The sequence below is a fragment of the Coffea arabica genome, chromosome 2c (assembly GCF_036785885.1).
Source record: "Coffea arabica cultivar ET-39 chromosome 2c, Coffea Arabica ET-39 HiFi, whole genome shotgun sequence".
Taxonomy (NCBI): Eukaryota; Viridiplantae; Streptophyta; class Magnoliopsida; order Gentianales; family Rubiaceae; genus Coffea; species Coffea arabica.
The window spans coordinates 23,681,129-23,788,564 of record NC_092312.1 but is presented as its reverse complement, the minus strand read 5'-3'; the positions used below and the strand labels follow the sequence as shown (position 1 = coordinate 23,788,564).

At 36.3% G+C, this 107,436-nt stretch overlaps 8 protein-coding genes, 1 long non-coding RNA gene, 1 other non-coding gene and 1 pseudogene across 10 annotated transcripts; 3 read left to right on the top strand and 8 right to left on the bottom strand.

Moving 5' to 3' along the window:
- The first annotated feature begins 2,886 nt into the window (after window positions 1-2,886).
- LOC113726922 (haloacid dehalogenase-like hydrolase domain-containing protein Sgpp) lies at window positions 2,887-4,961 on the top strand. Its single transcript, XM_027250841.2, has 5 exons — window positions 2,887-3,312; window positions 3,553-3,667; window positions 3,783-3,937; window positions 4,205-4,466; window positions 4,585-4,961. Exons 1-5 carry the CDS (start codon window positions 3,140-3,142, stop codon window positions 4,759-4,761), a joined length of 882 nt encoding a protein of 293 aa, XP_027106642.2. The 5' UTR covers window positions 2,887-3,139; the 3' UTR covers window positions 4,762-4,961.
- A 321-nt stretch (window positions 4,962-5,282) lies between these two features.
- Window positions 5,283-8,625, top strand: LOC113726923 (haloacid dehalogenase-like hydrolase domain-containing protein Sgpp). The gene is made up of 5 exons (XM_027250842.2): window positions 5,283-5,966; window positions 7,076-7,190; window positions 7,306-7,460; window positions 7,864-8,125; window positions 8,237-8,625. The coding sequence occupies exons 1-5, from the start codon at window positions 5,785-5,787 to the stop codon at window positions 8,402-8,404; spliced, it is 882 nt and encodes a 293-aa protein (XP_027106643.1). The 5' UTR covers window positions 5,283-5,784; the 3' UTR covers window positions 8,405-8,625.
- Window positions 8,626-9,249: 624 nt separating this feature from the next.
- Window positions 9,250-15,741, bottom strand: LOC113726919 (phragmoplastin DRP1E-like). The gene is made up of 15 exons (XM_027250837.2): window positions 15,318-15,741; window positions 14,912-14,975; window positions 14,663-14,770; window positions 14,336-14,437; window positions 13,670-13,720; window positions 13,516-13,577; window positions 12,821-12,911; window positions 12,644-12,708; window positions 12,013-12,207; window positions 11,805-11,924; window positions 11,656-11,726; window positions 10,487-10,712; window positions 10,346-10,396; window positions 9,863-10,249; window positions 9,250-9,695 (listed from the first exon to the last, which is right to left on the bottom strand). The coding sequence occupies exons 1-15, from the start codon at window positions 15,456-15,458 to the stop codon at window positions 9,567-9,569; spliced, it is 1,863 nt and encodes a 620-aa protein (XP_027106638.1). The 5' UTR covers window positions 15,459-15,741; the 3' UTR covers window positions 9,250-9,566.
- A 1,891-nt stretch (window positions 15,742-17,632) lies between these two features.
- LOC113726918 (uncharacterized) lies at window positions 17,633-19,979 on the bottom strand. The gene has a single exon (XM_072075403.1). It carries the CDS (start codon window positions 19,557-19,559, stop codon window positions 17,709-17,711), a length of 1,851 nt encoding a protein of 616 aa, XP_071931504.1. The 5' UTR covers window positions 19,560-19,979; the 3' UTR covers window positions 17,633-17,708.
- Window positions 19,980-22,911: 2,932 nt separating this feature from the next.
- Window positions 22,912-36,072, bottom strand: LOC113726917 (NAD-dependent malic enzyme, mitochondrial). Its single transcript, XM_027250836.2, has 19 exons — window positions 35,688-36,072; window positions 34,379-34,475; window positions 33,617-33,735; window positions 32,808-32,975; window positions 32,437-32,565; window positions 31,302-31,362; window positions 30,151-30,254; window positions 29,906-29,989; window positions 29,120-29,226; window positions 28,644-28,755; window positions 27,478-27,591; window positions 26,328-26,393; window positions 25,655-25,727; window positions 25,480-25,566; window positions 24,770-24,824; window positions 24,606-24,677; window positions 24,054-24,116; window positions 23,843-23,957; window positions 22,912-23,370 (listed from the first exon to the last, which is right to left on the bottom strand). The coding sequence occupies exons 1-19, from the start codon at window positions 35,865-35,867 to the stop codon at window positions 23,296-23,298; spliced, it is 1,881 nt and encodes a 626-aa protein (XP_027106637.1). The 5' UTR covers window positions 35,868-36,072; the 3' UTR covers window positions 22,912-23,295.
- A 12,953-nt stretch (window positions 36,073-49,025) lies between these two features.
- LOC113726916 (uncharacterized) lies at window positions 49,026-50,749 on the top strand. Its single transcript, XM_027250835.2, has one exon. It carries the CDS (start codon window positions 49,629-49,631, stop codon window positions 50,607-50,609), a length of 981 nt encoding a protein of 326 aa, XP_027106636.2. The 5' UTR covers window positions 49,026-49,628; the 3' UTR covers window positions 50,610-50,749.
- Window positions 50,750-62,772: 12,023 nt separating this feature from the next.
- On the bottom strand, window positions 62,773-66,003 carry LOC113726915 (probable purine permease 11). Its single transcript, XM_027250834.2, has 2 exons — window positions 65,713-66,003; window positions 62,773-64,079 (listed from the first exon to the last, which is right to left on the bottom strand). The coding sequence occupies exons 1-2, from the start codon at window positions 65,717-65,719 to the stop codon at window positions 62,989-62,991; spliced, it is 1,098 nt and encodes a 365-aa protein (XP_027106635.2). The 5' UTR covers window positions 65,720-66,003; the 3' UTR covers window positions 62,773-62,988.
- Window positions 66,004-67,493: 1,490 nt separating this feature from the next.
- On the bottom strand, window positions 67,494-72,539 carry LOC113726914 (ras-related protein RABH1b). Its single transcript, XM_027250831.2, has 6 exons — window positions 72,065-72,539; window positions 70,190-70,260; window positions 69,543-69,631; window positions 69,131-69,242; window positions 68,101-68,191; window positions 67,494-67,931 (listed from the first exon to the last, which is right to left on the bottom strand). Exons 1-6 carry the CDS (start codon window positions 72,179-72,181, stop codon window positions 67,785-67,787), a joined length of 627 nt encoding a protein of 208 aa, XP_027106632.2. The 5' UTR covers window positions 72,182-72,539; the 3' UTR covers window positions 67,494-67,784.
- Window positions 72,540-73,442: 903 nt separating this feature from the next.
- LOC113724098 (cytochrome P450 94A1-like) lies at window positions 73,443-75,540 on the bottom strand (annotated as a pseudogene).
- Window positions 75,541-85,780: 10,240 nt separating this feature from the next.
- On the bottom strand, window positions 85,781-91,736 carry LOC140035878 (uncharacterized). Its single transcript, XR_011839780.1, has 3 exons — window positions 91,378-91,736; window positions 91,162-91,210; window positions 85,781-85,981 (listed from the first exon to the last, which is right to left on the bottom strand). It is a non-coding gene; the product is annotated as an uncharacterized lncRNA (long non-coding RNA).
- Window positions 91,737-100,691: 8,955 nt separating this feature from the next.
- Window positions 100,692-100,798, bottom strand: LOC113728373 (small nucleolar RNA R71). Its single transcript, XR_003458095.1, has one exon. It is a non-coding gene; the product is annotated as a small nucleolar RNA R71 (small nucleolar RNA).
- Between the last annotated feature and the right edge of the window lie 6,638 nt (window positions 100,799-107,436).

Genomic DNA, 107,436 nt, shown 5'->3' with positions numbered 1-107,436 from the left:
AGCTCGAGATTGACATAATTTTTTACTCGCTGAAGTCGAGCTCGAGCTTGAGCAGGTTTGTGTAGCATCAAATTCAAGTTTGAGTATGGCACTACTGAAGTTCGACTTGACTCATTAACACCCCTAGTTTAGCTAGACTAATCCATCTTCTGACTTGCAGAGTCCTGCCCAAGGATGCATATAGCAAATTCGACTTGATTCATTAAGTTCAAGGATGCATTTAGCAAAATTCGACTTGACTCAATAACACCCCCAATTTAGCCAGACTAATCCACCTCCTGACTTCTGACTTGCAGAATCCTGCCCAAGGATGCAAGCGTCATACCATAGCGGGATTCGAACTAATGAGCTTTTGGATACCACCACATATGGTTACCAGCCAAGCTCGCTACTAGGGCTAGTTTGTTTTTGTATTTAGTCCGCTGAAACGCCTACGCACCATGAAAGTTCTTGTGCTTCAAGCCGTATTGAAGACTTTGAAGTCATTTCCATCACATTACTTATGGGCTTAGGTTTTTTTTTTTTGGTACAAAGGGAAGAGGGACATCCTCTGCTCAATTACAAAACGTGGGTGGGCTAAGGATTTTTAATGTCAAGATAGTCAAGCATGGGAGCAATATGCATGTCTCCAAAATTGGGGATGGTAGATTGTGATTACACGTGTATATGATTAAGCGTGAATCTAGTACATGCACGATTGATAGATTCATATTAGTTGTTAATAGAGCTTTTAACAAGCCAAATCAAGTCCACAGCTTGGTGTTCAGGTTCTGTTTGTATATTATACGAACATGGTTGGAGTTCGACTCGAATATTAACGAATTATAAATACTATTTGAATTCGATTCGTTTATTTATATAAATATTTGAATTCAAACTCAAGTCTGGCTCGTTAAACTATGCGAGTCGAATTCGAACTCGAGCCTTGAACTCGAATTTGATTTTGAAAATGATTTTAATTATATTTTTAATAAATAATACATTATTTTAAATAATTTAATTGTATTTATTGATTTTTAAAAAATAAATTATGCTAATTTATTCATAATTACTTTTCATTAAAATATAACATATATTTAATAATATTAAATTTATTTATATTTATAATTATATATGTGTTCATGAACAGGTTCGTGTTCGGTTTGATTATGAAATGAGCCTAATATTGTGTTCAAACTCGATTCATTTATTAAATTATTGAGTTTTTTTTTTCAAATTCTGACAAACCAAACACGAACACATTCACAAACAACTCAGTTGGTTAAAAGCTCTAGTTGTTAATATATGTGAAGTACCTCCATAGCCAGAGCACTAATTACAAATTGTAAAACCATCACTCTAAGAGATCGAGATCCTACTAGCGTTCATGAACAGAGGGAAACATGTGTGTAGAGTTTTTCTTAATTTTGATACTCATTCTAATTCATCTTTAAGTCTCTATAATTAATAATTAACCACCAGTATAGTTAGGATTGTCAATGGGATCGAGCCAATCCAATCGGTCCCAATAAAAAAAAGTTAGGATTGAACCTTACATGTGATTGGAATGGGTTAAGCTTGGGTCTCAAAATAAGATCCAATTGAATTGTGAGCCGAGTTTGAATTTAATAAGGCTCAACTCGAATAAAGCACTGCCCAAATAATTAAGCATATAAGTGTATTTTTTTTTAATTTGTAATGATGTATATTGATTAATAATAATATTTATTATTGCATACAAAATTTGTAATTTGCATATAATGGTAAAACAAGATAAATATTATATACATACATATAATATATAATTATGGATTAGTTATATGAAAGAAAAATATAATTATGGATTAATTGTAAGCTTGAACCACGCCCAAATTAGGTCCAAAGTTCTAATTTTTTTATGAGTTGAGCATGAACTTTGTAAAACCTAAAGCCTAAAAGTCCGAAAGGCCATTTTGATGTTGTAAGCTGAGTTTGGACATTTCAAAACCCAACTTACCAGGGCCGATTGGCACCCCTAATTTGAGTATGCAGCATTTGTTTTGACATATTTGTTAGTAGTTAACTAAGATAGACCCGGCCAACAAATTATTATACCATCACTTTCTCCCATTCCTACCCAAAAAAAAGAAGCTCTACACACGCAGGGTATCATGAATCAATCATCTAGTGCCTTAGGTAGGACCTGGCAGGTGACGGACGAACAGGAGCAAGACAAGTCCAAGGTGAAGACATTCTTGTTAAAGATTCTTTTTCACACGGAAGGGGAATCAGCACACAACACAACTTGTTATAGTCATGCTTTTATCTTAAAAAAAGAAAAAGAAAAAGAAAGGATAGCTGCAAAAATTTGACTGATTCGCGAATTATTCCTGTATGCTAGTGAAAAGAAAATTCACAGATTTGGCAAGATCGACGGGGTGACCTATCAGGAAAAGTTGAAAAACGTATGATCATTTAGCGCGTTCTATGGGAGAGGGAGTTTAAAGAAATTATGTAAGGGGCTAGCAAGTATATAAATTTGATTAGACTAGAGGGACATCTCATTTGAATTTTTTCCATTGAGTTTCTAAAGAAGGATTTAGTCTTTTTTTGGTGATCACTTAGCTAAAACTCAGTGATTTATTTGGTGTGGAGAAGGTGCAGTACAATTTTTTGTGGCATAAATCAAATCCAGGTACCATTTGTCTTGAATGATACCTACTTCTTACACTCCTATCTAAGAGATTCATAAGTTGTTTGTCATGATTTATTTGTGTTAGTAACATTCTACACATCTTTAGGAACATTGGATGGATGAATCATTAATGGTGACTGGACCTTGGACCTATCCTGTTTGCCATGCTAAAAAATTTGTTATCCAAGCTCATTATTTAATCCCACCTTTTGAATTATACAACTGAATATTGCTATAAAGAAGAAAAACACCCCCCCCCCCCCCCCCGGGTGAAAAACGAGAACAATTTCTTGAATCAGGAGTCATTTGCCCAAAGTCTTGGGTCCCGAGTGTCTCGGACGACAAACAAATCAACCACAAGGAGAGTCAAAACAGTAGAGTAGCAAAGACACAGACAGGGAAGAGAGTTTAGTTTCAAGTTTCAACTAATTCCCCCTCCCTACCTGCTAAAGAATCGAGTATTTTTCATCACCTGGACTTCAGAGAATGCCAACTCTGGCTGGTAATCAAGTTTTCTCATCAATCTCTACTGATGTATCCAAGATCCTTTCGCATTCGAGGCCATTTTGCAAAAATTTTTCTGGTTCCTGTATCCGTCTTACAAGTGTTGCTGCTCGGGCCCGGATTTCCAGTGAATTAACTTCTCAAACACTGCAATGGTGATTGGTGATTGATTCTTTTCTTTTCTTTTTCTTTTGCGGGTCAGAGGAGGGGGGGTGGAACTTGAGAAGCGGGGAGGGGCCGGGGGGTGGGGGTTTGATTCTCTATAACGTGTAGTGCTTTTTCCTTTTTCTTGTCTGTTCTTGATTCTTGAGCTGTGCTTTTCATGTCGTGCATCTTAGGTGTTTCGTATTCAATGAATTAAGCTTTTAATTAACAAGAGTTGAATGTTTTTGAAGCAAGAATGCTCTATCTGTACGTGATCCCCTGGAAGCAATACTGTTTGACATCGATGGCACCCTATGTGATTCAGTCCCCATCCACTATTATGCCTTCAGAGAAATGCTTCAAGAGGTTGAATATTCTTCTTTTTACTCCCTGAAGTTTCTTTTGTACATTTCTCTTTGTCAACTGGGAATCTTAAATTGCTACCTAAAGTCCAACTTACGTAAAGATAAATCTATTGCAGGTAGGTTACAACGGAGGGCAGCCGATAACTGAGGAAATTTTCATTAAAAGAATGAATGGCTTGCATAATGATGAACTCTGTCATCTTCTCTTTCCAGATTGGGATTTTGATAGAGCCATGAAATTCATGGACGACAAGGAGGCTATGTTTCGAAGGTACCATTTGGCTTAACTGCTTCTAAAATGCTAGTAACTCATAAGATGGTCTGAACAAAAAGTATCGGCCCAATTAGTGTGAGATGCTCAGTGGTTTTATCAGGTTAGGAATGCCAGCTGATTTCTTTATCATTATATGGAACTTGTTAATTTCATTAGGTGCCAATGATGAGTGACAGGAAGTTACTTTTTTGAACATATTTTGGCAAGAGAAAGTACAATATACGAGAGAATCCATGATAAGCATAATTTGCTGGTAACATACAGGTTGGCACCAGAACAATTGAAACCAGTTAATGGTCTTGACAAGTTATGCAAATGGATTGGAGAACGTGGTCTGAAGCGAGCTGCAGTCACTAATGCTCCAAAAGAATCTGCTGAGCTGATAATATCAATGTTAGGCCTTGATGATTTCTTCGAACTCATAGTCCTTGGAAGTGAATGTGAGCGAGCAAAACCTTTTCCTGACCCCTACTTGAAGGCCGTTGAACATCTTAAAGTTGCCCGAGAACATGCTTTTGTGGTTGAGGTTAGGCTTAGGATTGCTCTCAACCCCACTTGGTTCATAAGATCAATTATGTTCTCCTCGGATACTTTTGAACGGCAATCTTGAACAAGTCTGATATTTTTTCTGTGTTCCTTCGCAGGATTCTGCATCTGGAGTGAAAGCGGGGGTTGCAGCAGGGATGCCAGTGGTAGCTATAGCTTCAAGAAACCCAGAAAAACTATTGAAAGCGGCAGGAGCTACTTTGGTTGTCACAGATTTTGAAGACGCGAACTTGTGGGGGGCTCTGAAAGAGCTTGACAGGAATCTGGGCTGCTAAAAGGTTGCACACTCGAATAAACATGTTGAACTTGACTGCCAGTTACTTGGCTATATTTTCGTGAATTTTTTTCTCTCCTGAGCTGGTTTTGAGCAAGGAAGTGTTCCCCAAGTACTTTTTCAATGTATGTGGTGACTGTACACAATTGTTGTACTCGGTCCAAATTTAAGCTTTTTCATCATGTGGCTTTCTGGATAAAACTCAAGCTCATGTGAAAATGTTACGAGCAGTTGCGCTTGTAATTTTTCTCATTTTGGAATTTTAACAATCTGTTAAGAGGTCGAAGGCAATTACAGGCCATACCTGGGATGGTCTTCCAGTAAAGGTTTCATAACATCACACAGCCGCAAGACTTTTCGGTCACTTGGGAGGGCCAATGATTGCCAAGACACTGCTATCAGTTGCAGGACTTTATTCTCATTCAGCTTCTCTAATCAAACCAGTCCCTATCCATAAATTCCACTCTTTTTGATAAATCCAGTCCATTTTTGATAAACTTTTTGAGCATTTTGTAAGTTCGACCTCCAAAAAATATTATACAAATAGAGCTCATACATACAAAATGTATTACTCGTCAAACTCGTACTAGATCAAATATGTTCAAACTCGAATTCAACTCGACTTGTTACTGTCTCTAGACTAACATTTCATTATTCAACATAGAATATTTTTCAATTCGTAACGGGCTCTGTTGTCTACTGTTCTAACTCTCCCCAGCCAGCCATATGCAAGATGCTATCCTCAATATCCATTTTAGTTAGTAGGGATATCAAGCATGTAATCGTGAGCCCCTGGTTCTCCTCCAAAGCCCTTCCCTAATATGGTTAGGACTATTCTTTAAACAGTATGCCGTGGATTATACCATAGCGTTTACAAGAACCACTAGAATCATTTCTGGTGTGAGCTAGCTTTAACAGAATTCTTGGATCTGTCTGACCGTCTAGCACACACAACCCCAGATAAACTGTCAGAAGAAGAGGAAGGAAGGAAGGGTGAGTTTCGGACATTTCATCAGTTGGGAGTATGCCAAGTCTGATTGGCAATCGTATTTTCTCATCAGCCCCTGCTACATCCAACAACCACCCATGCGCTAGACCGTTTTGCAGAATCATTAGTACTAAAAGGTTTTCCAGGAGTCCCACTACAAGTATTGCTCCGCGGGCTCGGATGCCCAGTGAATCGCTTTCCCAATTCCCAGTGCAAAGGTAATTCACTGCATATTATGATGATGCTCTTTCTTTCTTTCTTTTCTTTTCTTTTTTTTTCCCCCGCTTCTGCTAATCTATTCTTCTGTCCTTGAGGAACGCAATTGGCTATTAATGGTTGGACTAGTGTTTATGATTTTTTTTTTTTATTTGAATGCGGTCTCAAATAGGAGCCTCCAAGATATCTATACGATATACTTGGATACAGAGATAAATTTCGTCGAAGGAAAAGGAAATCTTGTTTTGTTTGCGGCCCATTTCTGGCGCTATATTTCATCTGTTATCTTTTTCTATTCCATAAAATCGTAGGTTCTATCACCTCCTTGGTAAAGTATGTGAATCAACTGCATCAGGTTATTAACAAATATGGTATGGGAAAAAAATTCCTAAACAAAAGAAAACGGAGAGTTGGATTGCAATTCAAAGTACACTATAGTCAAGCAAGGCAAAAGAGATTGATCCTTTGTCATAGTGCCGCCTGTCATTTGCAGTACAATTACCATTTTCATTGGAATTCTACTTGCCCAATACTGTGAAGTTTAATGTTAATAATGCTGAAATGATGCTCTACCAATAACAGATTACCATTCATCTTCCTAGAGAAAACTCTGGAATGTATATACATTGCTAAGGGCGCATTTCAGTTTCATTCTTAGAGACATTTACAGTTTCTTATACTTCAGGATGTGATAAATAATATGGAGAGAACTTTGAAAGGTTGTGCTAGTAAACATTCATCAACTAAGTAAAAATGTTTGCAGAAAGCTGCAAAATCATCCAGAAGCTATTGTTTTATCCCTTGACAAACACTAAAACTTGTCAGGAGATTTTGGTGAGCAAACGACTTTCATACATCCTTTATGGAGAATCAGTAGCCGATCCTTCCTTTTATGCATCTTTCTGCCTTGCATATGTGCATTTTGATCACATTTAGCTTAATAAGAAATTTCTGTAGAGAAGGTCATGTTTCGCATTAGCCTGTTGCTCAGTATTCCACCACAAATATATGCCTCCTAGTAGCGTGCTTGCTATGTTCTACATCTAGGTGTTTCATAATTCTTGAGATGAATTTTTTTAGCAGCACTAACAAAATTTCCATGTTTGTGAAGCAAGAGTACTCTCCCTGTTGTCGCTCCTTTGGAAGCGATGCTGTTTGACATTGATGGTACATTGTGCGATTCAGATCCTATCCACTACTATGCCTTCAGAGAAATGCTTCAAGAGGTTGTTTTTTCTATTTAACTTAACAAATCTTATTTTTCCATGTTTTGCTTTGTCAGTTGGAAGTTAATAAATGTTGCCAAAGGTTCTTCAGAAAGTTTTTAACAATGTATGACAGGTAGGTTTCAATGGAGGACAGCCACTAACGGAAGATTTTTTCATAAAAAATATTAGCGGCATGCATAATGATGAACTCTGTCACGTCCTCTTTCCAGACTGGGACTTTGATAGAGCCATGAAATTTATGGAGGATAAAGAGCAGATGTTTCGCAGGTATAACTAGACTGAATTGCTATGTTAGATCCTTACAACTAAGATAACAAGAGACACTGCATGTCACCAAAAATGTCTTTAAACAGCGTTTGCACAAACTAGTAGGTGAAGCACCATATTCTGGACCTTCAAGAAATTTGAGCCATTTGAGACTGATGTCGAAGTCCTAATGGAACTTCCAGGAGTTTGTAACATAAAGAAAGAATTTAAGTTGTTTCAATGATCCGTATTCTGTGTATGTGACCTTCCAACTATATTTACAACCATCATCAAGGTTGCTTTCTGTTCCTAGGACCCAAAAATATGGATTAATCTTTACTTTGAAATTCCAGTATATATGGCACAGCCAAGTGTGGTACAAAATTTTGACGCATGATGTCCTTGATTCTTTTGTAACATGTAGATTGGCATCAGAACAACTAAAACCTGTTAATGGCCTTGACAAGTTGTGCAAATGGATTGAGGATCGTGGTCTGAAGCGAGCTGCGGTTACTAATGCTCCACGACCAAATGCTGAGCTAATGATTTCTATGGTGGGACTTGCCAGTTTCTTTGAACTACTAGTTATTGGAAGTGAATGTGAACGGGCAAAGCCTTTCCCTGACCCCTACCTGAACGCTCTTGATGCACTTAGAATTGCACCTGAACATGCATTTGCTTTTGAGGTCAGGCTTGGACCTTCCATCCAACCATTATGTTCAAAAAATTAGGCATTCCTTTAGCAATTTTTCGTAATAATGGTTCAGAAGCTTGACATTTTTTCCTGTTCCTTGAAGGATTCTGTATCGGGTACAAGAGCTGGGGTTTCAGCTGGGATGCCAGTGGTAGGTGTAGCCACAAGAAACCCAAGGAAGCTATTGATCGAGGCAGGGGCTACTTTTGTTATCAACGATTTTCAGGATCCAAAGTTGTGGGGGGCCTTGGAAGGACTAGAGAGGAATTAGAGTGGGTGAAGATCACTAAATCTGCTGGCCAATTTTTTTCCATTCTTTTCTGTGGGAATGTTTCTGAATCTCATACTAGCACACATGGTTTAATTGTCTTACTTTTTCCATTCTTTTCTGTGGGAATCTCTCTGAATCTTTCCCACAAGAACTTTCCATACACTGATGGGTCATTTTTATGACTGATTTAAAGTATAACTTCGTATGGCGGTTTTCTTGAAGGATGGCTCCAACCCTCCAGCCCTTCCCCTTCCCCTCTTGTTCTCATGGGAAAATTTGTTTTTAACGTCTACGTATCAAAATATTGTACCCGCTGCCCTACCGCACACCACATGCTAATCAATTCCACCTGATATGGCAGTAACAACACTCAAAGAGTTGAATTTTTTTTTTTCCAGACAGTCGATAATAGTTTATTTTACATCTATTCCTACTTTAATCTGTTCTAAAGAGGAGTACAACTGGACTAATAAAAGAACCGACGAAAACTGTACAATCATCAGATCAGACGAATGTATTACACACCTGTCTGAATTTTTAGAGAATCACATAATATAACAATCGGTGGGAGGCAAGCTTCAATGTTTGTTTGAACCTTGCCTCCCACCCCACCAAACCCTTAACCACCAGCCCAAAAGCTGGAAGAGTTGAATTAGCAATTAATTCAGTCTACCATTGAGGATATGTGTCTTAGCAGCTGGTGCTTTTTCTCTGTCACTCTCTGCAGTCTTGCCAAAACTCAAATAAAAAAGCACAACAATATATTAACAGGTTACAAATCAATGCTACATGGAATTGATGATTTCCATATCCATACTTTATAAGTTGTTTTCGATCATTATAGATATGTCAAGCAATTTCTTTCATACTTTTCTTTTGAGTAATTCAAACCATAACATATATACCGAAAGTAGTTCAAAGAAAGCAAGACTACAGATCCCACAAGCAGATGTGGAATACCAGCTTGTATTCACACTAATGTAGGTAACATGGTAAAACAAACAAAACCTACTAATAATCCAGCAAACCATAGTCTAGGAATAAATTGTTCCACCAAAAAGAATTATCAGCTCTCAAATGACCCAACAATCAGTAGTCTGAACCGCGCATCCAGTTGTATTATATCACAAAACATCTCCAACATGCATCATCGCTCTCGTCATCATCTAGCCCATGCCACAGAATCAATTTCATCCCTGGCTTTCTTGTACAATTCAAGCCTTTTTGCACATTCCACTCTCCTCTCCATCAATGCTGGATCTTCATCCAATAAATCCGCAAGCTGCTTACCCTGCAATATCACAAACCGAGTCAAGTGCCATAACCCATATCGAAAATAGCTCAAGATTTGTAAAGCTTGTTGGTTAAGTAATCAAGCTACACTCTGCCACAAATCACCTAAATAAACTTTGAGCTATGGGTTCCACATAAAAATTCTCTAGGGATGAGTCAACAAACCTCTCTCTTTCCAATTTGTGTGTAGAAGTGATTTAACAAACATTGCTTTGCCTCTTTAACTTGACAATAAACCACAGCCTTTGGAATAGTATTCTTGAGTGTCTCGGACACCATACTGATGTAAGATGATACATTTGATCCAATCCTCCTAAAATGACCTTCCGCATAGCGATCGATATTTGTGGCAGCAGCTGCATTAGCCCCAGCTACATTACCTGCCTTTTCCACTTCCTGAGGAAGTCTCCTGAAGAAATCCACGGTCAAGTACGAAGATTCCATGTCCACCAGTCTGACTACAGTCTTCTTGCTTTCCTCTCGGAACCTCTCCAACGCCTCATTGGCTGCTGCAGCTATTGTGGATTGCAAACTTGGAAATCGTTTCAACTCCTGTCCCACCATAATTCAAAGGTCAAAGGCAACCCAAATTAACCACGTAAGCTAGACGAAAAAGGGCACTCGGAATGAAATGTATATTGTTCTAACCTGGCATTCTCCAACTGACCTCCTCACAAGTTCCTTGAGGACAAAGTGAACCTAGAAAATGTTTTCTTGGAGAGTTAGGACGCTAGAAGAGATTTCAGAGAGACGATGCAAAAGTCTACAAGCATCAAGAGATTAACCTACAGCATCCACAGAAGCTTCAGCTGGGCCTCTGAAATAGTTTAAAGCTCCCTCAATCAGCCGTCGATAACCTTGCTCAGGGGCAATCAAGTGTGGTTGGTAACCATCAGCCTCTGAGACAACTTTCCTAACATTTTGTATCGATAGATGTCGGTCAAAAGGCAGCTTTTTCAATGCGGCAGGGAGCTTGTTGTCAAAAACTCCGTAAATCTGATCTCCTCCCGGTCGGCTGTAAAAGTGAATAAAAAAATTAAGAACAGAAACACTATAAAAACACAAAAAAAAACGTAGACGGTGAAAACTTTTCTACCATAAGGAATTAAATCAAAATTCCCGAAGACCATTGATACCACACAAACATAATCATTAATTAGCCTTATATATTAACATTCACAAAAAACAAAAAATCCAAACAAACAAATCCCGTGTTAATGCTTACAGCCTAAAATCACTTAAACGTACTTATCATTGAAGCAAGCTGACTGATAAAATGAAGTCCATAGCAGTCATAAAGTGGACAACAGAGTTAATCCCGAAACATTTCTTCTCTAAGTTAGAAATTATAGAGCAATATCAACATGAAATCAAGAAAGAAAGAAAAATAAAACAGAGTTAATGCACGGATAGCAACCTCTAACCAGCCAATTTTATGACCTTACGGGTCTGGGGACACTCATTTGAGCTGTTTAATTAGTAGTAGGGTTTGCTACAACAAATAGACTAACCCATATCAAGTGAAAAGCTCTCAAACTTGTCATCAAAAAAACAATGAGTTGCAAAGAAGAAAATTAGCTTGGTGCCAATATCCAGCAATTATTATTTGCACCATCCAAGTATGACTGTTCGAAGGTCCTTAGCCACTTCCAAACACAAAACATTTACCAATCACATTCCAATGATAGAAAGCTTTCAAAGTGTAATGAAGTGCCTACCACAACGTCATGCTATGAGTGTTGACAACACACAGTTAGTCCGACAAATTACATTAATGCAGTGTAAGTTAGCTAACAGTCACTTCAAAATAGGAAAAGCAAGAACATGAAATCTCTCACAAGCTAGTTAACAAGTAACAGAACCTGAATAACATGAAAACAAGATAGAAAAGAAGATGATAACTCATATCTGATACTACCAGAAATCAAAATTAAATGAAAGAAAGAAAAATTCCATACCCTCCCTCAAGATGCTCCTTAAATATCTTGTCAAAAGCACGGCAAAGTTCCAAGATAGTGTACAACTGAGCCTGAAATCACAAGGTTGCAGTCAGGACAAGATCAGTAGTTCCTTTATTCAAAACTAAAGATGGGTGAAAGAATCTCACCCCAGCATCAACAGCTATGGGCCTGCCAAGGTGGTCCATCTCAGATTCAAGTTCCTCAATGCTTTTATTAATCAATGACGTGATGCTTGGTATTCTTGCCTTGATTACAGACTCCAGATGCTGAAATGGAAATACTTACTGATATGGTTCCGTTTAGCATGAAAATGACAAGACATACTGCTATGCAAATATAACTCAAAGTCTATACCCTTGAAAGAAGTTTTGCAAGATATTCAGAACCCATTTTACTGGCCAGATGCCCATAATCAGGACTTGTAGCAAAATATTCACGCTCCCTTCTTCTTGCTGCAATCATATCCACATTTTTGTTGATATCAGCTTGTGATCGGTTTACAATACCCACCCAAGGTTGTTGTAAGCGGTAAGATCTTCCCTCAAGAACCTTTGGAAAGATAAGAACAGCAATTCAGTTTATGGGACATGAAATCAGGTGCTTCAAAAATGTTTTGAGCATAAAATAATTAGCTGAACCTTTGGAAAGATAAGGACAGCAATTCAGTTTATAGGACATGAAACCAGGTGCTTCAAAAATGTTTTGAACATAAAATAATTAGCTGAATTAAAAGACTAATAAATGGGGACAAGTGCATTAAACTTGCAATTACTCATATTATGACAAACTCACTGATGACTTTTAATAACCAAATTCTAAGTTTTATATGGTCAAAATGGCAAAAATGACGAACATATAGTGAAAAAATCTTCAAATTTTGAATTAGCATAAGAAAATCAGTTCAGACTTTACAAAGTCTTCAAGACCTTATTCATGTGTTAAGAAAGAGATATAATTCATGTGTTAAGTAGGAGAGAGTACTAACATCCAATGCATTGGTTCCTTTATCCATCAAATCAAGCTTTGTCAACACCCCAAATGTCCGCTCACCTGTACACATTTCCAAAGGTACAGGATAAGATATAGGAACAAATACAGATATCTGATGTAATAGCTCCAGAGACTGAAAATCTGTATAACATAATTGCCATGATAAGAATACCTTGCGGGTCCACCTCCCTTGCAAGTTTTATAGCGTCTGATGTTGCTATATCTTGATTGGCAGGAGATATAGCCAGGATGACGCAGTTAGGCTGCACATGACATCAACAAAACTTTATGATGAAATAGGTCAAGTGCATGGAAAACTTCAAACCAAGTACCATCTACACGTTATTCTCATAGCAGTGGCAGCACATAAATTCTTTTAAGAAGTAAAATGAATCAGATGAATGCAAATGTTCAAACTGAGTTGTAAAACAAAATTTAATTTCGACAAGTTTGTGTAAAAAAAAGGGACAGCAAATGGAAGTACATGTGTTTAAACTAAGTTATAAACTGAAACAAAACAACATTCCCCGAGTTTCAAATGAAATGTCAACCAAGCCTTTGACTTCCTGAAACAATCCCATTACATGCCACAAAAGACAATATCCCACCAGTATTACTGAAGCATTTGTAATTCTTTAGCTAATGTTTGAGGGAAGTGAAAATTCAGGAATTGAATTCATAACACTATTTGGACTTTGATTGCGTCGTCAACCGATGACCTCTCTTCCTGTTCAAGCAAATCATGACGAAGCTAAAGAAGAAAAGTTGTCAAGGCTAGATTCTATTTCTATTGCAGCAAGCAAAATCACTAAAATCAACTTTTCCTATTCAGATTTTACACTGTAAGGAAGAAAATTGATTAATTACCTTTTCAACATATGTTCGAACCATGTTCTCTATGTCTTGTACTATACTTTCAGGTTGCCCCTCTGCGAAAAATAACCAAGATTGGTATAGAAATAAAAATGACATCAAAAAGATCCAATAAATCATAAGAATCAAATCAATACGTTAAACATACCAATTGCAACTTTCGTCAAACCGGGTAGATCAATCAGAGTAAGGTTGACAACTGCCAAGACAAAGGAACCACACCATACCATCAAGAAAAAGATAGACGCAGTGGTTTATTAAAGCAAATAACTTAAAAGGGAGAAAACAAGAGAGAGAAAAATGTACATTAGGTTACTCTTATGGTTCTTTGTTGCAACAATTATTAAAACATGAAATCAACAACTAATACTAATTTAATATGACAAAGAAGACTGACATTAAAACACAGGTCTAATTGTGAACTATGAACTATGATCAATCCAAGGAGCACTCACATTATTAATCTTGAATCTCATCAAGAATTTTAAGTTTTCCCTCAGAATTTATTTTTTGAAGTTCTAACAAGTTACAAAAGCATAGCGATTCTTATGCTAGCATCTGAAACAAATACTCCTAATTAAAATAAAAAAAGGAGATTTAGCTACACTACTTCCAATACTACTCCTGCAAAGTCCCTCAGAATTAGAAGAAAATGATAAGAAGCAACAAAGACATGTAAATTCCAAATCATGATATCTATATAAACCTAATATGAAAAGCATTTGGAAACCTGACAAATTATTTGGTCCAAAAATTTCACAATCTTGTGAAAAATAAAAGAAATTTGCTCAAGTAAAACAATAATAAAACATACCATATGGGGAATAGATACTTAGGTGGATTGGAACAGGAGAAATTTGCTTTGTCTTCCCTGTAATTCTATCAGTTTCATCCTGAATTTCCTTGCGAACCACAGCTGGGGAAAAAATGCTAATAGAAGTCACATATACACACCGGGAAACGTTGAATGAATACCAAGTTGGCAAGCTATTGCCACTATTTGAGCTAAACAAGACCAGAATCTCACATAATTATGAACATCTCTTTACACGTATAGAAGGCATTTCACTGGACTGTTCGAGAGAAGACAGCCCAAGTGGATAATAAATGAAAAGACCACCCAAGTGAATGATAAACATACAAAAATCAGTAAACCGTCTGCGTGGCAAATGCCCAAATTCAGCATACTCCTGCTGTCCATCCTCTGTCTTCTGTAGTTGCAGAACCAAAGGTCGCCTTGTAACAATACCTGTAACATAACGAGTCGTCCTTCCCCGTCAAAGAAATATCTCAAGAACATCCCTTACTTCCAAAAATAACAACTTGACAAAGAATAACTAACAAACATACACGCACGCAAAAAAACTAATAAGAAAATATCAGAATTTACCAGATCCTCGAGGAAGAAAATCCCTGCCCACAATACTTTCCAAAACAGATGACTTTCCAGAACTCTGCAATTTCCCCCGAAGGCCAATGTCAAAATCATAAGCAATAACATATTACCAGCAGCAAACTGAAATAACATCCGATCAAAAATAATCTTCTATCTTAACTCAAATTAAACAAACTAACCAACTAGCAAAAACCATTTCCAAAAAAAAAGTCCAGTCTACACAAACATATCTCCTAGATCTGCTACTTTCTCTCCGGAAAAATCATTCATTGCTTTCAAGCATTATACACCATTTTCACGAAGACTTGGTGCTTCTTTTTTCATTTCACTTCGAACTGCATAAGAAACGAAATTGAGCGCTAAATATAGCGGCAAAATGAAAGCGGGGAGGAAAGAGGACCTGGCCACCGACGACGGCAACAGAGGGAAGAGCGTCCCAGAGAGAAGAGAAAGCATTATCGCCGCCTCCGTAGTCACCAAGGGCAGTACAAGCCCTTTGAATCCTGTTCACCAAACCAATCAAGCTCTCCATAGTCGCCATAGCTTCCGAGCCCACTTCTTTGTTTCAATTGATCGGAGCAGTAACTAAAGTATCCAAAAGCTCAGATCTTCAAAAATAATCAATTAAATCAAAGAATTTGTTCTAAGAATCTAGCTTAATAATTAAGCAACAACCAGCATCAAGAATTGTTGGGGGCTTGAGCAAGAGAAACGAAAGAAGAGGGGCGCGTTGAAAAGAACGCGAAATGAAACAACGTTTGAGGAAGCAGTAGTAGTACCAGTTGAAACAAAGACTTGAAGTTGGACTGGTTAAAACTTCAAAATATGCTACTGGAGTATATGAATTGAAATTCCAAGTATTTTTAATTTAAGAGTTAAACAAAAAAAAAAAAGAAATATAAATTTGTTACTGCTGGCCCGGGGAAGAAATGTCCAAATGGGATATTACTGTGCGCCTGAAGCTATTTGGTCATGTTTCGAGAATCAAACTTTTTAAAAATAGTTATTTGATTGTGATATTTGTACTTTTTTTTTTTTTGATTTTATTCCTATAAATTCAAATTTTGAATTTGAACGATAACATGTATGTATATGATTAGAAGAAATGACTATTTTGAAAAAAAAAAAGACTAAAAAATGTTTTGATTTTTGCGATAGGACAAATATTTTGAGACATTTCAAAATGAAAAGTAGAACACTTTTAATAAAACGAAGGAAGTAATAGACTAGGAAAATGCTGCATTCTTTTTGGGTACGATACCTAATGTTTTTAGTCTATTTATTATATCTTGTCACATAATTTAGGAATAGTAATAATTTAAACTTTTAAAATAATTTGACGGTTGATAACTCTTATTCTATATCTAACGATTAATTTAATCTCATCGGTACACTACAGTACCTTAAATAGATTATAGAACTCCCCAATAAATTATTAATTGAGTGGCCTTTTTATTAAGGGGGGAAAAAAGGGTGGTCCATTTTCGTTCAGTTCTGCTTTTTTTTCTTTTATTTAAAATTTTTTTAATCAAATGTTTGAAATTTGAAATATTGTCGATAGCACCGTTGGAGGTGAGATGTGGACATGACATTGCAACTAAAGTAAAATGCTTCCAAAAGAATGCCGAGAAGGGACGTTGGGGAAATAAAGGTGGTGTCAGCTCAGCTGTGATGTGGGAGGGCCAATGGAATCATGGATGTCGAGCACCGCTACTTGTGAATGCTCATCGTTGGACTTGTACCCAGATGTCGGTCTTAGTTCTTCAATTTCTTCTTAAAGTCTCGTTTGAACCTTCAATTTACATTGACAAGAACAACTTCCACCTTGCAATGTAACAAGCAACATGACTGAAAGAAGTGAATGATACATCAAACCTTGAGAGCTAAGATGAGATTCATGGTGTGCCCAGGACCATAAAACAAAGCAGAGGATTCAGATTCTTGAATTGCATCAATTGGCGTAGAGGTATTGGCACTTCTTGCTGTCTTCTGACTACAAAGCACAGTCCAGGCGTGGTTTTCAAAACGAATGCAGGCCAATCTTATTTGACGTAATCTAATCATGCATGAAGCAACGAGAGGCCCCCCTTTTCATTCATCATCTATAGCATGCCGGAAGCTCTTTGCTTGTCTGCTTCATAATGTTACAATTTCTACTAGAGCAAATTACCCGATCAGTCATTATACTTTTGAAATGAATTATACAATTTTGGTCACTCAACTTTTAAAGCATAAGGCTATCCATTCAACTTCCAGACGTGTATATTTTGATCTATTTTGTATCTGTTTTTACTGTTAAGTCTGCCAGATATAAGAACTCGTACAAATCACAAGATACAGTCGAAAGGTAAATTTGATTAATGAAAACAGATGAAATGACTTAAAACATGCACATTCAAGAGTTGAGTGGGCAACTTCATACTCTTACAAGTGATCGTAAGTGTATCGTTTCAAAAGTTTAGTGGATAACCGAGTAACATCTTATTCTGCTATGGTCTCTGCCAACATTAAGCTATTAATAATATTTGCAATGCCCCTGGGTTTAACCTGGGCATTCAAACATTTACCACATCATATAATACAGAATTCTTCCTGTACACTAATCACTAATGTACAAGAAAATAAATTTAAAGTATACATGTTGTACTCTCCCCAACCAAAATTAAACATCTTGAATGAATCAGCGCATGAAACTCCCGAATGACCCCAGAAAGATTCTCTAATTTTTGGCATATTCCTGTCGTCTCCGGATGAGATTTGTCATTATACACAAAATGAGAAATACAACCATTTATCCAATCCAACTGCATGCCAATTCTTTCTTCAACTTTTGATCTTCTAATAACTCTCTAACATGTGCTGCATTCTTCCACATTCCTCTGGCGGCATATGTATTTGATAGAAGTACATGCATTCCAACATTTTGACGTTCAAGGCTTGAAAGTTTTTTAGCAACGATATCAGCTAGTTCAAAATTTTCGTGGACTCTACAAGAGCTGAGTAATGTTTCCCAAGCATAGACCGGGAGGTTAAGAGGCAATTGTTTCACAAGTTCATATGCTTCCACCACCAAGCCCGATCTACTGAGGAGATCAACCATAACAGCATAATGCTCTGGTTTTGGAATCAGCTTCCACTTCTGCATTGAATTGAAATATTTCCAGCCTTGACCAACGAGACCAGAATGAGCACACGCAATCAATAGTCCCACAAAAGTCACAGAATCTGGTTCACATCCAGCTTTAATCATCAAAGACAAAAGACTAAAGGCTTCTGCAGCGGAACCATGATATGCCTGCGAGACAATCATAGCATTCCACACTACAGTGTCATGAACTTTTGTCCTGTCAAACACTGAAGTAGCATCCTCTATTAGACCACATCTAGAGTACATGGATATCAATGCACTCACTACCATCGTATCAATTTCGAAACCTGTCTTGATCAGATAAGTATGCACTAATCTACCCCAAATTTCTAGAGCAAGAGCACCACAGATTGAAAGCACAACAGTAAATGTCCCCTGATCAGGCTTAAAACCTTCTTGCAACATCTGAACATACAAAATCAAAGCTTCCTTGCTTTCATATCCGGAAATGATTATATTCCAAGTGGTTTTATCTCTTTTAGGCATCTCCATAAAAAATTTGTGTGCACTAACCATATCACCTTGTTTCACATATCCTTCAAGTATCAAGTTCCATGATACTATATCCTTTCTAGGCATCTTGACAAATAGGTCTAGAGCATCTTGAAACCTGTTACTCCGAATGTATCCTCCAATGATCGAGTTCCATGCAACAATATCACAATAAGCCATTTCATTGAATAATTTCTCAGCTTCATCTATCTGATTGGCATCCAAGTATCCCTGAATCATCGCAGTCCAAGCCACTACATCTTTCTGAGGCATCTCATCAAACAATTGCCTACCTCTCTCCACCTCCCCAGCTCTCATCAAACTCCTAATCATATTAGTCCATGAAGCCACATCTTTCTCAACCATTGTCCTAAACAACTCAGACGAATCCTCTACATAACCCAGTTCAGCATATCCTGCCAACATAGTATTATAAACCAACAAATTTTTCTCCGGTGCTTCAACAAACAACCTCCTAGCTTCATTCACATCCCCATACTTAAAATAACCTTCGATCATAGTCGCCCACGACACACTATTCTTCGCTGGCATTACATCAAACAATGCTCTACCTTCCTCTATCCTCCCGTTACTCAAATATCCTGAAATCATTGAATTCCAACATACCACATTCTTATCACCAACTTCATCAAACAGCTTCCTCGCCTCGTCTAAATTTCCCATTTTCGCATACCCAGTAAGCATGGCTGTATAAGACACCACATTTCTCCATGGCATCGTGTTAAAAACTTGACGGGCCTCTCCAATCATTCCATTTCGGATATATCCAGAAACCATACAGTTCCAAGTCACCACATTCTTGTGGGACATTTCATCAAACATATGGCGAGCACCTCCTATGTTACCTTGCTTAAAGCATCTGGTGATTCTTGAGTTCCATTCGAATAATGGGCTTGCAGTGGAACTCAAACCACGAACCAGGCACTGATGTTTAACACATTTGAAACTAACTGATCGAGCCAACTTGTATTCTAAAAACATAAAAGTGTCAGACTATGCTTAATCTTGCAACAAAATTTAGCAAGCAGCATGCATATGATAAGTCGCAAGTCCGTTACTTAGCAGAGACTGAGCAAGAGATTGGGCGGGCCGACAAAATCACATGAAATGGGGCGTTGTGTTTGGATTGGGCGGCTCTAGCATGCAATAAAGTTAAAAGACTGGAATGAGTAGGCCTCAAGGCATGTCCTAGGCCCACCTCCGAGGTGGTTTGAACCCTTTACTTGGGTAAGGTTCTTGACTCTGGCTAATTGTGAAACGAATCAGATGCCGCAGAAATGTCAGACCAATAAATTCTTTATCATATCTTTGCTCTCTCTAAAGATTAGATTCTAATCTAGAACGATTTGGATCTACATAGGTGCAACTTCATTCACCATGAATGAATCCATTGTAAGTTTGTGACCTTGTCAAAGATCGTCCAATACGTACTAAAGAAAATTTTTTTTTCATAAATGTAATGTGTATAATAAATCTCGTACGTATTAAAATATTCGTCTTGAAGCGAACACCTCTTATATCATTGTATATTTAAAATCTTTCTATTTAGAGTAGTTCGTTATTTAGAAAAACCCTCCGTCCCATGTCTATTTTCTATTTTATCAAAATTGAAATTTTCAATGATTCTATCTATTATTCTTCATCTTGTAAATGGGATAATCTAATTATTTATTAATTTTTCTATGAATTTCTGAATTCTAACTATATTTGGTACTAATAAATTTGAGTCAAAATCAATAGAATTAAGTCTCCTAACGTTAATATAGGTTAGGTTGAAATTAAAAGGAGGAACTGTTTAATCTAGACTTCTTTAAATTTGTAGTTTATATTTGCGATCAGAATTCCCTTTTTCATTTATGTTATATCCTATTATTCCCAAGAAATCCTTTATGGTTAGACGCACACCTCTTCTATTATGCGCTTTACAAGTGGACACGCAGAATTATCACATCAAAATACGTGGTGAGCGACATTTAGCTTATACATTACCAACCACGAATCCATAATACAATAATTTTAAATTTGAATTAATTTAGGTGCCTTAAATTTTTTTTTAATCAATGTCGTTAGATTACATGAAACTTTTGTAATTGTAATGTGATAATCCATACAACAATCGATTGTAGTTACAAGTAAAAGCATGAACCCGTGATCACAGTTTAAACTTTAAACAGAGACGATGTTTACCTCATCCATTTACACAACCATGAATTGGAAGGCACTACTGAAAATGCAGGCAAGATTAGATACTTTTCTGATAAGCACCGACCTCAAACTCTAAATATCTACATTGGACTATCAACCTTTCAAAGCCCGAATTCTGCTCCTGATCTGACACCCCCTTCGTGCCCTGGCTTCCATGGTGTTTGAGGGGAAAAAAAAAAAAAACCAAAGGCTACAAGCTAGTAAATCATAGGGAATAACAAGAAGATTATACATGAGAACATGCAGTAGACAGGACCATGCATAGGCATACCCATAAGATCCCCCTTGATGCTTGGCGAGGCGGAGCTCTTATGATGATGACCACGGCCATGACCTCCTACAACAAACGGGATAAATCTATTCCTCTTTCCACCACCGCCCCCTCCGCGGCCACCACCACGGCTGCCTCCACCTCGACCACCGCCACCGCGGTGGCTAATTGCTTCTAATGCAACAGTTGAATCCAGCATGATGAGGATCGTAACCAGCAGTAATACGAGTACGATTGCCAGCCGGAAATTCTTCATCATCTTCTCCCAGGCCCAGAAAAGAACCAAGTGTTCTGTTCTACATATATAATAATTCTTCTACAGAATCTTCTACTTTTTTGAGCATTTGTGAAAGTTTATTATAAAAATGGAAGGGGGATTACCTTGCCTCTTTCTTTCCTCTGCCAGCCATAGCCCACCGCCATACCCCGATAGTCCAGCCCAGCCCAGCCCACAGGAAACCGTGAAGTATATATTTTAGGGAACTCGATTCGGTATTTGCCTCCAGTATTAATCTCCAAGTTTATGAATTCTAGTAAAGTAAAGTATCAATATATGCATTTGAGCTCGATTAAAAAAAATCACAATATAAAAGTAAGTAACTTTACAGAATGGTGTTGGAGTTTTTTTTTTTTTTTTTAATAAATCATATACATACTAATAATATATACACTATCACTGTTTCATTCATGACATGCATACAAAAAATTAAATTTCAAATTTAAATTTTACATGACTATCATTCATCCAACGTTGATAGTTTATACACTATCAATGTAAAAAAAATTAATCTTTTTTTTTTCTCAAAAATTCAAATATGAAAAATATTTATTCCAAAAATGTTAAAAATAAATTCTTTTTGTAGAATTATTATTTATTATTTAATTCTGTTCCGATCTCAGCTTCTTGTTTCTGATTTAACCTGGTGCTACTTAGGGATGGCAATGGGGGCGGGTGCCCGCGGGGGGCTCACGGGGCGGGGGCGGGGGGGAATTTTTTCCCCCCGCTTAGAAACGGGGCGGGGGGCGGGGGGCGGGGGAGTATACCCCCGCCCCGCCACCCGCAAAACAAAAAAAATGTATATATATAAATGATTATATATTATATGTAAGTTAATTAGTTATAAACTTATGATAATGATATTATTAGCTAGATGTATTATATAATGTATATTAGTTTATGTAATATAATTGATAATATAATTATACATGTCTACTAATAGAATTTATTAATTAGTTATACTAAATTTACTAATACATTTATACTAAATTTCTAATTACACTTAATAGAATAACACTTTTTTCTCAAAAAAAAAGCACAAACACAATGATGAATTAGTGATTGTATTTGTATTAAAAGTGAAAAATTGACTATTTTAGTTATATTTATTTCATCATATTGGATTGTATTCAAATAATTTCTGTTTGATTGTTTTTATGAATTTCAATTGTAAAATTACAATGAATAATAATTTGATAATGTGTTGATATTTTAATATTTGATTATTTATTAAAATTTAATTATAATAAAATTATATAATAAAATTTTATTAACCCCTCAGGTGCCCCCACGGGGGAAGCGGGGGAAGGCAGGGCGGGGGCGGGGCGGGGGGAGCAGGAGGCGGGGGACGGGGCGGGGGACGGGGGGAACTAATAGGCAACGGGGTGGGGGACGGGGGAGGGATCCCCGCCCCAACCCCGCCCCGTTGCCATCCCTAGACTGCTACTCTACTCCCTTTCTTTTCTCGTAATCTGTAATTTTGCGTTTGTCAAATAAAGGATCCTTGATTTTTATTCTATTTACTCACCTCTAACTGTTTATACAATTCGTCATCGTCTATATCAATTCGAGAATAAAAATGGCCACGCTAACAAACCTTCACGTCATCATCGATTCACTTACAAGCATGGAGCAGGAAATCCGAGCCAAAAGGCCTTCTTGCATCACCATCCTCATCCTCGCTATAGACTCGGAACAGGGGAAGAGTTATGGCAAAACTTGGCTCCCAAATTCTACTGTTTATAGGATCTATTGGGTTTTTTTGGGTTTTGGGAAGGGTGAAAAAATTTCCACGGAAATTGATAGATGCGTGCAGCTCAGAACCTAAACAAAATATATATTACAATCTCCGGAAACAGACATTGCTAGGGTGCAGGCTAAGTACCAATTGTGGTTGTGTCCACGTAAAAATAAGAATACTTCATTCACGCTCGCCAAATTGTTCCTAGAAAGGTTGGGTGCGTTCAATCCTCTTTGTATATAAGCGTTGGGTAATCTGGACTCCACATATTGGTTTCAACATAATTTGCAATTTCTTCCTGCAAATTGGGGAGAAACATAAGTAAAGAAATCATAGTTAGTAAACGGCTGATTTTGTACAGACAAGCCGTACTTGATACATATGGAAGTTCACTGGGAGACTGAATTCGACCATAGACAAAGTTGTGTAAAGAACACAACCTAATCAACTAACATGTCTCGTTCACACTTTGGTTATAAGAATTCCTACAGCCACTCGGTGGCCAGAAAAAGTTATCTAAAACTCGTATTATACTTCATATATTCAGCAAACTAGATTTTATAACTAGCTTTCGCAAGATCTCCGGTAATTATGTACAAAGACATTAATTGTACCAGCTATGATTCAATAGGTTATGCATACAAGATAGCCGCTATGAGCCATAGAGAAGCTCATGTTGCCCCAAGACCTATAACCATTTCAAGCAGGTCTGCTGTTTTAAATGTGTAGAAAAAGCGATGGTGAAGTAGATCAGCATTACTGGAAGATACCTGATTAAGTTTCCTTAGCTCGTGGCTGTCCATTTCACGATATCCTTCCGCCAGATCCTCTTCTACAGCTTCCTTAATGACAGCTGCAGCTACCTCCTTGGTTATATCTCGTATCCTGCATGCAGGAATCATATCAACACTGTACCTCCATTGATATAGGAACTACTAGCTGAAGCAAATTGCAATCTGATCACTAAAAACCTATCCTTACTTGGATATTGGAGGGTATATGATCCCGTTGAGCACCTCCTCCTCTGTCATATATGCTGCTAGACTGTAATTTTCAATTCAATGTCAGAAAGGTTATAATTCCCTATTGTCAGCAGAAAACATCTATTCTAAATTCGTGCAAGCCACATAATTCTGCCTTGTTCAAAAACTAAAATTTTTGGTCTATTCGTTATTGGCTGCTGAACAGCAAATGAGTGTGCAGATTTCCTGGCATTCTTGAATCTATGAAGAAGTATCTAGACATTATCTCTTAACAAGAAACAAAAGGATTATTTTCTTTCGAATTTGTAAGCTTTGGAACCACAGTGTTCTATTACTTTAACAAAGCTTACAGATTCTCCAAATAGAAACAAGTAAACCACATAAGACGGCTGTACACATTTTGTTTCTTAAACAAAAGAAAGCACACTGTTGAATTGCCCCATTGACATGTAGGTCTAATCATTGGAATCTGTCAGTGAATTTGGATATCATGATGGTTTCAGAGGTAACTTAATTATTTCCTAGTCCAGATAAAATAGACAGGAAATACCATTCAGCAGCTGCTTGTAGCATGCCATCTGATATGATTCTAGACCCGGATAGAAGAGTACCCAGTCCTATCCTGTGAACTCAAATGCAACATTCAAGATATAGATCAAAATATAAAAGATCAGATAAACTCTTACTTTGTATGTCCAAGGTTTAGCCTCTTACCCAGGAAAAAGGTACATGTTGTTTCCTTGATTGCAGTGCCCAATACGACCGCCTCCTATTCATCGAGACATGGTTCAGAATGCATTTACAGACCAGATGTCTTGATACATACATTTAAATAAGACAGAATGAGAATAATTAAAATCCATAGGAATTGTTTAACAGATCAACTTGCAGCTCTTTCTTTGGACACAAAATTCTTGGCCTTGGAAGAAGCATCTTCTCTTTTATTTGAACAGAGTTTCCCAAAAGGAGAAGAGTATATGCTTTCATATATGTCAAAATTTGGGAGGTTCTCACGTGTTTTCCTCCAGAAAGCAAATCAAGCAAACAGCATAAGATTTTAACACCAAGAAATTACCAGTGGAACCCAAAAAAGGTGAACCATGCAGTGTCATGGACATTAGTGAGATCTGATGTAGCTATCATGGAGTAAGATGAATGCTGTCAGATATCGATGGGAATCATGGAAATTAGTGTTCATGGGTAAACGAGGGTATGATGAGTGAGGTTGAGTTGTAGGAAAGATAGAAGACTGACAGCCTCGTGTCATTGATAACGCTAATCTGGTAGTTAATTGTATTCTTGTCATGCATCTAACTGTTAATCTTGTCTAGCTTCTTCCAGCTTAAATGGTTTTTGGATACTTAAAATTAAAAAATGAAAGAAAATCCAATGCCTAATATAAAAGCTTTAGGCACAAGACATACCCAGTTCAACGTTTTTAAACGGACTGCCACTTGCAAATATAATGTTGTCACCGACGATAGAATATGCTTCCTCAGGAGTGCATTCAGCTAGAAAAATTCAAAAAGTCAAAAACAAATTATAGAGGCTCTTCGTACACAATGTTCAAATCTTTTCTCTGCTTCGTGAAGAAGATACCGTTGGTAGTTGGATTTGACATTGGGAAAATAGCCGGCCTCGTAGAAGTTGAATCTTTGAGGGCTTCCAACACCTGAAGACAGAAAAGTATTTCCAATCACTTATAAATATTGTTAAAGGAAAGTCTTTTTGGATGATCCTCATGTCATCAAGCTTGCTTTGTTCTCATCAAGAGCATAAAACATATGGGAAAAGTTAAACAAATAGAAGAGTACTTACAGCTGGTATTATTTATGTGGACTAAAGCCAAGGAAAAACAGGACAAGCCTTTATTACAAAGGCAAAGCTAGTTTCGCATTGATTGAATGTAGGAAAGCAGACGAAAAAGAACCATATAGCTAACCAATTACTATACAATTGTATAGGCATTGGTTAACATAGAAGCACATGAATACAAGTAAAAGAAGATGGACATGAACCACATCAATCTCAGAAAGTTGAGAATTCTTTTAAAGTTTCAGACTGCAATACTAACTTATAGATTGCAGCAATTCTAACAAAAACACAACCCTTGACCATTAATGAGTAAATTGCAGTGCTATGTTAACTTGAATTACAAAGCAGTACCAAAAATTTATCGGCCACTTCCAACTTAATATCTAAGTCAGCACTCAACTTCAGTTTCTCATACAGAGGAAAAACTCTCTATATTGATGATGCAACAAAGGCATACCTCTTTAGAGAACAGGCCCCCAACAGCAGATAAACCAAGAAGTACATCTGGCTTAACTTGACGGACCTGTTAGTAATAAAATGAAGCTCATGACCAAAATCACATGCCAATAAAGGAAACCTGAAGATGTAATTTCACAATTAAAAAATGCTAACGCTTATATCACATAGCAAAGTAGATTTGACTCGAATCCTGGACCCGATCTTAAATTATGCTGTCATATGAACAGGTAAAGTGGGTGTTAACAAATGCTTGCAAGTTCGCTGATCTTCTTTTTTTAAGCGCCTAGCTGTGATATCCTACAACAAACAATTTTGAACGATGTGCAGCTTAAATTCCCAAACAATTAACAGACAACTCAGAAGGAAAGGGAGAAAAGGGGAAGGTGAAGAGAGAGAGGGAGAGAGAGAAAGCTTTGAATTCAAATTGCAGGCTGAACACAGATGGTAGTTTATTCATATTAACAGCAGTCAGAGGTCCATAAAACGCACACACACACACAAAAGAACTACATTGAGTTACTAAAATTTGGAAATTTTAATATGAATAAATTATAGCATGTTGACATGAAGCAAATTAGTATTTCATTCATGAGCACATGTTACACACACAACTTTGCAGAAAAGAAGTCTTACAAGTATAGGTCATTAATAATTGGTTGTCATGATCTTCCTGGCATGTATTCAAGGGCTAAAATAAACTGCAGCAGTTATTTATTTTTATCATAAACATCCCATGACTCCCCAAAGTATAGGGGAATAAAGTAACCATGAGACAACAACCATCTGCATAATTTTCCAACTATTCTAGCTAAACTCACTCGTGAAATCCTTCAAGAAACAGAATGAAGGCCATACAGGCAGTTCTCATCTTAAATATTTTTGCTCTCTCAGATTAGTTTCATTGAGTATTTAATTATCAAACCTAGACACGTGGGATGTTTGAGAAACTTAGTTTGCACATTCAAATACATACTTGTGTTAGTAGAATTTGATTTCTTAGATATACTGCAAATAGAAGAAGGCAGTGCATAGCTAAGGGAAGTCCTTGAGTAACAACATGGAAACCAATTGATTGTAAAAGCAGAAAAAATGTAAAGATTTGCAGTATTAAGCATTCACATCTGTGAAAGGTCAAAACATTCACTGACCACTTCTACAAGACTTGCTCCTTCCTTAAGCCCTTGGCGGTCAGCTTCTTTTACCTTCCATGCAAATCGGCGAGCCTCTGGATCAATACTGTCACGTGCCTCAGTTAACAGTCCCTAAACTCACAAAATGGATGTGTAAACTATTTAGTCATATCTTTCAGTGCTTCGAAATAGTAGAAGTCAACATCAACCTCATTTACGAATCGTTCACAACATGATACTGTTCAGTATGAACATGCAACTATTCCAAATAAAGACAGCTGATAACTTGTACAGATCCTGATAAAGAGCAAAACTAATAAGTTGAACCATGCAAATGTTGTTCCGCGCAAATCAATGCTACCTACAAAAATACTACCTTCAAAACCAAAATAAACAGCCAACTGTTCCAACTATCAGGTTGCTAAAAAAGCAGTATAATCAATGAAAGAATTCTTTGTATTTAGTAAAAAAAGTCACATGAGAGCAGTCAACATGATAGAAGGGCTACAAAAGTTGTAGTAGAATGCCAATTATTCACAGTCTGAGTAGTATTAGTGGTTCTTTGCATTGACTCCATCCAAAATAAAACCGCAATCTCAGACGGGAATTCTTAACTTCTGATGTAGAAAATGAGAACATTATACCTCAGACCAAGTCCCACCCGATTCTAGACCATGACCAGCTGGGATTTGTCCAAATTTGGGGTGAATCATCAAGTAAAAGCCAAGACAGGTTAATGCACTAAATATGACACATTCTTTTTTAAAATGACTTTGGATTTAATAATACTTTGATTTTCCAATACAGAATCCAAAAGCTTTAGATAACACCCTTTACCTAAGTAGTAGTAGTAGTACAGAAACTGACACATGATTTTTCATAAAAGATAAGGTATAAATAGGATAATCCATTGAACTTATAGATGATGTAATTAACCTTTTAATCACTTTTGGACACTAAGAACATGTTCTATATAATCTGTAATTCAAAACAGATTTTTCAAGCAGCCTCTCCAGCAAAACTGAGAGCTGGGTAAATTAAATTAGTTACTTCATTAGAATAGAACATTGTAATAGAAAGCAATCTCCCCACATTAAGAAAGTGTATTGTAACTTAAAATCAGAAGGATTGATCAAACAATAGCAGACACTGAGAAGAACAGAGCATTGAATGAGATTACTCACATTGGCGTCAACCACCCAAAATTGACTCCTAGCACTTTCAAAAGCAACTTCAGTGTTTCCTAACATTCTTGCCATGGTCTTCCTAGCAGCATTAAGAACTCCTATTCCTGCACTGCATTCATAGAAAACAATTCAGGCATACTTAACAATGTTTACCCTAGCGTGCTATATTTCCTGGACTAATATCCTCCTCCCTAGGAAAAGTTCTTGGTCTGCATATTTGACTTCATCACACTACATTCCCTAAAATGACAATCCATGCTATATTTAACCAACTAAATATGCAAGTCCGAAACTGTATATATCCTTGTACAAATGAACAGGGAGAACAATGAATAGCAAAACAGCATATGTGAACTACAATGTTATCAAGGCATGACTCAACCTCCCTCTACCAAGGCATGAAAGAGAAAGCAAAGAAACAAAAAGAAAGGAAGACAGAGAAAAGGAAACTGAAAATTACTAGAAAACTTCACCTTCCAGCACCAGCAACTACAATCTTCATCTTAGGAAAATCAATCATTGGCCTCCCTTGTGCTCTTACAGCCCCTAAAAGACCAGCAATTGCAACTCCAGCTGTACCCTGTAAGTGATTGAGATTTTTCACGTCCATGCAATTTACTTTGATGTTCAATGCACCTTAGACAACTTTTGACGTGCAACTGATCTCATTCACTAGCATTAGGCCAAATCCCAAATCATATACTATTTCCAACGTCAGCTATGTTTTAGCCAATCAAGTATACCCAGTAATCAAAAACTTTTGCTAAAGGAAGTGATAGAAGTCAGTTAATAGAGTACTCGGATCAAGCAACTTCACAAATTTAGATTTCTGATACACTAAAGAAATCTGGAAACTCAAGTCTATGATAGGTTCACAGTTGAAAAATCAATCAACAAACCCAACTCAAAGGGCATTCTATCTCAGAGAGACTTCCACTTGGCATCTGGTATGTAAATTTACCCTTTCATCACCTACACATTTCCCCTTTCCCAGACCACCATTATTCATTTCTAATGTCCAACTTCTCCTTGGCTCATGTTTCTCCTTTCAGAAAGCTGGTAATGAATTAAGGGGACCTTCATCTTTTCCTTTTTTTTTCCTTCTCAACAAATAATGCCTGCAATATATCTCAAGGTCCTGAATTGTGTTGTTCTACCATGTAAATCATATTTTCTTCTGCAGTACAATGCTATTATCCTTTGTACAAACATACATTTTTAGTTACTATGCCATGTCATATTAGTCAGAGAAATTTTACCTGAACATCATCATTGAACATTCTGTAATTGTTCCTGTAACGCTGCAACAGCTTAAAGGCCCACTTGCTTTGAAAATCTTCAAACTGCAACAATGCAAAATGCTTTCAACATTTTGTTAAGGGCAAGGGAAAATGATGACAATGGCAACAAAAATCTTGACATCCTCATTTCTTGTAAGAGCTCAACATGAAGATCCTCAACATTTGGTTAAATCAATATAACTACAACAGACTTCATGAAATACCTGCACAATGACGTGGGGCCAACGAGTGAAGACAGCATTCATGAATTCATCTATGACTGCAAGGTATTCATCTCCTTCAAGGCGATGCTGCTGTATCCCCAAGTCTATAGACATGAAATGTAACATATATTGACCAAAAAGTCACGAAAAAAAAAGGCATTACTGGATTCAAGACATGAAATGACTTAGAGGAAATTACAAGATTTGAAGAAAGAACTTGTAGGATACAGTTATGAAAGATGGACTTTCAACCTTGATTAAGATTATAATAAATATACTCTTCTACAGAAAGCAGACATCAATAACTTAATCTGAACATCCACATTAGAGCAGCCTTAATAGCAGCACAAAAATTAAGCAATCAAAATGGCGTCATGAAAACAGGTAGACTGGATTGCACAGTGCAGTTTGAGCAAGAAAACCATGCTAAGCAATAAGGGAAAGAGCAAAATGTAAGAAGCATGGCAAGTTAGCTAATTGGTTACTTTGTAAGTATCATAGAGATCTCAATTTGGCCGTTGCTATATCAAAAACTGCATTTTGACAGTTTTACGTCCCCATTGTGTACCCATTTAGTCCTTAATCTCTAATTAACAATAAAAAAGCAACTTCTAATAATTGTGGAAGCTCACAAATTACTATACTGATGGCTATATAACAACAAAAACCAAGGATAAAACCTATTTATATCAAGAACTGAGGTACGATTTATGATCCACTGACACAGTTAAAACAATGCATGTATTATTGTAAGCATGCAAAACCATATAGAATTCTTTTATAAGAAAAGAACCTTATTGGATGCTCCAATCTAGACTCAGCATTTAAAGAAACTCAGAAACTCTAAGGATTATCAATGGAGCAATGTAAAAAGTTCATGCTCAAAACACATATAACTGAAGTCTTTAGAAATTTGTATTGTATCCAGTAAAGCTCTATAGACTAACACAAATATGGCTTAAGCTCCATGGATCACCACCTTTTAATGATAGGAAAGCTACTCTTAATCTTTTCTAGAGATAATGACAAAATCACTAATCCAAGTTCCTTTTGGTTCCAATGTTCCAAGAGTCACACAAAGTGAAAAGGGTCACAAGCAATAAAATAATGGACAGTAGCTTAATCCAAATGTAGGAGAAGAACACACTTACACAAAGGATCATGAAGAAGCTTCTCATTGTTAGTTCCTACATCAATCATAACTGGAAGCACCTATAGGGGGTCAAATAGAAGCACATGTAAGTATTGGTCAACTTGCGAATATATAACATGAACTTCAGTTTACAGCATAAACTAGAGCAAAAGTTGAAAATTTCAGGAAACAACACAAGATGGTCAACGAACTCTCTCCTAAAGGCCTTTGATGGCATGTGAAAGGCAACTCCAGCAAAAGTGCAGACAATGAATTTGACAAGACCAAGGATAAGATTGAAGAAAGTCAGCATAAAACTGATACAGAAGTCTTAAAGTCACTACTCTCTTGATTTAATTCTAGACATTCAGCAGTTATAATCTCATTGCTAATGTCATATTTCACCTTTTTTGCTACAGCAAAATTAGAGCTGCACTAAATTTTGTTTCTTTTATACTATTACCTTTAAATGAGTCTTGAAAAGATGTTAGAATACTTTATGTGGGGCACATGTAAAAACTTTTTAATCTACAATATAGCGAGCGCATAACAATCCTGTTATGTGGGTAGGCACATCTGCGTCACTCCAACTACACCAAAACGAGTCCGAAGTTTCACTCTGCCAATACATGAAATGAGACCTCAAGGCAACCATTTCCTCAAATCAAAATGACTAGTTATCATTGTGCATGAGGGCAAGCTGGAATAACTCAAAAGCAACATTGTGGCATTTTAATAAAAGATAGGAGTTCCTATAAGCGAGTTTAATATCCAAAAGAGGGAGTGGCATAAACTTTAGAATAGTCAAGACAAAAAAAAAATTGAGCTTCTATATGAGTTGGCTATACAGCAGGTGAATACCCTCTTGTTTGCTCGTACGATTTCAGCATTAAGATTTGAAGTTCCTGTTCAAGTAATGCAAAACCTTCTTTAACATTATGAGAGAATTTTAAAAAACTAAACTGTTTACTCTATTGCTCGTCATGACACTTTTTCCATTTGTTATGTCAATGAGTCCTAGTCATGAAATCTTAAAAGCTTATCCAACAACAGAATGAAGAAATAGCAGCAGCATCATGTTCCAATTCATTTGATAATCCACAAATCCAATGCAGTCATCAAATACAGCTGGATACATAAGAGTAAGAAAATACTCTCTGAGGGTTTATTCCAGCAGCAGCAACATAAAGATCCAGCTTCCCTATTGCAATTGCAATTCCCTGAACTCCAAGATCTCCAAGACCTAAAATCCTGCTTCCATCAGTGACAACAATCATATCAACCTGCAGCAAAAGATCACACATCAGTACATTTTAACTTTTACTTAAACTAAATCACAAACAAGATTTTACTGAAAACTACATGAGCAAAGTTTCACAAAATACTACTGAAGCTTCATAATTACTGAATTTGGTCCACTAATTTCAAGGTTTACAAAATATTGGTAATGGCAATTCAACAAAATAAATTCATGCCAGAATATAAAAAATTCCCAATGGATTAGATATCCAGAAGTGCTACAAACCTGGTCAGAAGGCCAATTATATACCATTGACATCATTTCTCCACGATCTTCTGAACTGAAGTACATTCCTCTTGGCCGTCTAAATAATCCACTATACTTCTGGCACACCAGACCTACAGTAGGGGTGTAAACTACAGGTGCATATTCCTCAATGTTGTCAATTAATACCTGTCAACATCATTTAAAATCTCTGGTTCAATATGTGCAGCATTGAAATGAGCTACGAATATGAATCCAAATTGCCTCTGGAAAATTCAAATGTCAACAATCAGCAAAATGCCTTGGCACAACAGAAAATGGAAAATTATAGTAGAGAAATTGCATAATTCCAAGTGAAGAAGGTTTGTGAAAGCTCCAATCATAAATGTCCAGCACAAAACCAAGAAAGAGCTAGTCATCAGCCAAAACTAAGTTGTCACTATGACACAGCTGTTACAATTGCAATTAAAATAGATGCTGTTGGAGTTGAATTGTTGATTCAAGCTATTGCATGTGGCAAAGATTTCACACTTGATTAGATGAGCAAACAGGTCCTAATAAAAAAAGATATGCTCAAAGAAAAGAAAACAAGAAATAAAGGAAATTCCAGAGTGTACAACTGCTCTGGTTTTCCTTTATGACCAATATTTGCCATCTCTATATCCTCATACGTTTTGAATTTATTGAAATACCTAGATTTGAAGTATATCTTGGATAAAATTCAACTCTAACAGATCAAACCAACAAGTCGAGTCCAGAGTTAGTAACCTCGCATCTTATTTGAAAAAATTCAAGCAAGATAAATAGAAAGCAGTACTATAAGAACCAACCTTGTAATACATAGTCTCATTTCTGTCATGCAAGCGGTTGAGAATGCGCCACTTGGCCAAAGCATTTGGATCAAATGGTCCATCTCTAGCATTGACTTGAAGTCTTTTGAGGTCAGCCACTGTTGTCCAAGAAGAAATCAGAAATAATACAAGCCTAGATAATTATTTATTATAAGGCAACATTAAAAAAATTAAGCATCCTTATCTCAATTTTAAAACCTAAAACAAGATAAAGCTCTATTAAGTTAGAGAAGCAACTAAAAATCTAGGAGAGACAACTATAAAAAACAACACTTTTCACTTTTCAGCGACACAATAGAAGTTTCAGAATCTACTGGATATCCGAGAATGTTAAAATGCAAGGGGGTAACAACTTATAATACAGAACTTGTCTGATTTTGAAACGTCAAGTGACTTTACGTGGCATAAAAAATGCTGGTAGCCTACAAGGAAGTCAAATTCTCACTAGGATGGCTAAAGCATATTTGAGACTAAATAACAAAATTTAATAACAAATATTAAAAGAACCATAGCCCTCTGTTTTGTAATATCTGATCCTAAACTACCTAAGTTGAAAACACCGACTTTCTTCTTGCCTGAAACTTAAAGTTCAAGAACATCTCAATCTTAACAACTGAGTAATTAATCTGATTTACTTTGTTCCCACGAATTTTCTACGCAAAACTAATCAATTACTTCCTGTTGGGATGGAAATCCTGTATTATCCATTTGCATATGAAATATCACTCGATTAAGACTTACTGAAGCGCTGAATTTGCTGTTCAGAAGACATAACAGTTGGAGGCAAAAGCCCACGAAGGTTAAGGCGATCACGTTCTGTCATTGAGAATGCTGTTCCCTAGCATTTGAAACACGACTATGTAAGAAGCTAAAACTATGCACTCTTTACTCACTTCAGAATTCAAAGAGCATAAACTCCCAGATCTAAAGCAAGTAATTAATTCTTCATACACCTTGAGAAAATCAAACCTTGGACCACGAAGAGCCACATCTTGTATTCAACAACATGCAACTATTGAAGACTTGAACCATGTACAAGTGTCAAGAGACATTCTATGTTAAATAAGAGTCTGTAGAGCATCATAATAGAAATGATGTATTCAACAACATGCAACTATTGAAGACTTGAACCATGTACAAGTGTCAAGAGACATTCTATGTTAAATAAGAGTCTGTAGAGCATCATAATAGAAATGAGAAATGTGCATCATATCTCTACTCCATATGAAATTGGAGCACTAGTATGTCTTCCAATGTGTTAAAACCAACAACTGAACAACTGGTTTGAGTTCCCTTCCCATTTTTCAAGCAACTTTCTTCCTACTCCGAGTCACTTCTCACGGTTCAAGAGTTTCCGATGCAATTATAAACATTAATAAAGGCTTTCCAAACCCAAAGATTTGTCAAATTTTACTTGCCAACAAATCTCATTTGCCCAAGATTACCACATTTTAAGATAAATATTATACTTCCACAAGGACAACTCAATTAAGAATTATAACTCAAGAGTTCAGTTAGCATTCAGCAATTCATGCTATTATGTAAACTTTAGATAACCATTTGACAGATGTAACTCATCGTAAAAGCTCCGTTTCCCTACTTTCGAAAGGACAATCCAAAACTAAGACTTTGCTCGGAATTTTGAGAAAGCATCTAGCCAAGTATAAAAACTTCAAATAAGCCAATGGCAGTATACTCCAATATACCCCAAAGAGGGGAAAAGAGATGGCCAAGCTAGAGTTGAGTCATGCACAATTGAGTTATGGAGATTCTTTCGTGCAAGTGTACAACCACTCCTACTGTTGAAGCATATCCTTACAATCTGCAACTGCTCACAGTCTTCGGCTGCTGCCAGAAGCTCATTCTCAATCCAGCAAATCATAAATAATTGAAGCACTCGAAGGTCGAAAAATTCAAATGTTTCTCAGCATAGTTAAGCATTTATAAATAAAGCTCTTAGCTTCACAACTAGAATCACTAGTAAATCTGCGAAAATTAAGAAACAAACCAAGAGAAAAAAAAGCAAAAAAGATAAGATCCTTCGTCTAACCTTGTTGAACCATGGATCGTGAAGAATGTCGAGACTGCGTTTATGAACAAGGGTCGGACGATGCCCTTCCGTCGTGGTAAAAGATCTACACACGTTCTTCGAATTTACCGCGGTAACATTTTGTTGCAAACGCTTCAACAGCGTTGATGATAACCTCAATTTACGCGAAAAGTTCGACATTTTCGATCAGAAAACCAAGCTAAAACTACGTGTGCAAGGTCTTAAACCCTAATTCCGGTCCATGGAAAGTTGGAAATTTACGACAGAGGTCTAGAAGAAGAAATATGATCAGAAAACGAGTGTCAGAAGGAAGTTTGAGCTCTGAAGAGTGGTGTGGCTCTGACGAGCTCGGCTGCCCCGCAGTGGGGTGTAGTACGCTGTGCCTGAATCGTTGGACACTTTACAGGGGATTTGATTTGATTTTTTTTTTTGGTCGTTGAATTGTTAGGGAATGAGGTCAACGGACGCGCATTGTCGTCATTGGTCAGTCACTTTGGTTGTTCGAGCCGCGCGACAGCGGATCGCGAACTTGATCAACGAATTGGAGCTCGCCAAGTTGAGATCAAACTCAAATTCGAATTTAAAGATTTTGATTAATTCGCGAATCCACTCAATTATATATATATTTTTTAATTTTAAAAATTTATATAAAATTTTTAATAATTTATTATTATTAAAAAATTATAATTTTATTTTTTTTAAACAAATAAAATAATTATTTTTTATTTATTTAAGCTCAAGCTCAAAATTGATAAATTTAAATTGAGATTCGACTCGTTTCTAGCCCTAGATTGAGGTAACTAATTTCGCAATTGATAGAAATATTTTACAAGCACAAGTTGAAAAAAAAAAAAAAAGGTTTTCACAAGCATAGTCAAATTGCTAAACAAAGATAAACCATTTTTTACTAGATTTTTTTCAATCTTTTAGTTCTTTTTAGACCACGAATGATAATTTACGGAAAAAAGGAGCATTTGAAGACTAGTTAGTAAATGTTCTTATTATACCTGTATAATACATGTTAATATGTATAAATGAAAAAAATTATATTTTATATATTTTAAAATTATTCTGGAATCCAAATATTCATACTTTTTAATTAGCCGTTTAAAACACGTAATAAACTTTTGACGTGTTATACTTCACGAATTATTCTTCACAAATAATTTTGAAAAAAAATTTAAAAATTTGAATAAGATCAATGATCTATCTTCTAATTTTAATTGTATTTTAATTTATATGTCTAATTTTGTGAATACTTCTTTTTGCGCCAAATTTTTAATCGTACTTTTCGCAAAAAAAATTCTTATCATATTTTGTATCATACTTGTCTTGTGCTTTTGTTAACAGTGGTTTGCAGTCATAACAAGTGAAGATGACACTTTTTTTTTTGGGTTACAAATGCTCATGTGGTTTTAAATATGGCTTCTTTGTTGAGCTACATCTTTGAAAATTAAAAAAAGGACACTTTTTTCAACCGTTCTTTCTAAAGGATTTTTGCACCATGAAGATTACTCCTAATCACAAGATTAACAACCTTTGCCAACAAATCCTGACGAAAAATTTTCCCTCGCTTTGGAAATATTCAATGTGCATTCTTCTGGCTGGGTCTCATGATATAGGCACAGCACCATGAAGTAATGTTTCCTGGCCCAGTTGGGATTTGCTAACAAACGTTGGGCCTGCCCTTCTGTGGGCCTTTAGATCGATCAAATGATAGATAGATGGTGAATGCGTCGGTTTGAAAATAAATGAATTATTAGTTGTAAAATATTATTTTCAATAAATTTAAATGTAATCAAACTAGATGAGGGATTGGACCTTTTTTTGTCCTTATATCAAAGTAAAGTCTTGTTTGATAATCTCATGCAACACTTAAAGTTAATGGATTCAGATTTTAATATGTTCAATTGCGTTTGATAGCTAAAAATTAAACATTTGAATTAATTAAGTTATACTGAATTTTTTTAGACAAAAATTCGCTCCCAAAAATAAATGATAAACTTGTCACTTTATATGATATACAATTAAATGTATCAAATTTAGTATTTGACAATTCAATAATTTAATGGATTTAGATTTCAGATTTCAATTTTATCAAAAGCACTCTAAATTAACTTAAGGTTAAGCAAGAAAATCCGGATTTGACCAAAATTTTCTCGTTTTCATTTATCATAAGCCGGAGGAATATTTCATTCCTTCCCTACGCTTGATAACTATATGAATTTATTCCGGGTGAATAAGCAAGACAAGGCTTTATGCTTTGCACAAAATGCTTTTTCGACTGCAATCACAATCTTTTGGCAATTCAAATAAATTGCCAATTTAGACTTTTTATTGAAAAAAAAAAATCACTTTTCGTCATAAAACACAATTTAAAGATCTAACAAGCCTTAAGAAATGGGTCTAAATTGTGAAGTAACTAGCCCTGAGTTCTCTTCAATAGTTGAAAATACTAGGAATTACATTTTCCTTGATCATATCTTTTTCCTCATACAAAAACAGAAAAGAAATTAGTGACTAATCTTTTCACTACTCTAAACCAAAAGAAACTTCTACGTACCATAGTTCATAAAACGTTGTATATATTTCATATCAAAATTTTAGGTTGGTCCTACTCTTTCCATCTTTCGTTGTCTTAGCATTAAGAAAGACAGCCAGAAGATTCTTCCATCTCTACTCACTAATTAATTCAATCTAACCTTAACTTTATCCAATTTGTCCGCATTGGAGAATGACAGATTACTAACTCAGCTTCCATTTTAGTTTAAGCTGTTTAGTGAGCCAACATTTTATTAGTCTTATCCACGTAAAAAATTTGCGTATTTCTAATAATTAGAACTCATTCATATGCAAAAAAAAAAAAAATAGAAAAAAAATCAGTAAAGTGAAAGTTTTGGATATAAATACCAGTATCCTATCATTGCGAAATTCGAAACAAAGGAAAAATCTCCATTTTCATTTCTTAAAAAAAAAAAAAAACATTTCCATGAAAAGTTTACGGTCTAGAAGCACATTTGATCAAAACCCTTTTTGGTAATATTTGAACCTAGCTATATATTCAAGCTCCATTCATTGAGGGCCGGGTTTGTTTAGGATTAGTTATTAAATAAGCTTGATTATAATTTAACATTCAATTGCTTGATAGAAGCAGCTCTACCCTTCTTGAATATGATCATAAAACGTGGTGATTTTGTCTTAGAAAGATAATTAATCTTTTGATAAATCCAAACCTCGAGTCAATGAAAGCTTGTTCAAGTGAGAGAGCAATACAATGACTCAAATTATCAATACAATAGAATAGACATCCAACCATACATTGCATCTCTTATGCTTGGAAATTATTATGTTATAAACTATTTTCTTCCGTCTTCCGTGAATCACGGCTGGAACAAGAGAGAAAGTCGACCGAGCCCTAGGTTCCAAACAATTGACTGAATTGAGACCCTCTTGCTACTTTCTTAGTGGTAATTATTCAGTGTCATTCCTAAAATTGTGCCAAGCACCTAGTTAATTTAAATTATCACATGACATCTGATTTAAACTTAAATTAACTGAACGCTTGGCATTCGATGAACGAGCGGCATCGAGTTGTCACTGGTTAAGTGGCACCGAGAATTTGATTTGGGTTCCAATCTGGAATTTGTCACTCGTAAATTCTAGTAAGTAACAACCTTTTCTGACAATTACAAGGTCGGCGGCCATAGATAGATAAATCAAATTACTACCATGGAAAATGGTAGTGATGGAGCCGATGGTGACTGAAATTAGTATAAGAATAAATGTAACAGCAAGACAATTGATGCATATCATGCAAGCTAGTCCTCTACGGCTATACCAAACCACATCTATAAACACCGAATTGATGCTGTATATAAGTGCTTATTTTAGTTCTTCCTATGCCCTTTGGAATTTGGCATTTTGTGTCCCAACTCCCAACACTTACAGAGGAAGCAGGACATTATTATGGAAGAGTGAGTGCTTCTGCGTGTGTGTGTGTGTCTGTGTTGAAGTGGAGGTCTGCGGTAGTCTGTGTTGTAGACACAGAAATTAATTGCATAGGAAGTCTTAAATGCATGCTCAAACACCCTTTGCAAAAAATAAATTAGACTCCTGCGTCCATCTTTTTGAGCATGATATCGTTGGCTAATCGACATGACTTTTTTTTTTTAAAAGTAAAACATCATAATTTTATTAAAATTTGCACTAATGACAAAAGTCATATCATCAAACATTATAAATATCAAAGAACGGATCTGAAAAATACTACATATCTAAAAAACCCTATAAACATCCGTGCATGTTTCCATCTTTTTGTGCATGATATTATTGGCCAATTGGCCTTGACTTGTATACTTTATTTTAATGACCAGGACTTGCGTATCCTCCTAAAGGTAGCTGCAATTGAAACTATTGTATCTGCATCCCAATTATACTGGCAATATTCGGGACGAAAAGGGGTAGGAGATGGTCAAAGTTTTGCAGTTCAGTAAACACGTAATGACACCTTATGTTTTCTTGTGTTCATCAACAATTGATCGAGTACAAATTGCAAATTCCCAATCTAATTAATGTGGGCAAATTTATAGCGTATGAGCAGTTATCAATTTGCTCATTCACAAGTTAGGTAACATCTCACCAACTGCTACCGAGGTGCCACCATTCAAACAACACGCCAATTTATTTCGTTGGAATGAGTAATGGCCTTCCCGACATTACTTATTGGTACGACGAGCCGGCAATTTAAAACTCGAGGTTGAAAAAAAATAAAAAATAAATATTTTATTTTTAAAAAATAAATATTTTATTTTTAAAAAATAAATAAAATAATATTTTTTTCTTAATAAATAATAAAATATTAAGGATATATATGTAATTTTAATATTAAAATAAGAAAATAAAAAATATATATACTATATATATACTTAAAATAAAAAAATAAAAAATATTATATATATATACTCGAGCTCGCGAGCCAGCTCGCGAACTAACGAGCTTAATATTTTGAACTCGAGTTCGAGCTCAATTTCGACTCGAGCCGCTCGATTCGTTTGCAGTCCTACAAATATCCATCCAAATTCCCAGTTCATTTGCTAAACTGTCAATCATATGAGAGAAATATTTGCCATATTTTTTCTTCTTTTCCTTTCTTCCCAAAATCCCAATCTACTGATAATTAAGCAAATATTTGGCTTTAGGATGTAAGAACAATCTTGTTTTGCAGAACTATAACATATTTTAAAGAATTCATTTAATAGGTGTTCATTGAACACTCGTCAAGATGTATTTCAAGTGTTAGAGTTTTAGCATGATAAAATCAATTTTAAAAAATATATATAAATATAAAAAGGATATTAATTATTAATATATGCATATACATGGCAGATTACGTAGAATTTAAGCACCTTAACAAGCGCCCTCCTATTTTAAAAGCATTATTGTCCTTGGGGCAGATTTTTCCAATGCTGGAAATTAATTGGAAGTTGGCAACTGAACTTACAACGGATAGAAATGTGAAGTGTGAACATACTGAAAAATATCCACTTTCACTCCGCAACAGCGCTCCTTGTTGACCAATTCATGGTTTAGCATAAGCTAATAAACTGAAGTGTCAATTAAGCAAAAAGTCCAGAGACAGAGATTACGATTAGCATTTAGCAGTCTTTTCTTCCCGTATAAAGTTGTAAACCACCCACGTTGACTCCAAAAATCCCTACTCCTATTCATCCTGCAGGCTGCAGCTGCCGTCATGGAAGCTCATTACCAAGAAGGATCTGGATTAAGACTACTTGATAGCAGCTTGATATTACGATCGGTTTTCCTTCCTTTGACTGAATATAAAAAGCAGGAATCCAGTGTGTAATACGTGTTCATTTCTGCATCACGTACGTTGCTGATTGCTAATTATGAACTGACGATGTTTTCAGAGTTGTGCTAGAATATGCCTGCGTAAAGAAATAAAATAACATAAAATAGAACGCATTTTTGGCTTGTGTTGTGAAGGTCGATTTCTTGCTCGTATGACTTGCATATTGAAGCAACTTTTGAAGGATTTTCGGGTGGAAGTTTCAGCTCTGAATCATCTGATCACACAGATTTTTACACCTTTATTATATTCTTGTTTATAGTTGAAAAATCAGTTCACCACTCGAAAAGTTTAACCAAACAAGATAATTTTTTCCAGGGGAAAAAAAAGGATGGAAGACCTCAAGTCTGTAATTCCCTAGATTGCCTGCCATACCTTCATTCCCTCAAGAATAGGGCTCTAAACAAATTGTTGTCAAAAGAAAGCAATACTCCATAGGGTTCCAGCCTTTCAACAAGTCACACATATGCCAAGTAGTAGTAATTAATTTGGTCCAAATCCTTGACAATCTCACATGAGAAAAACCCTGATTTCTTTTGGGGTGATGCCCTTAAACTGAATGGATGCCATCAAATTAAGAGGGCAGTTCCAAGTAGAAAAGGTCAAGAAAAGACAGCAATTTGTTCACCAGTAGCTGCAAACTCATTTTTCTGCAACAAACAGGAAGCCAATAATATACATAATCGTATTGAAAAGTACACGTTTAGCTCGAGTGAGAAAATGAAAGGATAGAAAACCTCCAAGTACCCACATCCTGAAAACCTCAAAGTTGTCGTCACATCTCACAGTGTTACGATAATTGTGTCGCCCCTTTTGATGACTATCGCCTAGGCTGCTTTTCGATGCTTCTATTTGTCTGTATATCTTGTATCCTAAAATCTATTAACGTTTCTTGCTTCTATCCATTTCCCGTTTAAAACGAGTAATATCAATTAAAGAAAACGTAATGCAAAGTTGCAAAATATGCCAACCATGCAAATCTGCAATGCTTCTAGGATAAAGCTGTGAATGATGAAAGTAACCTTTTTCCAGCAATGAATTTATATATATATATATACAGGTTTTTGACTTTTTTTTTTTTTAAAAAAGAAGAAGAAGATAGAGCTTATGCCATTTATGTATGGAACATAGATATGATCAGATGAATATCAATAACCTAGAACATAAATGAGACAAAACAAAAGAAATAAAAAAAAAACTAAAAACCAAATTCACAACAAACAATCGAGTATGAGTCAAGTGCACAACTTTTAATCTTGAATCTAGATTATGCATTGAAACATGTTTTCGAGATTGATAATTAATGTCTGGAGGGTTATAAGCTCGATGGTGTCGGGATGCTCATCTGCTACTTTTGTTAATCTTTGTCATTAATTAGGAATGTTCACATCAAATTATTAGACATTAATTAAGAACAATTACGGCCAAGTACCACTTCATGAGGTGAATTTACTTTAGGATCTTTTAAGTGATGCAGCTGTATTATCAAATTTATTAACCGAAGAGATAGCATAGCACATGCAGTAAACCGATTGGTTTTGGAGGTAAATACAGGCTTGACTCTAGCTTTAATTACCAGTAGGAAACTTGAATATGTTCTAATAAATACTCCCTCCTTCTCCGTCCCATTTTATATGTCATGATCAATCTTGTAAGTATATAATTTAACCAAGCACCCAATTGCTACAATTGGTTTACCGTACGTGAATGTATTTATGACCAAACAGTGACTAATCATCTGTGTTAAGTTCTTGATGACATAATTCGAAGGGAACAGAGGAACATGCAAGGTAATTTCTTTTAGTGGGTCGTGAGATTTCAATGCCAAAAAATTGTGGTCCAGTTTGGAGTTAATTAACTTTTAGGATTGCAAGAACAACAGTTGTGGGGACACAATTGACTAATTCTTTCGCAATTTCTAACATTTACTAAATTTGAATGACAAATGTAAAAGTCAATAGCTCTCATCGTGAAAGAATAGGCTTAACAATTAAACTTGATCTTGATCTTGACTACCCAACAAAATACGAAAGCCAAAGTCTGATTTCTATCATCTCTTGTTTAATTAATTATGATCACTAACAGCCAATTAGTAGAAAATTCTAAACCTGTTGATGAAAATGATTCATCAATATGAAATATTAATCACTCTTTAATTTAGGCAAAGTAGAAGAAGAAGTGGTGGTTTCTGAATATCACACTCTTTTCTGTTTTTGGGCAGGTTGTCCTTGATCTAAGAAAATCAAAGTGGTTTTTATCTTTGTCCTGAATAGAAATGGGATACTGATTTCATTAATTTTTTTTTCCCTAAACCAGAGAAAAGTCAAATAATAAATCACGGGAAACTCAAGAGTCTAGAAAAGTTAGAAAGGGAAAAACCAAAAATTTGGGAAAGCTTGAAATTCAATGTACGTATGATGAGTAAGGCCGGTTTATACAAATCCATTTCCAAAAGTACTGGAGTACACAAACATCCATCTTTGACTTGGCTATTGAAGTATTCTCTAAAAGCTAGTCTCGCACACGCCAGGTAAACGAAGCTGCTGCTGATGAAAGTAACGAGTCCTGTATAGAACGCACTTACAAAGTTCAACTCATGCATGCATAAAATTCTTTGGCTTAGAAATTTTTGTCATGATTAAGTTTCGGAGAAAGATAGGAAAGTTGAAAAAAAAAAAAAAATCTTGTAAAAACAAAATGTATAAAATGGTTAGATGCAACGGGTATTTATGAAGTAACTGTGCACTTGAATTTATAATTTCATCCGATGTGCTTAATTAATTAAAAGAAAATAATTCCATCCAATTCATGGGGAAAAGTATGTACTTTTTCCTTCTTTTTGCTTTAACTATACTTATTCTGGATTAATCGTCGATGATCTTGAGCTCAATCATTGTGCTTGGATCAATCTCTCGGAGATGCCAAATATGTAAGCTCGTCAAATTTGCCTAGTCAGTTGGACAAATATCAAGGAGTGTCTGGATAAGTAAAAGGTAAAAATTGATTTGTTTCATTTGGATGTAAAAGTTCTTTGTTTGCTCCATACGATCTATATATCTCCATTTAAATCTAAATTTTGTTAAGGATTTTCAGTAGGCACTAACTAAGCAAACCCTTTTTCTATTTGACATTACTCTATAGGCTTGAATCTTTATTTGTATTGGTTGTAAACAATGTTTAGATACTTGGTTAGGGTACAAATTAATATGCAAAATAGATATGTTTAGATACTAATCAAGTAATAGTGAAAGAATTGGTTTTGATTTCCGCCATATCATCTTGTAATAGATATGTTTAGATACTAGTTAAGCAATCATCTTGTAATTGCTCCTCAGTGCCTCTTATGCATTTTATACTATTTTTTCGAAAAAAAAAACACATCTACCAGAGTAATAAGACAATATCAATTTAAAAGAGTAAATGACAAAAATATTCACTAAATTATTTAAAATTTCATATTTTGATTATTAACCTTTTTGTTTCATCAAAATAGTCATTTAATTCATAACAAAATATATTTTTGATCACTCAACTAATAAAATTTTCACTTTCAGTCACTCAACTAATGAAAACATACAGTTTTCCATTACAAAATGCATGTACTAATTAGTTAAATGACAATTTTGGCTAAAAAAATATTTAGTGACATAAAAAGGAATAGTAAATAATTTAGTAACAAATTTTGACATTTGCTCTTTTTTTTTTTAATTGCCAAGTTTTCAAGCGCTCCTCTCCTTGTTGCTAAACATCTCAATTAGTAACATCTTCTCTTTGTTGCCTAAGCCTCTACTGAGTTACCGAGGTATTCGGGAAGAAATCATTGGGCTCATATAAAATATGAATGTATGGCATTAAAAAAAAGGCAAAATGTCTTAGTGGCCCTCAAACTACCACAAAATTTAACTTTTGACTCTCTAGCTATTAAGTGATAAATTTTAGCCTTCCAATTAATTAAAACAAATAATTCTAGCCCTTCTGTTAACTTAAACCGTTATATTTAACAAAAATGGCATGACATGCGTAGCAATGGCTCTCAAACTACTGTAAAGTTCAACTTTTGACCCTTCAACTATTAACTGATAAATTTTACCCCTTCAACTCATTAAAATGTATAATTCTAATTCTTCCATCAATTTGAATCGTTATGTCGAGCAGAAACATCACCACATACGCTGTAAGGGCACAACTGAGGAGTGTTTTCATCTTCACAGGATATGTGCTAGGGTAAAATTGTTTTACCCCTATTTGACTCATAAACTAATTTACCAAATCTCCAATTGTGAAATTTGACCAAAATCAATTGAAAACCTAAAATCCAAAACCCCAAATAGAGAAATTCCAGAAAGCATAGGCAAGTTGAATTGATTGAGTTGTCTTCATTTGGAATTTAACTTATTTTTTGTGTTGTTCCAAATTAATTGGATTCAATTGCTTCTCTTAATGACATAAATTTGGCATACAATTCATTTTCTGGGAAATTCCAACAAGTATTAGTTCATTTTCAAGTTTGAACTTTCTAAATATCTCAAATAATCAATTCTTTGGTAAGATTCCTCCAAACTTTACATCACTATATCTAAGTCTTTTTTATTTGTCAAACACTCAGTTGGGCACATTTCAAATTCTTTATCAATAGATGTTTCTGTTTGATATAACTATTCAAGTTGACAGAAAGGGTAAAATTATGCATCTAATTAGTTGGAGGGTTAGAACTTATCAGTTAATAATTGAAGGGTCAAAAGTGAAACTTTGTAATAGTTTGAGGGTCATTAGCATCTCATGAATCCTTTGTCTTGTTAAACATAACGACTCAAGTTGATGGAAGGGTTAGAATTATATATTTTAATTAGTTGAAAAGTTAAAACTTATTAGTTAATAGTTTGAGCATCAAAAATTAAATTTCGTAATAGTTTGAAAGTCAATGGGGCATTTTGCCCTTAAAAGGAATTATGTTTACTTACATTCATTTTCTATGCTGTGGCTCATTTTAAAATGACAGAGTAAAATTGTCATCTCAATATTTACACACACACACGTATGTATGTATGTATGTATGTGTGTGTATTGTAACTTGTACTCACAAAAATTAATACTTCTTAATAAGTTCAAACAAATTTATGATTATAACATATCATGCACACAAATATGTGATGCTAACAAGAGCTAGGAGCATAAAAACACATAAAACGGAAAATGAACCTTTGGGTAGCCTTTTTTTCTCCCCATGATCGGATGCATCCAACTACATCACAATAAGAGCAAAAAGGATTTTAGACGTGCTAGTTTTTGTGAGTGGATTGAAATGTATGTCGCTCAAAGTTAGCAATTTAATAGGAGAATTTTATAATGGGGGTGTTTAGATAGTCAAATTTTTCTAAATATTATTATGTTGACATGATAAACACATCTTTCAATCACTTTTTTTTTTGTATTCTTAATTATCTTTTCATTTCATATATATTGCATCATAAAAAATATTATATTAATTATTCTTAATAACATTTTAAATAAGATGCCGAAACACACTCAATGTATGGTTGATCCGAAAAACACCTGCAAACCATTCTTTACGTGACCGTCTAAATTCTTAGATGAATTAAGGAACTAGGACATACTTTGATGAGTTAAAATGTAGAACAAAAAATACACATCATTTTTGTATACCCAAGTATATTAATTGGTTTAAATTTCAATGATTAATATAAGGCTACAACCACAACATAGGAGATAGTTGCAACTTTTTATTTTTCTTTTCTTTTTCCCCTTACATTGGCCATTGTTGTGATATCCAATGTGTGTTGTTCTACAGACAGATTTTTTTTTTTTTCCGGGGGGCATATGCCTACAAACAGCTAACGTACGCCAAGTCCTCTAACTAAAGAAAATCTTTTTGGCCCAAACAACAAAAAAAAAAAAAAAAAAAAGGAAGTGTCTTTGTCTAAATTAGGTAAAGAAGCAATCATAATCGAGGAAATAAATAAATAAATACATATATATATATATATATATATATATGACAGGTACAATAAAAAAGCTACATGTTAATTTGCTGAAAACATATCGCAACTACAAAATCTGAAATAATGCAATGAAAGTCTAATCCGGGATTTGCACACTACAGTCCGTACGATGCGATGCTTTTTCTTTGAATAAGAAAGAGGTTTTGAATTCAGATTTCCGTGTTTTTAATCACTCTTATTTTATCACTCAACTCAACCATTCTCTAATGCGATGATGCTTATGTCGGAAAACACTTGTATAATACTATAGCCAGAAGAGAATTAGGGGACAAATCCTCCGGGCTGTTGGCCGTTAGGAGTAGGCGCTATTGGAACTTAAACTTGATCGACAGACAAACAAAAGCCATAAAGTGAAAAGTAGTATAATCTCTCAAAAGTTTGACCAGTGCTAAACAATATGAAACAATCATTCATACTACATTACCTACACGATTACTTTGCCCCCTTGCACCAGCAAGCCACCCAAACCAAGCAAACGATTAAGCCGTGGGGAACATGACCACTTAGACAGGCAAAAAACCCAAAATTCCTAAGCTCTTTGGGCTTCGAAAGAAAAAAATTTATATATCTCATTGTCAATAATATTTGGATAGGATATTATTTGAAATAATTACTGTAACATTTTTTGTAATGTGATGTATGTGAGATAAAAAGGTGGGTTGGAAAATGTGTTTATGATGCAAGCGAAATATTATTTGGGATAAGTTTTGTATCCAAATACTCCCAATGTCATTTTCACACAAGCATGCATGAATTTCTTGAACATTCGAATTATTTCTTCAATTAGACATGTTAAAATCTCATCGAGTAATATAATATGCAGTATCTTCAGAGGATCGTCAAGAAATTGCATGTTTATCTGAGCTTTTTCTCATGCAAAAAGATATCTTAAAATGCCATGCCATAGGATAATTATATAAAAAAAAATCCATGAATGTCGCGAAATACATTTTAAATGCTTGTGATGTAATTAGGTATTTCAAAATCTCATCGAGTAATACACGACAATTTTCCTTCATAGCGTGCATGAATTTCATGCATATTTGATTTACGTTAGACAAAAAGTGCCTAAAATTTATCGAGTAATACGTGATAAATCTCCGCGTAAACATGCATAAATTTTTTTGGCATTTCTATATACACGAAGCAAGATATACATATATATATACATGTATATATATGTATAGAAAGAGAAAAAATTTAAATCTCTCATCACCATCCAAAATTAATGACAACACCAACAGTTAAAATTTTGAGTAGGTTTAACTGCTTCTTAGGGAATTAGTCAATTAATTTCCAACTAAAGACACAGAGAATATTTGCTTCAGCACAAAATCTTCATCCACACACGTAGCCACAGGGATTATTTTAAATCTCAAGTAAAATGAATTCACCAAAATGCCTCAATAGTCTTTTAAGGTAATAACCAATTGAATTGAATCTACCCAAGCTGTCACTTTAGCCCTTTCCGCCCTCGTCAAAAAGCCCGAATTAAATGACTCCTTCCTCCCCCTCTCCCTCAGCTCCTCCTCCTCCTCCTCCTCCTCCTCTCTTCTTAAATCCAAATCCGATGCAATTCAACAATCAAAACCCGTGCCAGTCAGCCAGTCAGTCAGTCTGAGTCATTCCATTTCCATCTCCATCTCCCTCTCAGTTTCCATGTTGCCATCATCTTCCTCGTCTTTCATTTTTTTTTAATTTTCCTTCTTCCTTATACCGTTAATTAATCACTAGAATATTCAAAATCAGACACAGAAAAAACAATTCTTCACCAAACCCGAAAACATCCCATTCATTATTTGTAATCAGAAATCGATGCAGCCCCTTCGATAAATCCTCCTCTTTGTTACATAAAAAAAAAGACTTACAACCGCTCTCTCCATTGCCCTCCAGCTAGCTACCTCTGCACTCGTCTTTCTCTCGCAAAAGTAACTTGAGCAGCTTTTTCAAGAACTAGAGCAGGGAGGAATCTTGAAGGACCAAAATTCTTACTTAATCCGAGAAATCTTGAAGTGGCCGGCCGGACAAGCTTATGCCCGTCGCGCGGCGACTCAAATGAAGTGCAAAAAGCACGTCACCGACTTAAGCAGTGCTATCGGCGTCTGCGCTTCTTGTCTCCGGGAGCGCCTCTTTGTTCTCATCGCAGCACAAGAGCGGGCTCAACAGGCGGCAGCCGCTGCCGAAGAAGATCGCCGAAAATCGGAAGCCAACCCGCCTCCCTTAATTTTTCCTCGTTCCGTTTCCCCGTATATTTCTCGCCGGAAATCTGATACGAGTGCGGAGACGTGGATTGATCCTTGCGGTCAGAATCATCATCGTCATGGCTTGTCCGATCATCGCTTTTATAGTACTCCTCAAGTGGGGCCCAATGGGACGTTAGTAGCCGCCGGTTATTGCAGTAAGAAGAAGAGCGCAACCCGGTTTTCTTTGTTTGCGAATCTTTTTAGATCGAAATCCGAGAAAGTGGATACGGATCATGCCTCTTCGGGTTTGGGTCAGGATGCTTGTACTGGGCCTGCAGCGTCTTCTTCGACGTCGTGGTTCTCCGCAATTCTCCCCCGTCGACTGAAAAAACAGAACCGGACGTTCTCGCTTGATGAGTCGACGATCGGAGGAGGCCAACGGAGAGTTTGCCGGCATCGTGACCGTGGAATGTCGCCGGCTAGGTACTCCGACGAGGAGGACGAGCATTGTAATAATGGATCGAGCGGATACTCGTCCGAGTCTTCGCAGGCGTGGAAACAGACGCCGAGGAGGGCTCCGGCGTCAGTGGCTCCGGGGAAGCGATGCGGCGGGGGAGGGAGACCAGGGCAGCACAATAGGAATCTTTCGGGGATGACGTTTTGCTTGAGTCCATTGGTTCGGGCCAGCCCGAGCCGGCATTGGAACCAGAAGGGGGGTTTGCCGCCGGAAGTGGTGGTTCCAGGCGACATTAGAGTTGTTCCGGTGAAGCCTCCTCTGACAAACGCGGCGTCGTTTTGCAAAAATAGATCGAGAAAGCTTGCTGATTTTGGGCGGTTTCATCACAACCGCTGATGTATTTGATGGTTGACATTTGACCAGGTCAACGTATATTGATGTGTTGATATATCCAAAGTACGGTTTTGCCCTCGCTGTAATTCCCTGTATACTTACTTAAAATACCTGGAAATTGAGGATATAACTTTTCATTTTGATTTTGTATCTTGTTCATTAATTTGACAGCCCTAAAATAAAAAAAAAAAAAAAAAAAAAAGGAGAACCCTCGATATTTTTTGACGTTTGACAGGTTGACTTGTATGGATTATCTAAATTTTTTTAGCAAAACATATTTTATTTTTTGTTCTGATTTTTCAATGGACAAAGGCAAGTGGATGGCGGTGCTTCTGAGGATCATGGTGGTTGATGTGACCGTGGGCCGTCAGATTTTGAATATTTTTCTTTTTCAGATTTTGAATTTCTATTTTTCGTGAGTGCGTTAAATCCAAATCCAAATTTTGACCCTTCTGTTTTTCAATTTATTCATTCTCAAGAATTTTTAGTTGTAGTTTTGTTTTCCTTTTTGACTAGTTTTACCATTCACCCATGCAATGGTTAGCACCCAGCAGTAGCAAATGTGGTAGAGTGATTGCGTTTCTTTGTCCAATTTTTGTGTCCTAAAAAGCAAATGGAATTTGGAGTGTAGCTCTTCTCAGAAAAGTTTTTTTACTTATTTCGTGAACATATTTTTTTAATTAGTATTTCTTTTATTTTGTAATATCCAATCTTTATAATGTATTTTTTTTAATATAAAAACTCTTAAAAATAGCAATCAGTACGGGATTGCCTGAGACAACATTAATCGAGTAACACAAAAAAAAAAAGGGCTTTTTTTAAAAAAAAAAAAAAAAAAGAAAATTGCTGAACAGAAAAAATGGGATGAAAGGAAAGCAAAGGTGGTAAAGGGATTAATTGGAAGACATTGGGAGGTGGAACTTGGGACCCTCCAATTTAAGGTGACGGTCACCTATGCACATTCTGATCTGGGGCACATTTGATTTGCATATGTTTCTGGCTGTGCAAGAATAGTGAGTGTCATGTTCCAAATTTCGGATGAGCCGCATTTAGGTTTGAGTGATGAGTATAAATAGAGCGTCAGTGTACATTTACTATTTGATTGTGACCAGACAAATGGTGGTGGGGTGAGCACTGAGTGGTGAGTTTTCAACTGCTGAACAGTCCCAAATAGTGATGCTAGTGTATTAAATCTTGCTAGTGCTGTAGGGACCATAGCTGCTGATGAACTTATGGTTTGGCCAGACAAGTAGGTAACAAAAAAAACACTAGTAGGTAACGAAATCTAGTACTACATCATTTTGATTTTGGGAGAGACTTCCTCAACTCAACTGCTGCATTGTTTTGGTACTTCTGAGATTTTGGTACTTCAATCTCAGAGAGGGAACAAGTAGATTATTATTATTCAACTATAGTAGTGTTGTGTTACGACAAGATCATTGTATGGTTTTTTGTGTTTTTCCTTTTTCCTTCCTAAAAAATGAATATGATGTTAAACAGGGACCAAAGTTAAGGAACTTCTGTACTTAATAATGCATGCATGCACTGTTAGTTTTGAATTTGGATAAATGACAATTATACTAAATTTGAATTCGAAATCTAACTTTTATACGTGTGTCATGAATCTAGCGATAATAATATATATACACTATCAGTACATATAATTTTTTTTTTTTAAATCTTTAACACCCTAACTATCCATTAGGCTCCACAATTTCATTGTCAAGAGAGCCCCTTGTTAGACCACCAAGACAACTTTTTCTCTAATGGACAGAAGCTCCTATCATTGCCAAATTATTATGACTTGTATTGTAGTATATCTTACTTTTCAGAACCATGCCACGTATAGGCCAATGCTGCTGCGATCAAATTAAGCAATGCCCGAAAGAAAAAGAATGTAACAATAGTTCCATTTTAGCTGCTGCAGAATAATTCATGTTGGACGATTTATAACAATCTAATTAATAATAATAATAATATTTTTCTTTTTTATTAAAAAAAAATTTTAAAAAAAAGAGGAAGCTATAGATAGTGCTTGTGGGAGAGGGGCAGAGATGGAGTGGATTTTGTCCGGAGAATCTAAATTGGATGGACAAAGAAAGTGATACTACTATTAGGGAAGGCTTTCATTGTGCCCCACACACACACACACACACACACACACACACACACACACACAATTAGAGAAGAGGGTTGCATAATAAATAGTAGTAGAATTGTAGGCACTAAACCATTTGAATCCTGGAGACAAAACTTGAAAGAGCATGAAAGTGATATGCATGGCTTTTCCAAGCTGTGCTGTGGACTCTAGTTAATTTTGTCTATTCCAATTGATCGATACACACGTACAGCTGTTAAGTCAATTGAGTAGCTCGAAAATTCGTTGGAGCTCGACTCGTTAAGGCTCGATCTCGAAACATGCTCGTTTAGTTAACGAGCCGAGCTTAACTAAGTCGAGCAAGCTCGGCTCGTTTGATACTCGAGTAACTCGTTAGAGTTCGTTAATGAAGGGCATATTTGTCATTTTAGAAATTAAAATTATAAAAATTAAAAATTATAGATTTTTATTAAGGTTAATTTGCACGAGCTCGAGCCACATGTACATTTAACGAGTCGAGTTCGAACACATTTTAAAACTCGTTTTCCTAACGAGCTTGAGTCGAGCTCGGCTCGAATTAAACTCGAGTCGAGCTCGGCAGCCAAATACTCAGCTCGACTCGAGTCGAGCTCGGCTGCCAAATACTCGGCTCGACTTAACTCGATTAACAGCTCTATACACACGCGGAGTTGGAATGGCTGCCCTCAGAAAAAAAAAAAAAAAAAAGTGAAAGGTTTGCAAGGGCCACACCACAACTAAATTAAAATCTGGCACAATAATAAGCATATTCAAGCCAAACGGCTGAGTGGAAGATATTTGAAAAGAAAGGCCAAAGAGAATTGGACAAGTTTTGATGCAAAAGATATTTCCAATCCGTCTTTCAGATCGAGTTCCCACATATCCTTTCGCTTTCTCTTTCAAATCACAGTAGTGCAAAAAGAAAGGCCAAAGTCCCAGATTTCACTTTAAATAGCTTTTATTCAGAATTGGAAGCCAGGACAAGAAGGCTTTGAGCCATTTCGGTTCAAACCAAATATTCTCCTCATCTTTTCCTCTTTTTTTCTTTAACCTTCTTTTGCTAGTCTTCTTTGGGCTTCCAGTTTTCTTTTTTTTTTTTCTTTTTTTTTTAATAAAAAAAATAATAAATTCTGGGGCTTAATATTCAAATCCAATAGGTACCAAGAACATATCTTGCCAGCAGGCCACCAGATGAGATGAGTGAAGAAGCATTTTTCTTAATTGTATTCTTTTGTTTGGTAGTAAAAAGGGTAAGTGGAGTGAGCTGTACTCTCCCCATTAACATAAATGGTTCGACTGCATTTTTATTAATTAATTAATGTATCCAAGCAGTAAGGTACAATCTGATAATTTTTCTTTCTTGAATTCTCTATGGTTGAAAGTTCTATCTATTAGTTCACACATAAAGATTCACTTACACCCAGCTCATAACTTGGAATAATTAACCTTCATTTTTTTTTTAAAAAACTATATATTTAGATTCAGTGACCACTAATAGATACGCTTGGCATCAAAAGCATTCAAACTCGGCAATGAAGAGAATTTGGCGTGCTTGTTAGCCTGCCATAAGGGTACAATTTGAACTCCTCTTCTCTCAAGTGGGGTGAAAAATGTTCGTGTAGACATTGCACTAAATTGGAAAAGCATTAAAGAATTACGTCTTTAGGTTTTAAGCTACTTTAGCACTAAATTGGATTAGCTGTTTTCGGGGGTGTTTTTTAAAAATTTTATATTTTGAAATATTTAGAAGTAGTAGAGTTTTTAGAATATATTTTGGGATATTTTTTAAACATTAAAAAAAATTAAGACTACTTTTTAAAAATTTTTATAGTATTTGAAAAACTAATTTTTGAAAAACTCAATGATCCAAACGGAGCCATTTGAAAAATCAGTGGATCCAAACGGAGCCTAAATTTTTCCACGTGACTAGAAGAAGAACCAGTTATTTTTTCCACTGACAATGTATATATATATATATACATTGACGAGATCAAATACATCATGTCAAATATGTTAAAAATTTTGTAAATTCTTGTTGATATATCATAAGTTTCGAGGTTTGAAAATCTATGACAATACAAAATTACATGTAAAAAAAAAAAAAAAAAAAGGGTTAAGCTGTCAGTCACGGCTGAGTTCCCAGAAGATTCTGAAAAAGATCTACAACACTGGAGTCTCTATCGCTTAGCAAAACTTCATGAGAAACAGTGTGCTGCACTGCTTCTAAGCTCACATCCACATAATGATTGTGGTTGAAATTATGGAAAAAAAAAAGAAGCACTCAAGATAATAGGAAAGTTTGTCCTAATCATAAGCATTCAACAAGAAGTGTCACCAAAAATAAAGTAGAGAATTGAAAAGCTCTCATGAATGAATAGTATTCAACTCTCTCATGAGATGGATAAAACCAAAATGGGTTGATATAAAGGCTTTTGAAGTTGCTTCACATCACCAACCTTTTCTCTTTTTCCTTTTTTGTTTTTTAATTTTCCTTTTTTTTTTTAAAAAAATTTTGGCCCCCACCATCTTGGAGGCAGATAACATGCCATGAAAACTTTTTATTAGTCTCGTCATTTCTGAGTTTCATGAGAGGTTGGGTTGACCCTTCTCTAGTGCCAAAAGATCGGAGAACTCAACTGTACATGCAATTTTTTTTTTTTAAAAAACTTGCATTTTGATAAATGAATACAACAAAGTCAAAACAAGTGGACTTTGAATACGAATTTCCATTTGGTAAACAAACGTCAAGTTGTCCTAGCTTTAGCTAGCAAGTCCTTTGAGATAACATCACAGGGTCTATATATATATATATATGTATGTATATATGAAATTCAAGGATTCTTGATACAGGTTCAACATAGACATGAACACGGAATTTTATTGCAGAACTAAAGTTTTTAATTTCCTTTTGTTAGGGTGGAGCCCGGGAAGGTTTAAGTGGGAGATGGATTATTATCTGCTAATTGGGCACCTATATAGTTACTAGGGATAGTTTCAGAAACCTCCCTTGAGGTTTCTTGCAATTTCATTAAGTTCCCTCGAGATTTTAAATATTACACTTACCTTCCATAGTTTGACACTTCTAACAACCAAACCCTACTTTAAAAATAGGGTTAAAAATTTGGTAAATACCCTAAAATGTCCTCATCTAATAAAGTTTTATTTATTCGTCTAAACGATTGTAAAGTAATTAGTACAATTACAAAGAAATGAGTGTCAAGTTTTTTGGTGGCTGTCTTTATTATTTAATAAGACTCATTATGATATGCTACTTTAAATAGTGTTTTATTTATTGGAGATATATAGATTCTTTTTAAAATGGAAAAGAGAGTGTTATCATAGTTTTTTTTTAAGTCTGTAGATTAATCGAGTGGTGGAGCAATCATAGTTTAGTAGTGATTTTGGGTCATTTATTTTTTATTTATTGTTGATTTTGATACCAAAAAAAATAAATAAACAAATAAGAGTTGTAAAAATTAGATAATTGTTAAAGTTATTAAACAAATATTACTAGATTGATATTTCATCACGATGAAGGTTAGAGACTGATAGTACTGTGATTTAGCTGACAAAATATAAGAGTAATAAATAAGAAGGCAAAAGGAAAAAATAAAAAAGTATAAAACCTATGCTTTGTATAAGCATAGCAAAGTAGCAAACAGCAAAGTTTCATACGAATTTCAAGGCTAATATTATCATTTTAAACGGGTAAGGAAGGTAGATGCAATTTTTAAAATATCAAGGGTGCTAAATGAAATTATAGAAAATCTCAGGGGAGTTTATTGGAATTATCCCTAGTTACTAAAATGCAACTATGTTTAAGTATTAATGAAGATTAATTAGTAACCTTTGACCCGTAGAGAATGGCAAACACTTAGGTAAACTCGGTTGATGCAAAATATGTGGCTCAAATTTTGTCACACCATCTCACCAACCCAAGAATTGATAATATATAGTAAAATTTGAGCCACAGTCTACAAGATTAGGTCCTATTCAAGTTTTTGTCGCAGAGAATTAGTAGCGACTTGATTTGAAACTTGTTGGCAGTTGCAATCCCAATGAATAGTATTCTTTTTGCTGGTCCTTTTCTTGTGCTCATATTCCTTCAAAGCAATAATGTTGATTGTTTTGATGGTTCACTATCCATTAGTCACTCCATGCATTAGGCATAATTTGTTTGTTTTCTTCAATATCCATTAATCACTCCATGCATTAGGCATAATTTTATTCATTATGAAATATGAATAATTTGTCAAGGCTTTTTATTAATTCATATCTTACCATTTTCCTGTGATTAATTAGTACTATAATTGACTTGCAAGTGGCAAGCACATGCACGCAATCAAACAGCAGCTAAATGCAGGAGAATTGGTGGCAGATGGACTGTGGTCCGTATTTTTCTCTCAATTTTTTTTTTGGGAAGAAACAAATTTCAAGCTTTCCTGCTCATTATGCCGGAAAGTTTTAAGAATTAATTTTTTATACAATAACAGTAGTGTATACGTTATCAATTTTGAATGAACGAGAACTATATTAAATTTGAATTTAAAATTTAACTTTTGTACATGTGTCATAGATTCAACAGCGATACTGTATACACAAACTGTCAGTATATAAACATTTACTTATTTTTTAAGCCTACATGTTCGTTGGAGTCATAAGATAAATTATCCGGAAAAAGTGAAGGTAATTTTGGTCGAGAGCACCGAAAAAAAAACTTCTTCTTTTTAATGATCCTTTTATGTAAGCTTACGTTAACATGAGTGGCTACTTGTTTGATTGTCTGCCCACAATGAGTTTGTCTTCTTCATTACTGATGAACTAATTCTCACTTTTCTTGTTCTAAAATCTCCACTGCTGACCCTCCACTCTTCCCTAATCATCACAGCAGCTCGTGCAATTTTTTGGTGAACTTTTTAAATCTGGAAACTAACATGTCAACTTTTCCTGCAAAAAGCCTCCACTTAATTAGTGCAAACTTTTGGTCAAATCAAAATCTTGCTCGTGTTGGTTTGTTTTAACTTTGATGGTTTCAACCTTCAATTAATTCTTAGATTGAGTACAAAACCAGCAAGCAGCTTCTCTGTCGTCACCATGACCACAGCATGCAGCAGCATTCTGGTTACAGTTTTTTTTTTTTTTTTAACATTTTTATTTAGCAGCAACTTGTTATCTGAACAATAATTATGTCTCATAAATCGTTTCACATTTAGGACTTTTTCTAACACATCTAAGATAATTGCGATTGCTCATTAAATAATTACCAAAGGAGGGATAAGAGTGTCGAACGCATACGAATGGTTGGGAAAAGTACTGACTTTTTAATCATTTGGCTGAAATCTTGTTACGCTTGAAGCACAGTCAACTTACTTAGCGACAAGGGATGTTTGGTAGGTTTGATTCATAATGTAATTTTTTTTTATATTTTGTAATTTTATTAAATCTAATTGATTTTTCACATCAGATATATCTCTGACATGTTTTGCGTATTTTCTGTCATTAGTATATATTGCCTTGTCAAACAAATCGTGCCAGACGATTTTCAACTAATTTATTAATAATATTGACTTTTGTTTCATCAAAAAAAAAAAATGTTGCGGTTGAGTGATACAAATAAACTAAAAGATGGCCCATTCCCTTGATTTTAGGGATTTCTATATTTGTGTTTATTACTGAAAATGTTGTGAATTGGAGTGGCTTTTCTTACCGTGACTCTTTTTCTTTGAAAAATCCTACATACCAAGTGATATACACAAAATAAACTAGAAGATGACCCATCTTCTTGATTTTAGAGATTTTCATATTTATGTCTATCGTTTTTTATTAAGGAATAGGAAATTTTTCTCCAATTACACGAATCCAACTATAATTTTTCCGTCATTTTCTATGGAAAAATTACTGTAGCGATTTGATGTACACGAGGGAAAAAGATAATAGGGAAATGTGATCACGGAAAACGACGTAATTTTTTTAGCGAAATCCAAACAAGGCCATTTATCATTCGATCCAATAGCATTCTCTTAGATAGGAACAGATTTGATAAACTTGTTTGGATCGGAACAAATTTGATAAATACTAATAACTCTCGGATAGTTCTTGTTCGATTATATAGAAACAAATTTGATAAATACTCATAGCTCTTGGATAGTTTCGACAATTCAAAGGTGGTCGGAGAAGGTTTTTCACTAATACAATCATTCCACTTGGGATCTTTTACTCTATTAATATCAAAACGTAATGATTTTCAATCTGACTTTTTTTATAGGTGGACTTTTTTGCCTTGTTCTTCCTATGTATGAAGATTCTTGTTTATCATATACGATATTTGAATGATACTCAATCAAAGTTGATTTATCGCATTTTGGAGGAAATTCATAAGTTTTCTATTGAGAGTTCTATCATGTGGGGCTTTAAATTTTTTTTCCCTAGATCAAAATATCCTCATTCTTGTTACCTTTGTCATTCCAAAATTCTTATTTCACGTGATTTTTCCATGTCATACACATAAAATAGCTTCTTCTTTTTTTTTTTTTTGGTCAAAATAAGATAGCTACCTTTTAGGTCCCCAAGGCCAAGATTCGAGCATTTACCGGTGTTGGTTTGTTGAACATCACTTATCCAACTAACTCAGTAAAGATAATTAAGTAAATTATTCTAAAATTAAAATAAGTGGTCGTGACCAAATCAATGTATATGAGGGTAAAAAGATGATTGAAAAATGTGTTTAGAAAAAATATAAAAAATTTCTGTCAAAAAACTGCTATCCAAACATAACCTTATTAAGTTTCTTCTTTTACTATGATTGTGAATTTATCTGGGGAGAAAATTTTTCAAGTTGCATTAATTTATTGGCATTCAGTCCATTCATGTTATTGCGTTGGATTGTGCAATGCGTACCAAAGAAAACCACAAATAAATAATGGTTGAAAACAAAATTGAAGGGTTCTTTGTTGGAATGTCGTGCATGAGGGGCTAATTCCACCATTTCGGCCAAATGGATGAACCATGGCCGTTGCCGACTATTAATTTCCAGTTGAAACAGTCATTTTCTATATTCCCGTCTTTGTATTGCAATAAATTTCCTATGAGCAAAGGAGTCATTTTCTCCTAGATCAGATCTTTACTAGCATGATATGAAATGGGCTCATACTATAAATTTTAATTTAAGACACATGGAGCTTCTTATTCTTGCCCCCCCCCCCCCCCCCCCCCCCCCAAAAAAATATTCTTAGTGTTTGACTCTTTGGCACTGATTCTTCTACATAATTGAATTCCAATATTTCTAATCCCAAATTTGGTTGTTAATCAAACAATAAGAATCATTTATCATTATTACAGTCCCTAATTTTGGTGAAATGTAAGCATCAAGTCACTTATTAGATGAAAAATAATTAATACTATATGGTCGGTTTTTTTTTTTCCGACTTCCTTTTTACCTTCAGCTGTCAGTCCAGAATACGAATTCCGAACTTAACTGCGGGAAGAACTTTAAAAATCCTCGTCTGACCATGCTATCTGGTTGTTTAGGCTCAAGAACGATTGCCTTTTTGATTGCAAATTCTCTGTTAGTTTCTTAGCTAGGAAACATTTTCAAGCAAACTAAAGTTAGGTTAAGTGGTAAAGTCACCGGTATGGTATGGTTCGGCTTTCAATTGTTATCTTTGACAACACCCAAATTATTCATGATCTCTTTCATTTAGGTAGTAAATTATTCATGAACTAATGAGAGAGAGAATCGAGGGGGGGGGGGGGGGAGAAAAAAGAGAAAGGATTCCAAAGATTCTTTCTTTGACATTTAATAATTTTAGCTTCAAATTCAGAGATGAAAGCTAAATTTACTTACGAAACAATCATTTGTAGAAGACAATTACTTGGATACGTCGAATAATGAAGATCTGTGATTCCTCATATAATGGTGCGTGTTTTTGTCAGTATTGATCATTTTTCTAAAGATGAACAGAACTGGTCATGATTGAAGCTGGTTTCCACAAGGGAACGAGATAGAAGCAATAAGAAATGCCACTAGATGAAGTAACCGACTCAAATTTGCCGGTAAGTAGGTGAGGTGAGGCGGCAATATATTATTGAAAGCTGGTTTTTCACAAGTAAACTTGCGTTCAAGAAACGTGTTGACAAAATTATTCCATTTAAGTAATCGAAGATACATATGGTACAAGACATTGGCTTCAAATTCTAACGAAAAAGAAAATTATGCTAAATGCCAATCTCCAATCTTAGATTGCGGCAACCCTTCCTTAAATTCTCATCACTACAAATGACAACAACAATATGGGCATTATTCTGTCTCGGAGGAATGTGTTAGTAATAATTTCATGCACCAACCAAGCGATGACTCAGAGGGGGGGGGGGGGGGGGGCGTGGTGGAGGTTAAACATTCCTGCGGTTTAAGAATCTTTCATTATTCCTGGTTTAGCTGCACAAACATTACAAGCCAAATAATCCTACTCAAACCTCTAAATTCAATGCCTTGAGTGTAAGCTCTTCTTTACCACAATTCATGTTTAAGTAGTTGATGGATCGAGGCGACAAAAGTTTCAAGCACCATCAAATTGCCAACGTTCGTGCACATTGTCATTTTCCTTCTTACCAAACTAGTTCTAGAGCACCTTTTTCTTCTTTCTCACCTTTTCATCTCTGGATTTTTGGGTGGTGTGAACCTGACTGTTCCTCTCCACCTAGAAAAAGGAGGTTGGCAAACCCAAAGTAGTACCCATAACTGCATGATTTTATTGCGGTTTTCCTGCAAAGTGCATCCATGATTTTGTCGTTGCAACCAACCAGAAAAGAGTCGGACAAGCTGTAGTTTTCGATGTGGGTTTTCCAAGTTGTCAAATGCTCCTCCATATCAAATCCCTCAACAACAGGCAGAAAGAAGCCCTGGATGCTGACCTTCCAACTCTTTTACCTCCCAAACATGTCTCTCTAATTCTAGAAACTTATGAAGGCCAAAGCAACACCTGACACTACCCCTTGGATTGCAAAATCAGCAGCAACAGTTCATAATGAACTAATATGAGAGCAGGGCTTTCTCTGGCAGTTGAAATGTAGAATGATAAAGTCAAAGGGTGTAGAAAAACACACTCAATTTAATGCATGTAAACTAGCCCTATACTTAAAAAAAAGTACTAACTACTTTCTGCTCGAATTCATTCACTTTTTTTTGAGGTGTATATAATCACGTACACATAAATTACTTGTTAACAGTAATTGTTTGCGCAGACCATCAAGAATTGTCAGTTTATTATCATACACTACTAATTACCCCTAATGCATGCAACACCGGAAACCTGAACTGAGGTTTTCAACTTTCAGAAATGAGGACAGCATGCCTAACCACACAGATCAATTTGACTGTGTCGAGCTTCAACAACTCTGTCCAGCAGATTGTAGCAAAATGGCTTGGCACTAGACATTCCACCATTTCCAAACATCCCTCTTTCTGCAACCCGTGCTGTACTTAAGCAACAAACTACAGATTGCGCCATCCAATTCCTATCACTAAAGGGCATCACCAAGTACAAAATTCCAACTTGTTTGCTGCTATCTTAGGTAGCAAAACCCAACTATCCAAGAGCAGTTGTATACAAGTCTCAGATTTTTTCCGTAGGCTCTTACTGCCCGCACAAAATATCATTCAGAAACTTCAGTCTAATTTCCTTCTTCCATTACAGCCCCGTAAGACTATCAAAACTGATCCTAGCCTCCGCTACAACTTGCGTCATTTCAACTCCATTACATCATTAAGTACATAGCTTCTCTCAGCCTCCTCCACCATGAATCAAATTCAAATGCATGCTTTCAGATAAAACCTTTTAAACCTCAACTCCAGGCACCCGCTAACTTGCAGCCAGCAAATAATATCTCTTTCTCCTTCCGTCTCATCTCACAGAAATTTAACAGCATTTTGACTGAAATATAGCATGTTTGTGAGCTAGCTAAATGCTCCTAACAAGTTAAATCCCCCACTTAGATAGATGATTTTTCCTGGAAATTGCAAGTCTGCAGAAAGAACGTTCTTCCTCAAACAGATTCTGAAAAAACTTTTAACTCTAATCCAATTGAATTGCGTAACGTGTCAATCAGTTACCAAGTGATACGAAAAAAAAATCCACTCAGCTAAGGTAAAGTTTAGAAAGCAAAATTATAACCTACAACGCTAAGAAAACGTCTCAGGCATAAGATGAACCCTTTCTAAACAAAAATTCCAGGCGATCTTCACAACCCCATCCCACCCGTTCCAAATTATCAGCACAACGAGTCATTAGTAGTCCTTTCAGCATTGGTGTGGGTCTTCCTCGTCTTAATGTCATCAATGTAATTCTGATAAATATAAGAGGCAAAACCCCAAAGTGCCATAAGCATGGCTATTATCTTAACACCGTTCATCTTGTCATGGAAGACTATGAGTGCAGCAATAGGAGTGATTGCCAAAGAAAGAGTACTGATAACATTAGAGAACAAAGATGACACCAAAAATATCAGACCTATCACACCAACAGCACAAATTTGCCAACAAATTGCTGTCCATACCAAAGTCATAACATAGGAAAGTTTTCCTGTGCTGAAAGTGTTCATTTCGCCTTGCAATGTTGACCAATCCCCACTAGCAAAAAGACCAATAGTGGAGATGCAAGTGGCCACCACAGATGTATAAATCTGCATTTCAAGCACCACAGAAAAAGTTTCCTTCTTTAGGACTTTCTGGAACGATAGTTGCATAAGAGAAAGTAAGAGTGAATACAGAACAGATGCTGCCAGTGTAGCTAAGAATCCAATGAGATATTTCCCTTTTGAGACTCCTGAAGGTTCAGTAGAGTCACCATTAGCAGCAAGGAGAGAAGCAGATAACGTGAGGACAATCACAGAATTAAGAATCATAATGGTGAATTTTTGGCGATTGATAAACAAAGAGAATACAGCATTGAAAGCCAGCTGCAAAGCACAAATAAGGGAATAAGTAGAGGCAGAGAGGTACAAAAGTCCAACTGAGTAGAGCATATTATCCCCAGCTGTCATTGCCCCCAGGACAAAGTAGATCAAACAAACTCTAATAAGAGAAGGATTGGCTGAATCCGAAGGTGTCCACGAGGAGCCAATGAATATGTAAGGGATAAAAAGAATCGGGAAACCAGCTGTTTGGAGGAGTGTGGCCAGCCATGTACTATTTCCACCCTTGTCATAATAAAATCTTCCCAGAAGGACAGATGCAGCTTGACCAACGAGAAGAAACACTATGTTAAGGGCAACCAAAAGCCACCACTGCCAGCGCTTGAGTCGGAAAAATGGCAGCGTATCAATCAAAGTACTGTCCTTTATCAATATTGGTTCCTCATTGACTGTGAACAACAACATGCCAAAACATTTTAATATCAGATTTTGCCATCAACATTTAAATAAAACCATTGCTATTAAATAACTAAGGGGGAAAAATGCAGGTAACGTGACCAATCTCCAGTGAACCATTGTGAAATTGTAGCTATATCAAGCATTCAAGCTACTGCTAATTTTATTTTACAGTGAATTCCTTCATCAGGATAAATTGAATGTACACAATTTCTTAAAGCATTTGGGGTCTCTTCCTTTGCCAATTTCAATGTTGCACAACAGATGAGAAAATGACACAAAACAAAGGCAAAGTTTTAGATGAAAAGTGGAAACTGATCCAGATGAGGAAAAACAGGAGAAAAAAGTGCTTATAAACCCGAAATATTCATCCCCTCGAAGAGGTGGCAACAAGTTCTGCTAGTTGCAAAACTGAGAGTATGTAACAATTGGAAACGAATTCAGATATTTACTTGCCAATCTTGTTTATTTATTTACACTCTTGTAATTCTCTGCCTTTTCCACATGTTTTCAGCGGCTACAGAAGATGAACTTCTTCAATTTCTTATTCTTTGTCCTATTTAAGTAAATTGAGAGGACATCCACGTCTGTGAATATGGAATAATACTCTAAACCTGCTGAATCAACCTGACTAGCCTATTTATACTTTTAGCTTGCTCCCTTTAATAAAGTGACTTCATCATTTGCTAGGATAATACACTTTGTTGAAAAAGTAGAGTACCCTCATACCCTCATAACCTATATTAGAGTTCATCCACAAGTTAGCTAACAAATCTGCTATACATCCAAGAGCCAATATGCACCAATACTTTTTGTCCCCTACCAGTAATCTTGATAAACAATATATTGCACATGATCAACTCAACAACAAAAGTGGCCCATAATAATCTTGCAAATTTCCCAATGAATCTTAAACAAAAGGCCAGAACGGAACTCCTGTCAAGTAAAAGGTAGTTCCCAGACACCTATAAAATTCTTTCTGCCAGCAGCCAACTTATCTTTCCTTCATATTTTTTGCTTGGATAGACTCTTTCAGCTAACAGCTCAGCAATTAGCCATGTATTCATGCAGAAACTCCAAATTAGTGTTTTAAGTGTGTGAAGAATCACGCAAGCTCATTCAATTTATTGATTTCTCCATTATTTGCAAAAGTAATCCTCACGAACTCATCCAATTTCAACAACAAAAAATTTATCAACCAGTAAGATTTGTTGAGGCACAAGACCCTCGTTATATTCCATCAAAATCAATACTTTTTCTTTATCCTGACAAATTTCCCATCAAGATCAATACTTTATCCTGACAAATTTCATGGAAGAAAACAAAACCAATGTAAAACACAAGAAAAATCAAGATTGCAACATCGTACCAGAACACATACAAAATTAAAAAAGAGAATTTTTGGTGTCCATAGCATGTAAAGAAGGAGGATCATATGTTCAATCTAAAGCTATCCCACTGATGAGCGGATACAACGCCGCCTACTAATTAAACGTCTTCGTTCGAACAAGCCCATTGTCATCCATCCCCTTTCCCGCTGTTTTTACCAAAAAAAAAAAAACAAAAGAAAGAAATGCAAAGTAGGAACACAATTAAAGGAGCATGTATGACAGAGAAGAGAGGGACCTGGCATGGTGGCAAGGAAATTCACATACAAACTTGAGAGTGAAATACCAGGAAAGGCGCCGAAATCTCCAGAGGGAGAAAAAAAAAATTTAAGCCGCCACAAGCGAGCGAGATGCAAGTATGCAAGTGTGTAGGTCTGACGAATACGCTCAGAGATTTTAGGAGAAGACGGGGTGACGAATAACCGATAGTGTCGTCTCCCACACGTGGTTTTGTTTCTATCGCTAATCTCGTTCGCACGAGCCGAAATTACTACAGTGCTCTTGCAATAAAACCAGGGCTCGCAATTAAGGGACTGCTCCCGGGGACCCCCAAGTCCCAACAGGTTAATGGTTTGACTGAAATTTCCTGAATGAGTGATGGCAATCACTCTACCTGACAAAAGTGTCAAAATCGTTCCGGCTTTTCATCCCTCCTGGTGCTTAGAATCGTATGATGGAGAGTGCGAATCAATTTTGGAACTACCAATATCCATCTTGATTAGAATCGACAGCCTGCAATTTTTATTTTATACTGTCCAATTTTGATAGGGCTAATTTTTTTTCACACATTTTAATAAAAGTAGTTAACTTTGTTAAAAAAATAAATTTAAATTATTATTATTTTTAAAATACTTTTACATTAAATAAAGTTATCTTTTCATATACTTCCTCCGTCCCGTTTTGTTAGTCTTGGTTTTTTTTTTCACACAAATTAAGAAAGTGTAATTAATTTGGTTGGAAACATAAATTTAGATTAATAATTTCCTAAAATACCCTTATGCTAATCACGAAGAGTGCCAATTAATATCAATTACAACTAATGGATTAGTATTGGAAAAACTCAATGTATTCAATGTAGTGGGTTAGTATTTAATAACAATGTATTAATAACAAGATATTTAATAAGGGTATTTTAGATAATTTGAAAAATTATTACATTTCTTAATGGGAAAGTGGACTACAATTTGAGACAGACGAAAAAGGAAAACAAGACTATCAAAGTGGGACGGAGGAAGTATCAATATGTTTTGAAGAATCTAAATGCATTAAATAGGGTATGTTATATTTAATACTAACAATTTATATTAAATAAAATAATTTATAATAATAATAATTTACATTAAATAAAAGATATTTTAGAGAAATTAAAAAACTACTACATTCTTCAATTGAAAAGTGAACTACAATTTGAAATAAATAAATAAAAAAAAACAGGACTATCCAATTGGGATGAATGTAGCACTAAATTGCTTTGCACATTCTACTGGATGATACTCGCTTACAGTTAATTATATATGCAATACTGCAGTATTTGCAAATCAGAAAAATGGCACTCAATTTCATTTATGATTTAGTAAGCTTACTCAAAGTTTATCCTGTCAAGTTTAATTAAAATGCATTGAGCAGTCAAAAGCCTGAAATCGTTAGATCAATAGCTGTAAGTTTACACACCGTTACCATGCGAGCATGCAACGAAACCTCACCGATTGGATTGCACAAGCAAACATGCAATAGAACTTCCCGCACCGGATTCTCATAATCTTTAAGTCAGCAATATCGAGCAGGAAATATTCACAATTCCGCCCACAGGATTGACTAGATATCTCTAAGGAGATTAGGAGAGTAGGAGGTAGGTGCCGTGAAACCACCATTCTCCCCCAATATGTGGACTCCCAAAATGTGGACGAATGAAGAAGAACAAGAAAAGTTGGATCCTGCTGGTGTACTCCTCTAACAGCGTGTGCCCAATACTAAATCTTTTGACATAATCTCAACAAGAAATCAAATTACAAAGTTCCCTTAAAATGAAAACCCATACCTATTCAAAACCAAAATTTGGCAGCAACGGGCCAAAATCTGAATACAAGTCTACAAATCGACATTAATCATACAGATGAAAAATTACAGATACTATAGACTAGTTAACTAGAACGACGAGTACCTGATGTTTGAGTTCAACTTCCCTGATGATCCACCACACAAAAAAAAAAACGTAAAATTCTCTGGAAGACATGGGAAAAATTTACAGACCTCACGGGTTCAAAGAAAATATAGAGGAAGATAAGTAGATGTTATCTTTAATCAATATCATCAACAGGCACACCCTCCGGACTGCTGTTGGGCCTGAGATGCATTTGTGTTGCTAGACTTGAGATTGACATCAACCATGTCTTCTTGCTTTGCAGAAGAAAGGGTCTCCATTCCAGGTAAGGCTGCAGCAATTTTTCTAAATAGCGCCTGCAAATCAAATGACATAAATAAATTTAACATTGACAAAATGCCCAAAAGTACACTAGATCAGCTTTCATCCTAAGAAGCCATTGAGAAAAGAAAAAAAAAAAAAGAAGAAGGAAGTACAAAAGCAGTCCACTCTTTGACACAAGCCATAGATCATTTCTGCACTTACCTTTATATTGAAACCAGCCTTGGCACTGGTTTCAATAAACATAACATTGAGGTCCCGAGCTTTGGCTTCTCCTTCCTCTATTGAAACTTGCCTGATACATACACAAAAACAGGACAAGGCATGAGAAGAGGGAAAGGTTAAAACAAAATTCTAAAAGAACATTCTACAATATTAGGTTTCATAGTGTTTAGAAATATAACAATTTAACACAAGTACTGTGGAAGTTGGAAGCTTGTTGAGTCATTAATATGTAACTGTGATTCTACTGAAAAGCAACACCATGCTTCCTTTTTGGAGGATTCCTATAAGATACATAAGCACAGATCTATCACACTATTCTTACACCCATAACCATAATATCATTCATCCCTCTCTTGTTTTTGGCAATATCATCACTTGCTATCACTATCAAACTTAAGTTGGAATCAAAGTTTCCGCTCTCTCAAACATTTCATAGCTAGACACAAACTTCACAACAATCAATCATCACTCATCATATTACTTAATCCATTGCCTGAGATCCGAATCAGAAGAAGCGAGAATGCAAGAATGTTTTAGTTCCCTGCAACCGATTGAATAAATAAAGATTGCGCTCATCAGACACAACTCTTGGTGTCAAGTGAAGCTGCTCCTTGTATCATTCTTGTAACAGAATGACAGATGGTTCAATTAATAGCTTATCCATGGCCAAGTGTTTGGTACAAATTACATGAGATAATGCAAAACTGAGCTCTCATTTTTACATGTCTGATGACTGCTTAGCAATCAGACCATGGTAATGAACTCTTCAAATCCTAAATGCAGCAATTGTAAGTGAGATACACCACAATGGGACTAAATTAATTCACCATGCTTATGCCAGAAACCACTTAAAATTTGCTCATTCTAGTGGGAAGGTCAAGCCGCTCCAAATTAAACTTCCATGGCAGATTCTAAAAAAAATTCCACAATTGGACCATTGTTTTGTCCATAACTCAAGAGAGAGAGAGAGAGAGGGGGGATAAGTGTAAAATTTTGAAATGATACTTACCTCTTATCCACAAGGTCAGTTTTATTACCAACAAGGACAATGATGACATCGCTGCCTCTCTCAGTGCGAACCTCCTCAATCCACTTTGAAGTGTTCAGGAAGGACTGTCTGCCTAAACCCCCAAAACAGCCAAAACAGCCAAAACAGTTAGATAACATGACACAATGCAACAACAGTATACATATCTGCCAAAAACAATTTGACATAGGCGGTTTGGATTAAAAGTAAAGTGAATGAATAACCCATGTGCTTGGTAAAATTATTTTCCCATAATATTTGATTTGACATCAGGCAACCAATAAAGAAAAAGCAGCTCCAAATCTCTATAATCAACCCTTCTGTGCTAAAATCTAACACACAGCAATGTATTAAGCTCAGACAGCTAAAAAGTAAAACAAAAGAAAAGGCATACTTGCAACATCAAACACAATCACAGCAACTGAAGAGTCCCTAATATAGCTTGGAATGAGACTCCTAAATCTCTCTTGTCCAGCAGTATCCCTACACAAACATACAAGAAGAGATAACCCTTCAATTAGCAATTCAGTAAATGTTGGGGAAATAAAAAAAGTCATTCCACTAGTCTTACTTTCAAACAGCACATAGCTCAAGATGAATTTCTCTAACCTTAAGCAAGTGAGTTTCAAATTGTATTTAATTACTATGCAGTATAACATTAAAATTACAACTATGCAACAATTCCCCCCCCCCCCCAAAACACACGCACACACACACACACAAGCTTGCACCAAAATTGCTGACCCTTTTTGAGTTGACAATGAAATTTTTCCAATATCCTTAGCACAATCCAGAAATTGCAGACAACCACACTACGCACCAACCAAAATTTGACATGCAAATCATGAAAATTAGTATGAAACTAAGATGAAAAGTGTTATCTCAAAGCTTCACCACCCTTCCTTAGTACGTGAACAATTATTACCAGGAATTTATTACATTAGCAGAGCAAGAATGACAAAGCAACAGAACCATACTAATTTCATACAATTGCACACATGTGCAGGGTTTTTCCCCCTTCTCTCAGTTAAAACCACTTACCAGAGCTGCAGTCGAACAGTTCGATCTTCAAGATACATTGTCTTAGACAGAAAATCAATGCCAATTGTAGCCTGAATAGATATTTAAGATACAAATAAGAACCCATTTTAGAAATTTCAGGTTTGGAGGAAAAAATGTGAAACAGAATGAAGACTTCTATTTTAAGCAGAAATAACAGACTTCAGATTGTGATTAAAAAGGCATTTCTATAACTTCTTCATGAGCTCAATACAACGGCAACCAAAAAATGCTTTCAAAAGAAAACTTGCGAGTAGGTAAATATGAAAATAACAAAGCAATAAAAGTATTGAATATCTAAAAGTTACTGTCTCCACAACTTAGTTCAAGGTAAGGGAACACTTTCTGAAGGGCTACACGGATACAACGAAAACAAAGCAAAAGATAAAGAGGAAGGTTCACAAGAATAAACTATACCAAAGTTATTTTAGAAAGTCCTACAACCGTAGGAGGTTATTTCCTGCCCACAAACGGGGGGCCTGGGGTGAGAGCTCAAACTACGCCACTGCAGAGAATGTCTCTGCCCTTAGTGTGCAATTAGGCGGTCTGTGGACTTTTGTTGCTCTTTTCTTTTATCTACTCAACCTACGAAACATTGAGTTGCTATACTATTTTTTAAGAGTTTAAGTGATGGAACTTGCTATGACATGCAAATACAAGCCACCAAAATTTACAATCTCAAGTAGCCAATACTTGTTGAGAGTCTATCTTGATAAAGGTGTACACAAATTAGAATTCTGTATTTTGGATGTAAATGCTTTTCAATTCATACTTGGTCCAACATTCCTAGCTTCACGTAAAATTCTTGGCAACAAAAGGTATGCCGTGGCTTCAGATGTTAGGTGATCTCCTAATTCCTAGCTTTACATCAACTTACATCAGAAAAGCACAAAAATGCTTTTACCACCCCATGTGTTTGAAAAAAAGGAGCAAAATAAAAATGATAAGAAATGAATGAAACCTATAAACAAGGTTGACAGCACCAGTCAGAATGTGCAGTCCAAATATTGTGCAGCAAGAAAATGGCACCACAAAACAGAAGGGCAAAAAGGAACCAGGGAAGCACTGCCGAAACTAGTAATGAAGAGTCTAATAAGAACAAAGGTTATCACAACATGCAGATGATGAATAAAAAGAAAATCAACTGCAATAATAAGAAGACAATGCATGGTGTTCACAAATTGGTACAAGCCTGACTCCATGCAGTCTCACAATAGACACACAGCCGAAAACTGAAATGTTTGACACAAGCAGGCAAAGAATGGATATGTTGTATCTATGTCAAAAACTATTCCATAGCAGCCCCAAACCTGATAAAGTAAAGTCAGCATAAATAATTAATCTAATACAACCAGTGTAACTGCAATTGTGCAAATCTTCAATTCAAGCATAACTGCTCAAGTGCTTGTTAGACTATCTCATCAGGCCTCCTCAAAAAAATCCAGAGAGTGTAACAGAGTGCCAAATCATATCGTAGTAATGATTGTTGCCATTGAAATCCTGAATCACACATCTAACAGCTTTGAAGACTAAGAAAGTACGACCAAAATTATGATATACTTCAAGACCATTTCTACCTACAAGATTATCGAAATTCCAGTAGACTTGGCAATTCATGCATTATATTTTAGCAGTCGGATCCGATAAAGTTCTAATAATCTAACAAAAAAACATAAAATAACTAAACCAGATCACGTATAAAGCTAATAAAACACGAGATCATCACTTTAATCATCAATTCCTGAAGTAAAAGAAAACCTTAACCAAGACAAAATATAATGCACTGCTTAAATCAGATCCAAAGAAAAAATTGATATACATGATAAGTCAGGTATTTAGGGAGAAAATAATTAGTACCTGATAGGTGTTATCGAACTTATCGTACATGAATCGAGTGATAATACTGGTTTTGCCGACGGATTGATCCCCTAGGAAAACTAGCTTGTACTTAGCCAAAGCCGAAACCGGAGCCATCAGTCTGATCTATGAAATTAATTAACCGAATCGGAAGACAGAGAACGGATCAGACGAAAATTTTCCGACGACTGAAGTTTGAGATCTCGCCGGAAAATGATCGGAGAAATCTGGCGGGATTCTAAGCTATAGGTTGTAGTAGGGGTTTGATAATAGGGGGAGTCGGGAAGAGAGGAATTGGAGAAACTGGGGGAAAAAATGTACGGAGAAAGAAATCTTTCAATTTGGAAGCTTTTGGGCTAAACGGAAACAAATGGTAAGGTGTTCCACATGACTTGACGACCATTAACGTGCTGGATTTTTCCTTTCAATTTTCCTTTTTTTTTTTTCTAGCAAACTCGTTAATCAAATTAAAATTATTAACTAATATCAGGGGTTGATGTGTTTTCTAGGAAACTCCAAGATCTAATTTGTTATAATGAGTTTGTAAAATTTTAGAGTTTGTGTAACGAGCGTCCATATCCGTTAACACGTATATTTCAAATGTCATATTTTTAAAATTGTAAAATTAATTAAAAAATATATATATATACAAGAGATGATAAATAAGATTAGTCCATATCCGTTAACGTATATTTCAAATGTCATATTTTTAAAATTGTAAAATTAATTTAAAAAAATAAATAAATACAAAATATGATAAATAAGATTAAATAGAGAAAGTATATAAACGTATGAGAGGATAACTATTGTTAATATAAAAATATAAACGTATGAGAGGATAACGATTGTTAGTATGTTTATATTAGATGGTATGTTAGGTGAACGTAGAGATGTTAATAAATGTCTTGTGGACACCGAGCGAAAAAGCTCATTTATTAATAGTATAATTCTCATAATCAATGTGAGATGGGATTGATGAAATGGGGAGGGTAGGAGGCTTCTAAATTTTAAAATCTCAATCATAACCAGATTTCTTTTGTCACTTTATTTATTCATTATCTTATAAAAAAATCAAACATACCAAAACTGGTTAGTTTTACTAAATTCACATCTTGTAGTTTTGATGCAAAACTTTAGCTTAGAATTTCATTGCTTAACTTTCGATTTTATATTTAGGGAAATTTGTCAAATTGATCCCTAATATTTTCACAAAATTTTTTTTAATTCCTAGCATTTAAAAATCATCACTAACATATAAATTATGATCCATTTTTACCATAATACTTGTATTTGTTCATTTCTCCGACTGAAAATAGCACGCCTCTCGCGTTGGCATATTTTTAAAGACAAAACCAAAAGACACCAGCACTTTAAATCCTTACAAGAACACCGGCTCCACTCCTTTCTCTAGTGCCGGCACCACCTTAAATCGCCGTAGGACACTAGCAACCACCCTCTTCTTCTGCAGGAAAGCCATCTCCTTTCTAAGACAAATCCTTAGGTCAGCCTGAAATACAGGAGAGATGTACGAGTCCTTACCTACAAAGTTTCACTTTCCGCTCAGTCCATCCCTCTCCAACCACCTCTCTGGCCTGAATTCCGCCCAATTCGAACCCCACACCTCCTCTATTTGCAATTTTGCATAGGGATGATAAGTCACACTGGTGCCCTTCCTAACAACTGTCCCATCGGGCAATACATCATCCTCTGTTACTTCTTTAGTATCTGTAGGAACCAATGGGTAGAGTCTCGTGGTTTCGCAAAGTGAAGCATGCGTGTAAACCATATCCTTAACTTCATCGTATACTGGAGATTCAAACTTTTTTTTTTATTTCTTCTATGATTTTCTTCTGAACATTTGGGTTGCCAAAGACTAACCAGAAGAATCATGTTAATGCGGCAGAGGTTGTGTCTCGGCCTGCCAAGATAAAGCTAATAACAATGTTGGTGACGAATCTTCATTGGAGTGGCCTGAGCTTAAGAATCGTGACAAGAAATCAGCTGAATCAATTGATGATTTTTCTTCCACTTCTACCTTATTTTCTTTGATGATCTGCTTGGCAAATTCCCGAACTTGATCAACAGCTTCCTTAAGTTCCCTCTCTGATCCAACATTCAGAGCCCGTTTAACCTTCCAAATAAAGGGAACAGGGGAATTGAATCTTTCAGTACTGATTCGCGTAGCATCTTCAAAAGCAACAGCAAATTCGGCCTTCGGCAGCTAAGTTTGCAACTGAGTTTTGGAATTGCTGGTTGGTCTTTTAGGGGAAAAACGGGTTTTTTGTGATTGTAATTTTAGGAGGAGAGGTGAAAAGGGGTATTTTTACTTTCAACCGAGAATGAAGGATGTTTTTCAATTTTGTACTTAAAAATATGCTGCCGTGAGAGAGGCGTGCTATTTTCAGTCGGAGAAATGAGCAAATACGATCATTATGATCAAAATGGATAATAATTTATATGTTATGGATGATTTTGATTGATTTTAAATGTTGGGAACTAAAAAAGTTTTTTGCAAAAATATTAGGGACCAATTTGGGAAATTTTCCTTATATTTATGCATGTTCACTTTCTTACTTGTCACACAAAACCACAACATTGCTTAAAACTTGTTTCAACATTTATTTCTAAAAATGTAAATAGAAAATTAGTTGTAGTAAATAAGTCAAAATTTGATTTGGTGTATTTGTTAAAATGTGAGCTGTATCACTCGGAGACTTGAAGTGATACACTCTCAATATGATAAACGAGGCCATTAACACATCTAAAGTCTTGTCTTTATGGATTTATTGTTTGATCATATTATTTATCATTTTATAAACCATCAGAAAATTTTCTCTTCATAACTACAAATATAAAAGAAGTCGATAACTTGAAGACAATAATGCTTAGGTGACAACAAAGCACAACATAATTGATAAAACGTTTGACTCCTAATTGATAGGTTATGGAACCCAAGGGGGTGATAAAGTTGAAATCTTAAAACTGAAATTTGAATTCTAAAATTTGAAGTCTAAATTTATTAAATTATTAAGTACTAGATCTGATATATTTGAGTGTATATTACATTAAGTGATAAATGAATAACTTATTACTTATTTTTTTTGGAGTAAATTTTGCCTAAAAAATTTATTATTACTTAATTAATTTAGATGTTCAATTATTTGTTGTCAAACGTATATAAACATGTTAAGATCTGAATTTATTAATTTTAAGTGTTAGATTAAATTATCAAACAAGGACAAATCTTATAAAAATACTTTTTGGACAAATGATTGAGTGAAGCAATATCTATACAAGTACAAAACATACAAAGATACTAGGGGGGGAGTGCCCGCGCATCGCGCGGGTGTTTGGTGCCTGTGGGGAAGGAGGTTGTTTTGTGGAGTAAACAATAGTACATTACAAGAAGAAATAGCCATCAAATAATGAGAAGCAGTTACCATTGCAAACCACAAATAGTCCATAAAGTAATCCATAAAGTCAGAGAATGAGAACAGTAGTAATAGTCCATGAAGGAAAGATTGGAGTGCAAAAAGAGAGTAAATGCTGTAGTTCTGGCTCTATGGAGTCCCTTATTTAGTTATAGTAGTAGTAGTAGATGAGTATAGATACTTTAATAGGGCAGCCTTAAGTATTCAGTTCCGTTGCTTCTTGGTGGTTCCGTTCTCTTGTTGTGCAGGTGATGCATCACTGGTTCCTTCGCTAGACTTTGTGGAAGATGAGTTGTCCAAATTGGCTAGGCCAGCTCTTTTCCTCGTCTCCATTTCAAACAAAACTAATTTGGAATCGGCTCAAATGCTCAAATTTTGCTTTTTGAGTTCATTATAAGACAAATTTTATAACAATTGGCCATAGTGCCCATCTTGCCTTTTGTGGTAATAAAAGATATGAATAATCTAGACCTTTGTGTCTGTCTTATCATTCATGACCGTGAAACTTTATATTAATCTAGTGTTTGAGGCATACACAAATATGCGTGCAACTAACCAAAAATATATTTGTAAAACATTTTTTAGTACACTTGTTGAAATCATTTCTAAGATAATTGGCTCGATATTTTTACAACAGCTATGAAGAAAATTTGCCAAAATAAAATGTATAAACAAATAGTTATTTGGTATAATCCACAACCACAACTGGTAGTTGCTTATAAAAATTAAGATTTATTAAATAAATTAAAAAAATAAAACAACAACCACAACTGGTAGTTGCTTATAAAAATTAAGATTTATTAAATAAATTAAAAAAATAAAACAACAAGAAATACATTTTACTTGGTTGAAGGACATAATAGTACTTAGTAGTTATGGAAGTAGTTTAGAATGAATATAAAGCGATAAAATATTGTTTAGACCAAAAGTCCTCATTTCCTTTGTATATAGTATAGATAATTGGATTGGTCCTTAAACTTGTGTAAGTTATTTTTCTTTAATGGAAAATTTTCCTTCAACTATCAATCCCTCAAAAGGCAATGAAGTATTTACGAAGATATAGTTCATCCACAGTTATGCGTGACTTGATTCCTATCTGGATACATATGACACTTTCAAAAAAGGTTCAGCCAAAAGAAATTGAACATCCTCTTTAAGGGTATTATTGTGACGACCCCACCTCCCCCTAAGGCGTACCAAAGGGCTCAGCGGACCGCCTGCCCAGCTCTCGCCAGGACTCACTCACTATCTCAATCGAATCATATATACACAACCATGCGCCATAAATAATATTCACGATTCAAACTTATAATTTACATTGATAGGAATCAGGTACAAAGTCTTAATACACCAACTAGTACAAAACGTATACAATCCAAGTACAACATGTTTCGTTCGAGGAATAACGCGAGTACAAGACCAAAAAGTCAAAAGTCAAAACAAAAAGCTACACTAGTCTTTTACAAGTCTCTCGCGTCACCCGTACCCCTGTAAGGAAAACAAACTAACGGGGTGAGCCAAAGCTCAGTGAAGTTCCCAAGTATCAAATTGGTCAGCAACCAAGTTATAGCAAAATAAAAGTGAAATGGCGAGCAAACAAGTCAAATCAAGGAAATAGTACTTCAGCTAGTCAAGTAGTATTAGATGCACATTCACATATAAGGATACGGTATTCATGTTACGGCTCCATTCCAGCTTGGTCAAGTGGTAGTTGACACTCCATCAACTTTCAAGTAATTTCAAGTCCAAATAAACTCCGCTACACGCCAATTTCCGTCCACCAATCAACCCCCCTATTCCGGGCCCGCACGCCATACAAAACATGGGTGGTAATACTCGAGTATACCGTTAGTCGAGGAGATAACACTCCACTCGACATTACAAATGACCCAGGGTTTGTTATCTAATCGACCAGACCCTTGCCGGCTCGACTCGATTAACTAGCCACAGGGTTTCTGGAATTCCAGGCAAGATATAATTCAAGTACATGTACAACAAGTCAAGTATGATCAATAGCAAGAACAGGTCATATTAGGGCAAGTGCGATAAAGTACACCCTTGCCCTTTCATTCATTGTCATGTAATCACGCAAGTCAAGTAGGGAACACACACATCAAGTACAATCGGATATTTGGAAGCACTCATCACAATAGTGCTTCTAGTTTTCGCGTCGAGGTGGTACTCCGGGTTGGGAGTCCAAATCTGCGATAAAACTCAACTTGAGAACTTTGAAAATCAACTAAGATTCGAAACTTAAGCGTTTCGTTCAATTAAGAATCAAGAAATTGAAATTCACTTGAGAAGAGTCGTGAAATAGTTGCTCGCTCTTCAAACTGAAAAATTTGATAACATTTTTGCTTGAAAATGACTCTTGAGTCAAAAGTGCAAGTAAAACGATTTCATAGTGTTTCATATCGTTTTCCTAAGGGTACAAGTTCGGCCAAGTCCTAACATATAACCCTTGATAAACAAATGACAAAGGTCCTCGATAGTTCAAGGAATAATCACTTAACCTTCACTCAAGTCGCAAAGATAGTTTTCTAGACTTCGAGTAAAAATTCGGACAGCATGCCCTTTGTGTTTACCTAATTTCCAGCCATTTAGGCTTCATTATTTTTCTTCAACAACATCCCAACATCATACAATCAGCAATTTATGTCAAGAGCCGTTCCATAGGCTCACCATATCATAATAACAAGAATCGTATTAAGTACAAGTGCAGAAACGCAATTTAGTTCAAGACAGATTTGACGTACAAATGCGGTAATACCATACCCGAGGCTACGCTTATCGGATTAAAACTAAACCTACGCCGTTTCGAAGCTAAGACACAGAGCTGCAACATTCATGAAGGTCACGTAGTCCAGTTTCCAATGTAACTTAGTCAAATTCTCGAATTACTAAACCTGAAACCAATTCGTCGGTTGTTTAAACGCAGAACACTGTAATGAACCTAACTCAGTGTACACAAGTCCGAATTAGGTGTTCTTAGAGGCATTTTAAAGCTACTTCATAGCACCACAACTTTCATGTTTTGGTCCAGAGCTAAATCAAAATGGATCCTGGTCAAAAATCGTGGTAAACTAGACTCAACTGCTGAAACGGACTGCTGGGAAATACCTAGAACAGTAAGGGTATTTTGGACTTTTCACATCCTACGTTGCTCCGATTGAGCTGAAATTTTACAGGCACCTATAAAACACCATTCTCTACAACTTTCCTTCTTTGACCAAAGGCCAATTCGGCCTCTAACATATAGATACAATTTCGGACAGAATGCTTGGGAAATTTTCCAGAAATCTGGAATTTTTAGCTCTAAGTGTAATTTCCTCAAATTTCTGGTTCTAATCACCACTAAACAACCTTATATAACTTTAATTGCAACATTCATGCATCATACATCAACTTGAGCAGAAATTCAGAAACCCTAGTTCATCAAATAAATTGGGGAAAAACTTCTACACATGCTAGCATCCATGAATCTACCACCAATCAAGCTACTAAGCTTACTTTAACCATGATTGAAAGAGAAAGTTGGAGAGATATCATCCTCTTACCTTGATTTGAGTTCCCCAAGTATAGCCCCAAGCTCTCTCTTCCCAAATTTCCACCACCAATCACTAGATAATCACTCAAGAGTAGGTTTAATCGGTTTACTTTGTTGATTTTCTCACTAAGTTGTTGGATTTGAAGGTGAAATGAAGAAATCTTCCTTGGTGTTTTCTCCAAGCTAAGTTCGGCCAGCACCAGCAGAAATGAGGAAGAATTGGCTAAGTGTTAAGGTTATATGGATGGAGTTTGTCTTGGTAAGAAGCCATGAGGTGGTGACAAGTGTCACCACCACCACCCTTTCTTTTTTTCTCTTTTTTTCTTGCCTTTCTTAGCCACCAATTTTCGGTCAACATGCTGCCAAGAGAGAAGATATTATGTGCCAAAGTCAACAACTTGTTGGATAAGAAAAAAAATGGTGGTCAAGCGGTGCGTTCAATCGGTAATGCGCGGGACCCGCCGGTTCGCGCCGTTTTTCTTAAAAACTCACGTACTAGGGTTTTTACCTCCCATTCACTAACCTTATATCATTGCTACTACTCACATATTATTTCTCACTTAAGAGTCACTTTTAATCATCAAATTGATCATTGGCCAGTACCGAAAATTCATCCGGCGGAAAAATCGTAAAAACCCTAATTTTGCTCAAAACTTGAAACCAAAGCGTAAAACCTTATTTTCTAGGTTTATTTACACTTAGTGTGATATAATGAGGTAGGGGGCCTTAATAAATAATAATTTTCAAATAAAAGGCATTTTTGAGGAAAAAAATGTAGGAAATTTGCGGGTCCTCACATTCTCTCCCCCTTAAAAGAATTTCGACCTCGAAATTCATACCTTTTGTCGTGAACAGGCCAGGATACTTTTCTTGCATATCCGTTTCTAGCTCCCAAGTTGCTTCTTTCACTTCATGATGCTTCCATAGTACCTTTACTAAAGGAATCTGCTTGTTTCTTAGGTCCTTCATCTTTCGATCCAGTATTTGAATAGGTCGTTCTTCATAGGTTAAAGACTCGTCAAGTTCAACATCTTCGGGTGGGAAAATGTGAGTCGGATCCGGATGGTATTTCTTAAGCAAAGAAACGTGAAAAACATCATGGATCCTAGATAAGCTAGCTGGTAACTCAAGTCGATAAGCCACCTTTCCTATTCGTTGTAGCACATTGAAAGGTCCTATATATCGTGGTTGCAACTTTTTCCCTTTTCCGGATCTAATCTTTCCCTTCAATGGTGTGATCCGAAGAAACACCTTATCTCCTATTTCAAACTCCAAGTCTTTCCTCCTATGATCAGCATAGCTTTTCTAACGGCTTTGGGCGGTTTGAAGTCTCTGGCGGATCACTTTCACCTTTTCATAGGCTTCCTCAACCCATGGTATAGTAGTTGGATCTATGACTTTTCTCTCCCCTACTTCATCCCAATGGATTGGAGATCGACATCGTCGTCCGTACAAAGCTTCATATGGAGCCATTTGAATAGAGGAATGATAACTATTGTTATACGCGAATTCAACCAAAGTCAAGTATTGGCTCCAACTTCCTCCAAAATCCACAATACAGCCTCTCAGCATATCCTCAAGAGTTTGAATAGTTCTCTCAGATTGTCCATCAGTTTGCGGGTGATATGCTGTGCTATAACTCAGCTTAGTTCCTAGAGCCTCTTGTAATTTCTGCCAGAATCGGGATACAAACCTAGGGTCTCTATCTGATACAATGCTTACTGGTACCCCATGTAGTCTCACTACCTCATCCATATAATTTTTAGCAAGTTTCTCCAAAGGATATTTCATATTTATTGGCAAGAAATGTGCAGTCTTAGTCAATCGATCCACTATTACCCAAATTGCATCATGCCCCTTTTGTGTTCGTGGCAATACTGACACAAAATCCATCGTTATGTGCTCCCACTTCCACTCAGGGATCTCTAAAGGCTGTAACAAACCTGACGGCTTTTGATGCTCAGCTTTCACCTGTTGGCACGTAAGACATTTTTGCACAAACTGGGCAATCTCCGCCTTCATTTTCTCCCACCAATACAGATTCCTAAGATCTTGGTACATTTTATTATTCCCTGGGTGCACCGTATACCTAGAGCAATGTGATTCCTCTAAAATCTCCCTTTTCAATTCCTCATCCCTAGGTACCACGACACGATTTCGAAACTTTAAAATTCCATCAGGGCTTAGATTAAAATTAGGTAACTCCCCTTTCTTCACTCTCTCTACCCACTTCTGCACTATTGGATCCTTCACTTGGCCCTCTTTGATTCGTTCCATCAATGCCGATTTTGCCTTAATATTTCCAAAAACCACCTTTTCCAGTTCCAAACGAGGTTTCCACTCACATACATCTTCCAATAGGCTCCACTCTCTCACTATAGAACTTGCTAGTTGAGCCTTCCGGCTTAAAGCATCTGCTACAACGTTGGCCTTTCCAGGATGATAGTTAATTGTGCAATCATAATCCTCTAAGAACTCTACCCACCGACGTTGTCTTAGATTTAACTCTTTCTGAGAAAACAGATACTTAAGGCTCTTATAATCCGTATAAACCTCGAAAGTTACACCATAGAGATAATGTCGCCATTTCTTCAAAGCGAACACTACAGCTGCAAGTTCCAAGTCATGGGTCGGGTAATTTTGCTCATGAGTTTTTAACTTTCGGGATGCGTAGGCAATCACATTCCTATTCTGCATCAACACGCACCCTAGCCCTTCTTTTGAAGCATCGGTATAAACCGTATAACTATCCTTTCCACTGGGCAAAGCTAAAACTGGAGCCATAGTCAATTGTTTCTTAAGCTCTTGAAAGATACTTTCACACTTAACATCCCAAATATATTTTCCTTGTTTCTTGGTCAGGTTAGTCAAGGGTCCTGCAATTCTCGAGAAATTCTTTATAAATCTGCGGTAGTATCCTGCCAAACCTAGAAAACTTCGAACCTCTGTGGGATTTTCTGGCCGCTTCCACTTAGCCACAGCTTCCACTTTCGTCGGGTCTACAGCAAGCCCATCTTTTGAAATTATATGACCTAAAAACGCCACCTCTTCCAACCAAAATTCACACTTACTGAACTTAGCAAATAGTTGGCGCTCTCTTAGGGTTTGCAATACTATCCGCAAATGTTGTTCATGCTCCTCCCTTGACCTCGAATACACCAAGATATCATCAATGAACACCACTATAAACCTATCCAAGTAAGGTTTGAACACTCGATGCATTAAATCCATGAATGCTGCTGGGGCATTGGTTAAACCAAAAGGCATCACTGCGAACTCAAAATACCCATATCGAGTATTAAACGCTGTTTTTGGCACATCCTCCTTCCTAACTCTCAATTGATAATACCCTTGTCGCAGGTCCAACTTGGAAAACACTACGGCCCCTTGTAACTGATCAAATAACTCATCTATGTGGGGCAAAGGATATTTATTCTTAATAGTTACTGCATTCAGCCCTCGATAGTCAATACACAACCTCAAACTTCCGTCTTTCTTTTTAACAAATAACACTGGAGCTCCCCACGGCGACTCGCTCTCATGTATGAACCCCCGTTCTAGCAAGTCCTGTAATTGCACCTTTAATTCCTTAAGCTCAGCAGGTGCCATACGATAAGGAGTTTTAGAAATGGGAGTGGTTCCGGGTACTAAATCAACCTTAAATTCCACCTCCCTTTCAGGTGGCAAGGACTTCAATTCCTCCGGAAATACGTCCGGAAATTCACTGATTACTGGCACGTCTTCCAACTTAGTATTTTCTCCTGGAGTGTTAATTAGGAAAGTTAGCTAACCACGAGCCCCACGACTAAGCAATTTTCTAGCCCTTATACCTGAGATAAGTGCAGAAGAGGCTATCATACCTCTCACATCAAGCTTTAGAGTTGCCTCTCCTGGTATACAAAATTCAACCACTTTTAACCTACAGTCTACCCGAGCATGGTAATAAGCTAGCCAATCCATACCTAGAATGACATCGTACCCCTTAATGGCTAGACTAATGAGATCCACTACCAATTTCCGTTCTCCAACCCAAATATCACAATTCTTATACACATCATTTGCCAGCAAGATTTGATTACCCGTAGGTGTTCTTACCTCTAAGTCATAAGGTAACTTTTCAACTTTCAAGTCAATTCCAAGCATAAATGTAGGATTAACAAAAGAGTGAGTAGCACCGGGGTCTATTAAAATTCTAGCTAGGCGGTGAAAAACAGGGATTGTACCTTCTACCACCCTGGTTGGTTCAGGCACAGTTGTTTGATCTAGCGAGTACACTCTGGCCGGTACCCTCGACCTGGCCCCTCCAGCAGTAGTCGGCTTTGGGTTTGACTTGGCAGTCGACTGAGTGTCATTGATTAGCGGACAATTGACCATCTGATGATCAGCACTTCCGCACCTCAAACACTTTCGAGCCTTTCTCCAGCACTCGTCCTCAGTGTGGTTCGATTTTCCACAATACCCACATGTCACTCGGGGAGTAGAGGTTTGGCCTGCCTGAGTAAAACCTCTACCTTGACCTCTACCACCTTGGCCTCCCCTCTGGGCATTCCCTCTCAGAGCACTACCCCTAAACGTGTTCGAAAATCGTCCACCTCCAGCTCCACGACCGGATTTAGCAGGTGGCATGCTCCGCTCGCCTCGTACCGACCCTTGGGCTCCACTAGGTGCCCCTTTCCGCTTAGCATGGAAATTCCTTACTTGCGTCCTAGCAATTTCTATCCTTAAACCCTTCTCCAGAACCTCCGTGAAAGTATTGATTTGGACCGCTGCTAAGGCTTCTTGCAATTCCACATTTAACCCTTGTATAAACCTTCGTACTTTCCTTGGTTCCGTAGCAATCAATTCGGGAGCGAATTTAGACAATTTGGTAAACTGAGTCTCATACTCAGTTACACTCATCAGTCCCTGACGGAGTTTAATGAATTCGTCCTCTCTCTTCTCCTGGACGATGGGTGGAAGGTATTTTTCGTTGAAGTCCCGTACAAAGTTTAGCCAAGTCCAGGCAGTTTCCTCTCTCTCCCACTTGGCCCTCACTACATTCCACCAAGCCCTAGCTGGCCCTTCAAATTGAAATACGGCAAATTGGACTTGTCTCTCCTCAGTGTAGTTTAGGGCAGCAAATATATTTACCATGGCCTCCAGCCATTTCTCAGCCTCATACGGATCTGGTCCTCCTAAGAATTTGGGTGGCGAGAATTTCTGGAATCTCTCCAAGGCTCTATCCTGCCTTGAATCAGGGTCTCTAGGTTGATTTACAGAACCTTGACCCTGTTGCTCCACCAACCGAGTCAAAATATTGGTCATCTGTTGGATGGCAGTGGCCACCTGATCTCCCCCGGCAGTCTGGGGTTCAGGTTGCTGCTCAACCGCTGCCTCCCTCTCCTCTCTCGGTTCAGGCACCGGTTCCTGTACTTGTTCACCTTCACGGCCTCGCCTAGAACCGCGTTCTCGATTAGCTTTCTTAGTCCGACTTCTCTTATCTTCCATGTTGAGAGTTAACCAACTAGAAATATATAAACATGGTAAGGTACGACTCATATATTGCGTTGTAACAATATAATTAGAGGCAAAGAAACCCGTAAGAAACAAGCACTTTATTTACATATCAAACAAGTCATATATACAGGCCAACAAGTCACATAGTCAAAGGCTATAACAGCCAAGGAACATAGAACAAAAGGTATTTACATCCACCAGGACACGTCTAAAACAAAAACAAAAGAAGACGTGTCGTCCCACTATGTTCCTAACTAACTCACAAAAACTCCTAAACCCTGATCCTAACAAGTGGTCTGGCTAGACGCCGACCCAACCGACTCCGAGGACGCGCTCGGCTCCTCCTCCAGGTCCTCCTCAGGACCCTCCCCTGGATCCTCCTCAGGGCCACCGGGAGCGGCAGGAGCTACAGGCGCTTGGCCCTCCTCGGCTAAGTCCTGCATCACATCCTCTACAAGTGCCTCGCACTCAGTCAGGATGTGGTCGGTCCGGTCTCGTATGTGTCCAACTATGTGCATCAAACGTCCAGTCACCGCATGAGCCTGATCACGGTAAGCATCAGACTGCTGCTGCTCTGCCAGAACTGCGGCCTCCAACTCTCGTATCCGAGCTCCCTGATCTCGGAGAGTGGCCTGGAGACGCTCTATCTCCGCAAAGCACCTACGATTGGTGCTACCCAATCGTCTCCGATCGTCATCTATAGCAAGCACTACTCGGTCAGGGTAAGAGTAGGTCTTCCAGCAATCGCAGCGCCGGATCTTGCGCGCTGGGGACCACCGCTGCACTGGCCCGCCGGGAACCTCCTGGTATGTGATCACGAGACATACAGGGCCCGCTAGATATGGCTCGACCACGGGAGCGTCAGTAGGTGCGTCAGTAGGCACCTCAGGCACCTCAGTAGGTATCTCGGTCGGTATGTCAGTAGGTGCAGGCTGGGACGGTCCAGCACCCCCAGAAGAGTCAGTGTCTGCCATCACCTAAGTTTGCAAATAACATTGCAAAGGTAAGTACACATCAAGCACAAAACAAGGCTAAGGCTAAACTCGATAATAAAACCCTAGCCTATCAAGTCAAGCACTCAATCTATCCGGATCAATTCAAGCTTAAGCTCTGATACCACCTGTGACGACCCCACCTCCCCCTAAGGCGTACCAAAGGGCTCAGCGGACCGCCTGCCCAGCTCTCGCCAGGACTCACTCACTATCTCAATCGAATCATATATACACAACCATGCGCCATAAATAATATTCACGATTCAAACTTATAATTTACATTGATAGGAATCAGGTACAAAGTCTTAATACACCAACTAGTACAAAACGTATACAATCCAAGTACAACATGTTTCGTTCGAGGAATAACGCGAGTACAAGACCAAAAAGTCAAAAGTCAAAACAAAAGGCTACACTAGTCTTTTACAAGTCTCTCGCGTCACCCGTACCCCTGTAAGGAAAACAAACTAACGGGGTGAGCCAAAGCTCAGTAAAGTTCCCAAGTATCAAATTGGTCAGCAACCAAGTTATAGCAAAATAAAAGTGAAATGGCGAGCAAACAAGTCAAATCAAGGAAATAGTACTTCAGCTAGTCAAGTAGTATTAGATGCACATTCACATATAAGGATACGGTATTCATGTTACGGCTCCATTCCAGCTTGGTCAAGTGGTAGTTGACACTCCGTCAACTTTCAAGTAATTCCAAGTCCAAATAAACTCCGCTACACGCCAATTTCCGTCCACCAATCAACCCCCCTATTCCGGGCCCGCACGCCATACAAAACATGGGTGGTAATACTCGAGTATACCGTTAGTCGAGGAGATAACACTCCACTCGACATTACAAATGACCCAGGGTTTGTTATCTAATCGACCAGACCCTTGCCGGCTCGACTCGATTAACTAGCCACAGGGTTTCTGGAATTCCAGGCAAGATATAATTCAAGTACATGTACAACAAGTCAAGTATGATCAATAGCAAGAACAGGTCATATTAGGGCAAGTGCGATAAAGTACACCCTTGCCCTTTCATTCATTGTCATGTAATCACGCAAGTCAAGTAGGGAACACACACATCAAGTACAATCGGATATTTGGAAGCACTCATCACAATAGTGCTTCTAGTTTTCGCGTCGAGGTGGTACTCCGGGTTGGGAGTCCAAATCTGCGATAAAACTCAACTTGAGAACTTTGAAAATCAACTAAGATTCGAAACTTAAGCGTTTCGTTCAATTAAGAATCAAGAAATTGAAATTCACTTGAGAAGAGTCGTGAAATAGTTGCTCGCTCTTCAAACTGAAAAATTTGATAACATTTTTGCTTGAAAATGACTCTTGAGTCAAAAGTGCAAGTAAAACGATTTCATAGTGTTTCATATCGTTTTCCTAAGGGTACAAGTTCGGCCAAGTCCTAACATATAACCCTTGATAAACAAATGACAAAGGTCCTCGATAGTTCAAGGAATAATCACTTAACCTTCACTCAAGTCGCAAAGATAGTTTTCTAGACTTCGAGTAAAAATTCGGACAGCATGCCCTTTGTGTTTACCTAATTTCCAGCCATTTAGGCTTCATTATTTTTCTTCAACAACATCCCAACATCATACAATCAGCAATTTATGTCAAGAGCCGTTCCATAGGCTCACCATATCATAATAACAAGAATCGTATTAAGTACAAGTGCAGAAACGCAATTTAGTTCAAGACAGATTTGACGTACAAATGCGGTAATACCATACCCGAGGCTACGCTTATCGGATTAAAACTAAACCTACGCCGTTTCGAAGCTAAGACACAGAGCTGCAACATTCATGAAGGTCACGTAGTCCAGTTTCCAATGTAACTTAGTCAAATTCTCGAATTACTAAACCTGAAACCAATTCGTCGGTTGTTTAAACGCAGAACACTGTAATGAACCTAACTCAGTGTACACAAGTCCGAATCAGGTGTTCTTAGAGGCATTTTAAAGCTACTTCATAGCACCAAAACTTTCATGTTTTGGTCCAGAGCTAAATCAAAATGGATCCTGGTCAAAAATCGTGGTAAACTGGACTCAACTGCTGAAACGGACTGCTGGGAAATACCTAGAACAGTAAGGGTATTTTGGACTTTTCACATCCTACGTTGCTCCGATTGAGCTGAAATTTTACAGGCACCTATAAAACACCATTCTCTACAACTTTCCTTCTTTGACCAAAGGCCAATTCGGCCTCTAACATATAGATACAATTTCGGACAGAATGCTTGGGAAATTTTCCAGAAATCTGGAATTTTTAGCTCTAAGTGTAATTTCCTCAAATTTCTGGTTCTAATCACCACTAAACAACCTTATATAACTTTAATTGCAACATTCATGCATCATACATCAACTTGAGCAGAAATTCAGAAACCCTAGTTCATCAAATAAATTGGGGAAAAACTTCTACACATGCTAGCATCCATGAATCTACCACCAATCAAGCTACTAAGCTTACTTTAACCATGATTGAAAGAGAAAGTTGGAGAGATATCATCCTCTTACCTTGATTTGAGTTCCCCAAGTATAGCCCCAAGCTCTCTCTTCCCAAATTTCCACCACCAATCACTAGATAATCACTCAAGAGTAGGTTTAATCGGTTTACTTTGTTGATTTTCTCACTAAGTTGTTGGATTTGAAGGTGAAATGAAGAAATCTTCCTTGGTGTTTTCTCCAAGCTAAGTTCGGCCAGCACCAGCAGAAATGAGGAAGAATTGGCTAAGTGTTAAGGTTATATGGATGGAGTTTGTCTTGGTAAGAAGCCATGAGGTGGTGACAAGTGTCACCACCACCACCCTTTCTTTTTTTCTCTTTCTTTCTTGCCTTTCTTAGCCACCAATTTTCGGTCAACATGCTGCCAAGAGAGAAGATATTATGTGCCAAAGTCAACAACTTGTTGGATAAGAAAAAAAATGGTGGTCAAGCGGTGCGTTCAATCGGTAATGCGCGGGACCCCCCGGTTCGCGCCGTTTTTCTTAAAAACTCACGTACTAGGGTTTTTACCTTCCATTCACTAACCTTATATCATTGCTACTACTCACATATTATTTCTCACTTAAGAGTCACTTTTAATCATCAAATTGATCCTTGGCCAGTACCGAAAATTCATCCGGCGGAAAAATCGCAAAAACCCTAATTTTGCTCAAAACTTGAAACCAAAGCGTAAAACCTTATTTTCTAGGTTTATTTACACTTAGTGTGATATAATGAGGTAGGGGGCCTTAATAAATAATAATTTTCAAATAAAAGGCATTTTTGAGGAAAAAAATGTAGGAAATTTGCGGGTCCTCACAATTATGCATGCACCTTAATAAAGGAATATTTCATGGATTTTTTGATAAAAAAAATCCTTCCGTTAAATTGAGAAAAAATAGCTGAATTTAAAGTATGATCAAGGAATCAAACTGACATTAAACAAAATTTTCATTCTTATTCAATAAAACAAAAGCAAATCCTCATTTCACTCAACTTGCATAAGGTTTGATCTTAACAGCAATTACATCGGTAGTCTAAGTACCAAATTTAGGCGCAACTCAACAAATTATAATTAAACAAATTCCTTCCTATTCTTATGAAACTCATAAGTATGAAAGTATTGATTAATCAACATACAACTAAAATTAAAATGTGTTTCTCTTACATAAAACAATATAATTAACATATTTGTTATCAAAATTGAATTGTCAAAAACAAAAATCTTATAGCACTAACTCGTATGAGTAGAATTAGGTTGAATGAAAATTTAGTATACTTATTTGTTTGATGTGTCTAATTGATTTACTAAAGACCCATAGGTTTCATAGGTGGGGAAAAAAATAGAATTACTTTGTTTTCTTTTTGCCTTGTTATGTGGACTCTTTTTACATTCTCGTTTTTAACTTTGCTTAACAATAGTCATTTGTAGTTTCAGAAATCAGAAAAAAAAAAAGAACTTTGAAAGATATTTCGCAATTCTGTATGGTTCATGACTGTCAGATGCAACTTGAAGTGTCCAAACTTGCTAAACCTTTACGAACATGTTCCCAAAGGCTGCAGTCTTGCTTCTCGTTGCATCATTTTCTCAGCATTGTATGAGTCATCTTAGGAAGCCTTTTTTTTTTTGCTGATTCTTTTTCCTTGTTATCTTATCAGGAGCTCTGTAAAATCATTGGAACAGAAGCAAACTGCTGAACAGGAATTACTCATGAAGGGTCCCGGAACTTTCCCACTGGAAAGACTGCTAGCCATTTTTCAGTGTCTAACATCTGTTGCAGAGTACTCTCCAGATGTGGAAGGTCAAGGAAATAGGGTGACCATGGGTGATAGTGGCTATATTGGGTCTCATATACTCTTGCAACTTTTGAGTCTTTGCAATGCTAATTTTATTACCAAAGGAGGGAGTTGCCCATTGGAAGTTTCAACAAGATACCAATCTAATGTGTCTGAAGATATGGGTTTAAAGGTAATTGCAAATGAGCCCCTAATCTAAATGGCATTAGATTTTGGAATATATGCTTTCTACCTTTCCCCTTCCGTTTCAGGGATATTCTGATTTGATTACTGAAAATCACTAACAGGTTGCAAGGAGCCTAAAATTTCCTCTCTCGAAGTACTTGTACAGAAGATAATATCCATTCATGTTTTCATTAACTCAGGCTTGTTCTCCATGGGGAAAACAAGAGAAGAGTGATCAGCTGGCAATCTTTTTGACGTTTCAATTAGGTTTAGTCATGCTTGTCAAGCATGATCATATGATCCTTGGTAGACATAAAGTAAAAAAAATCAGCTGCACCAAATGGATTTTCAAAATTCAAAAGCAGTTGAGAAAGCTGCTGACTTAGCTGTTTCAGGCATCTGATCATCCAAATGATCTGAGGGTTTTTTTCTCTACACAAAAATCTATGCATAATTTGTTGTCCTTTTAAGCAGAGGAAAAGAGAGACGAATAACATTATGGAGTGTTAGTATGAGTTTAAACATTCCGGGAGTGGATTTCTGAGTTCCAAAAATGAACTTAACAGATCTTTTAGATCAACTTAATTTACTTTGTCACTTCTTACTCCTTATCTTGATATCTTCAAAATGCAAGGATTAATTTATGGTCTAGAAATTCCATATATTATTAACTTTCGGTATAAATTAACTGTAATTTTGATCCTCTGATCTGTTACTTCAGGGCATCCATGCATGCATGGTTGACAGGGGAAGGAGGCGGTGAAATCAGACCCGTGGATGTTGGAGAAGCTAGACCAGTGGCTGCTATAAGCTGAAACTTCTATATCCCCTGCCCTATGTATAATCTCAAACTGTACAGGCACCTCGTTGGCTAAATTCCTATCTACCTATCTACTTATTAGGTCTGCTTGCTTCTATAAATTTTTCAGAAAGCATAGGCTTTAATATTTTGAAGCTCGAGTTAAAGAGCCGAAGCCTAGATGAGACTAAATACCAGTGGAATAATCGGATAACCGAGACAAAGGGGCAATTCAGTCCGAAAAAGAATAAAGAGGCACACCAAATAGCTAGAAATCAACAATACACGATATAATCAAGCACTTCACAAAGCGCGACAATCAAACTCTGTGAAAATGAAATTCGTGCATACTGCAGAAAGGCAGAGTATGTCAAAAAACTAACCTTATTCCAGAAACCCAACCGAGAGCTCCTTCTGAATGTTGCTCCAAACCTATAAAAATATAAGTTAACCAGTCAAATTACAGAGGACAACCGGATTTGTACGGAAAATGCTATCTTGCAGCTGAAATGCACGATAAGAGTCTATTATTGCAGGAATTAAGAACAAATCGTCAAAATTAAGGGGAGGGCTGGAAAAATTGGGGGGACAACTCTCACTTCAAGCTGAACCACCAGGAGTAGCTGCGACTGAAGTACATTTCGAGGTGCTTAGCATGAAGCCACGAAGAAATATCCCAATTGCAGAATGCGAAAAGGGTGAAACTGATGGGCGACGGGTTCGGCAGTAACATACCGGCGGTTTGGCCATTGAGTTGGGGGGTAATTAATGAAGAGCAAATGGGCAATTCAGAGCTGAGATTGGATGAAGAGGGAAACGATGAGGCAAGACGGGGTAGTCAAAGCCAAAAAGACAAAACTGAAGCACTAAAGCTCAAAGGGGAGTAAACAGACCCACGTTTATGGCCGTTAAATTCAGATGTAAATGAACAAGAAATGGGTTCCGACCAAGCCTTAGCATTTAAGAGGGTACAGCAACCAGTCAAGCGTTTCAGACACAGCAAGCGGCTCAAAAGCCCCACTAATTGTTAGTTAAGGGATATTACAGTAATTTCACAAACTCACTGGCTTATGTGCGTTGTACCAAAAGCAACAAATGGGTGCAGATTAATTGCACGTACCATAAATACCCAAATATTTCACCAATATAAAGTTTTACCCCTCTATAAATAAGGGTATTTTGGATAATATACCTAACTACAAGCTTCCCTCACTTATACCTATAGCTTGTAAAACACATCAGAATATTTCACATTTCCAAAAGATCCCTGTCTGTGCGGTTGAAATGCAATCCTCTCTTTCACCAAAACTCATTCTTATATAGTATAAGGATATAAGTAATTAATGTAAAATAAAACTAAAAATAACAGAACAAATTTTTTTTTTGTATTTTTTGTGAATATATTTTATAATCACCTTTTTATCAAAACATACATTAAATTGTTACAGTATATTTTTTTAATAAAAATTCTAAAAACTAGCAATTCAAACGGATAGTCAATTTACAGTCTGAGCCATAATAGACATCAGAAAACAGAACAAATTGACTATGCCACTAAAATTCTTATTACCAAAGAAAACTAAAATTCTAAGCCATTAAGATATCTAACAGATTTCTTAATTTTTTGGTACCGGTTTATTCAATCACGCCGTAAATTTTCGGAACTTTCAAACAAACGCAAAATACCAAAACAAAAAAAAAAAGAAAATGTCAAAGAAAAAAGAAAAAGTTTTAAAAAAACAGAAATGAAACAAATTTGATTTTCCGATCCCTCGTATATAAGCAACTGAAAATTCAGTACCAGTCTCCAAACACGGAGAACGCGCCTTCCATTTTCTTCCTGCAGTATACAGAGTTCGCCATCCTCCGCCCTCCTCTCTCTCTCTCTCTCTCTGGAAAGCTACCAGTAACAGGTACCATTACCACTCATATCTTTCTCTCTCTCTCTCTCTCGGTTATCTTGGGGGGAATTCAGTGAATTGTTATGTGAGAGGTTTTCTGGAAAAGGGTCCCTTGATATAGCGGAGGAGTTTAATAAATTGCAACAGAGAGGGACAGTTGAGGAGTATGAGGAAAAATTTGAAGAACTAAAGACTTTGATGTTAACCAGGAATCCAAAATTTGACAAGTCATATTTTGTTTCCAATTTTATCAGTGGCTTAAAAGATGAGATCAAACCCATGGTAAAGATGTTCAAACCACAGACACTATTAAAAGCCTTTGAAGTTGCTAAGTTGCAAGAATGCTTCTTGGAAATTCAGTCCAAACAATCTAAGTCTTCTGGGAAGATTGCATTAGAGCCTATATTTGGGATGTATAAGAATCATGCAAGTGGTCAGAGCCATCCTAGCTCATAAAGACTTAACGTAACTGCTCCAACTTCCAAGAAAATTGATTCTGCACACAGAGAGTTCAGTAAAATTTCAGTTGAGGAAATATAGTATAGGCGCAAACATAACTTGTGTTACAGATGTGGGAAGAAGTTTGGAGTTGGCCATCAGTGTAAACCAGGAGTTTGAACTACATAGGCATTAATGAGGAAGAAGAACCAACTTTGAGGATGCAGAAAGGGAGCAAGATGAACACACAGGTAGAGTGGGTGAACTTGCTGAGGTATCCTAAAATGCCTTATCTAGAGCCATAAAGAGAAAGTCAATAATGTTGATAGGTAATCTAGGAGGTTTGCCAGTCAAGATTTTGGTAGATACAGGAAGCTTTGATAGCTTCATTCGTCATAGGATTGTCAACCTGTTGCATTTGTCCCGTCAAGCAGTTAATCCTTTCATTGTGATCCTGGCAGATGGGACTAACATAACTAGTGGAGCAATCTATCCCAACATGGCCTGGTTAATACAAGAATACCAATTCCAGTTTGATCTAAAGATAATGGAGCTGGGAGGATGGGATATCATCCTTGGAGTAGACTGGATGTGTTAATTCAATCCTATCACATCCAACTTCCATACTCTCAACATTGCTTTTAGCAGCAGGGGAGATTTACTGCACCTTTAAGGCTTCATAAACCAACCTGCAATAGAGCTGGTGAGAGGCAAGGACCTCAGATCATTTATACAGGAAAAGTAGAGAAGTTGTGTAGCCTTGCAGGCAAAACTAAAAGGCAATCAAGAGGAGAGTCTCCCAGAAACAATAGAAAGAGTCCCGCAACAATACCCCAAGTGTTTGCTACTCCAAAGGGGCTATCTCCAGAAAGAGAGCTAGACCACCAGATCATTCTTAAACCAGGAGCTGAGCCGTTCAAGCTCAAACCACACAGGTGCCCCCATTCCCAAAAAATAGAAATTAAAAAATAGGTTACTGACATGCTCTCAAATAGGATTATTATACATAGCACCAGTCCTTTTGCTTCCCCTATACTGCTAGTTAAAAAGAAGGACAATTCTTGGAGGTTGTGCATAGATTGCAGGAAGCTGAATGAGTTAACTGTAAAGGATAGGTTCCCCATCCTAAACATAAATGAATTACTAGATGAGTTGCATGGCACAAAGTACATATCCAAACTAGAACTTAGAGCTAGTTATCACCAACTAGTGGTTAAAGCGGTTGACACCCCTAAGATTGCCTTTCAAACACATCACGGCCATTTTGAATTCTTGGTGATGCCCTTTGGATTGATAAATGCTCTAGCTACTTTCCAAGCTTTGGTGAATAGGATATTTCAGCCATATTTGAGGAAATTTGTGTTAATTTTGATGATATCCTGATTTGTAGTCCAACTTTGGAGTTGCATGCACAACACTTGCAAACTGTGCTAAGAGTTTTGGCTGATAACCAACTATACTGTAAGAGATCCAAATGCTCATTTGCTCAGACTTCAATAAAATACCGAGGACATGTGATCTCTAAAGCTGGAGTAAGTATGGATTCAACTAAGATAGAATGTATAAAAACCTGGCCTATTCCCAGTACAGTCAAAGAATTGAGAGGATTTTTGGGGTTAAATGGATATTACAAACGATTCATTAAGGGCTATGGGGTGAGCTGTAAGCCTCTAACTCAACTATTAAATAAAGAGAGGTTTGTATGGAACCATAATGCTCAAATAGCTTCTGAAGATCTCAAAAAAGCTATGACTACTGCACCAGTATTGAGCATGCCAAACTTTGAACTTCGTTTTGTAATAGAAATTGATGCATGTGAAGTAGGCATTGGGGCAGTATTGATGCATCAAGGACATCTTGTAGCCTTCCTTAGCAAGGCCCTATCAACCCAGAACCTGGGACTATCAGTATATGAAAAGGAGCTATTTGCTTTAGTACTAGCTGTAACCAAATGGAAGCACTACTTGGTTGGCCATCACTTTGTCATTAGGACAGATCACCAAGCCCTCAAACACCTATTGGATAGACGCTTACAAATCCATTACAACACAAATGGCTCACCAAATTGTTAGGCTTGGATTATAAGATACAGTACAAGAGGGGTTCAGACAATGGAGTGGCTGATGCTCTTTCTAGGAGAAGGGTAGAGGGAACTAGTGACAGTAATGCAGTTGTACATCAGATATGTGCCATTTCCGTAGTACAACCAGCTTGGATGTAAGAGTTGCTTGAGAGCTATGATGGGGATGCAGAAGCTCAATAGAAAATATCTGAGTTCCTGTTAGATCCGAATGCAATTTCAGATTATCATCTGGAAAATAGGGTGCTAAAGTTCAAAGGTATGTGGGATCTACTAATAATGTCAAAATCAACTTAATTAGAGCTCTACATGATTCAGCTATTGGGGACATTCTGGTCAGAGTGGGTGTTTATATAGGGTACAAACTCTATTCTACTAGCTTGGGATTAAGAGAGATGTCATCTGGTATGTCAGATCTTGTGATGTTTGCCAGAGAAGCAAACATGAAAATGTCCTTTACCCCAGACTGCTACAACCTATACCAATACCCCAACAAGCCTGGTCATACCTGTCCATGGATTTTATTGAACAACTTCCTCTATCTCATAGATTTGATACTATTTTAGTAGTGGTGGATCGGTTAACCAAGTTCAATCATTTCATTAAGCTCAATCATCCATATTCAGCACAACAAATAGCTTAGGTTTTTCTTGACAATGTATATAAATTACATGTCTGCCAGAATCAATAATTTCTAACTGAGACAGAATCTTCATTAACAGATTTTGGCAGGAGTTGTTTAGCATGCTAGGAATAAATCTACATTACAGTTTATCCTATCATCCTCTGTCTAATAGTCAAAGTGAAAGGGTGAACCAGTGCCTAGAGAATTATCTCAGGTGTATGTGCAGTAAACATCCTTCACACTAGACTAGTTGGTTACTTACAGCTGAACTTTGGTACAACACTAATTTCCATACAAGCTTGTAGGTAACGCCATTTGAAGCATTATATGGGTACAAACCAAACCATATACCTCTGGGACCTTTCGATTAGAGTATCATACCTGCTACAACTAACATGGTATAGGAAAGGTTCCAAGTTATATCCCTCATCAAGGAGAACCTAGCCAAAGCTCAAAATCGTATGAAACATTTCGCTGACAAACACATGACTGAAAGAGTTTTTCAGGAAAGTGATTGGGTGTTCCTCATGTTACAATTTTATAGGCAGCAGACAGTAGTCATTCGTAGGAATCTGAAGTTGACTGCTAACTATTATGGGCCTTTCCAAGTTATTGCGAAAATGGGAGCAGTAGCCTACAAACTAAAATTGCTAGAGGGAGCTCGATCCATCCAGTATTCCATGTTTCTTTACTGAAAATGAAGGTTGGGATTACTCAAACTATTGCATCTACTCTGCCAGAACTGGATGTAGCAGATCATTGTTTTTTGAAACCTGAGAAGGTTCTTAAAAGGCGGGTTATCATGTGAAATTTGCAGCCAATTATGCATTACTTGGTGAAGTGGAGTGATTTGCCAGAGTTAGAATCATCTTGGGAGAACAGGAGCTTCATTGACAAACAATTTCTAGAAATCCAAGGTTGAGGACAAGCTTCTTTTAAGGGGAATGGATTGTCAAGAACTTCTCAAATTAAGAGGATGTCATTTTATTCAAGAAGATATGCATTTGGGTCAAAGAGGATTAGCTTACTTGAATACTACATCGTTAGATTTAAGCTGATAGTTATTTCCTTACTGCAGTTAGTTAGGAATAATTGTATAAATAACCCTCCCTTGTAACAGAAAAATGGTTACGGAACTTAATACAAAAATTACTTTTTCTCTCTATTCTGTTATGCTTTCTTCTTCTTCTCTTTCTCTTCGTCTCTTACTCCATTTCTTTCTCCATCTCCTTTAATTCCAGACCTAATTAGGAAAATTAAATTCTAGAACTTGACATCCGTCCATGGAAATTTGGGACTAGTCCATTCTGTGCATTCCTTGTTTTGCAGAACTTTGGGACCAGTCCGTCCCAAAATATCTAACTTGGAAGCATGTGCTAAAGTACATATGGGATAACTGTAGAAACCTCTCTTGAGGTTTTTGATAGTTGCATTCACCTTTCCTAAGGTTTTGAAAATAGCACTAACTTCCCCTGAACTTAAAGTTTTGATAGCAAATTCAGCCAATGTCAGAGAAAGTACCATTAAGAAAGTCTTTTAAGAAGTGAGATATTAATTTTGTTTCATTTGTACCCTTTTTGCCTCTCGTGAAGTTGCATTAGTAAAAAAATGTAAAACTTGTGATATATATTGGACAGCTACAGACTCCATTCCTATTAACCTCTTTGGACTTAAGCTAGAGCAATTTTTTGTTTCTTCCCATTTTTTGTGTTTTTATTGACTAGGAACAACTACTCCTTTTGGATATTGGTCTTCCAGACAAGCAAGACAATTACAGTTAAACATTATTGTTCATGAAGTGTAAAACTCAAAAAAATTTCACCAAAAAGTCATAGGAGAAACATTTAATGAAACTAATATAGATGGGGAGACAATTTACACACATGCAGGTATATGTGTAGGAGAAAAAGTATAAATATCAATAATAATATATTAATCACACACCATAATAACAAGGCCCTCAAATTTCATTCTTCTCAACTGAAAATAATATTAACATTCCCTATGTATAGATTAGAAGACTTAGCAAACAAGCCCTATGACTACAAGAAATTTTCTAATAAAATATTAATTCCTAAACAATAAAGCTATCATAATTTGAATCAAATAGAATTACAAAGATCTTAACATGACTAAAATACTACTGAATAATAATATGAAAATTTCTAAATTTGAGTCTTGATTTAATATACCAACATGAAGTTTTGTGTGTTTAATACATATGAGTAGTTAAACTCTTTCTTCCTAAGGAGAAAGATGAGTATATAGCTTCTTAGCTTGTGTTCACTTGAGTTTATTCAAGGGTGATTTGTGAACTTGGTTGTTCATTTATTTGAATCTCGCATTTACGGTTATTGATCACAAACTATAAATCATCCAATCATGTGTTTTTGCATGAAATTGCCTTGCAGGTGTAGTTCGTGATATATGAACCTTAGTTTGCATTTTCACGTTAGTAGAAGGTGCATCTAAGTGAATTCAAGCTTGCAATTTTTTTTGAGTTTCATGAACTTGTGCTAAATTAATTCATCATGTCAATAGGTGAAGATTTAGTATAAGTATGTTTGTTTATTTGTGAAAGCAATATACAAACAATTGTGAAAATTACTTCCTTAAAAATCCACAAATCAATAACCCTAATCATCCAAGTTAAGCACTTGTTTTGAGTTATAAGGGATCCTAATCCTTAGGATTTCTCTTTATTTGAATCTTAAGCTAACTTAATCTAACTTGTTCTTTGCTTTTGATTTAACTCTTGTTCTCTACTGCCTACATGGTTGGTTGTACCAACTTACGGTCGATTTTATGTTACTTTTTATGGCCGGTTGTGCCGCTTAATCCTTTATATTTCTTGTTTATTTACTTAATCGGTGTTTAAATAATAAAGCAAGTTAAAAAGCCATAGTATGTAATCAAGTCCTTGGGGGATCGACCCTTAATTATCACTATACTCAATACACGATCCGTATACTTGCAAAAAATCAGAGTATAAAGGCAAAAATTGATTGATAATTGGGAGAATTTAACTTGAAAGCTTAGATCACATCAAGTTTTTGGCTCGTTGTCGGGGATTTCAAATAATATTAGGGCAAAAACAAGCTTTATTAATCAAACCTGTTTCAGTTTGTTGACCTTGGTCCCTAGTTTTTTATATTTACAAAACAATGGATAATACTAATATCTCTTCAAGAAATATTTTCAGTTATAAAGCAAATCAGATTCAAAGATCAAGTGCAATTGAAAGGGACAAAGACTGCTGAAAACTGTTGGACGCTTGGATCGGACGTCCGATAATCATTGCGCAACTTCAGACGCATGAAGAACTCCACCATCGGACGTCCGAAGAAAATAAAACATTTCCCTTGACTCACTAACCTCGATCGAACGCAAGTATCGAACGTCCGATAGGATCGTTCAAATTTGACGAAAGCTGTCGGACGCTCACAAAGACAATACCGGACGTCCGATAGAATTGAGATATTCCTTCTAACTCATTGTCTGCTTTCGGATGCAAGCACCGGACGTCCGATAGAATTGAAGAAGATTTTTCAAACTCACTGCCTACTGTCGGACGCAAGAAACCAGACTACCGGACGTCCGATACTCCAACGGCTAGTTGACTCTTCAGCTACTTTCTATCCGTTGGAAGCATTAATGAAGCACTTTCTTGGTCTCCTATAAATGGAGCATGGTCAGAAACTTCAAATAACTTTTGCACACTGAAGATACAAAAGATCTAGAGTGATTTTAGTGAGAAAATACTCTCCAAGGAAGATTTGTAGTCTTAGTGGTGTGAGGTTCATTGTAAGCTTTTCATTTGTGAGTGAATACTTCCTGAGTGTAGCTCTACGAGGGTTATCCTGAGGGATAGTAAAACTTTCTAACTTGACCGAGTGGAGTTTGGGGCAAGAAGGAGGTGAACCTTCCTTTATACACAAGAGTGATTGTAATTCATCAATTTGAATTAATCTACAAGTTCAAGAGGAGTTGGGTAGTTAATTGGTTTGCAATTCTTTCCTTTTTATTTACTTATTGTTACGTTTGTGATCTTTACATTGCTTATTTCTTTTACTTCTCTCAAGTGATCTTGTTCATTCATTAATTGATTCATTGTGTGATCACTTAGAAAAGAGGGTAAATTTCATATTGAGCAAAAAATGCCCATAAGTTAATTAGGTTTTTAATCAACCTTATTCACCCCCTCTTAGGTTATCTTCGATTCTTACACAGTTTTAATTTTCCTTGTATAAACGGTGCCAATTTACTACTTTATATTAAGTAGTAGAATTTGTACTAACTCGTCTGAACTTTGATGTTTTGTAGTGCATGCACCGATCTCTCCGTAACATACTACCATTTAATCCTAAAATTGAGAAAATGGCAAATAGGAGAAGGCGTTTGGCATGACGGAAAGCTCAACAACAAGAAGTGGAGAGTGAAGGTGAAATTGTAATTGAATTGCTCCATTTAGAAGAAATGGCAGAGGAACACACAAATCGCAATCAACAAGTCTTAAGAGATTTTGCTTTGCCATATACGGAAGGATCTCAAACAATTATTGCACGACCGGCAATCAATGCAAATAACTTTGAGATTAAGTCAGCACTGATTCAAATTCTCTGACAAGAACAATTTGGAGGCACTACAACGAATGATCTAAATGGTCATTTAGCTAATTTTGTGGAGATTTGTGACACAATCAAGATTAATGGAGTTAGTGAAGATGCTATAAAGTTTCGATTGTTTCTTTTCTCTTTAAGAAATAATGCTAAGGTGTGGCTTAATTCACATGCACCAAACACTTTCACTACTTGGGCCGATTTATCGAAGGCTTTCTTGAATAAATACTTTTCACCTAGAAGAACTGCTAAACTACGCATGGAAATATCAAGTTTTGGTCAGTAGGATGGTGAATCATCATATGAGCCTTGGGAGAGGTACAAAGAGTTGTAATGGAAATGTTCACATCATGGACTTCTCGAGTAGCTAATTGTACAAATTTTCTATAATGGTTTAATATATCCTATGAAAACTCATATTGATGCTGCTACAGTGGAGCACTTATGGGAAAGTCGGCCAATGAGTCTCAACAATTAATTGAAGAAATGGCGGCCAATAACTACCAATGAACTAACGATAGAGGTAATACTAAAAGACATGCAGGAATGAATGAGTTGAACGTTTTAAACATGTTAAGTACAAAAATGGACAATGTGATGAAAGTGCTAAATAGATAAGGTGAGGTTGATCCAACGTCTAATGGTAATGTAGCATGTTGTACTCTTTTGGAAAAAAATCATGAAAGTACTAATTGTGTTACTATTGCACAGGTACAATATATGAAGTGTATCAATTGACCGAATCAAAACAATCCTTATTCCAACACTTACAATTATGGATGGAGAAATCATCCAAATTTCGAGTGGAGAGACCATGAAAATTAACAATGACCAACCAATCCACCGGATTTTCAATCAAAACAAGCACCTATTGAATCCAAACCCTCATAGGAGATGGCCATTACAAAATTAGCTAATCTAATACTACAATTAGTAATATGGATAGATTAGCTAAAACAACCTTGGAGAGATTTGAAAGACTAGAGAAAAGAATGGACCAATTAACCTCAACGTATAAAAATGTCGAAGTTCAACTCGGCCAAATTATTAACACCGTGAACCTAGAAACCAAGGGGAGTTATCAAACAAAACCCAAGTCAATCCAAAGGAGCATTGCAAGACAAATTATTCTCCGAAGTGGTAAACAATATGATGGCTCTTCTAATGTTGGGCTTAAGAGAGAAGAAAAAAAGGAAAAACAAGAGAGTTTGATTAATGACAAAAGGAAAATATTTCAAATAATATCCTATCCAAAAACATTCTTTAATTTTTTACTCTTTTGGCTAAAAACAATGTATGACTGATAATACTAATTGTATTAAATGTACATAATTTGATATCTATAACTAATAATAATATTATTATAATTAATAATATTAAATATGATATATCTATAATTATAATATATATATATATATATAAGGCGAGGGACAGGGCGCGGAATTGGTGCGGTGTATACTCGCCCGTCCTATGGCTCTCCTAAAAGCACCCACCGTTAAAATTACCCCTTGCCCCATGAACACCGCCTCTCCTAAAAGCACCCGTCCTAATATAAATAAATAAATATATATATATATATATATATTCTTATGATTTTTCTTAGTGCTTGATTTTCATCTTTTTTTGTCTTTTGTGGGATGAAAAGAAACAACGTTTGTTGGGTTTTGTAGAAATAGTTTGATTTTAGTTAATTTAGAAAATGATAATGTGCGTTAAATCATTAAATGGTGATGATTGGCCTCTTATTTGTAGACATTCTTCAACGACTTTTTTTTTTAAATTGATTGTTTTTAATTTCCATTTCTAGAAATAGTTTAAATGACAAAGGCGATGCCTTGTGGTGAACTTTGTTCAAGATACGGTGGTATGCATCTGGTATTCATCAATGATGATGATGGCGACTTCCTATGGTCAAGCTTCTTGATGTTTTGGCCGCACCTAAAAATGAAGAAGATGATAGGTGTGAAGAATTGGGAGCTGCCTGGACATTCTAAACCTCCTTTTTTTTTTTTTTGTTACAAATGGCCCCTAACCAAAAAGTTAAACATGGGGTGGTATCTCTCGTATTATCTACAGCAGCAGTCTTTAAGTCCGTTCGAGGGCTCTCTCAGAAAATTCTAAATATTCTTCTCTCCACTTTATGTGAGCTTTTGAATTTTTCTTTTTTGTTTTGGATATATTAAAGTCCTTGAATCGAGGTTGAATTGTAAAGATCAATTGAATCGTGACCTGGACATTTGACTGGTTCACTTATTGGTTCGAATTTAAAAATATTGACAAAAACATTTCAATTAAATCTTAAAAAGTAACTGAAAAAGGTTTAAATTATAAAACACTCTAAAATACATATTGTATTAGTAAAGCTTTTAAAATACAATATTACAATATTGTTTTTTTGAAAGGCACCCTGAGGAATATTTAATCCATGGAACCCAATTTTCTCTACTCCTCAATGTCCTCCACCATCCTTCAACATCGTGATGGATGATGGCTAACAACCGCAAATCCTCGTACGAATGATGGCTGGATATCAAGACAATTACATTTAAAATAATTATAATTAAAAATTATATCTACTGCTCTAAAAGATATAAAAGAAAAATTAAATGAGAGACGTGACAATGGAGAACAAGTTGCCTGCGTAATTTAACAAAAGGCGGAACTCACAAGAAAGACTGGTCCCAATTCCCAAAATTCGGCAGGGGGACAATAATTTAGTATGGACCGGTTCTAAGATTCTGCGAAAGGACAAGAATGGTCACATTCGGGGTGTCTGATATGTTAGTGTCAATCAATGTCAATATTAAAAAAAGAAAGAAGAATGCGATTATCAAATGAATGGGCATTGGACAAGGGCCGAACGATTATCAAAAAAAATCGTTGGAGGTAATTTTGTGCAAAATATATACGATGTAACTTTAATTTCACACGATATTATTTATTTTTAATAATATATAATTATATAACAAAATTTTATGAATTTAATATATAATGGTGAAAAATTGAGGTACAAAATAAAATTTGGACCTTATATTTTTTTTAATCAAATTTTGACTATGAACTAGCAGGAACAATTCCTCTTCCATGGGCATTACTCTATATTTACAGGCTCCAACGCGTTGGCACAAAAATATCAAGCAAAGTGAAAATTATTTTAACTATTTAATATAAGTTGTCGCCGCACCAAACTTTTCACCATTAATCAAATCTCTACATATTAATAAATAGAATCAAAAACTAATTTGTCTATTTTGATGACAAAAATATTTCACAAGAAGGAAGGGCACTAATTGAAATTTGACTGATTTCGTATCGACATAACAAACATGGAATGGTCCCAAAACAATATGGAAACACAACAGTTTGGAAGGGCTGATTGTTGTGACACTTTTTTTTTTTTCTAAATGTGCCAGCTTTATGTAGTTAATAAAAATAAAAAAATTTTATAAATTGACAAATTTTTACACACGCTCACACTTCACTGCCAATTCAAGTTAAAACTACATCGTTTTATGTATAATTGACACAAGTGATGAAATATATTATAACCTGTGTTGATTTTATAAATTTATAGCGCTTAAGATATATATTGAACAAATGGAGAGATCGATGGAAAAAATCTAACGAAAAGGAGAATCTCATTTTTGACCTGTACTAAATTTATTTGATAAACTGTTTAAAGTTAAATCATTGATATCATGACATGCAGGACCCTTCACTCGTCCAAGTGGACATAAAGCTATAGGGTAAAAGATGCTATCCATGATTGATTGAATAGATGAGGATGCAAGGGACCCCATATAATTAAGTAGATATACAAACTTGGAGTTGCAAAGCTTCTCTCTCTGTAAGTGAGTTAAAAAATTTTTAACCATAAATTACACGTAACCCTCTTGTAGTTTCGCACATTACCATATGATTATCTAACATTTCATAATATCGACTTCATCTCCTTGTAGTTCCATGTAAATAAGAAACTTGATAGAAAATAGCCTCCATAATGTCATTATTTGAAATATGAGTATTGTTCTTATTTAAATAATAAATTGAACCACGATCTTATCACCTTGAACAAAACTCTTGGTAATTTTGCAAATAAATGCAAAAACTGCAGGAATAAAGTATATATTCATACAGATCACAGACAAATTAAGTAGATATTATGATTTTATCACACGTATTTTTGGAGAGCATTTAATTCAATCGCAGTGATCAGTCGTGCTTTCTATCTATTTTCAGGTTGCATAAAATCGTAGGGGATGATGTGGATATATTAAAAATTTAGGGAATCATACGGTAAAATTTAAAACTTTAGGGAGGTCATATGTAATTTACCTTTTTCGTTTCTAATGACCTGGAGAAAATATTCACTTCTCTAGGAAAAATAATTATTGACCAAAGCTGTATTTAGACCTACACGCTAATTTTCAACTTACATCTTATGCATAAGGGTTACATTCTTGCCTAGTTACACAATCAACCCAACCATTTTTTTTTTTTTTTTTTACATTCAACCCAACCATGTTAACAGTCATCATGCCTTCAAAAGTATAATGATTATTGATTAAAAAAAAAAGAGTTCGCATCCAAAAATTATTTGAAAAATACGAGGATCCAAGATCTTATGTGTAAAGCAGACAAAATTTGTCTACCTATACGTAAACCTTGAGACCCTAATAGCTTCTTGATCTTATATGGAAGAAATATTAATTGATTTATGGCGATGCAAAAAAATTGATTAGGTTTAGGCCTCCAAGAACAAAATATGAGAAGATGATAGTACTCAGTCCGGAAACTTATTCCTGCTGTCGGTTCTATATCAATTTGGATACTTTAGGCAATGACTTCTTCTTTGACGTAAAACTACGAGCTATTATTGATAATGCAGGAGCAATCCCTAGTTAGCAGCAGCATGCTACTCTTACGCAGTAACGGAGGACAAAAGATGCCGCTAAATCCTGCACAATGTCAAATTACTAAAGAGCTGCAAAAACAAGTATAGATGGTGAGAACTAGCGGTTCTAATGTATTATGAGCTGCTTGTACAGATTTCTTTTTTGAAAATCAATAAAATGCGATTATTTTTAGGTAAAAAAGGTTAATTATACAATAAACTCTATGACACCTATGAAAAGATGTTCATTGAGAAACTCTATTCCATATAGAAATCATAGGTCTGTTTAGATTTGAAGATTTTCTAAACACTAATTTTACCATATTGAAATCTTAGATCTATTTAGATTTGGAGATTTTCTAAAAACTAGGGGTGCTTGTTTCACAGATTGGAATCGAAAATAGAAATGGAATCATAGACTCTGGTTTGCAATTAAGCTTTTTATTCCAATATCTAGTTTGATTCACACATTAGAATTAGCATCATTCCAATTCCTGATGTTTGGTTTGATGAGTGTTTCAGAATTAAATACAATTAAATTTCAAATTTACCCCTGATATAACAATTCTTATAAAACAAAGGGTTAATTGTAGAAACCTCCCTTGAGGTTTTTGACACTTGCACTGACACTCCCTTGAGGTTTCAAAACAAACAAATTCATTCTAAATTTTGGTTTGGGGTAATTTCATAAACCAAATCGCGGTCACTTTTTGTAAAGTATCACTTTCCCATAAAAGATCAGCTCTTTATGGCTTTCCTCCATTATAAGAATAGAGTATCCATTTTCCCATAAACAAATTTATTTATCGGATAAAATAAAAATAAACCCGTTTTCCAATAAAACACCAGCTCTTTATAGTTTTTCTCCATTATAAGAACAGAGTACCCTTTCAAAATACAAATGGAAAACTGCAAAAAACATAAACAAGGAGAGCCTCCAAGGAGTCAAGGGGTCTGCATAGTTGAGTCCTTGGATTTGTTCTCTTCTGAAGATGGCCGATTCTTCGAGTCAGATTGCCGGACCTCTTCAATCATCCTAACTACTTCATCCATGTTTGGTCGCATGTCTGGCACCTTGGCAACACATGCCATGGCTATTTGCAGCATCTGCACCATTTCTTCTTCAATATTTTGGAACCTCATCAACTCGACATCAAAAACTTCGGCTGTCCATTCGTCCCTGACAACTGATTGGACCCACCTCGGGAGATCAACCATGTCATCCCGTCCTGGAGACTGAATTGGTCGTTTTCCAGTTAACATCTCCGCCATTTTTTCAAATCGCAAATTCTACCTTAGTATTAATTATAGGAGAAATTTGGGTGGAGGGTTTTCTTCAATTTTTCTTAGAGATCTTTCTCGTGGAGATCTTGTTGAATAATTTGCCCACTAAAAATATTTGCCCACTATTAATCTATTTAGATCTTTTTTTTTTCAAGAGATTTTGGATTATAGATGAAGACTATATGATGAAGAAGAAGAGATAGAAAAACTGATGAAGAAGAAGAACAGAAAGACGGCGTGTAACGGAGAGAAAGAGAGGGTAGAGGAGTTTTGTATGTGAGGAGTAGGTCCGTCATAAATGTTGTCCGAGGGAATAAGTTGAGGGTTTTATCCAAAATCTCCTAATTTGTTCGGGAATGGGATAAGTCCTATTTTTTAGAAATGATTCCAAAAATTGCATTCCAATAGGTTTAACCCAAGCAACAAATAAGGGGTTTATTCCATTCTGTGATTCCCAAACCCTTTAACTAAACAGCCCCCTAGTTTTTCAAGTATAACACTAGAGTAAAATCTATCCCAAAAACACTTCAAATAAATCTCAAATACTTCTAATAAAAATATTAAAAAATAGAAAAAAAAAACCACCACCTTTTTCTTCCCCCACCATTGCCATTCCCTCCCTCTTCCTCCTCCTTTCCCTCTCCTTCAACCTCTCTCCTCCGTCCTCCATCCTCTTCTCCCCTTCCCCCCTCCTTCCCCCTGCTCCTCCTCCTTTTTGTGACTAGATTTGCTTATGGTGCCTAACCAACCTGGGTAGGAGTGGGGTTGGGGGATAAAGAGGGAGAAGGAAGCAGCGTAGGGAAAGAGAAGGAGGAGA

Coding starts and splice junctions, on each gene's coding strand:
- LOC113726917 (XM_027250836.2), bottom strand. CDS start 35,867: ATGTCGAACTTTTCGCGTAAATTGAGGTTATCATCAACGCTGTTGAAG. Junction 29,227..29,905: donor TGTTCAATGATGATGTTCAG/GTAAAATTTCTC, acceptor AATCACTTACAG/GGTACAGCTGGAGTTGCAAT. Junction 25,728..26,327: donor GGGGCCTGTTCTCTAAAGAG/GTATGCCTTTGT, acceptor TTCTGTCTTCAG/GTGTTGGAAGCCCTCAAAGA.
- LOC113726918 (XM_072075403.1), bottom strand. CDS start 19,559: ATGTTTTTAGAATACAAGTTGGCTCGATCAGTTAGTTTCAAATGTGTT.
- LOC113726919 (XM_027250837.2), bottom strand. CDS start 15,458: ATGGCGACTATGGAGAGCTTGATTGGTTTGGTGAACAGGATTCAAAGG. Junction 12,208..12,643: donor AAGGAACCAATGCATTGGAT/GTTAGTACTCTC, acceptor ATCTTTCCAAAG/GTTCTTGAGGGAAGATCTTA. Junction 10,397..10,486: donor CTGAAGCTTCTGTGGATGCT/GTAGGTTAATCT, acceptor AACATTTTCTAG/GTTCACTTTGTCCTCAAGGA.
- LOC113726922 (XM_027250841.2), top strand. CDS start 3,140: ATGCCAACTCTGGCTGGTAATCAAGTTTTCTCATCAATCTCTACTGAT. Junction 3,938..4,204: donor AAGGAGGCTATGTTTCGAAG/GTACCATTTGGC, acceptor GGTAACATACAG/GTTGGCACCAGAACAATTGA. Junction 4,467..4,584: donor AACATGCTTTTGTGGTTGAG/GTTAGGCTTAGG, acceptor GTTCCTTCGCAG/GATTCTGCATCTGGAGTGAA.
- LOC113726916 (XM_027250835.2), top strand. CDS start 49,629: ATGAAGTGCAAAAAGCACGTCACCGACTTAAGCAGTGCTATCGGCGTC.
- LOC113726914 (XM_027250831.2), bottom strand. CDS start 72,181: ATGGCTCCGGTTTCGGCTTTGGCTAAGTACAAGCTAGTTTTCCTAGGG. Junction 70,261..72,064: donor AGTTCGATAACACCTATCAG/GTACTAATTATT, acceptor ATATCTATTCAG/GCTACAATTGGCATTGATTT. Junction 69,243..69,542: donor GATTGTGTTTGATGTTGCAA/GTATGCCTTTTC, acceptor TTGGGGGTTTAG/GCAGACAGTCCTTCCTGAAC.
- LOC113726923 (XM_027250842.2), top strand. CDS start 5,785: ATGCCAAGTCTGATTGGCAATCGTATTTTCTCATCAGCCCCTGCTACA. Junction 5,967..7,075: donor TCCCAATTCCCAGTGCAAAG/GTAATTCACTGC, acceptor ATGTTTGTGAAG/CAAGAGTACTCTCCCTGTTG. Junction 7,191..7,305: donor TCAGAGAAATGCTTCAAGAG/GTTGTTTTTTCT, acceptor AATGTATGACAG/GTAGGTTTCAATGGAGGACA.